At 39.6% G+C, this 121896-nt stretch overlaps 2 protein-coding genes and 1 pseudogene across 12 annotated transcripts; 1 reads left to right on the top strand and 2 right to left on the bottom strand.

The window, feature by feature from the left end:
• Positions 1-12888: 12888 nt before the first annotated feature.
• LOC125281042 (voltage-dependent anion-selective channel protein 3-like) lies at positions 12889-13344 on the bottom strand (annotated as a pseudogene).
• An 11696-nt stretch (positions 13345-25040) lies between these two features.
• On the top strand, positions 25041-62635 carry SDCBP (syndecan binding protein). Of its 4 annotated transcripts, none has more exons than XM_048212392.2 (10): positions 25086-25205; positions 33578-33714; positions 44001-44066; positions 48788-48866; positions 50012-50121; positions 57107-57265; positions 59117-59292; positions 59387-59558; positions 60312-60403; positions 61468-62635. In XM_048212392.2, exons 3-10 carry the CDS (start codon positions 44016-44018, stop codon positions 61520-61522), a joined length of 894 nt encoding a protein of 297 aa, XP_048068349.1. In that variant the 5' UTR covers positions 25086-25205; positions 33578-33714; positions 44001-44015; the 3' UTR covers positions 61523-62635. The 4 variants fall into 4 exon arrangements, with proteins under 4 accessions (XP_026372225.1, XP_026372227.1, XP_048068349.1 ...); XM_048212391.2 differs by having other exon boundaries at positions 25087-25205; positions 57104-57265; XM_026516440.4 differs by lacking the exon at positions 33578-33714 and having other exon boundaries at positions 25041-25205; positions 57104-57265.
• Positions 62636-63266: 631 nt separating this feature from the next.
• On the bottom strand, positions 63267-121211 carry NSMAF (neutral sphingomyelinase activation associated factor). Of its 8 annotated transcripts, none has more exons than XM_048212388.2 (31): positions 120677-121211; positions 103677-103766; positions 100844-100922; positions 100678-100745; positions 100561-100597; positions 96559-96609; positions 93990-94061; positions 93636-93683; positions 93488-93540; positions 85476-85605; positions 83578-83649; positions 83092-83200; positions 80706-80882; positions 79548-79627; positions 78911-79001; positions 78640-78817; positions 77710-77761; positions 77482-77602; positions 76742-76873; positions 75723-75765; positions 75242-75405; positions 73647-73746; positions 72326-72384; positions 69802-69869; positions 68932-68999; positions 68384-68507; positions 67070-67153; positions 65761-65911; positions 65255-65357; positions 65008-65117; positions 63267-63979 (listed from the first exon to the last, which is right to left on the bottom strand). In XM_048212388.2, exons 1-31 carry the CDS (start codon positions 120733-120735, stop codon positions 63885-63887), a joined length of 2868 nt encoding a protein of 955 aa, XP_048068345.1. In that variant the 5' UTR covers positions 120736-121211; the 3' UTR covers positions 63267-63884. The 8 variants fall into 8 exon arrangements, with proteins under 8 accessions (XP_048068345.1, XP_048068347.1, XP_044246289.1 ...); XM_048212390.2 differs by having other exon boundaries at positions 78754-78817; positions 120677-121209; XM_044390354.3 differs by having other exon boundaries at positions 73647-73755; positions 120677-121209.
• Between the last annotated feature and the right edge of the window lie 685 nt (positions 121212-121896).

The following is a 121896-nucleotide window of genomic DNA, read 5'->3' on the forward strand; positions in this document are numbered from 1 at the left end:
GAACAGCCCAGACAGAGAGCCAGACTAACTTATACTCCTCCATATAAGGCAACCAAATATTTACAAGGCCAAATGGGAAAAGGACGAGAGCTAAGGGCAAATGACAAGCAGTGCCCCATCCCTTGGGACTTGTAAAACATTGCACCTAGGACATGTTCTACTTTCATTTCCAGATACATAATCAATGTTTCTTCCAATGGTTCAGTTTAGTGCCTAGAACACAGAGTTGGTAGACCTGGGAGGAATTGAAGGTGTGTGTGTGGAGCTGAGGTACACGGTGTTGCAGAATGGAATGGGAAAACCAATAATTCACAGTGTGAAATGTGAACCAGAAACATACTGTTTTATTATTGTTATTGTTTGCCGACTGAATCCCTAGGCAAGTGTACCTGGAGAAACACAGATTATATGTAGAAATGTCAAGAACAATGAAGGAACACTGCATACCCATTATCCCACCACCCAAACTTGACTATTCTTAGCTTGAAATTTAAATGTCATCATTAATTTACGCGATTTTTTGGGAATGTTATTTATCTGAAAGTACTGAACATTGCTAAGGTAATTTTCTCCTCTTGTTTTTTTGAATAAATGGGAAAGGGAGTTTGAAATCCCAGTTTAAAATTCTTGTAAAACATTAAGCTAAAACAGCAAGGTCTCGGGTGAACCTGTTTTTATAAATAGTCATAAGCAGCTAAGAATTGGAGTCACATAAAACATTTATACTTCTTTCTGTCTTATGGTGGTAGGCAGAGTTGGGAAGTGGAGAGCCAGAAGGCAAAAGAAAGATAAGCATGGCTTCGCTTGGCAGTCAGCTGACCAAACCTTCAGGTTTTAGCTAGATTCTTAAGGAAGATTTTACGTAGATTAGATACAATATCTTTCCAAGTATATGCCAGTGCTTTGTAACACATTACCCTAGCTCGAGGTATAGTTATGCCAACTGCACTTTTATGTCTCCAACTAATCGCGTAAGTACCCAACTGTCTAAATTAGGACATCTAATACCCTCTTGTAAGCTCTTCTCATCAAGAAGACATAAGAACCCAAAGAACCCACTTAATCCGAAAGGATCAGTCTTATTCCGAAACACCACAAAGGCAGACAAGTACGAGATCCCATCTGTTCACGAGGAGATGCTGGTTTTAAAATATTGTTGCCACACTTTATGGCACTATTAAAAACTGGCTCCTACTGACAACACCAAATGCTGACAGCGATGTAGGGTAACAGGAACTCTCATTCGTAGTTGGTGGGAATGCAACATGGTATAGTCATTTTGGAAGACCATTTGGCAATTGATTACAAAATATAAACTACCGTACAATCCAATAATCATGCTCCCAGGTGTTTTCCCAAATAAGCTAAAAACTTACGTACACACAGAACCCTGGCCACAAATGTTTATAGCAGCTTTATTCATAATTGTCAAAAATTGGAAACAACCAAGATGTCCTTCAATGAGTGAATGAATAAACAAACTGTGGTACATCTGCGATGAAGGATAGTTGGAAGAAAGGCAGGTAGAGACAAGGGCCCCCCCCCCCCCGCCCTAAGAGGAAACCACCCTTAAAAGGATTTTATACCACCCTGGAAGGACAGACCCCCCACACACACACACTCTGTCCCATGTAATAGATGACAAAAACCTGATTAGATAGACAAAAATTAATCAGATTAAAACAGCCCACCAACAAGCCCATAACAACCCCTAGACTTAGAAATTCCGGTGGTGGCAACCCTCTCTTGTCCCCTCCCTCTTCGGGAGCTTTGTACTATCATTTTGCTATCGCTCAAACCTTGCTTCGCTGCCCACCACTCTTCTTCTGGTCTACCTCTTCATTCTCCAGAGTGGCGTGATCAAGAACCGCGGGCACCAAAGGAAGAGAAATCCTGTAACATCTGAATTAGGGTTCTCTAGAGAAACAGAGTGAATAGAATATATAAATATATGTGACTTTTATTTTAATGTGGTCAAATTTCTGAGTCTTTTAAAAAATATGTTGTGCTATTTGCATCTTGATTAAATGGATCTATCCTATCCCAACGTCATAAAATTATGTATCTATATCTATAGATATAGATAACATATCCTTTATATTTGCTTCCAAAAGTTTTAGTATTTTGGGCAGTGATTTTTGTCTGCTTTAATTACTACTATAGTCCAAATGTCTGGAAGAGCGTTGGCACAAAAAAGGGCAGCCAACATTTGTTCAAAGAGTGAAAGGAGGGGCACCTGGGTGGCTCAGTGGGTTAAGCGTCTGCCTTTGGCTCAGATCATGATCTGCATGGGGCTCCCTACTTAGCAGGGAGTTTGCTTCTGCCTCCCCCTGCTCTTGCACTCTCTCTCTCTCAAATAAATACATAAGATATTTTTTTAAAAAGTGAAAGGAGAGGAAATGTTCAGGGGAAAACAAAGTAAGAATAGAACATCAAAATGGTTAAGGGGAGATGGAATTTCTTTCATCTGTGCAAGGTAGAGAGCATTGCCTTGTGGCATATGTTTCCGTACTTATTGATTGGAAATCAATGGGTGCCTATTTAGGGCATGATAAATCCTTGTATCTGGCCATTATCCAAGACAAAGTGAAGTTAGCTGCTGTCTGACTCAGCTGCAAGATAAAACCAGGTAATAATAGCCTGCAGATGTGGGGCTGTCACGCAGGAGTGGCTTCACCCAGCTGCTTAGGCATCACCCATTATGAGTTCTAAACTGGTTCCTGATTTGACAATATGTTTACCCTATTGTTAGGTGTGTTTAATGAATACCTTTATAGCCTCTTTATATTGCATTTACTTTTTATACAGCATTAGATAACACTTTTATTTTGGCTTTACACTGATAAAGATAATCTAAGTTTTAAGCTAGTGGACCCAATGAGGTTATTTCAGGCAATCATAAATTTTAATCCAAACATCAAATTCTCCTCTTGAGGTACTTGATTTTCCTTGAGCTAATGAGGAGATACTTTCCATAGCCTCACAGGCTCTGACCTTCAAAGCGGTATCGATCATGACATCAATTGCTTTCATTAAACCCACATACATTGTCCCTTGAACCAATGCAAGAACTGTCTCGTATTGTCCCAAGGAGTAGCGGTATGATATGGCTCCCATTGCCCTTTAGGCTAAGAGCAAAGGCAGATCCTTTTCAGAAGCTGCAGTGATAGAAACCAGGGTTCCCAAACCGAGCCAGTGAAATCTCCCGTGGGATTAGCACGGTTGAGAGGGAAGATGTGAATCACTGGGATAAGTTAAAGATTGACATCTGGCTAGAAGAAAAATAGAAAACTGGTACTTCTGTGGATGTGAAACTTCTGGGCAGAACTTACATCTTTGCATACCATGGGACCCTGATATCATACCCAAGAACTGAGGACATACTTTTTATCTCTTACTAATTATCTTGCTTTTATCAAGTCTGCTTCCTGTATGACACACATATTTAGCATATCATGACTCACGGTTAAAGGTTACTTCCCAATTTATCTGAACATGTTCCATCATGTCACTGGTTGTCCATACCTGGTACACAATGTCTTCTGGCTGGGCCCAATGTTACGTCAGATAACCCCTAAGGATAGCTAAATATTGAGGGCTCCAACACATGCATTGTGAGCTGCGCAGAGCTGCAGCCTTACCCCCAAATTCCCACAGTCCCTACCCCACCCCCACTGGCCCCACCCATATCTCCTCCCTCTGCTCTCTACCTGGATTCCAGCCCCTCTCCTGTCCTGCATCTGTCCTACAGCCAGATCAGAGTTCATGGTTTTCTATGCTTTCTTATTCCAGTCTGCATGTTTCTCTAGTCCACAGAGCTTTTAACTGTCGGAGTGAAATCTCTCCACCTGGTATTTCTCCTACGTCACACAAATATAAAGTTTACAGATTCTATCACTTGAAGTAGTATCAATGAGCACCTAGTGAATATTGTAGGTAGAAATATTTTGTAGATAGAATTTTGTAGATAGAAATATATTGTAGATAGAATATGGTAGAGAGACAATGTAGATAGAAATATTTAACCTATACTCGAATATTGCTGGGTTTATTCTGGTGTACTTTCTCACTCCATTCACTCAGCGGTATTCCAGGCATTGTTTTAAAGTCTGATGTGTAGACACCAATTGTTATCATTATTTGTTTCAATACATTGATTACTGTCATCCATTACTTGAAAGAAGAGCTTGATCACGTCTCTATAGCTTGGTTTGCTCCCATAGAGCTCAGCCTCTTCCCACAGATACCTCCCAAACACATTACTGGGCATTTTTAATCATTAAATAAGTTGCCTGGTTCTCTGAATAGACACCATTCTGCAAGAGGACGATGGTACATATTCAGTCTTCCCCAAATATAAGGGTTTACAGATAATTGTAAGTCATGCCGCTTATCAATAGAGGGAGAAGTCACTTGTTTTAGCTACTATATATGCCAGGGAACTCCGGCTCTGAAGAGTAGCTGCTATCATCAAGAGCAACAGGATAGGGCAAATGTACTGGAAAAGGAGAATAAAATTAAAGGATCAACTTCAAAGACTGTTGGAGCTTGGGTTATATTGTATTTACCACATATCCTTTTGTCAGCTTACTTGATGGTTAGCTCTCCACTTTGTGGCTTAGTTCCTAGATAGTTCATTTGGACAAAGTTAATATTCCTTTTTCACCTAAATCTTTTGTTACATTAATAAAGTTGTGAATCCTTATTCTGGTTTGTTCAGTAGATTGCTATCGAATTGTTTCCCAATTTATGTAAATAAGAATTTATAAAGACTAAGCAAACAAGCAAAGTTTGATTCTAATCCAAATAGTACATGATTAAAATCAAGTCTGTCCATTTTGTTAAAAATGGTAACTGTCAATATTGATATATGTTTCATTTTTAACATTTAATTGATATAAGAAAAATAATACCCTAAGATAGCTAATTTAGAACACTTGTTTCTATTTTTTCTTTGCCCCAGAATAATTTATAGATTTTATTTATTTATTTATTTATCTATTTATTTATTTATTTATTGCAAGAGAGAGTGAGCCCAAGCAGTGGGAAAGGCACAGGGAAAGGGAGAGGGAGAGAGAGAATCTCAAGCAGACTCCACACTCATCGTGGAGCCTGAAGTGAGGCTCAATCTCATGACCCTAGGATCATGGCCTGAGCTGAAATCAAGAGTCAGACACTTAACCCACTGAACCACCCAGGCAACCTTGTCCAAGAGTAATTTAAAAGGGTGATTATAAATTTCCAAATGAAAGTATTACATTTTGTTTTGATTTTTTATTATTTTGTTGTGCATTTCCACATTTTTTTGCATTATGCTTGAGAACGTGGTCTTATGTGAATTCTGATTTGGGAACTCTAAAATGATTCAGTGTGGCCTAACATATCATCAATTTGGTAAGTATTTGACGTGGACTTCACAAATAAGTGTTTATTTTCACATATTAAGTGTAGGGCTTGCTATCCTTTTATTAATAAGAACTGTTAATTCCATTAAAATTTTTCAATTTTTACCATTCCCATTTTGATATTTTTATTTCCGAGTTATAATTAATTTTCCTACTCTGGTTGGGGATTTCTCATTTTCTCCTTGTCATTCTGTCAAATTTTGCTTGCTATATATTTGAAGGTGTATTGATAGGTACATTAGCAATTCATGATTTTCTCACTAATAAAGATTTTTGCCATATAGTCTAGCTATTTTTATTTTTATATTGCTACATTTATCTTCTTTATATTAGTGTTTGCCTTGTATATCTTTCCCATTCTTTCTGGTCACTTTTTAATGTAAGATTTTTTAATATCAAAAAGTTAGAATTTGTTTTTATCCCCCACAGTATAACAGCTTCTGCTTTTTTTTTTTTTTTTTTTTAGGTAGGCACCATGCCCAATGGCTCACACTCACAACCCTGAGATCAAAGGTCACACACTCTACTGACTGCACCAGCCAGGTGCCCTTGAGAGCTTCTACCTTTTCATAGGATAAAACTATTTCATGTTTATTTTTCTTTCTCATATCTTCCTATCCTACTTTTTATTTGCCAATTATCACTCTTTCTTATTCCTTATCCTCTTCCTACCTTTGTTGGACTGAGGGTTTTTTTCTCTGTATACTTAATTTTGATTGTCTCTTGTGGCATATATATAGACAGATAGCTATATCTGTCTATTCATAGATATAGATACATATTACATGTCTTCCTAACACCTAATATATATACTTATATATATAAAGTATATGTATAATTTTAATATTAATTATACTTATATTTTTAATACATGTATTTAATTGTATTCTTCTAGTAATATCTAAAGATATTCAGTGTTTTTTTATATTCTCAAACATAAGAAAAACCAAACATGTTTGCCTTCCCTCAGTCTAATGTCCCGGAATCTTCTATGTGGAGATAATTTTAATAAGTTCCAGTTTGTTGTTTTAAAGCTTTGGCTGTTTTCACATTATACATCAATAATTAGACTTTATATGTTTTGCTGGTATTACCACTATTTTTCACATCCCACATATATATAGCCTTCATTTTTATTTTATTTTATTTTATTTTATTTATTTTAGTACTTAAATGTGCATAGCAGTGTTATTCTTTTTTTAATTTGTTTATTTATTTATTTTAAGTAAGCTGTAGGCCCAATGTGGGCCTTGAACTCACGACCCCAAGATCAAGAGTCATGTGCTCTACAGACTGAACCAGCTGGGTGCCTCTCAGAGAGGCTTTCTTTTCCCCCATTATTTTTAATTAACATATAATGTATTATTGGTTTCAGAGGTACAAGTCCTTGATTCATCAGTCTTATATAATACCCAGTGCTCATTACATCACATGCCCTCCTTAATGTCCATCACCCAGTTACCCCATCCCTCCACTCCCCTCCCCTCCTATCCCTCATTTTTAGAGTCACTGTTTAATTTACTAGAATTTATCTATCGTCAAACAATTCTTTCAGGAAGAATGTGTGGCTATGCCCTTAGCTTGCTTATCTACGAGGGCACTTCAGTTTTTCCTGGAATCACTTACCTGCAGCCATGTCTGGCTTATCTGCTCAGTTTACACGCTCAGTATTCTACTGAGAGGTGACCACAACTGCCCTTTGTCCACATGGAGAGAAGGAGAGTGAGTGTTCCTGCTCTGTATCCTGCTACCGTGGATAATTCTGCCAACTACCCCAGTGACTTTCTTGCTTCTTGTATTTACTTATTTGAGCTTGGAGTTGCTGTGAAATGCCCGTGTATTCAAACCAAAACTCTTCTGCATGTCTTTTGGGCTACAATTTTCTTCAGTAGTATTTTCTGGTGAGGGAAGAAGCCAGCTCAGCACCTCTACCCATTACTTAGGTGTTTCTGAGCGTCCCAGGGGAAGAGTTTGTGTAGCTAGGACCTGCCTCGCTGTGCTCACAGCGGCAGAGTGGCCTGCCTATTGAGTCAGATATGGCTCTGGCGAGCTGTGTCCAAAGCAGAGAACCTAAGAAGTCTCTTGTTTTCACAGAAGCCATATGCGCAAGGGTGGTATAGTAGACAGAGTGATGACCTTCTCAGGGTGTCCTTGTACTCATGCCCAGAGCTTGCAGAAGCGTTCACTTATGTGGCAAAAGGGACTTTGCAGCTGTGATTAAGGATCACATGAAGTTGGGAAGAATATCCTGTACAGTAGTAACAAGGGGGGCCCAATGTAATCGTGAGAGAGGGGAAAGGGTTACAGTCACAAAAGCAAATGTGGTCACAGAAGCTAAGTTTGGAGAGATGAACTTTGAAGATGGAGGAAGTGACATGAGCCAAGTAGGCAGCTGCTGTAGGCAGCTTCAAAAAAGCAAAGAAATGAATTCTCCATGACAGAAGCCATATGCGCAAGGGTATGGGACACAATTCTGCCAACACCTTGAGTTGAGCCAATAAAACCCGTTTCGGACTTCTGACCTCCAGAACTGTAAGGTAAGATATTTGTGCTGTCTTTAGGCACTAAGTTTGCTATACTTTGTTTGTACTTTGTTACAGCAGCAATAGGAAGCTCTCAGGTGGCATCTTTCCCCAGCAATAGTGATTGGGGGGGGGGCTCCCTATTCCCTGTGCTATCTTCAGTGTAGGTTGGTCCCAGCCAAACCAGCCAAAGCTCTTCAGAGAAACCTTTTTCTTCTTCCCTGTCCTGGAGGCAAGAGAATGGACAGGTGCCAGTTACCTCACAAATGGGAATCCGCGGAAGTTCGCACTTCCGTGGAACAAAGCTATCAGGCCGTGCTGGCTACTGTAATGGTAAAACAGCCCAGAAATGTCACTGGGGCTGGTGAAAGGTGAAATCTTGTTCAGGGATGTGGGGAGGAAGAAGCAAGCAAAAGAAAGGCCCTCTGCCCCGATGAACCCTCCTGAGAGCTGAGTAGAAGGCATGGTCCTACTGGCTAGGTTCTCTGTTCTGGCTACTCCCCCAGGAACTCCTGGCTGTGAGTCCATAGCAGAAGGAAATCTCCAGATTCAGTCCTGACAGTTCTGCACCCCAACGCTTAAGTGTGAAAGCAACCTGCTCTGACAGCTGTGTAGCACCAGGTGACCTCTGGATGCTGGGTCAGGTTCAGTCCCTGGGCCCAACCTCCCAAGACCCAAATGTGCCATCCCTTCATTTCTGTCTCTGCTTCAGTGTCAGAGCTGGCTCATCCTCACCTTCACAGTAACTCTACTTCAGGGTCCCCATTCCCCATACCTAGCTTGGTTGATTCTGGAAGATGCCTGCAACTTCAAATCTTAGGGAACAAGAATTAGAATAGAGCTTCCTTGGGGCACCTGGATGGCTCAGTCGGTTAAGCGTCTGACTCTTGACTTCGGCTCAGGTCATGATCTTGGGGTCCTGGGATCCAGCCCTGTGTAGTCATGCTCACTCTCTCTCTTTCTCTCTCAAGAATAAATCTTAACAACAACAAAAAAATACAGCTTTCTTTCCTCCAAAAAGTTTCTGAATCGCTTAACCTCTTCTTCCCCCCCACCCCATAAGAAAAATCTGCTTCAAGGTGATTTTTCTGTCCTGGGCTGACTGTGAAGCAAGTGGCAATTACAAAGAGAAAAGTTAAACAATGTAAGTTTGGGTTGTGTACTCTTTGGTAAGGCACCCTTCCGTGATTGGGCTTGGATCCTTGTTTTCTGACTTACCATGAATCCTTATGACTAACTCTGTCCATCATACTGTCGTGTATCTTTCATGATAGAAATCAAGTGACACGGTGTCTGGCATATTGAAAATGCTTAATACAGATGAATTATTTTGAAGTAACGCTGTGGCAAAGAATGCTGATTGCCTTACGATATCCCTTCTCCCTTCTCCTTTAATAACAGAACCTTGGGAAGTATGCTTGGCTGTAAGATGATCTTTCTTAGACCCTTTTGCAATTAGATGTGGCCAGTGAATAATAATGTAACTATGCTCTGAGGCTTCTAAGAAGGTTCCACAAAAGGCCTGTGCCCTTTGGCCCATCTGCTCTTCCTCTTTCCTGTTGTTTGGAATGTAAATGTGATGGCCAGAGCAGAGCAGGAACTTTGCATCATTTTCTTCTGGATTATTTTTATGTGAGAAAAATTAATGTCCATATGGTTTAAGTCACTTTTAGATTTCTGTATGCAGCTGAACACAATCCCAACTAAATCAAGCATATTTTTCCTTGCTTGTAGAGAACAGAAGAAAAGAAACATGGAGAGAAGATTGAGGAAATGGGGAAAAGACAAAACAAAACAAACTAGTGTTAAGATTCTAGGGGTGGTGCAGTCCCTCAAGTCTTTCAAAGAACAAAACGTCCAATCTCTTCTGCTATCACATGTGTTTTGGTGACACAAATGAGCTCACAGACAATTGGTAAGCAGGGAAATGATATCAGTGTAATAATGTTGAAGTCACTTTGGTTGGTAAACAATTTTTCCCAGCATGTGATTTCCAAGAAATCAGGAGCAAACTTCCTCCACAATTAAAGAGCACGCATTAGCAACAACGTATGAATGCTTTAAGAAAGAAATCCTACAGACGTACTTTCCTTTAGTGAAAGCAAGAGCTGGATTACTGGTTTCAACAACTGCTACGTATTTCCCTACATTAAGCTATTTGCTGAAGCTGTGAAGACAGATAAGGAAGTTGCAACGATATTTCCTTCTGTATTTTAAATATTTTTTAAAGACTATTTATTTATTTGAAAGAGAGCAAGGAAGCAAGCATGAGTGGTGGGCAGAAGCAGAGGGAGAGGGAGAAGCAGACCCCTGCTGAGCAGGAAGCCCAGTGAGGGGCTTGATCCCAGGACCCTGAGATCATGACCTGAGCCGAAGGCAGCCGCTTAACTGACTGAGCCACCCAGGCTCTGTATTTAAAAAAAAATGATGAATCCTCCTGAATCAGATTTTTAATTTTGATAAATCTGGTCTCTTGGAAGCAAATGCCCCTATATTTCAAGGAAGAAAATGCAACTCCCCAGATTCAAAGGCTACATAAGGCAAATTGCTAGTGGAGACCAACTGAGCCACTAAAAAAGGGGGGGGGGCACCTGGGTGGCCAAGTTGATTAGGCATCTGGCTCTCGGTTTCAGCTCAGGTCATGGTCTCAGGGTTTTGAGATTGAGCCCCACACAGGGCTCTGTCCTCAGAGCAGAATCTGCTTGAGATTCTCTCTCTCCCTCTCCCTTTGCCTCTCCCCACACTCACGGGAGCAGGCGCGCTCTCTCTCTCTCTCTTTCTCTAAATAGATGAATAAAATCTTCAAAAAAATAGGTATTTATTGTTTTTGTTAGTGCTCCTGTTATAAAGTTAGACAGTGTGGTCTTCCCTAACCCTATTATCCCATATGACCTTTTTTTAGCACATGCTTTTGTAGAATGTAAAGCCTTAAATGAATGCATACATGATTTTACTTAAAAAAAAAAAAACTAGCTGTACTGGGAAAACAGTAAGAATGGCTCTAGAGCAAACTATAACGGATACAATATTCCTCTTTCACATCTTAGCACCAATTCTTCAGTCACGGTTGGCTTTCCAACCTGCTGCCTTTTATAATTTCATCTGCTTGTTACATCTAGAAAAAAAGTCTTAAAAAATGCCAAGCCTTAAGCCTTTTACCTTTCATGCTCCTTTTCTCAGAAGGCTACAAGGGGTTATGCTCTTCCAGAATGAGAGCATGAATGGAGGGATGTAGGAGTCAGGGGCTCAAGGCAGGAGAGCAGTGGGGTGCGGTCTAGGGTGATAGTGATGGGAGGTCCCCAGAAAACCTTCCTGGAACTGACAGAAGACAAATAGCTCAGATGGGGTTCTTGGAAATGCAAATGAAGGGATATGCTTGAGCATATGGAAAACTAACATTTAAAGGTATCTTGCAGCTCTACTGGGGACACTGGGAAGAATTAGCTGTAAGGCCATAGAGAGCCAGTCCTAACTTGATTTGAGAAACAAGAGATAGGACAATACTTGCATTTCCCATTATATAGTGTGGACCACACATCCTACACTGGCCATGAGGACTGAAGAATAAAAAAACGGATGCCATCCTGTTATATTTCAAGAGTTCCAGTAAAAACCCTGTACTCTTAGTAGGAGCTTTATTTGTCCTAAACACATGGAATGCTTCATGCTTTTGTGCCTGTGGCATAGCTCAGAGGGCTTCTCTACCTCCCAAAACTCTGGTCAGGAAGCGCCATCTCTGCACTTCTCCCAGAGACGTAAAATTCTGATCATCTACTCGCTCTTTCTGAGTATCCTTATCCAGACCTTTGGCTTTAAATAGCAATAGTATACTTAACCTACTTCTCCCAATTTCCTAGGCCAGGCCCAGATCTTGCTCCTGAAAGATTCCTTGCTTATCTTATATGCCTCTTCGACAGATACTAAGTTTATTGTGATGTAGGCCTCCCTTGAAAAGGGTGGGCCTTCATAGGGAAACAACCTCTTAAAATACACGCAAGTGAATACCTACTCTTCTCAAACTATTCCCAAAAATAGAATAGGAAAGAAAACTTCCAAATTCATTCTCTGAGGCTAGTATCACCTGGATACCAAAAACAAATAAAGATACCACAAAAAAGGGAGAACTATAGGCCAATATCTCTCATGAATAAGGATGTAAAAATTCTGAACAAAATATGAGCAAGCTGGGTCCAACAATACATTTAAAAAATCCTACACCACGATCAGCTGGGATCTATACCTGGGATGCAAGGTTATTCGATATTGGCAGGTCAGTTGACATGATACATCACATCGACAAGAGAAAGAATAAAAGCCATATGATCATTTCAGTAGATGCAGAAAAAGCATTCAATAAAGTACAACATCCATTCAGGATAAAAACCCTCTGCAAAGTAGGTCTAGAGGGAACACCTCAACATAATACAGGCCTTATATGAAAAACTGACAGCCTCAATAGTGAAACACTGAGAGCTTTCCCCCTAAGGTCAGGAACAAGACAAGGATGTCCACTCTCACCACTTTTTTTTTTTATGTTCCAAATGTGATGGGTTTATTTTATTTTACTCTGATGCAAACCCAAAGATTCCACTACAACACAGAGACCAATATATTAAAAGTCATGAAAAAGTGGTGTGGGACTCACAGGACATGATATACAAACTGGAGGATCGGGTCATTTCCTTTGTAACGTGACACTACATTGTCGCTGTGGAACACGTTTAAAATAACACTGCGGAACGCAGCGGAAATGTGGCACAAACGTGACAACTTCCAGGCATGCCTTCAAGTCCCTCCCTTAGGATGGACTCACAATTTCTAGACTTCAGTGTGGGGTGGAATACAATTCTTTGGAAGAATAAAAATTTTACACTTTTGAAATTTCACAGAATTTTAAGGCCAAAACATGGTGGGTTCTCTTTACCTCTAGGGACAAATCAGATACTTTACTCAAAACCACTTTAAAGTTCTAGTTCAAATCCCAACCTAACCTTGTGACCTCCTGCTTTGAAGTTCATTCCGTCCATTAAAGCTGATAGGGTTGGTTTGATGCCTGGTCAAAGAGTCTGAGTATAACCCAGTCCAATCAGGCTGGCATTATTTATTTCAGCAGATAGAGAAGTTCTATAATACAGCTTATATTTAGCTGCAATGCCAAGAGGGGTGTTATTACTGCTGGCCATCCCAGCAAGGTTTATTGATGTTTTAATCTTCTCGTTAACCTTCTGTTAGATAGACCCTCCAAATTCAGTGCCATCATTCACATGAGTGTGCAGCTGGAAGTCTGCAGCCTTGTAAACCAGGCCAAAATTATTCTGTGACAGTTTGGATGTGACTGTGTCAAAACTCACCTGATAGCCAGCAAGCCAACCTTCAAAAGCTAACACAGCCCAGCCATAGATGGTTGGTCCAGAAAAATTATACCAACATTACTGAAGAAGACCTTCAGCATTGCCCTGGTGGAGCAGGCCCTCTGGTCGGAGATATGTGTAACACACCGACTTACTGCGACCTAGGAAAGGCCACCAAGGATGTCTTCAATAAAGGATATGGATTAGGCATGGTCAAAATAGATTTGAGAACCACATCTTGTAGTGGCGTGGAATTTTCTACTTCTGGTCATGCTTATGCTGATACAGGGAAAGCGTCAGGCAACACAGAGACCAAACATAAGGTCTGTAACTATGGACTTACATTCACCCAGAAATGGAACACAGACAATACTCTTGGAACAGAAGTCTCTTTGGAGAATAAGTTGGCTGAAGGGTGAAACTGACTCTTCTCAAATACCGTATTTGTACCGAACACAGGAAAGAGGAGTGCAGAATTGAAGGCCTCTTATAAACAGGATTGTTTCAGTCTTGGCACTCTTACCACTTTTATTCAAAATAGTACTGGAGGTCCTAGCCATAGCTATTACAACACATAAAGAAATAAAAGGCTTTCAAATTGATAAGGAAGAAGTAAAATTCTCACTATTTGCAGATGACATGATACTGTGTATATAAAACCCAAGATCTCTACCAAAAAGCTACTAGAATTGATAAATGAATTCAGTAAAGTCTCAGTTATTGTACAGAAATCTGTTCCATTCCTATGCTCTAATAATAAAGCAGCAGAAAGTGAAAGTAAGAAAACAATCCCATTTACAATTACACCAAATACAATAAAATATCGAAGAATAAACTTAACCAAAGAGGTAAAACGCCTGTATTCTGAAAATTATAAAACACATCTTGAAAGAAATTCAAGACAATGCAAAGAAATGGAAAGACATTCCATGCTCATGGATTGGAAGAACAAATATTGTTAAAATAGCTATACTACCCAAAGCAATATACACATATAATGCAATCGCTATCAAAATACCACCAGCATTTTTCACAGAACTAGAAAAATCCTAAAATCTATATGGAACCACAAAAGACCCCAAATAGCCAAAACAATCTTAGAGGGGAAAAAAAAAACCACAGAGCTGGAGGCATTACAGTTCCAGTCTCCAAGTTATAATACAAAGTGGTAGTAATTAAAACAATATGACACTGGCATAAAAATAGACATATAGACCAATAGAAGAGAATAGGAAACCCAGAAATAAACCCACGATTATATGGTCAATGAATCTTCCACAAAGGAGGAATGAGTAAACACTGGGAAAAAAGTCTCTTCAACATATGGTGTTAGGAAAACTGAACAGCTATATGCAAAAGAATGAAACAGGACCACTTTCTTTCACTATACACAAAAATAAACTCAAAATGGATTAAAAACTTAAATGTGAGACCTGAAAGTATGGTTCCTAGAAGAAATCCTAGAAGATAGCACAGGCAGTAATGGCTCTGACATCGGCCATAGCAACATTTTTCTAAATATATCTCCTGAGGCAAGGGAAATGAAAGCAAAAGTAAACTATTGGGACCACAACAAAATAAAAAGTTTCTGCACAGTGAAAGAAACAATCAACAAAACTAAAAGGCAACCTACTGAATGGAAGATGGTATTTGCATATGACTCATCCAATAAAGGGTTAGTATCCAAAATACGTAAAGAAGTTATACAACTCAAATCCAAAAAACAAACAGTCCAATTTTAAAATGGGCAGAAGACATGAACAAACATTTCTCCAAAGAAGACTTTCAGATGGCCAACAGACACATGAAAAGATGTTCAACATCACTCATCATCAGGGAAATGCAAATCAAAACCACAATGAGATATCACTTCACACCTATCAGAATGGCTAAAATCAAAAACACAAGAAACAAGTGTTGGTAAGGATGTGAAGAAAAAGGAACTCTCGTGCACTGTTGGGAATGGAAACTGGTGCAGCCACCCTGGAAAACATTATGGAGGTTCCTCAAAAAATTAAAAATAGAACTACCCTATGATCCAGTAATTGCACTACTGGGTATTTACCCCAAAAATACAAAAACACGAACTCAAAGGGATACATGTACCCCTATGTTTATTGCAGCATTATTTACAATAGCCAAACTTTGGAAGTAGCCCAAGTGTCCATCAATTGATGAATGAATGAAGATGTGGCATATATATATGTATATATATATATGTGTGTGTGTGTGTGTGTGTGTGTGTGTGTGTGTGTGTGTGTATAGAATGGAATTTTACAAATATTTATAAATATTATAAAAAATAAAATCTTGACATTTGCAATGACATGGTTAGAGCTAGAGAGTATAATGCTAAGTAAAATAAGTCAGACTTGAAAAGACAAGTACCATATGATTTCACTCATATGTGGAATTTAAGAAACAAAACAAAAGAACAAAGGAAAAAAAAGAGAGAAAGAGAAACCAAGAAACAGACTCTCAACTATAGAGAACAAACTGATGGTTACCAGAAGGGAGGTGGGGGGGGATGGGTGAAATAGGTGATTGGGATTAAAGGGTACACTTATCATGAGGAAAAAATAATTAAATAAAATATGCGGTAGGTGAGATATCCTTTTTCTGGCCTTTGTTGCTTTTATTTACTTATTTTATTTTTGAGAGAGAGAGAGAGAACACACAAGCACACTCGAGGGAGGGAGGAACAGAGGGGGAAGGAGAGAGAGAATCTTAAGTAGACTCCATGCTCAGTGCGGACTTGGTCTTGGGGCTGGATCCCATGACCCCGAGATCATGACCATGAGCGGAAGACCCTCAAACAACTTGAGCCACCCAGGTGCCCCAAGTTGTCTTTAATTGCACAGGAAACCTACAGCTTCTCTTGTGGTTTTTAGCTACTTCACCGTGTAACCTTTTTGAAGGCATTTTCAGCGACAAAAAGGAATCCAGACTTATGTTAAAAATTTAACAGGTGGAGTGGTAAGAATGCAAATAATGCAACCAGGTGACAAACTATTCAAGGGTACTTTTGGGCATGGCTACATGAGGAGGCCGAAAAAATGTCTCAACTTACTCTTTGGCCTGGCAGCTGAAATATTCTATTGACAGTGACTATTACAGAACTCTTAAGCTCTGAGTTGTTAAAATGTGAAAACCAATGTGGATCCTAGGACCAGAAAAATACAGTAATTCTAGAATTACAGAAAAATTTCAGTTCCTCGGGCATTGTGCCAGGCATCAAAGACCATTTCAAGCATTGCCCCAGCCCTCAGGAAGTTTCTATAAGATGAAGTAATGATTACACAGAAGAAACAACCAGGAAGAAAAGCAAAGACAAGACCATTTCTGATTACATGTGAAATTACATGGTAAGGACTCTGGCAAGAGCTGAAGGATGAGAGTGCCATCCAAAGGTCAAATTAATACAATTGCCTCATTATCCACACACAAGAGACCAAATGTTTGAAACTATAGTAATTTTCCTTATGAATACAGTTCAGAAATTATGCATTTTCCTGGCCATGTAAATGCGACTAATATGGTTGATTCTGAACATCTGGAACACTTTTGGCCGCGTGGAACTTGGAACAAAGCATGTGGCATCCTTTTTAAGGGTGTGTGCTTTCACAATTTAGGGAGGAATCCCTGATAGAATTCCACAGTTAAAAGCAAATACAATGTTTAATATGCTGTCCTGCGTGGTAGAGGAACACCCAGCTAATAAATGATGGGGCCCAGGGTAACCCAAATGTCAATGTGGAACATCTCCTGTGGAATGTGGATGCATTTAGAGACTTCAATGATTTTGCTTTCTTAATAGAACCCAAATGCTCTTAAATATTCCAGATAGTATTAAAAATTAACTCGAATAAAAGTGGACTCAAAATATTATAGTGTTCCTTTAATGATTGTTGTGGTCACTGATGTAGAAAAACAGCTGGGTCCTCCCTTTTATCAACATGGCTATTTCAAATGGGCTATTGTAAATTCTTGTGTATTACTGATCATTTCTTTATGTTTTCTGTGTAAGAATTAGGTATGAAGTGCATTAAAATATATTTAAATTTTGCTCCTTGTCAGAATTATTCATTATGGTCAGTGAAAGAATATAGAAAATAGAACCTTGAAATAAAGCAAATGACCCAATTGACAATTGAAACGCTTTCTTTTTTAAGTCATATTTCACTCAGTTTGGCTTGCAAATTTTTCAGCAGCCACCTAAAATATTTCTATTTTGTGGAAGGGAGGACTTTCTAAATGCAGTAAAATTTAAGTTTTTTAGGGAAGCAGAATTCAACACACATCATTGAAAGGAGAGTCACATAGCATACTTTAAGTTAATTTAACTATATTTACAAGTTATGCTTAACTTATTGGTATGTCATCCAACCATATTTTTATTACCTATGAAAGGTGTGGCTCATGACCATGATAGAATTTTTAGTACTAATGACCGCTTCACTATGGCAAAATAATCTATGATGAAGGAATTTTAAAACAGCTTTGTAAAAGAGTACAAGAACACTAATTCAAAGGGATACATGCACCCTTATGTTTATAGTAGCATTATATGCAATAGCTAAGATATGGAAGCAGCCCAAGTGTCTCTGGACTGATGAATGGATAAAGAAGATTTGGTATATACATATAATAGAATATTATTCAGCCATAAAAAAAGATGAAATCTTGCCACTTGCAATGACATGAATGGAGCTAGAGTATAATGCTTAGTGAAATAAGTCGGTCAGAGAAAGATAAATAACATGCTTTCAAACATATGTGGAATTTAAGAAACAAAAGAAAGCAAATAAACAAAGGAAAAAATAAGAGAGAGAGAGAGACAAATCAAGAAACAGACTTAACTATACAGAACAAACTGATGGTTGGGGGGATGGTTGAAATAGGAGATGGGTTGAAGAAGTGCCCTTATCGAGATGAAAACAGCGTGATCTATGGAAGCCTCAAATCACTGTATTTTTCACCTGAAGCTAATATAACACTGTATGTTAACTACCTGGAGTTAAAATTAAAGCTTAAAAAAAAGTAGCTTTGTAAAAATTGTGAATACCTGGGAAAATGTTAATTTAACAACAGAAACTATTCATATTTACACATGAATGTTCTATCATAAAATAACCAGTTATACTAAATCCAAACTTAAGAAGTAATATTTATTAAGAAATAATGACTCATTTTTCACAAGTGTCTTTACATTTATTCCTATGTTCTTTTTTTTTTTTTTTTAAGATTTTAAATATTTATTTGACAAAGAGAGAGACAACCAGTGAGAGAGGGAACACAAGCAGGGGGAGTGGGAGAGGAAGAAGCAGGCTCTCAGTGGAGGAGCCCGATATGGGACTCCATCCCAGGACTCCAGGATCACGCCCTGAGCCAAAGGCAGACGCTTAACGACTGAGCCACCCAGGCGCCCCTTCCATGTTCTTTTTCAATAGGGAGCACTCCTTGTGCATTTAAAAAGTGACTGAATTGACAATATATAGTTTATATATTTGTTTTTCAGGAAGAGATTCTTTTAAGTGAGATTCTCCAGAATGTACATAAACAAATTTGTTCCAGGAAAGTCAGCTGAGGAGTGTTTTAAGTGGCGGTTTCACTGTTCAATGAAACATTGTTCATAATCTTGTTGATGTAAAATCCTGAGGAAGGAAATGCGTTCTGGAATGGAAGCAAACATTATAAAGAGTTTAGCGCAGTCTGGTTTGTCATGTGGCTGGGATTTCAAGAAAGGAAGAGGAAGTTGCATAATTCAGTTGAGCAAGTGACCCACAAGTGATCGACTATTTTTGTTCTTTATGGTAAAATTTCATCTTTAGAAATAGCAACAATGCTAATTATGGTAGTACTATTCATTTTTAGTGTTTCAAGGACCTTATAAAGATAAAGTTCTCAGTTCTGAAAATTGAATAAAAATGTATTGTAATCATTCTTATATTTACTCCTACCCATAAGCAACATTACAAACCAGGAAGAGATCCAAGAGACACTGTTTTAAAATAAGAATATTGTACTTTAGGCATAGCATTGAATAGAAAGAGATTTTAGTATGCAGTAATATCTTCGGTTAGGCATACAGACCCTAGCTTGGTAAACTGTTAGAGTATATTCACATTTGTGGATCTGTTTTTGTATCAGACCAAAGTCCAAAGGAAATAACTGCATTAGCATTTATAGCTAACCTGTGATCACGGTTTGGGTCTAAACTAATAAATAATATATTGATCTTACTATGTTTACATAAATATTATTCAAAGATGAGTCACGTAAAGTGATATGATTACATTTCTTTTCTTGGTCAATTTGCCTCATTTCCCCCCCAACTGGTTTGTACTCTGATTTCCTGTTAATTCATCTCCCCTCTCCGAGAAACGGGAATCTCTTGCTATGTTCAAATATGTTACTTTTCTTGGCAACATTCCCCCTAGAGCCCTCTATCATCCAGTTTCAAATGGGATTGCTCCTTTCTGGGCCTCCTGCATAGCTGTCATTCAAGGATCTACCTTCAACACCATCCTTCAACAATGTTCACCTTGCTGAGGCTGAAGCTTCTATGTTGTGGGAACCTCCTCATCCCCCTTTCCTTTTCCTTCTTATATTCTTATTTTTGTGCAGCAAATGCACATTTACGTTGTCATTTACTTTCTGACAAAAAGAGCATGAGAAATAAACTTTATGATTCTTTGTAGTATTTATAAAAATGTCTTCATATATCACACTCGAATGATCTCAGCTGCCTCAGCGTAGACCTCTAGGTTAGAAATCACTTTCCCAACAGTTCATTAAAAGGATGATCCACCACGATCAAGTGGGATTCATACCTGGGATGCAAGCGTGGTTCAATATTCGCAAATCAATCAGCGTGATACATCATATCAACAAGAAAAGACTCAGGAACCATATGATCCTCTCAATCGATGCCGAAAAAGCATTTGACAAAATACAGCATCCTTTCCTGATTAAAACCCTTCAGAGTGTAGGAATAGAAGGTACATTGCTCAATCTCATAAAAGCCATCTATGAAAAGCCTACTGCAAATTTCTGGAAAACAGTGTGGAGGTCCCTTAAAAAGTTAAAAATTGAGCTACCCTATGATCCAGCCATTGCACTACTGGGTGTTTACCCCAAAGATACAGACGTAGTGAAGAGAAGGGCCATATGCACACCAATGTTCATAGCAGTAATGTCCACAATAGCTAAATCGTGGAAGGAGCCGAGATGCCCTTCAACAGATGACTGGATTAAGAAGTTGTGGTCCATATATACAATGGAATATTACTCAGCAATCAGAAAGAACGAGTTCTCAACATTTGCTACAACATGGACGGCACTGGAGGAGATAATGCTAAGTGAAATAAGTCAAGCAGAGAAAGACAACTATCATATGATTTCTCTCATCTATGGAACATAAGAACTAGAATGATCAGTAGGGGAAGAAAGGGATAAAGAAAGGGGGGGTAACCAGAAGGGGGAATGAACCATGAGAGACTATGGACTATGAGAAACAAACTGAGGGCTACAGAGGGGAGGGGGGTGGGGGAATGGGATAGGCCGGTGATGGGTAGTAAGGAGGGCACATATTGCATGGTGCACTGGGTGTTATACACAACTAATGAATCATCGAGCCTTACATCGAAAACCGGGGATGTACTGTATGGTGACTAACATAATATAATAAAAAATCATTATAAAAAATAAATAAATAAATAAATAAATAAATAAATAAATAAATCACTTTCCCTTATAATTTTGAAGGCATTGCTCCATTGTCTACTGGCTTCAGGCATTTCTGTTGAGAAGTCCAATCCATTCTGTTTCTCAGTCATGAGCACAGGACCTGTTTCTTCTACCTGAGAACCTGTGCATGAACTCAGTCTCTAATGCCCTTTCCTCCTTAAAGGTAGGAAACCGAGGCCGAAAGTACCAGCTCTCTAATCAAATGTGGTTTGGGTGTTTTTTTTTTAAAGATTTTTATTCATTTGACAGAGAAGGCTTGGGAGACAGGGCTCAAACAGGGAGAGCAGCAGGCTCCTGGCTGAGCACAAAGCCTGATGAGGGACTCAATCCCAGGATCCTGTGATCATGACCTGAGCTGAAGCCAGACACTTAATCGCCTGAGCCATCTGGGTGCTCCACCTCGAATCCAATGCTTGGTCTTCCGGACAACCGGCCTCGTTCATGAAGCTATCTAGGGCTTCTTCCCTCTTAGCCGCTTCATTAGCATAACAAAGACACACCTATCACTCCTGAAACTCAAAGGGTTTCCGAAGCTCTGATCCAGGACCTAGGGACAAAGACTAAAAATATATACACACACCACATACTGTTCTCTGGCTTTTGACAAAAGTAATGTCATCGTCTACCATTATGATATCAGACAAAATAGCTTCACCACCCTGTGTTTCACCTACTTACCCTTCTCCTTACTCCCCACGCTCTGGAAACTATTTTTTACTGCCTCTATAATTTTACTTTTTCCATAATGTCATATAGTTAGCATCATACAGAATGTAGCCTTTTTAGACTGTGTGCTTTCACATAGCAATATGTAGTTAAGGTTCCTCCATGTCCTTGCATGACTTGATAGCTCATTTCTTTTTCTTGCTGAATAATAATCCATAGCATAGAGGTACCATAGTTTATCCATTCACCCGTGGAATTTGCTTCTAGTTTGGGGCAATTATGAATAAAGCAGCTATAAATATTCATGTGCAGAGTTTTTTTTTTTGTTTGTTTGTTTGCTTGTTTTCAAAGATTTATCTATTTATTTGAGAGAGAGCACAGGCAGGAGAGGCAGAGAGAGAGGGAGAGAGAATTCCAAGCAAACTCCGCACGAAATATGGAGCCTGCCTCGGGGCTCCATCTCAAGACCCTGAGATCACAACCTGAGCCCAAACCAAGTGCCAGAAGCTTAGCCAGCTGTGCCACCCAGGAGTCGCCACGTGCAGAGTTCTGTGTGAACATAAGTTTTCCACTCATTTGAGTAAATATTCATGAGCATGATAACTGGTTCGTATGGCAAGACTATGTTGATTTGTGTAACAACTTCCAAATTATCTTCCAAAGTGGCTGTACCATTTACATTCCCACCGGCAATGAATAAGCATTCTGGTTGCTCCATATCCTCACTGGCATCTGGTGTTGTCAGTATTTTGGATTTTAGCCTTGCTCATAGGTGTGCCCTGGTATCTCCTTGTTGTTTTAATTTGCATTTCTCTAATGTCTTATGCTGTTGAGTCTCCTTTCATACACTTAATTGTCATTTGTATATCTTACTTGGTGAGGTGTCTGTTCAGATCTTTTGCCTAGTTTTAAAATGGGTTGTTTTCTTGTTGTTGAGGTTTCAGTGCTCTTTGAATATTTTGAGTACAAGCCTTTTATCACATACGTATTTGCAAATATTTTCTCCTAGTTTGTGGCTTGTCTTTTCCTTTTCTAAACAGTGTCTTTCACAGAGCCAAAGTTTTAAATTTTACTGAAGTTTAACTTGTAAATTTTTTCTTTCATGGATTGTGTTTTTGTTGTATCTAAAAACTTATTACCAAACCCAAGGTCACCTAGATTTTCTCCAACGTTATCTCTCAGAAGTTTAGTTTTATGTTTTAAATTTAGGTCAATGATTCATTTCATTTTTTTTTAAGATTGTATTTATTTATTTCAGAGTCAGAGAGCGAACACAAGCAGAGAGGAGGAGCAGAGTATGAGGAAGAAGCAGACTTCCTGCTGAGCAGAGCAGGGAGCCCGATGTGGGGCTCAATGCATGGACCCTGGGATGATGACCTGAGCTGAAGGCAGATGCTGAACTGACTAAGCCACCCAGGCGCCCCCAATGATACATTTCAAATTAAGTTTTGCAAAAGGTATAAAGTCTATGGTTAGATTTTTTTTTTTTGCATGTGAATGTTCAGTTGTTCTAGCACCATTTGTTGAAAAGACTATCCAATTAGCACATTTCTCAAAGATCCATTGAATGTATTCATGTGAGTCTATTTCTGGGCTCTGTATTCTGTGCAACTGAACTATTTTTCTAGTCTTTTGCAATGCCACACAGTTTTGAATACCATAGCTTTATAGTAAGTTTTAATATTGGGCACTGTCCTGCCTGTGACTTTGTTCCTCTTCTTCAGTATTGGTTGGCTCTCCTGGGACTTTTGTCTTTCCATGAAGACTTTAGGATTAGCTTGTTGATGTCCAAAAAATAACTTGCTGAGATTTTAATTGAGATTACATCAAATCTATCAAGTTGGGAAGAACTGACATCTTTTTTTTTTTTTTTTAATTTTGTTTATTTATTTGAGAGAGAGAGAGACTAAGAGTACGATAGGGTGGAGAATCAGAGGGAGAAGCAGACTCCCCACTAAGTAGGGAGACCAGTGCCGGACTCCATCCCGGGACACCAGGATCATGATCTGAGCCGAAGGCAGTCGCTTAACTAACCGAGTCACCCAGGTGCTCAGAACTGACATCTTGACAATATTCAATCTTCCTACTTATGAACATGGAATATCTTTCCACTTATTTGGATCTTCTTTGATTTCTTTCATCCAAATTTTATAGCTTTCCTCATATAGATTTTGTACATATTGTGTTAGATTTATACCTAAGTATTTCATTTTTTTGGTGCTAATATGAGTGGTATTGTGTCTTTAATTTCAAATTCCATTTGTTCATTCCTGGAAAATATAAGCAAGTAGCTTTTGTATATGTTAACCTTGTATCTTACAACTTTGCTATAATTGCTTATCAGTTTTAGGTATTTTTTTTTTTTGGTTAATTTTTTTTGGGATTTTCTACATAATCATGTCACATATTTATTATTAAAAACAGGTATATTTCTTCCTTACCAATCTACTGTCTAATTATTTTTAAACGTCTAGTTTATCAGCTAGACCATAAACTCTCTGAGGGAGAGTTTTTATCTTGTTTACTTGTCATCTCTTTTATGTTCAGATTTTTATTAGTTTTACCACATTAAATTGTTGTGGCACTAAATAACTTAGCTAGAAATTAAATGCTTCTAAGTTAATGCTATTTTGTCAAGTACTCTATGTTGGTATTTGGTAACTATGGTACCTATAGTAACTTGGTAAACTTGGCTAATTTAGTGCCTCAGTTTCTCTGTGTGCTAACAGGGGTGTTGTATTTATGCTATAGATTGGTGTAAGGACTAAAGACTATATACATCAAGTTCTCAGGACAGTACTTTGAACATAGCCCTCAAGAAATACCGTTTTTTAGTGTTTGCATTAGGATATGGGTTATTACTTTTGTACAGTACCACACATAACCTTGAACAGCCAATGAACTTTCGCTCAGATGGACAAAGAGTAAAAAAAGCCAAAGAAAAAAATTGTAACAGGGAAGGAGTTGAGAAGGATTAGTGGAAGCAATGTTTCTGAGCCTGTGAGTGGAGCGGTAAAGTGAGAGGGTCGAGATGAGTAGGAGTAAAGCGGTGGTAGTTCAAGGAGGGCAAGGAAATCTCCAAAGGATAGGTTCTCAGGACTCTCTTTGTATTGGAGGTGATGGGAACCAAAGGACCTTAAACACAGATGAACACAGTAGAGGGCAGGTGGCACGGCCCTCCCGCACTACCCCTGGGGAAGGTGGAGAAGGTGGGGAGCGTAACCACTGGCAGCGGGTGGGCGGCTTTACCTTACCCAACCCTAGCACTAGCAGGAGTGGCCCACGCCTCGCCCCCCTCACCCCGCCCCCACCCCCGCTGCCCTGTTACCATAGGGACTGGGTCACCTGACCGGGATCCGCGCGCCTGCGCGGGCGGAAGGCGGGGGCGGCACCGTGACGCGCCTCGCGGGCGGTCCTCGGGCGCGCGCGGCTCTTCTGTCTTCGGGTCTCGGAAGTCCGTGCCAGTTACCGGAGGCGGCGGCAACGGCGGTGAGCGGGTCCTTGTGGCCTAGGTGAGCAGCGGTCTGGGAAGAGAGGGGCGCTCAGGCCGTGTCCCGGGTGCGGGGACTAGGGGCAGAGGCGAGGCAGCCACGGGGCACCTAGCGGAGAGCGTCTTGGGCTCAGCGGTTTTCGGGTAGCGGTGGCGACGCCCTCTCCTCAGGGGTCTCCGCGCCCCTCCTGGCTCCCCGCGGGGTCCAGGGCGAAAGTTTGCCCCAGCAGCGCGCCCTGCCTGCGACCCTGTGGGTTTCATGGTCCCGCCCGGGACGGGGGCGAGGGGCGAGGGGGTGGGGGGACGGCGGGAGGTCGGCGGGGTTAGGGACAGCCCTGAGGCCCGGTCCGCGGCGACGCCGTCAGCTGCCGCCTCAGCTCGGACTCGTCGTTCTGGTCGGTCTCGGCCGTTCTTGTTCCTCTTGGCTGAGATCCCTCGGGACCGGCGGAGGAAGAGCGGCTGGCTGTGGCTCGTCACGGTGCTCTGCGTTCCTTGGACTGTACCCAGTCACCTTCCTGGGTGGCTTAATCGGACCGCCCTGGATTTGGAAGGAGGAAGGAGGTGTCTGTCTGTTGAGTGGGCCGAGCCTTGACTTTCTGGAAGGGGGTGGGGAGGGTTTGTTCGCTGCGCGCCTATTCCTGGAGAAGTTGGAGGAAAGGGAGCAACGTTCCAGAAGGGTGTGTGCAGAAGGAAAATCCCTTGAGATGTAATGACTCAGAGTTTTCGTTTCAGGATTTCCTTGTAATAATGGGAAAGTGAAGGCATATTGATGTGGAAAGTTTTCCTTTTCACTGAAGTGGAATTATTTTATCATGGAGTCTTCCAATGTGCCCGTTTTTGAAAGGAATTTCTAGGTTATCTAGTCTGTATATATTACCTGCATACGCATTTACTGTGATTTTTTTTTTTATGTAGTACATTACTTCAGAAGTACATTTGGTTTACCAAACTCTTAACATCTGCGTATTTGAAAGAAAAAAAAACAATTGATTAAAAAGGAAAATTACATTGAAAACAGCTGCAGGCTGTTAGCTTTATCTTCAGTGTATATGTAAGTGATTGAAATTCAGATTTTCCAATCTTTACCTTTTCTATTTGAGGTTGAGGGCAAACGGTTAAAAAAAAAAAGTTGTTCATGTTTTCTGTTACCAATTTAGTTCTATAAATTTTTGTCCTTTAAATGGTACGGAAATAGTATAGATCAAGTGGTTTGTGCCACAGAATGAAAATAAGGAAGTGGAATGTCTTTTAAAATGTTCAGGAAATAGTCCATTATAATACAAATTTAACTTCGACAACATTAATTTTTAGTTATTTTGAGCATTATAAGGATACAAAAATCTTTACCAGAAGAGGATGAGTTTATAAATAGCTGGCAGTTGAATGTACTCATCAGTAAATCCATTCCTTAAATTAAACATGACTCAACTATTTTTTTTTTCCTGTTTTTGCCAGATTTAGGTACTTTTTAAGGTAGTAAATGCCACGATTTTCTAAAAAAAAAAAAAATTCCTCTGAACAACTTTAAAATATGTCCTGTATATAGTAATAGTTATATTAGCATTTATTAATTTCTTTCCAAGTGCTGCCAACATTATTTGTATATTTATGAGGAGCTAGTAGTAACCTTTTGAGCAGTAACATGGCTCGAAATGTAAGCAATAAAAAAAGTGTGCAGTGTAGTCTCCTTCCTCTAAAGGTCCTCCAGCCAACCACATTTCCTTCCTATAGGAGCCAGTGTTTTTATGATTCTTAGGTATCCATCCAGGGTTATTTGATACCTATACAAACAAACATATATTCTCCCCCTTCCTCTTTCCTTTTTTTATTGTGGTAAAATACACATAACAAAATTTACCATCTCAACCATTTTTAAGGATGCATTTCATATACATTGACAGTGTTGTACACCATTACCACCATCCATCCTTAACAAACTCTTCATCTAGTAAAATGGGAACTCTATACCCATTAGACAGTAACTCCCCATTCTCTCCTTCCCCCAGCCCTTTGTAACCACCATTATACCTTATGATTTTGACTAAGTACCTCATATAAGTGGGATCACACAGTATTTGTCTTTTTGTGATTGGTGTATTTCACTTAACATAATGTCTTCAAGATTCATCCAGCATGATGCAGAAGTTCCTTCCATTTTAAAGCTGAATAATGTTCCATTGTATGTGTATACCACATGGTCTTGTCCATTTATTTATAGATGGACAGTTGAATTACTTCCATATTTGAGCTTTTGTGGATATTGCTGCTGTGAACATGGGTGTACAAATATCTCTTTAGACACAGATTTTAATTCTTTTGGATGTATACCCAGAGGTGGAATGATGGATCATATGGTAATTAATTTTTTTTTTTTTTTTTTTTTGTGGAACCACCATACTGTTTTCTATAGTGGCTGTACCATTTTATATTCCCATCAACAGTGCATAAGGGTTCCAATTTTTCCATTTCCCCGCTAATTGATACTTAAAAAAAAATTCCAATATAGTCAACATACAGTGTTATATTAGTTTTGGGTGTACAATATAGTGATTCAACAATACCATGTATCACCCATTGTTCATTAGGACAAATACATTCTTTCATCCCCATCACCAATTTCACCAATCCCCCCAGCTACTTCCCTTCTGGTAACCATCAGTTTGTTCTCTATAGTTGAGTCTGTTTTTTGGTTTGCCTCTTTTTTTCTTCCCTTTGCTCATTTGTTTTTTAAATTCCACATTCCACATATGAATGAAATCGTATGGTATTTGTCTTTCTCTGACTTACTTTGCTAACTTTATCCATGTTGTTGCAAATGGCAAGATGTCATTCTTTTTTATGGCTGAATAATATTCGTGTGTGTGTGTGTGTGTGTGTATGTATGTATGTGTATACATCCCACATCTTCATCTATTGATGGACACTTGGGCTGCCTCCATAGTTTGGCCATTGTAAATAATGCTGCAGTAAACACAGGGGTTCATGTATCCCTTAGAATTCATGTTTTTGTATTTTTTGGGTAAATACCCAGTAGTGCAATTACTGGATCATAGGGTAGTTCTATTTTTAATTTTTTGAGAGTCCATCCTGTTTTCTAGAGTGGCTGCTCTGGTTTGCATTCCCACCAACAGTGCAGGAAGGTTCCTTTTTCTCACATCATGGCCAACACTTGTCTTTTCTTGTGTTTTTGATTTTAGCCATTCTGATAGGTGTGAAGTGATATCTCATTGTGGTTTTGATTTGCATTTCCCTGACGATGAGTGGTGTTGAGCATCTTTTCATATGTCTGTTGGCCATCCGAATGTGTTTTTTGGAGAAATGTCTGCTTTTAAATTGAATTATTCTTTGGGCTTTGAGTTGTTTAAGTGCTTTATATATTTTGGATACTAATCCATTATCAGGTGTGTAATCTGCAGATACCCAGATTTCCCATTCAGTAGGATGCCTTTTAGTTTTGTTGATTGTTTCTTTTGCTGTGCAGAAATCTTTTATTTTGAGGTAGTCCCAAACAGTTCATTTTTGGTTTTGGTTTTCTGGCCTCAGGAGACTTATCTAGAAAAATGTTGCTATAGCTCATGTTAGAACCATAACTGTCTGTGCTCTCTTCTAGGTTTTTTTTATGATTTCAGATTTCACATTTAGGTCTTTAATCCATTTTGAGTTTATTTTTTGTGTATGGTGTGAGAAGTGGTCCGATTTAGTTTTTTGCATGTATCTGACCAATTTTCCCTCAATACTTGTTTTTTTTTTTTTTTTTGATAGTAGCCATCCTAATGGGTGTGAGGTGGTATCTCCTAGTTCTGATTTGCATTTTTTTTTAAAGATTTTGTTTATTTATTCAACAGAGATAGAGACAGCCAGCGAGAGAGGGAACACAGCAGGGGGAGTGGGAGATGAAGAAGCAGGCTCACAGTGGAGGAGCCTGATGTGGGGCTCGATCCTACAACGCTGGGATCACGCCCTGAGCCGAAGGCAGACGCCCAACCGCTGTGCCACCCAGGCGCCCCATGATTTGAATTTTTGTAATGATTAATGATGTTGAGCATCTTTTCATGTGTTTATGGCCATTCTTGTATCTTTTTTTGAGAAATGTCTATTCAAGTCCTTTGCCAGTTTTTTTTTCCTTGTTGAGTTTTTATAGTTCTCTAAATATTCTAGATGTTAATCCCTTATTGGATATATGATTTGCAAATATTTTCTCCCATTCTGTGGGTTGCTTTTTTTTGCTCTGTTGATGCTATCTTTTCATGTACAAAAATTAAAAATTTTCATGAAGTCTAGTGTGTCTAGATTTTTTTTTTTTGTTACCTGTACCTTTGGTATCATGTCCAAAGAAATCACTGGTAAATGCAAAGTCATGAATCTTTCGTCCTGTGTTTTCTTCTAGGAGTTTTTATTGTTTTACGTCTTAAGTTTAGGTCCTTTACCCATTTTGAGTTAATTTTTGTAGTGTTAGGTATGAGTCCACCTTCATGCTTTTGCACGTGGATGTCCAATTTTCTCTATTTGTTGAAAAGACTTTTACTCATTGAATGGTCTTGGCACTCTTGTCAAAAATTATTTAACCATATGTGTGAGGGTTTATTTATAGGTTTTCTCTTCTTTTCCATTGATCTATATGCCTTATGCTAATACCCTACCGTTTGATTAGTGTAGCTTTATAGTTGGTTTTGAAATGAGGAAGTACGAGTCTTCCACTTTTGTTCTTTTTCAGGATCGTTTTGGATATTTGAGTCCTTTGAAACTTCATATGGATTTTAGGATGTGTTTTTCTATTCCTGGAAAAAAATTACTGTGATTCTGATAAGGATTGCATTGAATCTTGAGATCAGTGTGATCTCATTTTAACAGTATTAAGTCTACCAATCCATGAACATGGGATGTGCTGCATTTTATATATTCTTTTTGATTTCTTGCAGCAGTGTTTTGTAGTTTTTGTTTAAAGATTTCTTTTTTTACTTTAGAGAGAGAGAGAGGGAGAGAGAGCGTGCACGTGCATGTGGAAGCAGAAGCAGGTAGAGGGGTAGAAGGGTAGAGGGGGAGGGAGAGGTTGAGAATTTCAAGCAGACTCCCTGCTGAGTGCAGAGCCTGACCTGGGGCTCAGTCTCATGACCCTGAGATCCTGACCTAGACCAAGATTGGATGCTTAACTGACTAAGCCACACAGGTACCCCTGTAGTTTTCATTGTACAAGGCTTTTACCTGCTTGATTAAATTGACAAATTCATTAATTAATTCCTAAGTATTATTTTTGATGCTATTGTAAGACCATAACAATATTCAGATTGTTCCTTTTTCGTGTATAGAAATCCACTGACTGTACCCTATGTTGCTGAATTTATTAGTTCTAACAACTTTTTTTGTGGAGTCTTTATATTTTTCTAAACCCTAGATATATAAATCAAATAATCTGCACGATCATTATACTTACCCAATTTGGATGCTTGTTATTTCTTATTTTTGCCTAATTCCTCTGGCTAGAACTTCCAGTACTATATTGAATAGAAATGGTAGAAGTGGGTTTCCTTGCCTTGTTCCTGATCTTAGAGGAGAAACAATCAGTCTTTCACCATTGGGTGTTATGTTTGGTGTGAGTTTTGCGTATGTGGCTCTTATTAAGTAGATGTAATTTTCTTCTGTTTCTGTTTTGTTCAATGTTTTTGTTTTTTTAATCATAAAATGGTGTTAAATTTAATGTTTTTTCTGCATCCATTGAGATGATCATGTGTTTTGTTTTTGTTTTTTACCCTTCATTTTGTTCATGAGACCTATTATACTGATTAGTTTTTTTGTATGTTGAACCATGGTATTCCAGGAATAAATCCCACTTGTTGAAAGGTGTATAATCCTTCAGTGTGCTGTTGAATTCCATTTGCTAGTATTTTGAGGATTTTTGCAGTGTTCATAAGGGATGTTGGTCTGTAATTTTCTTTTGTGGAGTGACTGGCTTTGATATCAGGTTAATGCTGTCCTCATAGAATGAGTTAGGAAGTGTTCCCTTCAACTTTTGCCAAATTTTGAGAAGGATTGGTATTCTTTTTTAAATGTTTAGTAGAATTCACCAATGAAGCTTAAGGCTTAGGGATTTTATTTGTTGGGAGATTTTTGATTATTGATTCAGTCTTCTCACTAGTTACAGGTGTATTCAGATTTTTAATATATTTGTGATTTATTCTGGGTAGGCTTAATGTTTCTTGGAATTTGTCCATTTCATCTGAGTTATCCAGTATTTTGGTGTACAATCATTCAGAGTGCTTTCAATTTATTTCTGTAGAATCAATGTGAATATTCCCATTTTCTCACTTTAGTATTTTGAATTTTCTTTTTATGTGTTTGTGTCTTGCAAAGGGTTTGTCAATTTTGTTGGTTTTTTTTCAAAGAACCAACTTTTGGTTTCATTGATTTTTTTTGTTTTTTTTTCTATTTTCTAGTTTATTATCTCTATTCTAATCTTTATGATTTCTTTCTGCTAGCTTTAGGTTTAGTTTGTACTTCTTTTTCTAGATCTTTAAGCTCCCTCTTCCTTGTAACACAAATGTTAGCATGTTTATATATTGCTCTAAAGCACCCTTTGTTTTTCCAGGTAATGATATTTTAGATCCCTTTCAATATTGTATATAGAACTTTCTTCTTTGTTTGAAGTCTTTTGCTATTGCAGTTGGTGCTTCAGTGAATAAGATTTTAAATATGTCACTTTTTATGTGCAAGTATATTTGTGGACTGAAGACCTGGATTGCAGGGTTGGAGGGTATCTGCATTTATAATTTTGATAAGATACTGCAAACTTACTCCGTATGGAAATTGTACACTTCCATGAGTAATGTATGAGTGTTTCTCAAAACCTTACTATCAGAGAGTGTTGTCAAACTTTGGATTTTTACTAGTCCAATCGGTCAGAAATGGAACCCTATAGGTATGAGGAAAATCTTCTCCTTAACAGATTTATATGACCACATTTCACAATGGCTTATGAGAATCTCCCTGGATAATTATTAAAAAGAAGAGTTCCTAAGTCCTTCCATGAAATCTGTGTCAGCCTAGGAAGCTATTTTTAACTACTGCCCAAGTAATTCTGATCTGATGATTAGCCAAGTTTGAGAACCATTGCTCTAGATGACGGTTATGACCTTATCAAAGTGAGTTCATTGATATCATTTATGAACTGTCTAGAATGCTTTTTATTCCTTAGTGTATTATAAAACTTGGTCATCACCGTTTACTGTCTGAGCCCAATGGACACTTCTTTTATTTTTTATATTTTAGTTTATCTTCAGAAAAATTTGCACAAGTGAAGGTAAAAGGGTCAGTTGAAGCACAGTTTTACCAGAAATACAATTTTAATAACTGGAACACAAGAAACCCATGAGTTTTTGTTGTTTTTCTGTTTTTAAAGATTTTATTTATTTAGAGAGAGTGGGGGAGGAGCAGAGGGCGAGGGAGAGAGGATATCTCAAGCAGACTCTGCACTCAGCACGGAGCCTAATGCAGGGCTCAATATCATGACTCTGAGATCATGTCCTGAGCTGAAATTAAGCATTGGATCCTGGCATGCCAAAAAACCCATGTTTTTATTCTGAATTTTCCTGGATTTGAAAGTATATGTAGCTGAAATGGGCAGCATCTTTTTGAGTACAACTAATTGCTCATCAGTTGTCATAAGTGAAATTAGCACATGTATTGTTCCCAGGTTTCAAATATGTTTCTGTTACAGCTTATCATTACTTGTGGTTCTCCTTCATGAACTTGGTTTTCAAAATACAGTACTGATTCTACATCTCAAATACATCTCTAATTCTGTTGTTACCATCTGGTAATTTTTGTACTTGCATTGTCAAAATGCAGTACTGCAAATTGTAATGGTCCGTGATTTTATTGAGAGGATGACCATCTTCTTCTGTATTTGTAGAGAATTTTTATTTATACCTTATATTATAAACACCAATTAGAATAATCAATGTGATAAGTTTTTAAAAATTTCACTATATTACTGTTTCTTTCCAGTCATATTTGTTTAAAGGCCAACCTTCATTTGGCCACTTAAAAGCTATATCAAGTAAATTTTGGTCTACAAATATGAAAGAATATAAGATGGTAACAGTAAAACAGGATCAAGGGACTTGTTTCAAAATATTGCATGGTAAAGTTCTTTTGAATGACTGAAAAGTTTTATTTCTTTTATTAACTACAAATATATTGCTTACTTTTAAATTTGAAATATTTCAGTTAGGATATCATGGTCTGAAAATGCATGGTCTGTGATTTGCTTATATAATCAATTTCCTCATTATCATAAGAGTCTAGGGTATAGCTACATGTCTTCTGATTTGTCTAATAAATGTTTTCCTCCTGTTTCCTTTTCTCTGCCATCATGGGTGAAAAATGAAAAATTCCAAGTGCTCAAGGAAACTTTTTTAGAAAACAAGCTACAGATAATGTCTTCAGAGTTTGTTCTTGAAAGAGGAAGCAGTACTCTGGGCAATACAAACTGAAGGATGAAAGAATGCAATTATTTCAGTATTGCATCATTCTAGGTGATCTTATTTTTTGTTATTTTTAGTTTTTTAGCATAGTTGCCAATAACTGATGAATTCTGATGTACTAATTTCTGGATTGATGAAATGGGCGTTTCAAGATAGAGGAAAACAAGTTCACTAAAATACCATAATAGACCTTAGATTTATAAAAAAGTTCAGTTGAACACTTATGATATTTAAAAGATAGAGTGATTTTACTATATTTAAAGATTTTTCTTTCTCCTTTTTCCTTTGGAAGCTCTCTAAGAAAGAATAAAAGTCACTAAATAGAACTGCTGAGAAAAGGAACTCTAAAATTAAAATTGAGTCCATTGGACCCTGTTGGAATACAAAGGGTTGAGGGCAGATTTCTGAACCCTAGTCTGCACTTAACGTCGAGTTTCAGTTTCTGGGCTAGGACTCTGGAATCTTTATTAACATTTCTGATTTATCCTTATGGACTTTAAATTTGAAGAAATGCTGTTTTAGGACCTTAAGATGGTTTTTAATTTGCTATCATATGGTAGTATAGTAGTCGTCCCCCCCCCCCCCCATCTGCATGGTCAGCTGTGGTCTGGAAGCTGTAGTAGCCTAACACTAGGTCACAATGCCTATGTCATTCACCTCACTTCATCTCATCATTTTATCGTCTAACATCATCACAAGAAGGGCAGGTACAGTACAGTAAGATGCTTAGAGAGGGAGAGCACATTCATGTAACTTTTGCAGTATGTTGTTTTATTGTTACTAATTTCTTACTGTGCCTAGCTGTATTTTAAACTTTATCATAGTTCTGTATGTATAGGAAAAAGCATAGTACATATAGCTTCAGTTGCTGTCACTAATTCAGATATCCATTAAGGGTCTTGGAATGTGTCCCTTTCTGATTAAGGGGTACTTTAGGTTCCTGATGTTCATTTGTTGGTTCTTGTGCTAATTAAAAAAGTTTTGTACTGCATTATTGAAACTAATTAGGCTACTTATATGTTGAAATAAGGGAATAGTTTGATATGCTGCCTTCCTCTGAAAATAATTTATGGTACTAGAACGTTCAAGCCCTTTGCTGTTGAAGAGTTCCAGGAACATAGCATGTAGTGGCAAATATTTAAAGAAAAATGTGTTCTAAATTTTTTGTCTTACAGAAAAGATACTTTGTTGGTTTACTGTATCATACATTAAGTTGAAACCCTGGAAAGAAACTTTACGTTGGTGGTAGAGCTGAGACTAAGACTTGGCTTTCCGCCCCCCCCTCATATTTTTTAATTTTTTAAATGTTTAAAAATTCAAATGTAATAGAGCTATAGTGGATTAGTTTTAGATGTACAACGTAATGATTCTCTGTGCATAATGTGAAATGATCTCAGTAAGTCTGGTTAATACCCATCACCACACATGTTTTTTTCCCTTGTGGTAAGAATTTCTAAGATTTACTCTCTTAGCAACTTTCAAATATACAGGACAGCATTATTAACTCTAGTCATCAGCCTGTACATTACATCTTCAGGACTTATTTTATAAGTGGAAGTTTGTGCCTTTTGACCCCCTTCGCCCATTTTGCCCATCCCTTTCCCTTCCCACCTCCCTCCGACCTCTGGGAACCACCCATCTGTTCTCTGTATCCATGAGGTTTTTTTTGTTGTTGTTTAGATTCCACATATAAATGAGGTCATATGGTTATTCTCTTTGACTTATTTCACATAGCATAATACCCTAGGGTCTGTCCATGTTGTCACAAATAGCAAGGTATCCTTTTTTGTTTTGTTTTTTTTAATGGCTTGAAAATACTCCATTGTGTGTGTTTGTGTAGTCTCACATTTTCTTGGCAAGATTTCCTCTTCTGTTATGGCTGAAAAATATTCCATTGTGTATATATACCACATTTTTTTTTAAATCTGTTCATCCATTTGTGAACACAGCTTGCTTCCATGTCTTGGCTATTTTAAATGGTGCTGCCCGGAACATGGAGGTGCAGATATCTTTAAGTTCGTGTTTTTTCCTTCAGATAATACCTGAAGGTGGAATTGCTGGATCATATGGTGGTTCTTTTTTTAATTTTTGGAGGAACCTCTATGCTGTTTTCCACAGTGGCTGCACCAATTTACATTCCCACCAGTGTACAAGGGTTCCTTTTTCTCCATATCTTCACCGACATTTACTTCTTGTCCTTTTGATAATAGCCATTCTAACTGGTGGAGGTGATAATCTCATTCTTGTTCTAATTTGCATTTCCCTAATGATTAATGATGTTTAGTTGAGCACCTTTTCATATACTTGTTTGCCATCTGTATGTCTTTGGGAAAATGTCTATTTGAATCCTCTATTTTTGAATCAGATTTATTTATTTATTTATTTATTTATTTATTTTATTTTTCTCTTGAGTTGTAGGAGCTCTTTATTTTGGATATTAACTCCTTATCAAGTATATGACTTGGAAATATTTTCTCCTGTTTTGTAAGTTGCTTTTTAGTTTCTTGACTGTTACCTTTGCTCTGCAGAGGTTTTTTAGTTTGACATAGTTCCCACTTGTTTATTTTTCTTTTGTTGCATTTGCTTTTGGTGTTACATCCAAAAAAAAATCATCACCAAGACCAATGTCAAAGAGCTTATCTATATCTTTTTTCTAGGGGTTTTTAAAGGCCTTAAGTTCAAGTCCTTAATCCATTTTGAGTTGATTTTTGTGTATGATATAAGATATTGGTCCAGTTTCATTGTTTTGTATGTGTGTGTCCAGTTTTCCCCACCATTCATTAAAGAGACTCTGTTTTCTTCATTGTATATTCCTGGCTTCCTTGTCGTAAGTTAATTGACCACACATGTGTGGGTTTATTTCTGGGCTCTCTTTTCTGTTCCATTGAACTGTGTGCCTTTTTTTTATACCAATAGCATACCCTTTTGATTACTACAGCTTTGAAAGATAATTTAAAATCTGGAAGTGTGCCGCCTCTAGCTTGTTTTTCTTTCAAGATTGCTTTGGCTGTTTGGAGTCTTTTGTGGTTCCATACATATTTTAGGATTTTATATTCTAGTCCTTCGAAAATGCTATTGGAAGTTTTATAGAGATTGTATTAAATTTGTAGATTGCTTTGAGAAATATGGACATTTTAACAATATTAATTCCTCTGTGAGCACAGAATATTTTGTCTTTATTTGTATTGTCTTCAGTTTTTTTCATCCTTATGGTTTCAGTTTACAGGTCTTTTGCCTCTTTGATTAAATTTATTTCTAAATACCTTATTTTTTTGATGCATTTGTAAATGGAATTGTTTTCTTAATTTCTCTTTTAGCTTATTAGCGTATAGAAGCAGGTGATTTTTGTATATTGATTTTTTTTATCCTGCAACTCTACTGGACTTGTTTATTAGTTCAGACAGTTTTTTGATGAAGTCTTTAGGTGTTCTATACATAATGTATCACCCACACATAGAGACAGTTTAACTTCTTTCTTTCCAATTTTGATGCCTTTTTTTTCTTACTTAATTACTCTGGCTAGGACTTCCAATACTGTGTTGAGTGAAAGTGGCAAGAGTGAGCCTCCTCATCTCTACATTCCCCCCCATCTTTTATGTTTTTGATTTCATAATTTACTTTATTTTCTGTGTATTCTTCAGCAAATTACTGTACTTACAGTTATTTTTATTTTTGTTTTTTAGCATTCATACTAGTTTTGCAAATGATTGCATCTTTATGGCACTAGAGTATTCTGAATTTTGCAATGTATTTATTTTTAACAGTGAGATTCATATTTTCTTATATTTTTCTGTAATTAGCTCCCTTTGGTTTCTTTTCCTTTTCTTTTCTTTTCTTTCTTTCTTTTTTTTTTTTTAAGATTTTATTTATTTATTTGACAGAGAGACAGCCAGCGAGAGAGGGAACACAAGCAGGGGGAGTGAGAGAGGAAGAAGCAGGCTTCCCAGCAGAGCAGGGAGCCCGATGTGGGGCTATATATACCAGGGCTCTGGGATCACGCCCTGAGCTGAAGGCAGATGCTTAATGACTGAGCTACCCATGCTCCCCTCCCTTTGGTTTTGTAAGACACATCTAGTGGTGATGAACTCCATTAGCTTTTGCTTGTCTGGAAAACTTGCTATTGCTCCTTCAGTTCTGAAGGACAGTTTTACTGAGTAGAGTATGCTTGGTGGCAGTTTTTTTCTTTATATTATGGCACTCCTTTTGGCCTGCAAAGTTTCTGCTGAAAAATGTGCTTATAGTCTTACAGAGGTTCCCTTGTACATAACCTGTTTTTCTCCTCCTGCTTTTAAGATTCCCTCTCTCTCTCTCTGTTTTTTTTTTTTTTTTTTTTTTTAATTTTTGACATTTGGGGCACATGGGTAGCTTAGTCGTTAAGCGTCTGCCTTCAGGTCAGGGCGTGATCCCAGGGTCCTGGGATCAAGCCCCACATCGGGCTCCCTGCTCCACTGGGAGCCTACGTTTTCCTCTCCCACTCCCCCTGCTTGTGTTCCTGCTCTCTCTGGCTGTCTCTCTCTCTCTGATAAATAAATAAAATCTTTTAAAAAAATAAATTTTTGACATTTATTTATAATGTATTTTGATGTGGGTCACTTTGGATTCATGTTATTTGGAACTTTTTGAAGTTCCTGGATCTGTATATCTGTTTCCTTTCCCAGCTTGGGGAAGTTTTTAGCCATTGTTTTGTCAAATAAGTTTTCTTCTGCCTCTTTCCGTCGTCTTCTGGGACCTTTATAATGGGAGTGTTGGTTTATTTGATGTCCTGTTAGTCTCTTACTCTGTCTTCCTCCCGCCCCCCTCCCCCCCGTATTTTGTTGCTCGAATTGGATAGTTCTATTACTCAGTCCTTGAATTCACTGATTCTATATGTTCTACTTTATTTAACCTGTTGTTGAACCGCTCTGTTGTATTTTCAGTTACATTATTGTATTTTTTCAGCTCTGTGACTTCTACTTGGTACTTTCATTTATTTTCTTTTGGAATTTTCACTTTTTTCACCCGTTGTTCTCCTGAGCTAGGTGAGCATCTGTATGAAGGTTATTTTGAACTCTGTTGTCAGGTGAATCGTTTATCTCCATTTCATTAAGGTTTTTTACTCAGGTTTTGTCTTGTTCTCTTACTTGGAATATTCCTTTGTTTCTCTGTTTTCCTTGATTTTCTATTGATTTCAGTGTTTAGATTAAAAAACCATCTCTCTTGGTCTTGAGTGACACACCTCACTTAAGAGATGGACCTCATCATTTAACTCAGTTCTCAGTTATCTCTCATAACTTTTTAATTGTCCAAGCAGCCTACTTTATTCTTAGTTGCTCCTAGTAGTTGAGGGTGTGCCAAGATCTGTCAGTGTTCCAAAAGGGAGTATCTCAGTCAGCACCTAGGTTCAGGCTGATTGGAAGCTCGACCTTCAGGCAGCAGCTTTTAAAGTATGCAAAATACTTCTTTCAGGGGAAGATTTCTGTCTGCTCATTCTGTGTTGTGCCCTAGGGTGATAGCCAGTTCACTTTTTTCGTTCGTTGTTGTTATTATAGTCCTGTTGAATTTGGGAATACAGGCTTCCTGGCTACCAAAGCCTGTTTATCTGGGGATGTGCCCTGTGGGCAGCAGCCTGTGTGCCAGGCCTGTATACTAGCTTCTTTCTTGGAGACACCAGTGACCTGGTATGGGGCAGAGGGAGAGTGCAAAGATGGCACTCACTAGCCTTCCCAGTCTCTGGAGAGAATTATAGTCAGCTCTTAGATGTGTGTTTAATTAGAAGCCTGTCCCTCAGGCACAGCAATGAAGATAAGCTAATTGACTTCTTTCATAGAAAGATTTGGAGGGGGGTGGTATTTATTTCAGTCTGTTGTCTCTGCCTTGTGCCCTGTTGAAGGTTGCCTGTTAACAACTGTTTCTGTTTGTTACAGTCTTAAGGGATTGATGAATTTAAGCCTTGCTGGCCACTACAGCCAGGCAATCAAGGAGTATCTTCTGGGCAGCAGCTTCCTAGAGTACCAGATGTGTTGTAACTGCAGTTTAAGATCACTGAATCTGCAGTCTCATATTTTCATTATCCTATGGGTTTTTTTAACAGCTGGGATTAAATAAACAAATGCCATTTTAACTTAATCACTCATCATTTTAAAAGCGGAGACCGGTTGTAGTAGTTGGTTTGATTGAGGGAGTGAGGTCAGCAACTCAGAAAATGATCTGTATTGCCATTCTAGGTCATATTATCTGGAAAACCTTACTAGTATGTTTCCTACCTCATTAACCTGGGTATTGCAGTTAGAAAGCAAATTAACTAGATGTCCCAAAATATTACATATGGTACCTGAGTTACGGAAACCTTTAGTCTGTACACACATAAAGACTTCAAGGAAGCTACCATGACATTGCCTTGGAGATAGAGAGTCAAATGGGAAAGTTGATACTGAGGCAGAATAGTCAGGTATTTTTTATTTTTAGATGTTCTAAAGGAACCCTGTAACTATTCCAAGTTCTGAGAAACCTCTTAGTAGAAACTAACTTGGGGGTTATTTTCTAAATCTAGGGATGCAGTGGGTACAGGGGCCTTTCGTTACTCATGGAGATAGTTGAGAGTCAATGAGGTTGCAAAGAGTTTACAGTGGGCCAAACCTGGTCTAGGGGTAAGTGGAGAGACCAGTTTTTTCCAGGAACTAGACCAGTGAAACAAAGCTGTTAGGAATGTTGTGCTCATACTGTGGTAGAATAGATGGCAAGATGTTTTGCCTACTAATCCTCAGGGTCAGTGGAATCTTGTGATTGATTCTTAGTCAGCTGAAGGAAAGGCCTAGAAATAAAATTCTGTAGTCAGTACAATAATAGCATGTGAGAAGAATTTTAAGTGAAAATAAAACGAGAATTCACATACCGATGTAATAGAATTATATTCACAATCCCCTTAAATCTCATTCTTGGTCATTTTGAAATTCCATCCATACGTGAAAGGATTTTTCAAAGGTAGCTTGGTAGTTCTTCAAAAAGGGCTAATTATTTTTGACATTAGATCAAAGGTTAACTCATACAAGTTAATGGAATCCTTCAGAAAAATAATACAAGAATTTATTATTCTCCCTGAAAACTATGAACAGTTTGTGTTCAAAGTTGTAGACTTGAAAGATAAGAAAATTTGAACTTTTCAATGAATGTTTGAAAATATTTTGTTACTGCTTTTGACAATATTGGTCAAACTTTAATAAACATTTGATTTCTTTTAGGATAAGGAATCATGCTAGATAAATAAGAAATTAAAGGCCTTGCTCTCAAGAGCAGAGCGAAACATAAACTAACTGTATAACATAAGGCAGAGTGAAACTTCTGAAGTGAGGGAAACGGTGTTAGACTGACGTCATCAAAGCTATCCTCACAGAAGTGGCTCTTGACTGGGATTTTGATAGAGAAGTCCTTGAAGGACATTCTGGGAAGAGGAAGCAGCTTTTGCAAAGATATGGGACACAGAAGAACTCAACCAGGGTGGGAAATAGCAAGTAGTTTGCGGCTAGAATGTTGTAATGCTTAGAAAGAAATTACGTGAAATGAGGCCACGAAAATAGTTTGTGAAGTAAAATCATTGAGGAATTCTTTGTATTTTAGGAGAGTGATGAGTTGATTAAGGTTACACACTTAGAGCAAACTTGAAACTAAATTTTTAAAAAAGCATAAGGTGGGGTGATATTTGTTATTTAAAGCATGAGAAGCCCATTTTATTTCTGGGATTGAGTTTGAGTATTTGTGAGTATGAAGTAACTTCTGGGGAATGAGTGACCTAAGAGTTGTTCAGACAACTTAGGTTAATATTTGTTTAAGGAAAAGCTTCTATGAGGAAAATATTTGAGAAAACTGCTCACTGAGTTTTGAAATTTACCACTCATCCAGTTCCTTTTTTATGAGGAAAAGGGGATCTTGTAGGTGGCCAGTGACAGAACTAAAAGTGGAAACCAAAAATAATAATAGTACTAGATTAAAAGTCAACATTTGTACTAGTGAATTTAAAATGATTTTATGGATATTGATAAAATGGTTGGAAATGTAAATAAAACGTGTTTAAGTGGGAAGCTTAATGATTTTTTGAGACACAGAAAAGGTGCTCCATTTTGTTTCCCTGGATTAATAGAATTAAACCATTTCTTATTGTGCTTTCTCATGAATTTGCATTTTATTCACAAATACAAGCCTTATTTCCCCCTTAAAAACTGTATCAGGCCATTTTTTTTAAAACATTTTGTTTATTTTTGAGAGAGTGAAAGGGAGGGGAAGAGCACGAGCAGGGAGGGGACTGCAGACTGCACTGAGCACAGAGCCCGATGCAGGGCTTGATCTCAAGACCCCGAGATCGTGACCTGAGCCAAAACCAAGAATTGGATGCTTAACTGACTGTGCCACCCAGGTGCCCCAGAGTACATACATTTTTTAAGAAGTACTGTTACTCAGCATCTAGCCAAGAGACAGAAACCATATAGTAATTTGAACAGTGAAAATTTAATGTACATAATTATTAATTATAACATTAAAGGAACAGGAACTGTAAAAAGTAAAGTAGTAAAAAGTAAAGAGAATTTTAATGAATACAGGAAGATCAAATTTAATACGTATCTCCTAACCCCAGGGCTGAGTTAGAGTGCCCCAAGAAGAGGCTGCCCTCTTCCTATGCCTAACAGCCCAGGCCTTGTTGGAGAGTGCAGCTTTTACTCAGTGGATAGTGAAGTTGGTTTCTCAAAACGAAACTTACTGGAGATTCTCCCTGTGGAGTGCTGGTAGAGGCCAGCTATAGGAAGGTGCTGCACCTTGGAACTTGCGGCACATGAGGGGAGTGTTACAGGGAAAGCTACTCATGGGGCGATGCCTTGCAGGTGGCAGCATGCTTGGGAAGCTGCTGGACAGAGTGCTGGGGTCAGTGTTGGTTTTGTGCACTGCGGGAACTGGGTGCTTTAGAAGCTGCTCCCTGCGAGGAGCAAGATGCTAGAGAAACAGGTACTGCAGCAGCCTGGCTGGAGTGGTATACTGGAAGCTGGAATGAAAACCATTTTCTCCAGTGTATCTCCAGCTCCCTGCGCTGACAAAGCTCAACCTCATGCTAGCTGGCCACAGAGCGATATTTAAAGGGCCCAGCTCCATTTTCACAGCTCACAGTAATGTGTGGATTTGGAGGTGGGAGGTAGTAAATTGATAGCCAGCTCAAGAACCTTTGACATACCTACCCTATGCCAGTTCGGGATATATTCTGTTTTGTTGGGTTTAAAGAAAGTACCAGATACTCATCTCAAAAATAACAAAATTTTTCAAGTACATATCTTTGTGATACTTTCAGAGAATTTTGTTTTAAATTATTACAAAAAGCAGAGGTGCCTGGGTGGCTCAGTCGGCTAAGCGTCTGCCTTTGGCTTAGGTCATGATCCCAGGGTCCTGGGATCGAGCCCCACATCGGGCTCCTGCAGGGAAGCCTGCTTCTCCCTCTCCCACTCCCCCTGCTTGTGTTTCCTCTCTCGCTGTCCATCAAATGAATAAATAAAATCTTTAAAAATAAATTATTACAAAAAGCAATGGTCATTAAAAACATTGAACAGTATAGAAATGTTTAAAACATAATAATTTCCATCTTATTCCTCAGTCCTTTAGTATCTGTATCATTTACGTCTTCTAAAGATAAAATTGTTAACAATTAGTATGTATTTTTTCTAAGTACATCTATAAGAATATATGTGTGCCTATATAAATATATATATGTATTTTTTTTTCCCTAGTGATAGAGATTTCATAGATACTGTATAGGAGCTCTTGTAGTTTTTTGTTCAGATATAATTCTTGCTCATTTTCTAAGCACTTGTGTAAGCTAGGTAAGTCACATAACCACTCTATTTGATTTTTTAAACTTTTGAAATGAAGGGACTTTGAAGGGAAATTTGATCTGCAGTGGATATAGTTTGATAGTAGTAGTAAGGGAGGGAGAAGTAGTTTGGTAAACAGTAATAAGTTTTTAGTGTAGGCTAGATGTTCATATTTTTCCATGTGTTTTGCAATATTAAACATTCCTTATTGTGTTGAAAATTTATAGAAGTTTATATGTATCGCTGGTTTATATATACTACTTAAATTTCAGGGATGCCTGGGTGGCTCAGTTGGTTATGCATCTGCCTTTGGCTCAGGTCATGATCTCAGGGTCCTGGTATTGAGTTCTGCATTGGGCTCCTTGCTCAGCAGGGAGCCTGCTTCTCCCTCTGCCTGCTGCTCTGTCTGTATCTGTGTGCATGCACGCTCTCTGACAAATAAATAAAATCTTTAAAAAAAATTAAATTTCAATGAAATTTGAATTACAGAATTTTTTTTAATTTTTTCTTTAGAAAAATCCTGCAAAAATGTCTCTGTACCCATCTCTTGAAGACCTGAAGGTAGACAAAGTTATTCAGGTATGTTCAAGTTGTTTGTGTAATTTTGTCTAATATATACAGTGTCATCTATTCTATTTACAGGTGAAGTGAAACAAAGAACTTAAATAGCAGATGTATTCATTTTTACACTTACACATTTTTCAGTTTGTTGATTATAGACTAAAAAGTTACAGAAAAGCTACCAATTCTTTTTCATTTCACTGTGAATTAATGGACATGGGATATTATTTCTTTAAAACTGTACTTAAACTCTTTCAACATAGCTTGTTTTTAAGATTAAAATTTAAATTAAATATCATATACTTAAGTTGATAAAATACACTTCAACTCTTTAGATGGTCATAGTTTTGTTTAAAGTTAGTATGTACTTTGGATAGGACCTATCTTTAAAAATAATTCTTTGCCTTTACTTTGAAGTTAAAAATTACAGAAATGGTGAATTCTGTTTGAAGTAGTGTAAAAGCACAATGAAAGCAAAGTGATTTATTTCCTTTTAGATGGAAGTGGCAGACATTTCATGTGTTTATCTTCTAAATGTCTAAATGTTAGATATTATAGTATTTCTAATTTCATGAAGTCCAAAGTTCTTTGTAGTCCTTCAGGTATTAACTTTGAAAATAGATGCTTCTGTTTAAGAAAGCTTGGAAATAAGGGTCAAGTCTTGCTGTTTTCTAAGTTTTTATTCTGTTTAGCTGGGGATAATTTGTAGTACTTCAAAGCTTCTTACCCTGAGAATCCTTTTACTTGGGCCTTGGCCCCAGTTTACGCTAAGTAAGATTTACTTCTTAATAAGTATTTAATGGGCATAAAAATTTATTACAAACTTGTGATAAGTCTTAAGCAACGTCAAGGATAAGAGTGTCTTTTAGGCAAAATGTTGGCTTTTCTAGGGTGAAAACCCCCAGCAATAATAGTGGCAGCTGTATGGCTGAAATTGTTATCTGTAGCAATAATTGGGTAAATATGGGGGGAGATCATGAACACATATATTCCATCATATATCTACTGAGGATATTAAAATGTGGCTTATAAAATCTCTGATTTCTGTTCAGCTGCTAAAGTCTTTGATGCTTCAATTTTAAGAGGTTTGTTCGGTAACCTTAAATGCTGTATTCTTTCTGCAGTATTTTGTCAGTATTTTTCTCATTGGGTTTTTATTTCTGCACAGTTCATCTGAACAAGCATACTTAGTTTTTAAAAAGCTTTTATCTGAAATATGTAACCTTCAAGAATAACAAGCCATTAATACAACATCAGAGCAGTAAATGATTTGCATACGGATGTGGAAGAATGACTAATCTGTTTTCATTCTTTTTTGTTAGTTTTTATAGAATTGAACTGTTAAGCATCTGCCTTCGGCTCAGGTGTTGATCTCAGGGTCCTAGGATCGAGCCCCACATGGGACTCCCTAGTTGAGCCGGGAGTCTGCTTCTCACTCTCCCTTTGCCCCTCCCCCCACTTGTGTGTGTGTGTGTGTGTGTGTGTGTGTGTGTGTGTGTGTGCGCGCGCGCGCGCGCGCACACACACCTCTCTCTCGCTCTCAAGTAAATAAATAAAATCTTAAAAAAAAAAAAAAAGAATTTGAACTCTAACCATAGTTGACTTTGAGCAGAGGTTTTTGGTTTTTGAAACAGGAAAAGGAAAGTTGATATTGACAAATGTTTGGAGAATAGGTCTACAAACACATCACACTGACCTCTTTAAGGAAAAGCAAATTATATAGATATTTCCATTAGAAGACCTTTTATGTTCTGAGCAGGAAGTTAGCTGCTTGGAGATGTAACCATGAGTAAGAAGGGGGGAACATGAGTTTTCATTCTTTCTTTATTTGAAAATATTCCTGCCTTAGCCACTACAGTCTTGGGCTGGTTTTTCTTGTTGCTGTTGTTTCCTTTTCTCTGATAGAGGTATTTAAGTTTATTTTTGTTCTTGAGATGTCCTTGCACAGGTAGCATTTATTTCTAATCTTCTGCCCTTGTTACACCACAGCAAAGCTAAATTTGCAGCAGTGAACTGGCAGTTCATATTTTGTAAACTATTTTACAAAAGCCATTAGGCTGTTGCTTTCAGCAGCATAAAATCCCTGAATCTCTATCCATTGTGAATCCTTAACAGTAGTCTGTGGTGGTTATGCCTATATAAAGTAAGCTTTTAAGAAGCAGTGATGTAACAGAGACCCAGTGCTTATAGTCTCCTAAGACAGTGAGCATGGCTCCACATGCTCTGGCAGTAACTGAGTAATCCTTGGGGAGCCTCATTCCTTTTTTTTTTTTTTTTTTTTTTTTTTTTTTTATAGTTTGAGATTTCACATGAGTCTGAAATAATGCTACATTTAATGGCATATAGTCGTTAAGCCCTTGATGTACCATCTTCTGTTTTATTTTTATTATAGATTACATAAATATATAATTATTAGCTTTCTATATATATTCTCACTTCAGTATTCCTTGGGTAAGAAAAAAGCAATGAGTAAAAGAACAGAAAATAATGTAAAAAGGAACAATTTTTAAAAATTAATACATTTTATTATTTTTTTATTTTAGAGAGGAGAATGAGCAGGGGAGAGGGAGAGAGAATCTTAAGCAGACTATACACTGAGTGCAGAGCCTGACTTGGGCTCTCATGACCCTGAGGTCATTCATGACCTGAGGTGAAACTGAGTCAGGCACTTAACCGACTGCATCATCCAGGTGCCCCAATACATTATATTTTTTAAAGCAGTTTTAGGTTCACAGCAAAATTGAGTGGAAGGTACAAAGACTTTCCATCTTAATTCTCCCTCCCCCAGCACATACACATAGCACATCCTCCCACACTGTTATTATTCTCATCTGTGTGGTACGTTTGTTACAATTGATTAACATACACTGACATGTTATTACCACTCAAAGTCCATAGTTTACTTTAGGGTTCACTCTTGGTGTTGTATACTTGGTATTGTTTTGACAAATGTGTAATGACATAGAGGCACCATTGTTGTATGGAATCTAGTATCACATAGAAATCTGTATTACAGAATACTGCTCTAAAAATTCTTGTCTATTCTTGCCTCCCTCCCCACTCATTTCTGGCAACTGCTGATCTTTTTACTGTCTCTGTAGTTTGCCTTTTCCAAAATGTTAGACAGTTGGAATCATACTGTATTCAGGCTTTTCAGATTCGTTTCTTTCACTTAATAATATGCATTTAAGTTTCCTTCCCTGTCTTTTCATGGCTTGATAGTTCATTTCCTTTGAGTGAACAGTGTTGTGTTTTTTTCCTTAGAGATTATCCAAGAAATAATCCACTGGCTCCTAGCTCTTTTTAGCTGATAGCTGGTGAAAGAACTTTGAAAATTCAATATACTTGGAGCTTTTGGACTATTATTTAAAATTGTAGAGATTTTCATTGCATTTTATTTCAGTTTAGAATGTGACAAATTGTAAAACAATAAATACTAAAGTATGATGTAATAACAAACATGCCAGAACATTTACAATCCAAATGAGTGAAGTAGGATCCAGTGCTTTTATAGGCTATACTTATTTAAATTAAGCATCCATCACTCCAAGCATCTTTGGGACTATTCTTGTCATTATTTTCAGGGCTAGGTTAAGGTATAGGTATAAACTTCATTATGTAATACACATATTTCCAATTAAGTAAAAAGTGATATGAGAGATTGGCCATACAACCAATCTTGTCTCTAAATGATACATGGCTGTTTTAGAAAGTCAGATCTATTTGTATAGGAAAAAGGATTTCATCTTGGAATACTTCATGTAACATGGGCTATGAAGGCAGCCTGAGAGGAGTTCCTGGCATACTTGAGCATGAGTAGCATTTTGATAAATATATACATTGCAAAACGATTTTGACAAGTTTGTTTAAAAGTTACAAATTACATTATTTCAATCATTATCCTTTTATGTCTGTGATAAAGTATGCATTTTTTCATACTTTGTAATTTTTTTGTATTTAGTAGAGTGTATCCCCTTCTTGCAGTTGCTAAAATGAAGATGAAGATAATTTCAGTAGGATATGCTGGAATGGCAAATACTAGCAACGTAGTAAGATTTAAACTTTGGGGTGTTTTTCCGATATGTGACTTGCGTGAATATGGTTGAGCTTTTTCCTTATGCAAATAAAGTATTATTAGACTAGCTAGTAAAAAAAAAAACAAAACGAAAATGTAAAATGTGTAGCCATACATTTTATAATGCATTTTCAAAATACTAATTTATTAATTTTCAACAGCAGTATGAAATATTGGCTGTATGGTACTTAGTCAAATTTTATATCATAGTGTTAAAATATTTAGAATATGAAATGTGTTTTAGATTTGCAGATTTTCTTTGAAAAACATGTTGAAGTGTGTAAAATTAAACTACTGTTTAAATTTTTTAAAAAAGATTTTATTTTTTTAATTTATTTTAGAGAAAGAGCAAGTGCAAGCAGTAGGGGGAAGGAGCAGAGGGAGAGGAAGGAGAACCTCAAGCAGAGACTCTGCCCTGAGCGCAGAGCAGATGCAGGGCTTGATCTCAGACCCTGAGCTCAAGACCTAAGCTGAAATCAGGAGTAAGATGCTCAACTGACTGAGCCATCCACGCACCCCAAAATTAAACTTTATTGAATTAAGACTTCAGTGTTTTAGTTTCTTCTTAGAAGTACTAAATTTAACTTACAAATTATATAAGAATTTTTAAGTAAGTGTATATATAACATTGTTATATATATGAATTTTCTTTTTTCTTTTTCAGGCTCAAACTGCGTTTTCTGCAAACCCTGCCAACCCAGCAATTTTGTCTGAAGCTTCTGCTCCCATCTCTCAAGATGCAAGTAGGTTTATACTTGAGTTCATTCTTCCTGAACTAATATGTTCGAGTCGTCTTTTACTGAAATAGGGAATCCAAGATTTTTTTAATCTGCAGCGTGAAATAATGTGGTTAAAATTCTAGTAATAGTAAGAAAAAAATGTTTCCTTCAAAAAAAATAACCCTTTAATCAAGAAAGTAAACTGTGAATATGAAGATAGGTTTTATAACTTAATCAGAATTAAGTGAATTAAGTAAAGTCTCAACCCTCATAAGACCCTAACTTATGACTGATTGATTTATGAAGAAAACTTATATGTGAGCTATGCCCCATGCTACTGCTCTTGAACTTCCTGAACTGTCCCTCCATCTTTTGGGGTGAGGGTGGGGTTTGAAATTTTCAACCACTTCCTTTTGGGGGAGCTTCCCAAATTCTGGAATCTTCATTAGGTCTCCATATACTTATCTTTGGTTCCTTTTCCTTCTAAGTTTATAGGGATTTAGGACAGAGCCCCTAAATAATACGACTTAAGATAAAAAGAGTATTAAAATAGGTTTTTGTAGCCAGATATAGCTATTGATAACATTCTTTCAGAAAATTCATTTTAATCACAAACTGTAAAAAAACATTTGGAAATAGTACCTAACTCTGCTACTGGGTTAAGTACTGTTAGTGTTTAAATACATTGTTTCCAAGATTTCACTGGAATGTGGTTAACTTTTTTTAAATAAGATACTAAATAGACTTCTATAAGCTTTGGGTTTTTTTTATTGTCATTCAGAAGAATCATTTCATAGCAGTGTTTATTAAATGAGTTGTAAAGTAGCTGGCTTGACAATAAACATTTTAGTCAGTTGTTCTGAGGTGGAGAATCACTGGTATGCTTATGAAATTCCTAATCAAAGAGGTGTATTTTAAGAAAAAAGAAAGGCAAGATAATTTATTTGGAATAATTATTTCTATCTTGACTGTTTCAGCTTTTTCTATATTTCCCATTTCTAATTATCATTATAGAGATAAGGGGACGATTTTCCAAATTGCTAATTTAGATTCATTCTAGATTTTATAGCATACATGTAATTTTTTAACACAAGTAGAAGCCCATAATAACAGTTTTCATTTTAAATATTCTAATGGGTTTTTAAAATCTATTTATTCATTCATGTTAGATCTCTATCCTAAATTGTATCCGGAGCTCTCCCAGTACATGGGCCTGAGTTTAAATGAAGAAGAAATCCGTGCAAATATGGCCTTGGTCCATGGAGCATCAGTTCAGGGGGTACGTATACTGTACTTACTTTTGATTTGTATAAAATCATATTTTAGACATAGACAAATGCTCTCCTCCTCTTCATGGCCAACTCATAAATTTATAACTTTAGCGTTGACCTCTCTTCTCTCATTTTAGACTGCCTTCTGGATATCGCTTCTTAAATGATCTACTTTCTTTTAACCTTTTACCACTTTCCTAATTTATTAGGAGTTAAAGATCCAAATGCCTTTGACTAGTCCATTCTCCTTAGTCTTCTGCATTTAGTCAGTTACTAAGACCTAGTGATTCTGTCCTTCCCATGTTTCTTGTATTCACTTTATCCATTCCAGTCCTACTATAACCCTCTTCAGGGTTTCTGTACTTCTAATCTAGAGTATCACAGTCATCTCTTAAGTTTTCTCTAGTAACTTCTAATATCAAACAGTACTAAGCCGCTGCTAGGTTAATCTTTCTGAAATACAGGTCTGTCATACGTTTTTTTTTTTTGGTCATAATCTTTTAACATTCCAAAGTCTAAATTAGCTCCCTATAAAAGACCCCAGATTCAGGCTTTTAAATATAATGTATCTCATAGCCTCTTATCACTTATTATTATAGTTAAATCATGAAGGACAGGGTTGATAGTTGTTTTGTTGCCATAACCCCAGTGCTTAATACAGTACCTGGCATTTATTAAATATTTATTAAAAACTTGCTTATATTAAGGCCCATTTGGTATGTCAAAAGAAGTAATTTAAGAAATTAGGCAAAAAGGTTGAAGAATTGAAACACGCAGGCATTGAACAGAGATGTAATTACAGAAAGTCACTGCTCCTTCTAGGACTGGAGTGACACAGGGAAGAGTTTGGAGAATTCAGAACCTAGAATCTTGGGGAAAGAGCTCCTTGGAGCTGGGCCTCATCACACCTTGGAGGAGCGGACACTACTGTCAGTACTTGTATCTGTGAGCGGTTGCAAGCCAGGCTGGTTCTGGGAGTGTGGCAATAAAAGCTGGAGAATGGAATCAACTGGTGCCACCAGGGTTAAGGGCGAGGCCCAGGCAGAGCTGATAGGAGCTGGAAACAAAGAGGAAGGAACAAGGCACTTCTCTTCCAGCCTTCCAGCCTCCTGTGGTGGATGCTAACCAGAAGTCTGCTGACAAAGGAGTATGTAATTTGCACAGTTTAAGCTCCATCATCACTATGTACGGTCTAGGTGGGTTTGGAGCTGACAAACAGTTGCTTAATACCCAGCGCTGCCTACTCCTTTGACTACTCTGTATATCCACACAGTTTTTAACTTCAAATGACAGCAATAACTGCATAGTTTCCCTTTAAAAGATGCAATTCTTGGTAAAATTGAGGTTCAGCCCACTTTCTGTTAAGGGGGACCCTATGGTAAGCATTTTAAGCTTTGCTGGCCACACATGGTTTCTGTTGCGTATTCTTGTTGGTTTTTTTGTTTCTTTGCTTACAACCTTTTAGAAATATAAAAGTAATTTTTAATCCAGGGGTGTACAAAACCAGGCCAGTTACTTCTGATATAATGAAGTAGTCCTGCCCTTACCCCAGGATGCAACAGTGCCAGTTATCATAGCCATCTCTGGGCATCGGCCTGTGGTGTCAGTTACTGTGCAATATTAATTACCCCTTAGTATTCACATTCCCAGCTGAATATTTTTGACACGAAGACAAAAGTATAAAGTTCACTGCTATAAAAAAATTCACGTATTTAAGGTAAAGGAGGTATGGAGGAACAAAAAGATTGTTACATTTACAGAAATTTTACAGGTACAATCAAAGAAGGTAGTCATTGGCTACTGGGATTCTTATTTTGGCAACTGATCAGGATGCTGTAGTTAGTATTATGACTTCTTTTGTCTACTACACATTCTTTACTCTGTTTGCCCTTGAGCCAGTCTTTTCTTAATACCTGCTGGGATGACCCAAACATTTTGAAGTGTCAGAATCTCCTCCTCAAGCATCTTGCTTTTTCTTCCATTTTTATTTCGTTGCTGGAGACTTCTAATAACTGTTTCCATCTAGTGAATTTTTCATTTTACATACTGTATTTTTCTTTTCTAGATGTTCCATGTGGTTTTAAGCCTTGAGCATACTGAACAAATTTATAATAGCTATTTTAAAATCCTAGTTTGCTAATTTTTTGATGTTATTTCCGAATTTCTATTAACTGATTTTTCTCCTGATTATAGATTACATTTTCCTGCTTGTTCACATGCCACCTATTTTTTAAAAATCAGAACAGGACATTGTGAATTTTACATTTTTAGGTGCCGGATTATGTATCCTCTAAAGAGTGTCAGCACTTGTTCTGGCAAGCAGTTAAGTTACACGTGCATCAGCTTGGTCCTTCTGAGGCTTGATTTTACATGTTGTTAGAGTGGGTCTGAAACAGCCTTTATTGTAGGGTTATGTAGCCCCATTACTCAAGATGTGTGTCCCCTTGGGTTCTCTGCTGAAGGCCCTGGGTATTCAGTAAGCACACCACTTTTGCTGGTAGGACCTTGGATGTCTCCCAATCCTGTGTGATCTGCAGGAAGGCTTAGCTTACAGCTTCCTGCATGTACTTTGCTGGGCCTCCGGAGCTTTACCTCACAGATACTGAGATTAGTACTTAGCAGACGGTTCAAGGAGACCTGTATATAGATTTCTGGAGCTTTTTCTCTGTGTAGCTCCTTCCTCTTTGAGACTCAGCCATGAAAAGTCTTGCTGTTTTACTAGCTCTTCAGCCTTCCTGATTTTTGTCTCCTCAGCTTACAAGAGTGCAGTGCTCTGCTTGGGATTTGTACTTCTGCGTTCCAGTCCAGATAGTGGTCTGGGTCGAAAGCCAAGAGATGAAAAGGCTCACCTCACATGTTTCCTTTCAGGGATTACTGCTCTACATTGCCTAATGCCCAATGTTCAAAAACTGTTGCCTCCTATTTTTCCAGATTTTTAAGTTATTTATAGCAAGAGGGTAAGCCTGGCTCCATTATGACTGCCAGCAGAAGTCTGGGTTTTGTTTTTTGTTTTTTGGGTTTTTTTTAAATTAATTTTACTGTTGGACATGGAAGACCTAAAAGGCACCTCAAAGAACCCCCTGGATTCCAAACATAGTCTCGAACCCATTATCTAGCAGCAACCCAATTTCTTCTTGGTAACTAGGATTAGTCACACTAGCCAGTTCAATAATTTCTTTTTGCCTATGTTTCAGAGGCATATGAAGTCCAAAACAGCAGTCAGATGATGATCTTCTAATTCAGGGGAAACGTTGTGTTCCCCAGTTGAGGCATTCCTCCCTCTTAAATAAGACCTTCACACTGTAGAGCTCAAAATGTGGGGACAGGATGCAAAAGTTTTGTGTGTGTTTAGATATAAGAGTGAGAGGAACCATTCCCATGGCCACACCTTCGTTTCCAGACCTTTTATTTGGGCCTTGGAAGAAAATGCATCATGTATTTGGTTGCTCATTCAAAGCATATATTGTATCCTTTAAGGTAGAACCCCTTTAAGTGTGTTGTCTCCCACTGGCACCTTAAATGAGTAGAGATGAGACTCGGTAGCTTAAGAACCCACACATTCCAGGCACTGTGCCAGGTGCAGTGGATACAATAGTGAACCACAGCACACACTTCTGAAGCTCACATTGTAGACAAATAAACCAGTGCTTATGACATGAACCAAATGAAAGAAGAGTAAGTGAATAAAGTGCTAGGGCTATATTTTGACATAGTGAGCATGTATGTTCTCTCTGAAGGGTTAACATTTGAGTAGAGAACTGAGTGAAATGAGGGAGTAAGGCATGTGAATGTCCGGTGGGAGAATATTCCGTACAGTAGAGACGGAACTTGAAGGCTTTCAGGCAGAAATGAACTTAGTGGACTTGAGAGAAAGACTTGTGTGTTGAGCAGAGGAAGCAAGGCAGGACATGGCAGCAGATGGCATTGGAGGGGTAGTGAAGACCAGGTACTGTGTGGCATTGTACACCATGGTGTAAGGGATTGGGATCAGAGTTGTAGGAGTGGTCTAATCATGATTTCTTTTCCTTTTTTAAGATTTCTGTGCTCGCTCTGTGGAGAATCAGGAAGACAATCTAGAAAGTTATTGTAGAAATTTGGTTGCTCATTCAAAGCATATATTGTATCCTTTAAGTAGAACCCCTTTAAGTGTGTTGTTTGCTTACAGTGGGGGAAGGGGACAGTGGTAATGTGGTATTGGTCATAATAAGTAAGAACACCTAGTAAGTCAAGTACTTTAAAAATATTGCTGGAAAAAATATTTTCCAATGGTAATACCCACTCAACCCTTTTGTTCTGTATTCCAGCTAAACTAATTCATTTGCTCTAAGTTTTTCTGTTTCTATCCCATTACCTGATTTTCCTGTGTCTCTTATAGCTGTACTCATTTCTCTTTTGAACCTTTATAATCTCACAAGTAATATTTTCCGGCATTGCATTCTGATTTCTAGTGTAGTTGTGTATGTACAGTATTCCTGTTAGACTATTAGCTTTGGAATATGCTATCATAATTACCAGGAATTCTGAACAAAAAATTTGCCATCTGTGGTGATTATGTAGTTGAGGTTCCTCTTTCCCTATTAATGCTGCTCTGAGCATCACAGTTCTTAGGTAGGTTAGAGGTTTTGTTTTTTGTTTTTTTTGACAGATCCCAACAAAGAAGCCTTTGATTAGCTCTTCTCTCACTATCTTTTCGGTTGAGAAAAGGGTTCACTTAAAATAAAAAACCAGTTTTGGTCAAGAAAACTTGAGATAGTGATCACTTAGAACATTCCATTTGAAACATTCAAAGATCGTCTCAGCCGACGTTGGATTCACCCTCCTAGCGAAAGGGTGTATAACCTGGACTTTAATCCACGTCATGTACATGGGATTGATGACATCATGGGTGAACCATTGGTCCAGCAGGATGATAAACCCGAAGCCAGGCTGCCAGTCTAAGACAGTACAAGGATGTGGCAAAGCCAGTCATTGAATTATACAAGAGCCGAGGAGTGCTTCACCAATTTTCTGTCACAGAGACTAACAAAATCTGGCGCTATGTTTACATGCTTTTCTTGAACATTGTCAAACCTGTTCAGTCCAAAGAAGCATACTGAGCCCGCCCAGTGGAAGAACCAGGAAAATGTCGTTCATTCAGTTGTATGTGTAGTACTTTGGTGCCATGTCCAAGTTAGAAGCTAGTGGGGATAGCTTACAGCGTCTTCTCTAGTTTAAGTGGTGAACTGAAATGAAAATGATTGAGTAGGAAGTGTACCTGAAGAGGCGGAAGTGTTCCTGAAGCGGCTCCTCTCTGTCTTTCACGAGAAGGGTCACCTACACATGTCAGAGATGCCTCTGCATGTCTCAAGCCCTGCACGAGAAAGCAAGTGCAGGCTGGACTTAAGCGGTGTCTAACTCAGACTCTAGCTGATTTCCGACTGTCATGTTGTTCCCATAGTAGCCTTTTCACACGTGACGGTGTTGGCCTTTGGTTCCCTCCGTCCCCCGAAGGCTGTTGAACCACAATACCAGGAAGGCTTGTCCCAAATTCTCTGGTATGTGCGCTTCCTGGTGACCATGCAATTGAAGCATCAGTTGCTCTTTCTGGTTGCTTCCCTGGCCTTGAGTGAGTGTCCACAATTTATTTTTTGTGTTAAGAGTGATACCTTTTCTGCATTACATACTCCATAGAATCTCTCCTTTGCAGACATCTGGAATGAACAGATTTGGCTTCTAATATTTTTATTAGACTGTATTTTTTTACATCTGTTTTCTCCCTCTCTAGGCTATGAAGTAATACAGATAGTTACTGCTTTGATCCCTCTCAGATCCGTTTCTAAGAGCTGAGAGCGAGGGGAGGGTGTCAAATCACTTCCTGCATCAGGAGCTGAGCTCTGCAGAGGGTCTACTTACGCTGCTGGGCTGACTCTTATGGGTTGACACTGCCCTTTTCTTTTATTGTGAAAAAATAAAATCCTCAAAGTCTTTGGGAGTTTTCAAAAAAGTGGGAGATATTTACCTACATAAATGTTAAAGGATCATATCTTGTGTATAAAAGTAATAAGACATAAGTTACTGCACTAAAAGAATAGCTTTTTATTCAAGACAAAAAAAACGTATTTTGAAATGCTGCTAAATATTGATGCTGACAGTGTTCTCCTGTGAGTGACCCAAGCATATTACGAATAGTTGGTAAAGGGAATGGAGCCTGTGGGTTGAGGAAAATGTTGCACTAGCTGTGCCCAGACTGCGTATGGCAGCTTTATGATTATGGGAAAACAAATTCTTAAAATCTTTTTTTCTATTCCAAAGATGCTTTCTATGGGATGGCCATTAAGTCTAGAAATATAGATAATACAATTTTGTCATTCTTTGTAATGTATCAATAAACCATTTATTAAAAAAAAAAAAGAAAACTTGAGAAAATTGAAAATCTGGAAACAGGGTATCTGCCGTTCTTGGTCAGTCTGGTTTGTGCATACAATTGGTTAATCCATAAATGTTCATTACAGAGAACGAGAACTATATTATCCTGTCTTGTGTGTGCCAGTACTCACGTAAACATGCAGTTTTAATTCTCACGGTGGCACTGTGAGGTAAAAAGGTTCCCTCTCTATAGAAATGCTGAAAGGATCAGTAGATGTCTAATAAAGATCAGACCACATATAAAAGAACCCTCTGGAAAATACTGTGTGAGTTTCAGCAGTATGGTATGGCCTTTAAACTCAAGGATAATACATTTGGAGACAAGCCAAAGTATACATGAAGCACATACCAGTGAATTCAGAAGGTATGTCATTGAATCTACTGGAGGTGATAATTTCCTTAAGAATTAGTAAATAAAAACTAGGGTCCTTTTTGCATAAGTCAAACTTTATCTGAAGGAAACATGTGCAGATTACTTTTTGGGAAAATATGACTGAATATATTCAAGTTAATTTTCATTTTAGGTTTTTCTTTTTTCATGTAGAATGTTTCTAAGTATTGACACATTGTGTGTGTTTTTATTAGCAGTTGGTAGCAAGACCTTCCAGTATGAACTATATGGTGGCTCCTGTAACTGGTAATGATGTTGGAATTCGTAGAGCAGAAATAAAGCAAGGGATTCGTGAAGTCATTTTGTGTAAGGATCAAGATGGAAAAATTGGGCTCAGGCTTAAATCAATAGATAATGTAAGTATTTTAAATTGTATTTCAGTTTGTCCAAATAGCTTGAAATATTAAGTAATCACTATTAGAATAATTTACAGTGGGAATGTTTTAATTAATTATAATATTACATTTATAATCAAGATCATTTTAAATTTGCTAATTTTAATTTTTCCACTTGGAGATGCCTTATTCTGAAGAGGCAGAGTTGGTACTTCATTACCTTAAATGAAATTTTTTTTTTTGAGTCTTCTTTCTGGAGTACAGTTCACTGGTCTTCATATATTATAACATAGTTTATACAAATAAAATTATGGCATTCAAATAGGGCATCATATGTGATGTTAAGAGACTGACCAGTGAGAATCGGTGGCCTTTATGGCGTCTATTTTTAAATTAAATAATGATCATTTGTGAAGTGGGTTTGCTGCTTTATTATTTCCATCCTTCGTTTTGAATTTAATAGGTCATTTTTTGAGTAAAAGTGATTTTCTAATTAGAGCAGCCATTCCTTTAGCTTTGTAATTACTTTACCTCTTACCTCACCATACTGAAGAAATTAAACAGGGTTACTCTCTGAGGAGGCATTTAGGGTTGTTAAGGATATGCTGAGTCTTTTATCCCGATTTGTGGCTCTTGGATTCCTTATTAGTCTTAAGTCTTATTGTCCAACTTTTTCACACAGAAAATGATAATGAGTGTCCCACACTGTGGTAAATGGCTGAGGCTGGTCTTGGTAGGAAGCCCCAACCCTGCCTGCCTACCCACCCAGAGGGCTGAGGACATCAATGACTACAGACATGTAACTTATTCAGGACACATCAGTGTGCTTCTTTCGAAGCCCTGACTTCACTGCTTTCCCTTTCCTTTCAGTGATAAGTATATGCTGCCCATCTGCCAGGATTTCTTCTCTGCTCCTTCCTCTGTCTTAAAAGACAAGACACTCTTCATAGGCCCCTATCTCCAATGCACTTATCCGTGCAGTGGATTTCTCCATTTGGCCAAAACTCACTGCTCTGACCATTTTACAGGGTGCCGTCTAGTTTTCAGTACTGCCCTAAAGTAAACTGTAAGACACAGGACAGAAGTTATGTTTGATCCAGCCTAAGAGGATAGAAAGGGTCCAACTTTGTAGAACTTTCATATTTTACCAATTTTACTCTTTTTATACTTGTTTGTTTACATTTTCTTCAACATCTGAGTTTGGGAATTTATAGAAGTATAAATACCCATGTGGGTTGACTAAACTTGAGTTTTCTGTATTTCATAGTGGATTCCTTCTAAGAACTGGAGTGGTATTGAATGTACCCACCTTTTTAGGCTGTTCAGTAAACCCAGTCTTATTTATCCTATAATTTAGCAAATGGGTTAAGGAGTCCTTCAGCTATAAGGAGAGTTATGACCTTACACTAAACTATCATTTTTTAAACTAAAAGAAATCATGAAATTTCTAACAGTTGACTTGCTTTCCCCCTAAACAAGAACCATGTGCCAATACCTATTTTTGTATTCTACCAGACCCATAGAAGCTTACATTTACTATGGAAACCCTACTTTATTTTCCTTAGATTTTTTATTCCAAGATGAAGGGGATGATTGAGGTTGGTCAGGTGGGTGGTGGGTCATGATTTGAGGTAGAAATTACTAGTGAGATCTCACATTTTTCTGTTATTTCTTGGGGTCATTGCCTTGATAAAATTTTCAATTTCCTTTTTGGGAGTAACGACACACATATTCATGTAGTTTCTTTCTTTCTTTTTTTTTTTTTTCACTAGGGTAGATTCCTAATCTGAACAGTTTGTTCCTAATTTTCCAGCATTTTTAAACCATATCATAACAGTGGTAAATAACCAAAGTTATTTTATTATTCTCTAGGGCATATTTGTTCAGCTGGTGCAGGCAAATTCTCCAGCCTCATTGGTTGGTCTGAGATTTGGGGACCAAGTACTCCAGATCAATGGGGAAAACTGCGCAGGCTGGAGCTCTGATAAAGCACACAAGGTGCTCAAACAAGCTTTTGGAGAGAAGATTACTATGACTGTTCGTGACAGGTGAGTTGACTAGACAGTTCACATGGAAACTTTCAAAGAGTAACTTGGACCAATAGAAGAGTGAAATTTTTAATTTAATCCATTATGTTTACAGGCCCTTTGAACGGACAGTTACCATGCATAAGGATAGTACTGGACATGTGGGCTTTATCTTTAAAAATGGAAAGATAACATCCATAGTGAAAGACAGTTCTGCAGCCAGAAACGGTCTTCTCACAGAACATAACATCTGTGAAGTCAATGGGCAGAATGTCATAGGGCTGAAGGTAAGGAATAGAACTCATGTCTTGTGCTGCAGTTTTATTTTAGCAGATGTCTTTTCCATTTGTGTATTTTGGTGGTGTTTTCATGTTGACCTTCAAAATAAATAGAAACTCAGTGGGGAGATGGGTGACCTGGGGCTCTGGCTGTGCCCTCAGGCCAAAGGAATTACTTGGGCTATTTGTAATTAATGTTCCTATAGCATAGGGCTTGACTCTGTGATCTCAGCAGTCCCTTGAACTAGAATTCTGTGGAGACGTGGGCATTGAAGATTTTGATGACATTCTGAATGAATGATTGCTCAGCTTTTTCAACCCAGGAATTGGTAGGAAATGAGTCATAGTTTCTGTTTATATTAATACCTTGTTTTTTTCCTCTACAGATTCCTAAATATGCCTATGTTAAGGTGTAAAGGTTTTCATTAAGACCTGTTTATTTCATAAACTTCGTTAAGAATGCACCATTAACTGAGGGTAGTATTGTATGTGAGGAAAATTATTTCATCTTCAGTAATGAACAGATGATATTTTGGCTAAAATATCTACTCAATTTACTTAGCAATTTTGCTTCCATCTATAAAATGGTGATTCTATAGAATTAAACTTGGTAAGAAAAACTGGAAAAAAAATTATAAATATCAAGGGTCAGATTTTAGAGATCTTAGCAAAAAGTAAGAGGACATATTTATCAAGAATAACATAGTTTCATATTTATGAAATAAAGCCTTAGTATTAATTTTCATTACGTGTTTTCAACAGGATTCTCAAATTGCAGACATACTGTCAACATCTGAGACTGTAGTTACTATTACAATCATGCCTGCTTTTATCTTTGAACATATTATTAAACGGTAAGTAGACAGTACTTCAACTTGGTGCTTATGGTCGTCTGAGTTAAAAGAAAGTACAGTGCTTATATTAAGTCTCAAATCTTTGGTTCTTTTACCTAAGGGATGACATGGCATTTATCTAGAAATTTGAAGTTACTTATTTATATCAGAAGAATTGGTAGGTAAGGACAGTCCCTCACAACTTCCCAAGTACTGAATAAAATTCACCATACACTTCTGAAATGTTGACGTTTTCTAGTTGAAAAGAGGTATATGAGCAGAAGTGGGCAGACTTTCATTTCAGCTTGCAGTAAAGTTGACTGCAGTTGCACTCTGCCTGCAGCTCCTCTGCTCAATAGAAATCTATTCTGGTAGTTCATGATGGAGCATTCTTGCCTATGGGATGTTAGGAGTAATGGTTTTTGTTCTGAGAGCATCTGAGGGGGCAGGTAGATTCATGTAGGGGTGTGGGATGTGGTGCTAGGATGGGCCTCAGGAAATGAGGATTGGACAGCTGAGTAGGGGAATAGAAGAGGCAGCAAGTGTTGTTATCTTCCTAGAACTTTTAAAATCCTGGCTTCTATCATAGCTGTTTTTGCCAAGCCAACTTAGATCCTTCTTTCAGAATCTATCTTGCCTGTGGAAGTAAGATTTAAAAGATTAAAAACATAATAACCTTAATAAAATTTTTCAGTTTCTGGGTAGAAAAAAAAGGCAAGTGTTATAGTCAAGACTACTTGTTCTCTTAAACCAGTGATAGGTTCCCTCTTCCCATTTCCCTCCCAGTGCATAACAGTGTTGTCATTTTCCTTGTTTTTAGTCATCAGCTTTAATATACCAGGACTTACTTGTATCTTATCTAATTTTTCTAGCCAAGGTACAGATGGCATTTCACACTGGATACATTTGCAAACAGCTAGATTCCCCTGAGGCTCCTAGATCTGAACTCATTAAAAAAAAAAAAAAAAGGCCTTCCCTCTCCCCACAGTCCCACTAAGTTTGAATGGGAGTTTTCTTGGATTAGCATAGCCTTTTTGAAAAAAGAAACCCAAACCGCACTATTTAATAAAGTGACTCTCTCATAGGATGGCACCAAGCATTATGAAAAGCCTGATGGATCACACCATTCCTGAGGTTTAAAAGTCATGGCACAGTGGAAATTTCACCGAACTTCTCCAGTTTACTTCTTGGGCAACTTAACTTTATATTATGCACATGAAGCTTTCTAGGAGCCAGAGAGCATATGCTGCATGAAGACCTTTCTATCTTACATTATGGCTGGGAATCTTACTGTTTTGATTGGATATCTTGTCCACACTTCAAGATCGTTATAGCCTTATCCTGGTTTTACAGATGTGAAACTTTGGACAGATTAACTGATTTTCATAGAGTAGTTTCTCTACTGGAAACCCAATGCTTTTATAAGCCATTATGATTAGAATGACTGATACAGGCTTAGCTCTGTGTTAGAACCAATCACCTTTATCTTACATATCAAGTAGTGCTGTTCATATTACTTTACTTCTATGGTGTAATTGCATTTTTAATGTGTTACCATAGTACATATAGAATGATTGTTTTTGATGGTTTTTTAGTTTGTGAGTGTGTGTGTGTGTGTGTGTATGTGCCTGTGAACACCAATTAAGTACACTGGTTTCATTCCATGTAAGCATTATACAGTGTATGTAGGTTGCAAGAGATTGTGTTGATCATCATTAACTTGTAACTACCTTTACTTAATATGCTTCAACTGTCGCCTTAACTGTGTAAAGCATCTAGAATAAAAGCCAAAATAGAACTATTGCTGCCTTTCTACAACCTAAAATGCAGTTCTATGTTAAACTGAAATGTACACTAGCCCAGAACAATTTCATGGTACATACTGAGCTACAACATAGCTGCTTAGTTGCATTTGAGATTTTCTAGTCGATTGTGTAATGGAAATTTCTTTCTTTAAAAGTTACTGGTATTACTTTCTGAGAAATGAATCACTATATATTAAGTGTAAAAATTCTCATACCAAATAGGATAAACTCTTGACTCCCTTTATTCATTTGTAGATTAAGTGGAATAATACCTAATTTTGTCATTTACTCTTAACATTCTGTAACCTAGCTACTTTGGGATGGTCTTAGGATGTTTCCCAGGTCATTTCCTGACCCCTCCCTACAAACAAAATGGCAGTGACCTTTACCCTGATTTTTTTCTTTTTGGTTTATGCCTATTCCATCTAATTAAATATGTATAAATAAAGTTGACTTTTAGTCTCTTGCATCATTTGGAAACTGTCCGTGCCTTTCACCAAACTTGAACTTGAAGTTCCCACCTTGGGCCCATGGGAATTGTCTCCCAGAGCAGTGGGCATCCAGAGGCCCTGACAGAAGCGCTCTGCCGAGGGAGTAGGAGTGTTAGGAAAAGTGCTTCAACCTGTGAACCGCAGATGGCCAGCCTGCACGCTTCAGGCTGAGCATCGGGACTGCACAGAGGCCACGGACGCTCCCGGCAACACCGGGGACTGAGTCCTGTTTAATGACACTTAAGACGGACTTTGAAAACTGTTACCCTGGGTCATTTTTCCTCCATGTCATACAGCCTACAAAATAAAACTCTCTTCTATAGTCTTTAAAAACATTGTCATGATATAAAAGGAAGTCAGCAGTGTTGCTTTACAGCTTACCTTGTTGAAATTCGGAAAAGCAAACCGAATGTTTCCCAGTTTACCTACCTTGTTACCTAGATTTGGGTCTGAGGATGGTTCCAAAAATGTAAGAATGAATGACATTCACATCACTTAAGTATGGTTTTCTAGAAGGATCAATACTTGAAGCTCTTAAAAGGTACTAGTCTTGGTAATAAATCACTTAAATAAGAAAATGAAAACTGCTTTCATTACAGAAAAATATTTTTAATGTAGAAAAGAGCATTTAATAGCTATAATGAAATAAACCATTCCTATACACAGTAAACTTACTGTTACAAGAATTGCTAATCTTTCCCCAGGTTCTTAGAATCTGAGGACAGTAGGTTATACAAAGTAACCACTTCATGAAAACACATACCCAAAAACCCAGATGGGCAGCAATTCTGTAGGTTAGGAAGACAAAACAGAGTGACTCAGAAGTAGTAGAGTATACTGCACATTTTCTTGGAAAATTCCGAATTGTTCAATGTTTTCTGAAAGTTTTCCCATTTCAGTTTGGTATCTCTTAGCTACTTTACTTTGCCACCCAAACCTGTCTTCTGACCATCAGCATACTGGGATGATCGTCTGCCTTACAAATGTGACGCTTCCTCCCTAACACTGCCACATCTGTCTGCCTTACAGGGTGGCAACCAATGGCTTTCATTGAAGTTGCCATGATTTAGGAAGTTTAAAACCACAATGTCTCATGTGGTAAAACTTCTAATTACTATCATTGCACATTCACCAGTTCATTTAAAAGCCTGGTTTAAAAGTACATTAAATAGAGTTCAACTTAACATTCAAGAGAGGAAAAGGCACTTAGTATTGCAATTTCCAGAACATAATTTGTCTGTCTTCCCCTCCCGTGATGATACTGCTACACTGTTCATTCATCCATATACATGTCACAGCACCTAAGAGAGAGAGACCTTGTGGTTAGGTAGTAAGTTGACCAGGGGCCCCCCAAAATATACTCTGAAGTACTATGTTGCCTTCTCTCATCCTGTAATTAGGTGTATAAATTAAAAATAACTGCTTGGTACAAGAACTTCTGAGTAATAAAACCACTTAAACGTAAAGCTAAAATAAGGGGATGCAAACAGCGATTCCTACAGCAGTAGTCAGGACACGGATGAGAGGAGAAGGTAGGGAACTGGTAGAAGTTTGCTAGTTCTGTTTCTATGGGAAGGAGTCAAATGTTACTTAAGCCAGTAAGTTGAGGATGACGTAAACAGATCACTTTACGATGTTAAGGAAATAACCACATAACGGAGTGACAGAGGGAAGGGAATAAGGGGGCAGTTACTGGTCACAGTGGAAAGTAAATAGGTACTTATAACCATAGATACTAGAAGAATTAAAAACCATAAATCTTCCAGAAGATCAGGAGGCAACCATGCCGAGGTACGCAAATACCGTGAATCTCCATGAGATACTAAGTAGAAAAACCCAAGTGGACAGAACGGTTAATATGCCTACAACCTACCCTCTCAATCGTAAGAGGGCACACCTCCAGGATAGACTGGAAGGCATCCTTCAGGGAGGAGAACGTTGGGGGTGGGGTGGGGTGGGGTCAGTGGTGGGAAGAAGATCCTTTTCATTGTAATTTATTATTTTTGTGTTGTGTTTGGGTTTCTTTAAAACTATGGGCATGTACGTAAAACAACGATTCCAGCTTTTACTATGGTTTTTAATTCTCCACGTGGAAGTTAATTTAAAAACTTCCTTTTTGGAATCAAATGTCTGTCAACATCAATCTCAGTCCTGAAGGACCCAAGAGATTGCAGATCACCTGGCCCACCAAGGTGCTGGAGGGGACCATTGGCCAAGTGGAGGGAACTGGTGTGTTTCCTGCCTGGGAAGAGGATGTTTCCTGATGGGAAGAGCAGGTTTGAGTTCAGCATTTTAGGAAGAAAGGTGAGTCAACTGTATAACTGCTTACCTGTGTGGCCCTGTATTCTCTCACTGATTTTTCCTCCGAGCAGGTCCCAAACAAGTAGCTCACCAGACTGACTTCCAGATAAAACAGAATTTCCATCCCAGATAAAGCATCTGCGAGCATGATTTAGAAATAATCATCTGATTAGTCCTCATGAAGGAGGGGCTGTGTACCCTGGCCAAAGCAAGCCCAAATGGCAGGGTCATGAATTTGTACATGTCTTCCCTCATTAGCAACTCAAAAAATATACCTCTGGGGCTCGTCTGAAGTCAGAGAAGAGATGAGCATCCCTGTCTGCACATCTATGACGTTTAGACAGCCATCTTCCCCTGTGCTGAGGACGTGGCGACTGTCTGTAACACAAGGTGACATGGCTTCAGAAGTGTGTGGGAGATTATTCTGACATTCTATCTCTGGCACAACGTTCACTTTAATGCTCCTTGAGCTACTTGTACTGGACTGATGACTCTCCTCTCCTTGAAATGCTTCTAAGACACAGGGCTGATGACCCTTTGGTGTGAGTTCATTTCCATATTATAAATTAATTTCTCCTGTGAGTTGACGAATTAAGAACAATGTCTGCTACTGCTTTTCTGTAGGTGCCAATGGCATAAGTATACGGTATTGTGCCATGAAGCAGTCTCAGATACAGGCAACACTTTTTATCGGCAGACTGTTTTCCTTTTTACATTCTTACTTTAAAGTAATAATTCCAATTCCCCCAGTTATCATCTGTATTGAAAAGGATCATACTACCTGGGCTAAAAGCAGTATCACATACAGTCCCTGAGTGGCATGGGATCTGGTGCAATATGGTGGCCGTAGTGAGGTCCCAAATATTCACTGTGCCTTCTTTGGTGCCTGAAACCAACAGTGTACTTGCAGCATTTAAGCTAATTGTATCTACCTAAGGAAGAAAACACAAAGTATCCATTTAGGGTTACGGTCAGTAGTGGTTTGCCCAGGCTGACCCCACTATCTGGACTGATAAGGTTAAACTCCACTGTATGGCGTACTGATGAGGCTGATTCAGCAGACGGGTTTCAGCATCGCCTACTGAATTATTTAAAAATGAACTGCTTCATATGCTAGTGAATAAAATGAAATATTGGTAGGGTAAATGTAATGCTGGATTTTTTTTTTAAGATTTATTTATTGTTAGAGCAAGCATGTGCGAGAGTGAGTCAGGGGGGAGGGGTACAGGGAGAGAATTTTCAAGCAGATTCCCCTCTGAGCGTGGAGCTGGACACGGGGCTCCATCCCACAACCCATGAGATCACGACCTGAACCAGGAGTCGGATGTTTAACTGACAGCCACCCAGGCGCCCCATTTGCTGTTTTAAAATAGCCTACAATTGCCAGGTTTCAGAATGATACCTCCATGAGTTATAAATCGTACCACGGTGCCAGACGGCGTGAGGCACAGCTGACCTGTGATTTTTTGAGGGATTTGGGAAAAGCAGGGGCATGTCTGCGTGCCCACCTGGAGTTACAGACTACATAAATAATTCTCAACCTCAGCTCATTTGTTGGCCATTCAAATCAGGCATCTGTTCGCCACCTCGGAGATAAGGCAGTGCTGTCACCTCTAGTGGGAGGTGCGGCAGTGGGACTAGTGGGACCCGGCCAAGCGCAAACAAGGCTGTGGCTCCGCCCCCGCTGGCGTGTGCTTACTGGGCCGCCCCAGACTGCCAGAGGGCATCACGCTGGACAGATGGCCCCTTCTACCGTCTGTGTCAGAAAACACGAAAGACGATGGGGCACACCTTGCTGCCGCAAATAGTTTGAGAGTGTCCAAATATTCAGTGTCATGCTCAGAAATTGGTATTTTGGAAATCTGATGGGACCATAACTAATTCTCAGGGAAACAGCAAATTGGAGGGAAAAAAAGACAAGACCTGGAAACCCAAAGAGTCAAGTCAAAGAAGAGAACGGAGAGCCATGCTCTCTTCCGGTAAGCAAAAGCCAATGAAACAAAAACAGAAGCACATAGGTAAAACCAACCGCCCCCACCCTCCGCCAGACTCCATCTCGGCTTCCGAGCAGCACTGTTGCCGGTACTCACACTGACGTCGTGTTCCAGCTCAGCCAGCATGTCAAAGCGCTGTCTTCTGGTGCAGGTCATTTCTGCAGGAACGCCAGACCACACCTGGGGTGGAATATATTGCAGAAGGTATTTGAAAACATTTAGAACAAAAGCATTTCCAACACATTCAAGGAAAACGCTCTTGATCAACCAACAGCCAGTTAACTTGCCAACAAAATACAGCCCTGAAATGCTTCTGGCTCCTTCCTGCAGCGCCCCCGCTTTTATCCCCGCCACAGGTGCTCACTGAGTGTCAGCTGCACCTGTGTGTCTCTTTCTATCCTTTGCTGTTGTATTTGGTGGTTTTTGTGCGAACATGAGTGCAAAAGTGTTGTAGTGTCTACTAATGTATTGAGGAGACGCAAAAAGGCAAGTCACCAAGAAAATTATTAAAATTTGGTGTAGGCAAGAAAATTTATCTGTAAGAATGGGGGGAATCCTGAAAACTAGAAGGAATTCCAACAGTTTTAGGTTCTTGCTTTCTTTTTATATAAATGCAAACTGGAAACTGAGGATGATGAATACTGGTGTGGTCTTTGTAAGATAGTTGTGTAGGCTTCCAAAGAAGAGGCCAAGGATGGCCCACATCAATAGAATGGTGAATGAATGTGCATTTATATGTTCTAACTTGACATGATTCCCCACTTTAACTTGACATTTTCAGCTAGTTCCAACTGTGTGAGATAAGAGGGCTTGCTACTGTATACAGCTGGCCCTTGAACGATGCGGGGGAGTTCAACTCCACTCCATGCAGTTGAAAATCTGCGTATAACTTTGACTCTCCCAAATCTTTACTGCTAATAGCCTACTGTTGACCGGAAGTCTTACCAATAACATAAAGAGTTGGCTAACGTATTTTGTGTTACATGTACCAAATATGGTACCAAATACCATAGTCTTACAATAAAGTAAGCTAGAGAAAAGAAAACGTTAAGAAAATCATAAAATAAATTTACAGTACTGTATATATTTATCGACAAAAATCCATGTCTAAGTGGACCTGTGCAGTTCAAACCTGTGTTGTTCAAGGGTCACCTGTATTTCTCTGTAACTCTGTCTCGTGAATTCCACATCATTCCAACCCTGTTAAGCACACAGTACAAAATCGGGAAGACTTCCTATTGAGAAGTATGGATGTTGAAAACACATAGGCAATGGCATTCAGTATCTTTACAGAGGACTTATACACTTAGTGAGAAAGAGTGAAGTGACTGAGCACATTAACAACAGGTGTAGAATGGTTTATAATGCTTGCAGTATCCAAACATTTTAAGTCAGAAATTCTATACAAACCTTCACCGTGGAGTCCCACGATGCGGAATACAGTCGGTTGTCGTGCCAACAGATCTTACTAACCGCATCGTCATGTCCCATTAACGTGTCCTGGCGTCTCGCAAATGCTATAGAGTAAAAATAGCTAACGGAAAAGAGAATGAGACTATTAAAAAGCATTCTAGCTTAATTTTGAAACCCTCAAACACATATTCAAGGAAAATTATGTTGTTTAATTCTGCACTAAGACTCACTAGAATTATAAAGTACTTGTTCTCACATTATTAAACCAAAATACTCAATATCTGAATTTGAAACTAGAAATCTCCAGGTCTGGCTCATTTGTGTTTTCACCTCAGGTTAAAACACAGAGAAAAACAGAGTCCAGTGGGAGGAATTATTAGATGCAAATAATCACAGTCAAAGCCACCAGAACTACCCTGATCTAATATCTGTTCCTTTTTGAAAACAACTCAGTGACCCACCAACGGAAGACCTGTCCTTTCCTGCCTTCCGTCCACAAAGACAGCTATGCCACGCAAGGAGCGTGAGCACGCTCAGATACATACACGTTATTGTCCCACGAAGAACTTATGACAGTGGCATCTCCTGGCAAAAGTAAACAAGATGATAGAGCCTGAAATACAAATGGTTCAACATTAGTAACTTACCATAATTAGTTAATTTCTAAAAGGGTAAAACTATCTTATAAGCTACCCCCAAAATTAATGCTCAAATTCTATTTATTTTGGCCTTCCTTGTATTTAGGAAGTTTTTTTTTTCAACTGGCTAATTCCAGACGCTTAGTTTCTTACCACATGTAAGAAAGTCAAAGTTTGCCCAGGGCACATGGAGCTAGCCTGCGGATTCTCAGGGGCTCTGGATGGCCCTCATGGCGGCCGTGGGCTGGAGGAACTCCTCACATAGGTAAATCATGAGGGGAGGGTGGGTTCGAGTTATCCTCAAGGAGCCTCTCTGGATTACAGACTTCCACACGTAAGAAGAACTTCCAAAATTCTTTAGGGAATTTCAAAACCTTTTGGATGGTTTATGTGAACAATCAAATGTGGTTTTTTTTAGAAGAATTGGTTTTCTAGTATTCGGTGTCCTATCCACTCAGAAATGCATACATTATTTAAAAATACAGACACGTTTAGTTTGACGGTTCCAGAAAAGGAAAGACTGATTAAGGAGAATTCTGCTGGTGGTACTTCTAGTTTTCCAGGCTAAAAACAAAATCACTGTATTTTGAGAAAGAGGCACTCTGAAAAAATTTTAAATTGAATTTAGAAGTAATGTCACTGAGGCATTCTGTAGACACCACACAGGAATAAACCCAATTGCTTGGGGAGAAACAAAATGCCACCATATGTGTGTATAAAACAAACTGCTACGTGAATTACCATCATACCACTGGTTTAAAATTAAAATAAACTCACCATATTTGAAAACGATATACTTCTTTGTAGCATTTTGGATTCCTTGGAGAACATCTTCAAGGTAGAATCTGATTTAATGATAAGGCAAACATATGAGAAAGATTTCCTGACCCTTACAGAGGACAAACAACAGCGGAGGCCAGCAGGCAGCAGAAGCAGGGTGGTAGGTGGGGCCAGAAGACCTGGGGCCCCAGCCGGTGACCTGTCACCCCACGACAAGGAAACCGGCACATACCCAGTGCAGGCCCAGCACACTGCTCACATTTCAGCATGACTGAACACGGAGCAGGCCTAGTCACTGACAGAAGCTCAAAGTGAAAAGGGAAGGGGGGGCTCCTGGGTGGCTCAGTCATCTGAGCGTCTGCCTTCAGCTCAGTTCTTGATCTCAGGGTCCTGGGATCGAGTCCCACATCAGGCTCCCTGCTCAGTGGGGAGCCTGCTTCTCCCTCTCTGTCTCCCCTCTCCCCTCCGCTCATGCTCTATCTCTCAAATAAATATATAAAATCTTTTAAAAAAAGTTAAGGAGGAATAAAATAGCAATTTTAAATTAAAGACAACAAAAATCATGGCAACATGTTTTTTTTTAAACAAATAGCTCAATTATGGTGTGATACCCCTGCACTGAATTAGCATTTATGAAGCAACCACTGACCTCCTAAAGAATAATAAAGCAGGGATTCAAATTTCCTTGCCTAACAGAAGCTTAAAAAAGTGTAGCAAAACAATCTCTTGGGAACCAAGACCTGCAAAAATGACCATGAGCTCCAAACATCCCATATTTGAAGCAAGTAACACATTTCCTAATTTGTAAACACACAACATGATGCAGAAAAGATCAGGATGAGCTTGAAATGATTTCTGTGTAGTAATATTTAGCATTTCGACCTCATTTTTGTGACACCAACACACGCGAGTCCTGAGACTATCATCAAGCTGAAACACCCTCCAGCATCAGCTTGCCAACAAAGTCCGAAGAGTGAACACGGCGTTGCCTGAACTTGACCCTGCGGGGCATTCTCAACTCTGAGCCTCTTCCCGACCGTGCTGACTCTGAAGAATGCGCTTCCCATCAGACACTTTTGAGTGGTCACCACGAAGTCTCCTGCCGCTCATGAATCTGGGGCATCAGACAGGAAGCCGCAAGCCAGCCCGGGGTAAGGATGCTGTCCTCCAAACCAAAGATTTCATGCCCGTGCTAGAGGTGACCCTGCCGAAAGCTGTTGCCCCGGCCAGGCTCGCAGCTGGCAAGCCCCCCACCTGCCCACGCAGCTAAACGGGGACCACTGTGTGGGGAAGGACGGTCACTCTGCAGTGGTGGTCAGGATGTGTATAAATCAGTACCACAAGTTACTGATAGAAGCAACAAACAGAAAGAAACAAAGGCTTTTGACTTAAAAAAAAAAAAAAAAGAACCCTGTTTCCCCTTCACTTGGTAAATTTACAAAGAAGGGATGTCATGCTTAATGAGCGCCAGGGGTTTAAGCCTCCATGCTCCCCCAACTCATGGTTTACAAGGTCATAAAAGTACAGCACACTGAAGGACTTAAACCCTGGCAACAAAGCCAGCTAAGAACATAGGTTCTGCTTAACGATAAAAAGCTTTAGAGATAAAATGCTTTCAAGATAAAGCATTCAGCCTTGTGTTACGATGCCGGCACACTGGGCGGGCGGCGCCCGGGGAGAACGCGGATCGTGTCCCTCTACCAGAGCCTCGTCTTGCTGACCCCAACGGGGCCCAGCGCGCGTCCTGAACGTTAACTTCCTTTGGCCTACGGTAGAACCATTATCTATGCTTTGGGGAAAATTCTGTTTTATGCATCCTGATATTGTCCTTGGAAGAGCAAGGAAGGACATGCTACAGATAAGAAACCACCATTACAGAACCCGAGAGTGGTAACTCTGATTTCTCTGGAAGGGTTTAGTTGGATGGCACCATTTCCAGACTTAATCAATGAAACCCGTGATTTCCTATGATAAAGACTAAAGGACAAGTCCCCTCCAGAACAGCTGGCTGCTAACCCTGCCAGATCAAGCTGTCTTAAAACATAAGCAGATGACTAAGACAGAACCTGATAACGTAGAACACTGACAATGCATGAATTAGATTGCCAGCGAAATTCGACAACAAATCCCCAAAAGTATATATCAAGGGACACAAATGAGACATCTAACAGCAAATGTGCACTTGCCCGTGCTCCAGCGCACCGTGCCCAGGGGCGCCCCTGCTGCACCCCGCAGCTGCCCAGCCCTTCTGGGCTCAGGTGACCTGCGGCGAGCACGTGTGCCCCCCGCCAAGCCAGGAGCCGGGAGTAAGCTCTTTTGGGCCCGTCCCTTACATTTCTGGAAACGTCATCAGCAACAGAAAGGTAAGCTCATGATTGTTTCTGGCAAACTACAATGACATTTTCTGTTAAATGCCGCCAACTGCTGAAAATTCAGTGGAGGCAGCACGCGTAACCAAGAGTTACGAAACGTGGATGCTTCATGGTTCCGGGTAAACCAGTGTTCAGGCGGAAAAACATACCTTGCGAGGTTGTAAAGACGGAAGACCCGTTGCAAGAGACGGCTATTCCAGTAACCGCCCTGTTTAAAGACAGAGTTTTATAAGTTACCAACAACCATGTGCTGGGACGCTCATCTCTTTCAAGTCCTTGCGACTTTTACCAAGTGTCTGTGGTTTTTTCTGTCACAGCTTGTCTGCTGGATCTGTCCTGCACACATCACACCTGCCACAACCAAATCATCGCTGGGGAGCTTCGAATTTTGTTTCCGTGAGACCCGTGGCCAGAAACCATCCCCACTCTTGGCTTCTCTGGCTGCCATATTCAAAGTGGAACACCTTCCTGACCGGAAATTCCACCTTATCTGACTATCCCCCAAGTTACTGAAACTCTGCTTTACCAGCACGTCACTGTTTCGCTGCTGAATCGAGTTTACCGAGCCTCTGTTCGGTGATGATACCACTGCCTGGTTTTACCATTTCCTTTTACAGGTTCATTCATGACTTCACTGTCTGGGATGCTAAGGCCTCTTTCTATGTGTCACTCACAGAAGTTGAGAAAAGGAAAGCCACTGTTATAATGAATTGGGTGGAACTATGTATTTCTTTGCAGGAGGCTGTGTTCAGGTCCAGCGCCATGGATCTGAAGTAGATTGGGACATTCAGACCCACCCCTGACCCCTGGTGTCTGTGATATCAGCATATCAGACAGGATGTCTACGGCCATGAAGCACGGCAATGGGCTCGTCTCTGAGCCTGGGTTTTCCCATCCGTAACACGATGGCTCGGGGGAGGTCAGTGCTTCTCAGGCTTTCTTACCAAAATGTGTGAATATCCTTAATGGCAGAAGTCTGAACACTCATAACTCCTCTGGGTCTGACAGCAAGCTCCCCCCCCTTTTCTTTGGAAAGTATAGTTATCATTTTTAAAACTCCTGTGAACTTAGTCCTTTGATCTTTCTCTCTCCACACATACACACATTTATTATAATTTTTTAAAAAGACACATTTTCCCCTACAATATCTGTGAATTCAACACTTGGGGAAGATATACCATGTTTCTCCCATCAAAGACTCGAGGGGCTGTGTACCCCGGTTTGAGAGGCACAAAACTACCTGGGCTCTAGAAAGACCAGGGGAGGAAATGACACCATGGAAGGTTGACAAAAATTCATTTTGTGCCAAACCTTCCCTTGCCACATTGACCTCTACAGGTCACTACAGACATTTTGGGGGGAGAAAAACCAAACAAGACAACACTGAGAGAGAATTTCCACCCCCTTGACTCCACTTAAACCGCATCACTCCAGGCCAAGACCCCAAGGACGGCACAGAGGTGTTCTTACTCTTTGTGGATTTTATATTGCTCATGTAACTGCAGTTTGGTGATGTTATTCCAGGCCAGGCTTTTGCTTTCTTCGGTCAGGTCTTCAAAAGACTCTTCACCTGGAGAGACTACATTGAGTTGTTGCCAAGTGAGTCGACTGAATTACTAACAAGCACCAGAGACAATAAGCATCAGAGTCACAGTATTTTCTGTTAAAATCAAATGACCAAGGAAACACAGTGTCCCACTGAAATAGAACTACTCTGAAATGAACCTGGGAGCTCCATGTTCGTCAAGGGAAAACAATAATATATATATCATCTAAATAACATAAAAATCCTTTGGAGAAAGATTAAAAAGTATCTTTGAATACTGAATGAAGGCTTTTTAAACTCTTATCAGTGTTCCCAAAGTTTTCACTCAGCCCCTGACTTAGGAACTTCAGGAAGCACAAGACTGAGTAACTATTTCGTTGTCAGTAATTATTGCAAAAGCCTGATTGTTCCTTACAAATTCTGTGGTTTCCTTTTGGTTTTGAGGGGGAGAAAGCAGGCGCCCGTTCCGAGCTACAAGTGCCCTGGCCAGGACGAGGGAAGCCGTCCCTCCTGTCTTCTGGGCAAGTACTCCCTAATATAATCACAAGACAGTGGTATGAGCCTGGTGACTAAGCGGGCCACGGGTTTAAGAGGCATCACAAGATGATCTTATGGTCTTTATGACTGAACCCCGTGGGCATTATCACCTAGAGAAGAACTCTAGCTAGCCCCTGCGGGCCCCTGCGAGCTACTCCTTCAGGCCTGAGACAGTACTCCGCTCTGGGCACGTACAAAGTCCTCAGATGCCTGGAACAGACAGAAGTGCAGATATAAGAAATCATACGACTTTGCTCCCAAGGTTCCACAGAGTGTCAGACTCCTTCTGGGGGCCTGTGGGCTTGAGGCTGTCCTATGTGAAATGTGAAACACGGAGAACTGGATGAAGGGGGAGTGTTCTTTCCTCCTTCTCCAAATACTAGATGTGACCACAGGGTCAAGTTCACTTTAGCACCCAGCATGTGCCAGGCATACAACAGAGACTGTCCATGTTTGTCAAAATGACTAAGAAAATGAATCAAACAAAGAAAACAAAGCACCTTAAATTCCAGGTCTGTATGCGGGGAAGGAGGAGGAGAATGAGGGATGGAGGAAGTCGTTTCTGGGAGAAAGCAGGGGAGCGCGGGGTCAAGGGTGACCGTGAGAGCGGCACGGCTGGCATGGGCCAACGTGAAAGCGAATGGCTAAGCATCACACACTGACTTGGAAAACCACAGAACAGAAGGAGCACTAGAACAACGACAAGACACTGCCGAGTCTCGTGTAACAGGAGCAGTACTACCGGGAAATAAAAGTAACTTGATTTTCTTTAAAATCAGCAGTTAAAACACAAAAGCAACAGCAACAAAACAGGCTTGTCAGAGTTGCTGTTTTTCAGGAGAACTGCAGTCGGACGCCCAAACACAACCCCTCTAGGCCACATGACAACTCATGTCTCACCTACTCTTCAGAATCTTCAGGAACATCTGAACTAGAAAAGAGAAACAAAGGGTGCTCACATTTATTCTCTTTACAAACTTACCTGGGGAATCTGCCAGGGGGGCATTGTGACTGCAGGTCTGGGAGAAATTTTTAAACTTTGGGGTGATCCGTCGAGGATGTGGTGTCACAAAGAGCTGTTTTGGCGTCTGGCCAAACTCCAAGATTTGGGTCAACATGGCGACTTTCTCGTCAGGGTCCTCGATGCTTTAGGACAGAACACAAGTAACGCAGTGAACCATGGGGTTCCAGTTCCCTGACGGCACAGATGTCAAATACTGCGGCTCAACAGGACAGAGACTTAACCCTCAAAGAGTAACAGCGACTTTGTGCCAGGACTGTCCAAGCCTCATCACAGACCTTTAGAGAATTTTCTGAGGCTCGGTAACTTACCTAATGGGGAAAGCAAGATATAATTCACTGTAAAATTTCCACACCTTCATATGATCACAGAGCTGCATTCATCATTTAGACAAGGAGGGATTTCGTAATTCAAGTAGAAACTCCTTCTAGACATACAGTACCTGTTCAAGTCCACACCGCCTTCATAGGTCAGAGGATGAAATACTGAAAAAGAGATGAAAAACCCTCTTGAAAGAGGTTCTGTTTGGTTATAATAGACACTCTGCACAGAATCTTAAAAACTCAACTACTTCAAATTTCTTTTTTTTTTTTTTTAAAGATTTTATTTATTTATTCGACAGAGATAGAGACAGCCAGCGAGAGAGGGAACACAAGCAGGGGGAGTGGGAGAGGAAGAGGCAGGCTCATAGCGGAGGAGCCTGATGTGGGGCTTGATCCCATAATGCTGGGATCACGCCCTGAGCCAAAGGCAGATGCTTAACCGCTGTGCCACCCAGGCACCCCTCAACTACTTCAAATTTCTATTCAAAGAAACTAATGGTTACTTTGAAAAAAAAAAAAAAGACTAATAAAAACTAACAGCAGTAAATATCAACTCGAGTTATCTTTCACTGAGCAGAAATCCAATTGGCAGGGGAGACAGCCTCTTATCTCCAGGTATTTGCCAGTGAGCACCTCTGCCCCCAGGGGAAGCGCAGATCGCCCTGCCCTGTGCGAGGTCCGGCCTGACCTGCCAGCTCCTCTTCCCTGGCTCCACCACCCAGCAGCCTGGCGGCAGGTAAGAAGGGACCTGAGGAGGGGGTGTGCTGCTGCTGGTTTCTTTCTGCTCCATTAATAAGCAGCCCTGGGGCCCTTCAGAGGAACTGGGGGTGCTCTTCTATCATATTCTGATTGAGTTTTAATGGATATTAGTGAGTGGGGTGGAGAGTAATGCTAACATTGGAAGACTTTAGAAGAACACCTCTGGGGATCGTAGTGAAGTTGGGGTTCTTTGGGCAAAAGTCCTTCCTCCTCTGTTACTCAGTACCTGACCCAGGGCCATGGAGCCGGGAGGCACTGTCTGCACACAGAAGATGCTTCTGCCAAACACGAGCCTGATTGCTCTGCCGCGTTTTTTTCTGTTTCTTTTTGCTTTTGTTTTCATCAAATGCTATATGAAACTTCCGAGACTCTCACATACCATTATGGGCCCCAATGGCATCACTCCCTTTTTGCTTGTAGCCAAATATTAGATCGATCCACTCGTGAAGGTGCTCTGACACGTAATTGCTTTCCAAAGCGTCTTTGCTCTTCTGGAGAAAGTCCTCGGGACCTATGAGATTAGACTCGATCAAAACATCACTGTCTCCATTTATTCTTTCCCATTTATTTTGTCTATCCATATGCAGACAAAGCTTCTAGGAGAAGCAAGGGGTACTTTTCTTTTCGTTTCTCTTTTCTTTTCTTTATTTGTCAGAGAAAGAGAGAGCTAGAGTGTACAAGCAGGGGGAGTGGCAGGTAGAGGGAGAAGCAGGCTCCCCGCTGAGCAAGGAACCTGATGCGGGGCTCCATCCCAGGACCCTGGGATCATGACCTGAGCCAAAGGCAGACGCCTCACTGACTGAGCCACCCAGGTGTCCCGAGGTACATATTTCTTAATGAGGTTTTTGTGCCCCAAGAATATAAAATATAAATTTTGGCGGGGAGAGGGGAGTGGTGAAGATCACTTTCAACAGCATTTAGGTCTTTCAAATACATATCGATGTTTTGACATCATAGACTTACAGACTAGTTCTGATTTGGGACACAACTGATAGTGCCTCGTTTACATAGAGAATTATACTGTTACTTTAAAAAATCCAGGCAAGTACATCATAATACTGAAGTGGCCCCCCAGGTGCAGAACTGCTGTAATTCGGTACTTCCCAAGGCGGTACTCACTCCGGGCCCAGGGCGGAAGTTCCACATCATCAACCATCTGCCCTCCTTGTCTCTTTCCCAGATCCAACTTCAGACTATTGACTAAAAAGCTGACATCATCACCATAGAATTCAGGAATCAACTGAAGGTTTTGGGAGGGTGGGTGATGGGGTGGAAAGAACAGCAACATTTTTAAAAGCAGTTAGAAACCACAAGCCCAGTGAATTATTACCTTTATTAACTGCTTACCTCTTTAAAATCTGTTGCACCATCCAAACAGTTTTTCCAAGTTTCTGCAATACTAGATGCAAAAAACCCCCCAAAAAGAAAAAACAAAACAGAACAAAACAAAATCAGCTGATCTGAAGTCTTGGGTCTGGTAACAGCAACCACAGGGCTGTCTATGCACCTAGGTGGTGTCCTGCACTTCACCTGTACTAACTCATTTCTCTCATTAACTCTTAATTCTCAACATCTGTACGAGGATCCCCTTTGACAGAAGAGACGCCTTCTCTGAGCTCATGCAGGGAGTGACACGGGTGAGGACACGGACCCACAAAGGGCGTCTCCAAGCCCACTCCGGGAGCCTCCAACCACACACGGCCTCATCGATGGGCCAACACAGCCTGCTGCTAAAACACGGAAAACCTAGCACAGCTGTTTTGAGTAGCTCATTTCAAAAAGGAATTATAAATAAACATGTATAAATCTTAGAAAAAGACTGGAGGGACGTAGATCAAAAGATTAACAATGAATATTAGCATGGTGGGAGGCCACGTGAACTTAATTTTCTTCTTCATATTTTCTGACTTTTTTTTGGCAAGGAAACATTACTTTTATAATTTAAAAAGCCATTTAAACACCCACAGGAAATTATATTCAATTCACAGCAGAATTATTTAGAATAATGAGATGTTGGAAACAGTCTAAACGTCCAACAATAGAGAAACAGTTACAATACTTAAATTACGGCATACATTAGGGTGGGATACAATCATTTAAAAGTCACTGTTTTGAAGAACATCTGATATATATGGGGAAACTTCAACATATAACACGATGAGGCTACAACAGGCAGGACAAAAGCTGTAATTAAAAGATGTTCTTATAGTTACACACACACACACACACACACACACACACACACGACTAGAAAAAGCCTGAAAGGAACAGATGTACCAATCAGTGTTTCTTGGCATTTCTTGACATTTTTGTATCCAGTTTTTTGAAGCAAACATTGCACGTTTATAATTAGAAAGTCTAAGAACTGGTAGGTGAGGCATTAGGGCAAACCTGTTGAACATTCTATCTGCGTTATCAAATCTTCCATTCTGCAGGCACAGCATGTACTCGGGTGCTGGGGGGAAATCAGAGTGGAGTGAGATGACGGAATCCCTGCCGAATCCACCAGAAACAACACTGAACTGGGAGCGCTGGTAAAGAATCTTACCGATCCTGACTAGATAAAAGAGCACATAACCCGGGGAAGAGTAGTGACTGCCGTACATGAACTTTGGCTCGGGCATTTCCTGGTAGCGTGTCTGCAACAGACGGAGAAAGATGTGCTAGGTGTCGGCCGTGGGAACTGTAACCGCCTCAAGTAGTCAAACCTCAAATCGTGGCATGGGTACGTTATGTCCCTTCGGTTCTCTCGTAAGTAGGAAAAGCAGAAGAGGAGGGGGAGAAAAACCGTGAACACACACAGTATTCCCGTAACAAGTATTTTGCTTTTCTTGGCTCAGTGGGAACAATGTTGGGCTGGATCGAACAGAATGCATGTTACGTGTCTCTTGTGCAATTTACCAGAGAGCACCTTCATGCAACTAAATCCGTAAACATGTGATCAGGCCAGCCTCCTACTTCCTGAATTGGAGGCAAAAGATGCCAACAACGGGTGGGTGAGCAGCTAAACTCACAGGGGAAGGCAGGGGGCAAAGAGGGGAGTAAGAAAAAATACGACATAGGTCCTCTAGTCACTGGGCATAGACCTCCCCTAAGTCTTGGAGAAAGGAGTTTCCCTTACTATAAAGACAGAGGCCATGGCTCAGGGAGCTGCTTAGAAGCCGGGCATCCCCAAATCCACGTACCAGGAGTCTCTCCAGCCGTTCCTTGTTTAGGGCCCCTACTGGCCTGCTAAGATCCCGGAAGGTTCCTGGATTTGACAAATCTGTGGAAATAAATACGGTTTAAAAAAATGAATTAATTAAAGCAAGCAAACTTATAATTAATAACATTACCCCCCATGGATATACATGCACAGATTTATTTCCAAAATAATTTTTAAAAATTGAGACGGACCCATTAGAATTATAGTATTTCTGAAAGTCACTTATGTAACTAGTTAGTAAAGGTTGGGGCTTGAGTTTTAAGTCAGCAAGTCACTCAAGAGTAGCATCTCTAACTTGAAAATGCCCTGATTATTGATTTTTTTTTTTAAGTTTAAGAAAACCATATTCCAACAAAAACGACAATAAAAAATAAGCACATTTTAAAAGTCTGTATTCTTCTACCACGATTTGCTGAAGTTTGAATTACAGTGAATATTATTATTGTGCAATAATAACAGAATTTGAGAGTTGGGGACTGAATATTATCAGAGAAATAAATTCTCATATTCCCAGAAAGTCTGTCATTTCATTCAAGTGTAAGGGTTCAATTAGTAAACTGTCTAAGAGGAATTTATTGTTCACAATATATAATTTAGAATATTACAAAATCAAATCATAATATAGCCACATTTTTGTTTAAATAATTTGAGAGAAACACATATACCACAAGGTTAAAATGGTTATTTCTCATTAATGTAATTATTGATGATTTTTATTTCCTTCTTTAAATATGTTAATACTTTCTAAATGTTCCAGAAGGAATAATTATTACATTTGGCAATCACACTTTTGAGTGTGCATTTTAAAACAATATGACAACCCAAATTTTCAAAGTGAAAAACTTAAGTATCTCAAATGTGGTCATTATAGGTAATGATGATATGGCTTAAAAACACAGCCATACTTTCTGCACATGTCTTTCAAGAAGTCTGTGAGTCCTTTTTTTAGGATTAAAAGAATATACGAGAGAGTGGAGAAAACACACATAAAACCCATATAACTTAGAGAACACTGATCCAGTACCTCAGAATGGAAACTAGCAATCGTTAGTACAAATATCCAGATGGGTTCGAATCTGTTTACACATCACAATGGAACTCCTGCTTTTCTCTAAACACCCGGCTTTGTGGCATTTACCCAGTTCGGCGCTGCAGTAGTCGTCGATTACCCACGGGAACACGGGGTACTGAGAGAGGTCGTTGCAGCTGCGGTCCGCCAGGTTGTTGAGGTGCAGGAGGTACTGGTAGTTGGAGAGGTGCCCGCGCTGCCACTGCAGCGTGTAGCTCTCGGCCGTGCGCTCCGCGACATGGTGCTCTGGGGAGGACAGGGCCCGCAGGTCGCCATTGAACTTGGAGAACGCTGGCTAAGTGGTACTGAGTGTGTAAAAACTAGACGGTTTTTTTAAATATATTCTTTTAAAGATTTTATTTATTTATCTGACAGAGAGAGACAGAGAGGGAGCACAAGCAGGGGGAGCGGCAGGCAGAGGCAGAGGGAGAAGCAGGCTCCCCGCTGAGCAGGGAGTCCGATGTGGGGCTCCATCCCAGGACCCTGAGATCATGACCTGAACTGAAGGCAGACACTTCACCGACTGAGCCACCCAGGCGCCCCAAAAACTAGGTGTTTTAAACGTAGACCCTTCAATGCATTTTTGAAAAATACATTTTAAGGAAATGAAAAGTAGGCCGTAGTTGGTTTTCACTAAATACCTGTTACATTAAATATGAATATCTCCAAGGATATTCACCAGGTGGGAATATTATTACATATATAAAACATATCGTATATATTAAATATACAATAAAAACAAATATGAAGGTATGGAGCAAATACGTATTACATGGTAACACATAATATTTACTATATGATATACAGCCTGCAAATATACAAACTGCTTGAGTTTTAACGCCTTTAAGAAGCCATGGCCGTTTGTAAAAGTTTATTTCCTCCATTTTTTATGAAACCAAAACAAAAACAATCTGAGTTTTCTTTTAGATCAGGAAGAGGTCTACTACCACAGATTTGCCAGTGCCTATGTATTAGGTATGCATGTGAGGAGTGAGGCAAAGAAAAGAACCCGCTGAAGGAGAAAAATGTGTCTGGCAGGAAAACATGATTTCTCCAAAGAGAAGAACCAGAAAGCAACACGCCCCTACCCTTGCACTCCCCACCCCCCTCCGGAGAATAGCCTCAGGAAACAAGGAATCACAGAGTGTGTGGCACCAAGGACAGCTGTCCTCTCAGAGAGCATGGAGTGACTCAACTGTTTTATTTTGTTCAGGAAATTGTGCTTTCAACGTTTTGTTGGTTGCACCAAGAAAATTATCTAACTCTCTGTAAATTCAATATTTATCCTTATTTACTTTTACCAAGTTTCTTCTCTAACCAGCTACGAGGAAAGAGCTTAAAAACTCAAAACCCTTATTCTCATTCGCCACACTCACACCACCTCAGAGAAAGTCCGACCAACCTGAGGAATAAGATGAGAGGGAATAAGGAAGCTCTGTAGAAGGCAGGTTTTTAGGTTTAGGTCACGGCAAGTGTTTTGACTTGAGATTTTAGGGCTCACCATGAAAGTTGAGTTTTTGTTGTAATCTTGTTATATAGTTAGAGGAATAAAATTAAAAAAATTTAATCAGGAGGCAGAGAATAACAGTCACCTTGTATCAGAGCTTACTTAAGGCATTAAACGTAACAGCTTAATGGAGAAGAAAAAAATTTGAACTCTAAGCCCACTACAAAATAAAATATATTCCTTATTGAAAATAAATTATTCTTCTGAGGGAAAATTCTATTTCTAAGGGAGTAAGAACAGCAAACAAAGTTAAGATGGCATTAATAAAATCCCAACATCTATTTTTGAAAATCAACCCATTCTAGTTATGTAACAACTCCGTATACAAGAATAATTCAAGCATGCAATTTCGTATATTTATGCCTAAAAAGAAAAATCAGGTGTTCTTTCTGAAAAAGGTGGGAAAATTCACATTTTTATGGGAGACTGAGGAACTATTAATTAAAAGCAAATCAAGTCTCATGGTACCATTCTGAATACAGAAGACTCATGTGTTCTTTTCGTGTTGTTTTCCAGCTTTGTGATTAAGACCACAATTAATGATCACAAACACATGACTGGGCAACTCACTGCTTCATATTAAGAAACCAAGGCTTGGTTTCCACAAATGAATATAGACATGACTAAACAGAAAAATAATTAGATGGATTCTTTATAATCCATTCAACTCGGGGGTTGTTAAAATATAAAAAAACATTTAAATATATTTATCGAAAGTTTTTCAAACACACAATTGGAATGGACTACTGCCAAATTCCATTTATATGAAATTATGATTTAGTTTTTAGAATGCCATTCTGCCAACCCCAATTCCTGATGAGAAGAAATAAGGAGACCCAGAGAGGTGATTCTAGATATAGCGTATCTCTCCTCCTATTTCCTATCCGAGGTACTGAGGAGTTGAACTACCCTCATATGAAGAGAGACAATGAAGGGTGAGCACCATACCTAGATACGTGGCAATATAAAAATAGAGGTCGTCTCTATCTTGAGGTTCATAGAACTTTAGGTAGATGTCAGAACAGAGATCGTCTTCTGTGCAAAACACTTCCAAGCCCTATAAATTCAGAAAGAAAACAGTAAAATAAATAGCACTGTATTTACCTTGCAATCTCAAAACAAGCTATGTAAGTACAAAAGCCTTTCAATTAAAGATCTATATTTTTTATATGTAGGTCTTATTTATGTTCCCCACATATAAATTTGATTCAGCGATGCACATATGTGTGTGTGTTTGTATGAATATGTGTGCTGTGTAGGTACGCGTGTGCACACACAGCTCATCCAAAAGAAAGACTTGGAGTCAATGTGCTTACAATACAACATACTTGGCACTTTTCAGACATGCCGTGAGTGTTTACAAGTCAACAAACCACTGGCTAAGCTGAAGATATGACAATCATCCACCCAGAAGTGACATTCCACGGAACTCACCAAAGGCATGAGGCCGTGCCTCCTTTTGTAAATGCGGCGGACATCTTGGAGTGTTATCTGGACCACAGGTTTCTTTAAAAGTAGAAAGAAAATCTCAAACATCAATGTTCAGACACAATTAGAAGCTGCCCTTTAGTATCAGAAAGGTGAAAAAGTGGCCAAATCTTGACTTCCCGATGTGTTACATGTGAACAATCGGAAAGGCAGCTCTTAGAACAAGGCGTTTCTGGTTTTACGTCCTGGTCTGCCCTTTTCCATTAACTTTATGACCTTGGATGAGTCTCTTTACCCTCGCTCACGACCCCAAAAATGATAATGCACTGATCTATCATTCAGGGTCCTGCAAGGTTGCTGAGTGATAAGGGATATTAAAGTGCTGGTACAGATAACTTCTCAGGAATTCTGCTATCTTTGATTTTCTTAGAACTGACACAGCACATCTTTTTTTAGAATCCTGTCCTTTATCTCCGTAAAAACTACGTTGTATGAAGGCTCATAAGCAACTACGGTATTAAGCAGGGCCTCTAAATTTTTCTTTCTTTACAAGGAGGAAAATTTTCTTGCTTCTCAAGAGGCTTAAAACACTAGTGAGAGGAGAACGAGGTTAGAAAAGCTGCTGAGATTGGCTAAATGCTGAAACATCCACCTTCCCCCGAGAAAGAGAGGAAAAGCCCACACGTGGAACTGTGGACACTGCCTGAAGACTGCTCAAGGATCCTAGCCCAGAGATTTGGGATCCTGAAGCTACAGCACATACTCAGATATTATCCCAAAGGTTTTTGACCCAAGCCATAGTAACAGTAGTGGCCAAGCCAACTATTTTTTTTTTAATTTTTAATTTTTTTTTTTGAAGTAAAGTTCGATGATTCATTAGTTGCGTATAACACCCAGTGCACCATGCAATACGTGCCCTCCTTACTACCCATCGCAAGCCTATCCCATTCCTCCACCCCCCCTCCCCTCTGAAGCCCTCCAACTATTAACACCAGGTAAGAACGTGTAGTGTCGGCGGAAGGGCTTGGTGAGGGTGCCCCGCCACCTGGTGGACAGAATTGTCATAGCACCATTTTTCACAGAAAAGTATTATCTGTTTTAGTGGCAAAAGGACTGACAAACCAGCCTGGAGGAGAATTTCTAGGACGCGGCCTCCTATGACAGAAAACACGTTCTTTAAGCTGCCCTGCCAAATGGTCCAACGCACTATCAGAGTGTATTAGCATTTCTGGTCTTCTAATGAACCATTCCAAAAAGTGTTCAGATCTAGATAAAGCAACGTATCTTTACAAATTTTAGTGTGGAAATCCGAGTGTATCTTTACTATCTGGCCCAGTAAGTCTAAATCATTGTGAAGGAGAAGACTGTTTCCACCATCACGGTAGAAGCACTACAGCATCTCCAGAGGCGCCCGTGCGCTGGCTGGTACAGAACACGTCATCCTGCTTGAGACAGACTCAGATCTACTGACTTTGCTCCTCATTAAAGAGATACAAGAAATAACCACATACATGTACACAGAAGCAAATATACAGAAAATACCCATTTCCCTTTCATTTTAGTATATTTCATTGGTCTCTTCCAGAAGTGCTTCCGAGGAGAAAGGTATGAACCTCTAACAACCCTTTACTAAAATCGGGAGAGGGAGGCAGGGTTTCTTTCACAGCAAGAGCTAGTGACCCCAGAATTACTGGGAAGAGACCAGAAGAGCTCGAATCTGGATGAGCGGGCATCAGGAGGACATGGGGAGGCCTGTTAAACTCACAGCTGCTGGAGGGGAAGGGGGTGGAATTTCTATCCTCGCCAAACTATGAGGACACCATAACTGTGAGGCCGAGTCCCCAGGAAAGCTGACCGCTCCGGTGCGAAAGCAGCTCCCCATCTGACCCTGTGTCTCTCCTTACCGGGTGCCCGTTGAGAGGCTGGAAATACAGGTTTGTGTCAGTGATGCACACGTGTCCAGGATTCGTCACCAGCGGTGTCACCATTTCCGCTTTGCACTCCATGTGCAGCTTTTCAGACACACTCTGGAATCTGACAATACAGTTTTCAGCAAAAGTAAGAAAAATCACAAATCGATTTACTTCCTAGGTTTAACCTTCTCGAAGGGAGCTACCGTGTGACTGCGCATGGCACCTGTCTAAACACTACACTTAATACAAGAAAAATGGTACTATAAATTGGTTGTTTAAATAAAACTGACATTCTTTAAAAAACAAAAACTGGACATTCTTTTCTTTTTCTTTTTTAATGTTTTTTTATTACATTATGTTAGTCACCATACAGTACATCCCTGGTTTCTGATGCAAGGTTCGATGATTCATTAGTTGCATATAACACCCAGTGCACCATGCAATACGTGCCCTCCTTACTACCCATCACCGGTCTATCCCATTCCCCCACCCCCTTCCCCTCTGAAGCCCTCAGTTTGTTTCTCAGAGTCCATAGTCTCCCATGCTTCACTCCCCCTTCTGATTATCCCCACACATTCTTTTCAATGGTCTAGTGAGAACTCAAACAACAACAACAACAACAGATGGGTTTATCTATCACGGAAGAGAAGACAAATAAGTAATACCAAGCAACACTTGACAGCTGAACTCTTCTTCCTCCCAAAATAAATTGGCCTGGAAACTATTCCTATATTGACATATTTTTCTATTGTTGTGTCTCTGAGACCTATTTTCATAGTCACAGGTGCCATTTACTCCACACAGCACTTTATAAGGCTATGAATCCATAATCACAATTCCTTGAATGTCAGTTCCAAGCTATGTTCTTTTGTGGCTTTACTGCAGTAAAACCAGTCAAATGTAATTTTTCCACTACCCCTCCTAAATTATTTAGTCAAAAAAGTCCATTTTCTTTTTTCTTTACTAACTAGTGAAAAAAATGAGAGGGAAAACAACCAAGTCATCAATATTTGAAGGCAATTCCTTAGTTACATAACTTGGTTAAAAATAAATCCCCCCATTGTTATAAGTGACAATGGGATGAAAGCCCGCGGGAGAGACTTCTACTTCCTTAGGAAGTGAAGGGGACCTCAGAGCTGCCACCCTAACCACACACACCGACTAGAAGAGCTACACAAGCCTTTTTAAAAACCATCAGAAAGCTTAAGATGCAAGGAAACCTGAAGGAAGAGAGCAACGGTTGGGTGGCGGGAAGAGGAGCCACCTGTGACAGATAGAAGGGGCAGGGCTGCGGGAAGGAGAGAGGTCTAGAGAGAAGCAGAAAGCAGAGTCAGGACTGAAGAGCACAGGTGCAAAAATTGCCACTGGGTGGAGAGCGGGGGGGCGGGGGGACGGGGGACGTCTCCCAGGGTTCAGAAAGCTGGTGGCTCAGCCGTAAAGCACAAAGATATCTCTAGGGTCCTTCATGTGCTCAGGTCCCGAGCCCCACTGGAGGAAAGTCTTGATTGCTCCCCAGAAAGAATCGTAGGCAGCAGAGACAGGGAACATAACTATGGCTGCCATGAAGCCTTCACCCCCTCAGTCACGGATCATGCTGTCAGAGCCCCCCGCACAAGAAGGGGTGCGCGCGACCACTTCTGGAGGCAAACAGCATTTAGTTGGGTCTCTACGTCCAGATAAGAGAAATGAAGAATTATGGTGACTAACATATCAAAATAAAAAAAAAAGAGAGAGAAATGAAGAATTACTTAAACAAGCTGAACAACAGACTGGACACAGCAGAGAAGTCCAGTCAGGCTGAAAGCAGGTCACGACAAAGTGGTCTAACTGAAACAAAACAAAAGAGGACAAAAGAAGAAAAAAAAAATACAGAGCAGAGTATGTGAGACCTGAGGGAATATATAAAACACACTGACATAAGCATAACTCCAGTTACAGGGGAAGAGACAGAAAACGGGGCAGAGGAAATGGGGAAGGAGGGAATGCGGATTCCTAGGCGTGTGTCACCCCAAAACCCCGAGGTCCCTGGGCAGGATGAGCACAGAGAAATGGACATGTGACACGGAGGCAACAGCGAGACAAATGCTGTGGCTTCACAGCCAGCACTGGACACCAGCAGACAATGGGATGAGAATGTCTACAGCAGTGAGTAACACCTGCCCACCTAGAAGTCCGCAGCCAGCAAAAATGAAGGGGAAACAGAGATCTGCTAAGCTGAGGGAAATCATCTTGAACAGATCTGCACTATAGGAAATGCCACAGAGATTTCTTCAGGCTAAGGAGAAGGGACACTGGATTAAACACACGGGGGCTACAGAGAGGAAAGAAGAGCACCGGAAAGAGCAAAGAGTTAAATATCTGAGTAAAGAGAAGAAAATTTATTTTTCAATATTTTTAGTTTACATAGACACATATGTACATATCTAAATCCTTGAAAAAGCTAATGACTTTTTGAAGCAAAAATAAGAACACTGTTTTATGGGTTTTGTGCGACATGTAGAAATTTAGTATAAGGCCACAAGATGACAGTGGGCAGGAGAGGCTCTATGGAAATCCACTGGTGTAAGGTTCTCGGACTGCTGTCGAGTCCTGTCATGTTACTAGAAGCACACGGCGGTACAAGGGGCATAACGTGATCTCTGGAGCAACCGCTAAAAATGACACATAAAGTGTCATAGCTCAAAAATTCAAGAGAGTCGATAAAGTGGAATACTTAAAAATATTAGAAAGACCCAAAGACAGCAAAAAAGTCGGGTCAGAAAAACAAAGAACAAATAGAATGCTAACAAACAGTAAGAGGGTTTAAAATTAACTATATCAGTAATTATATAATTGTAAATGAATTAGGGGTGCTTGGGTGGTTCAACTGGTTAAGCATCCGACTCCTGGTTTTGGCTCAGGTTGTGATCTCAGGGTTGTGAGATCGAGCCCCACATCAGGCTCTGCACTGAGTGTGGAGTCTGCTTGAGATTCTCTCTTTCCCTCTGCCCTGTCCCCTGCCGTGCTCGCTCTCTTCTAAAAAATTAAATAAATAAACGAATTAAACATCCCCATTAAAAAGGAGAGGTTGTCATACTGTGTAAAAAGCAAGAATCAACTATACAAATTGTGTGTTTTTCAGAAACAGAATAAAGACACAGGTTAAAAGTAGAGGGATAGACAAAGACATTAATGTGCAATCATAATGAAAATACTGGCATGACTAGATTAAAAGAGGACAAAGCCAACTTCAAGACAAATGGATAAGGAGCGATACTTGCTAATGATGGAAGTTCAACGCCTCAAGAAGACATTACACATCTAAATGTATTTGAACCTAACAATATAGTTTCACAATACACGAGGCATAAATTTAACAGTAATGGGGGGAATAATTTCACAATCATTACTGGCCATTTTAACACCCTTCTCTCAGTAATTGATAGAACAAATCGACAAAACATCCACAAAGTACAGATGATCCGAACACGATATTCACCAACTGCAGGGTCCACATGCCCCTGAGGGACACGGGCAGCATTCACCGCGACAGACCAAGTGCTGGGCCCAAAACAAATCTCAACAGTAGCAAAAGACTGAAATCATATAGAATATACTCTCTGAACCGAGGTGGTATTCAACTGAACGTCAATGACAACAAAATAATAATAAAATCCCCAAATACTCAGAAGTTAAACAACATACTTCTAAATAAGCCACGGGTCAAAGAAGAAATGACACAGGAAATTACAGAATATTTTTACAGTAATGACAGTGAAGACATAACGCATCAAAATGTGTGGGATGCAGCTGAAGCCGTGCTTAGAGGTCAAGTGACATTTAAGTACTACTTGTATTACAAGAAGGTCTAAAACTGGTGATCTCATCTTTGTAAGATGGTAGAAAAGGAATGGTTAAACCCAAAGTAAGCCGAAGGAAGGAAATCCTAAGAGTGGAAATCAATTTTATATAAAATGGAAAAGTAGAGAAAAATCAATAAAGTCAAAAGTTGGTTCTCTGAAAGGTTAATAAAATTGGTAAATCACTGGCAAAACTGATAAAGAAAAAAAGAGAAAAGACAGCCTTGGTGTAAGGACCGAAAGAGAGACCAGCAGTACAGATCCTACTGACATCAAAAGGACCTTAAGAGCTTCATACCAATGAGCCTGGGATGAAGTGGACACATTTTTTGAAAACCACAACTTGCCAAAACAGGCGCAAGAAGAAAGAGACAGCCTACACAGTCTCATGGCTAGTAAATAAATCAAATAAATAAGAATACCCAGGCCTGTATGACTTCATCAGTAATTTCTATTAAAAATTTTAGGAAGAAATACAACCCAATACACACTCTTTCAGAAAACGGAGGATAAAGGAACATCACCACACTGACTGGATGAGGCTGGCATAACTCTGACAGCAAATACTGACAAATATATTGAAGATTTACAGAGCAAGATCCCTCATGAACACAGATGCAAAAATCCTTTACGAAACACTAGCAAAGCAAATCCAGTAATATCAAAGCATATAAAAACAATACTTCATGATCAAGTTGGATTTACCTCATGAATAAGGTTGGCTTAACATTGAAAAAATTCAATCAATGTAATTCACAACATTAACAGAATAAAATAGAAAAAAATGTGATCATTTCAGTAAGTGTAGAAAAAACATTTAACAAAACTCTAAACCTATTACTGAAAATACTCTCAGCAAACCAGGAATAAAAGGGAGCTTCATCATTCTGCTAAAGGGCATCCACGAAAAACCTACAGCTAGCCTCATCTTCTAGTTGTGAAACAAACCCTTTTCCCGTAAGATCAAGAACGGGGCAAGGATGTGCTCCCACCACATCTATTAATTAAATGGTACAATGAAGAAAGACATAGAAATAAAAGCCATAAGGATTTCTGTGAAACTGTCATTATTCACAGATTAAACAGTTATGTATATAGAAAACTCTATGCAACATAAAAAAAACGCACAAGGACCAATGAGTAAATCTGGAAATGTCACAGAATACAAGGTGAGTGTAAAAAAAAGAGAAAACCCACTGTATTTCTATATGCCAGTAACAAATAACTGGAAAAAATCAAATTTAAATAGCATCCAAAAAATCACCAATCTAGGAATCCATCCACCCAACTATGGCCACATGGACAGACAGAGCATCTCTGGCAGTGGGGGAAAGCGGGGCAGGTGTAAAAGACCTCTGTGGACTATCTTTATACCTTTTCTTCAGATCTAAAATTAGTCCCACATAAAGTACTTTAAAGGGGATGTTTTGGGGTACAAATGGGGGACACCTGAATATGAAAGTATAAATTACATGGCATTAGAGAATCATCAGTACTTGAGTATTGTATAGTACGGAGGAGTGCCAGAGAATACCCTTCGGAGAGACACGTGTTGAAGTAGTTATGGGTGAAGTGTCATGACGTCTTGTAATGTAATTTCAAGTGATTCTGAAAAAGGTCTGTATTTTATACACAATACAAACATATACATACATGTACACATTACCTACACGTACATACACATATGTATACATGCGCACACACGTACTCACAAGCACGTGCAACTAAAGCAAACTGACAAAATGTTAACAAACTAATGCCTGGTGACCCACAGGGTATCTGTGTTCCTTATGTTACCCTTGCAATTTGCGAGGATTTGAAAATTCCCAGAATGAACAGTAGGGAAAAATAAACATGGTTCTCCTTCATTTCTTCAATAAGAAAGTATTTCCTCAGAACTATGATGAAAGCTTATTTTGGCAAAAGTTTACTTTTTTCTTTGAGAGGAAGTATACAACTCTGGAATATCTTATTTTATACTGCAAATTTTATTCCCCAAATTCTTCAGCCTAACATTTTAGAGACTGGGTTAAATTAAAACTTCCAGAATGAGCCATTTTTAAGTTAATGTCACGCTGAGGCCCAAGATTGAAAAGGTCGCTACTTAGAAGCATTATGCATTCTAAGTAGGTCAAAAGAAGCTAATTCTTCTTATTCCTTTTCCTTCCTAAAAGGGAAGCTATTCTTCCCCCAGCAATCCGCTTACCTAATATATCCTGCAAGTATTAAAACAGAAAGAAAATTAACGCTATGAAGGTGAAACAGAAAAAGCAGCAAACAAATATACACACAGAAACATTATTGGCCAGATGGCTTTCCTGACAGTTCTTCAACACCTGAAAATGGAGTGTGAAGGTCACAAATCTCACAAAGATAGCAATAAAACAGAATATTACACACTAACCTCATTTATAAACATAAGTGTCTAGCAAAAGCCTAGCACCTCATAATCCATAAATGAATCTATTCAACCATTACATTCTATGTTGTCCTAAGCTGTAGTGATCTACAGATTCAGCAGAACTCTAAAATAAGAATGTAAAATAAAAATATATAGTGAATAGGGCCTGAAATAACTTATCCATAAGATTTTGTACATATTAAAGAGTTTACATATAAAGTTAATGGGCCTGATGACAAAGTTTAGCAGGGTTGCTGGAAACAAAATGAATACACAGAAATCCACAGCATTCTATATATCAACAATAAACGGAAGATGAGGTTTTTAGGGCATCATTTACAACACCATCAGAAATATTAAGTACTTGGACTACATCTAGCACCAGAGAGGAAAGACCTTTATGGAAAGAACCATAAGGAAGACATTAAAGGAGGCCTCAATAAATGAGTGATTCATTGCAATCACCATCAAAATCTCAGGGAGCTTTCTTTTATGTAACTCAACAAGCTGTTTCTAAATTTATACAGAAGTGCAGCATAAGGCCAAGAATAGTGAAGACATAAATTAAAAAGGAAAATAAGCTGTGAGGCCCGGAACCTGCAGACGCCAGGCGTTGTGATGAAGCTACGTGGTTGATACAGTGGTATTGCAGATGAGATACAAATCTACTTAGTACCAGGCAAGAAAGAAATAAGAGAACAGGTTCATATAAAACCATAATTATTTGCAGGAAATATATTGTATACTTAGAAAAGCCAAGAAAATCAATGAAAAAAACAGTGGACCAGTGGGAATGTAGTCTCCTCGTCCCTGCAAGACACTTTAGTAAGATACTGATCACAGCCTGAAGGGTCAGGAAAGACTTTCTGGAACAACCGACAGCTAAGCTGAAATCAGATGAATAAGTAAGAGTCAGCCCCGTGCAAAAGAGGAAGGAGGCCGAGCAGTCTAGGCACAGGCAACATGTCCAAAGGCTCAGAGGGAAGAGACCAAGCGGTAAGCTCCGGATCCGCATAAATGCAAAGAGCTAGCACACAGAATTCGAGAGAAGCCACCAGCGACCAGAGTAGGCACAAGGGCGAGAACCTAAGCCATGGAAGGTTAAAACTTTACCCTGAAGGCAATGGGAAATCTTGAAGAGTTTTAAACAGACAAGTGATATAATTAAGTAAGTTCTTTAGAAAAACCACATTTTCAAAGTACACTTGGTACAGTAGATAAAAGAGGACAGGAAAAGGGAAGACTGGGTCAGGCGGACAAGCTAACAGCTGTTACACTGTTCCGAGCAAAGGTGTTGGTGGCCTGAACTCAGGCAACAACAGTGGGAAACGATGGTGGCAGACTAGAAAGATCTTAGGGAGCATCGGTCAACAGGCCTGGCTGACTGACCAAAGTCAGGATGGAGAAGCAGAGGCCAGGGCATTCCCGACCACAGGTCTGGGCGCCACAGATGGCAACATGGGTGGTTTGGGACAAGCTGAAGGAGGCATACGGGTTGAAGACGTCCGATCCTTTTAGAATCAGGGAATGAGGGGCGCCTGGGCAGCTCAGCTGGTTAAGCATCCAACTCCTGATTTTGGCTCAGGTCATGATCTCGAGGTCCTGGGATCGAGCCCTGCATTGGGCTCCATGCTCAGTGGGGAGTCTGCTTAAGATTCTCTCTGCCCCTTCCCCTCCTTGCACATGTGTGTGCGCTCTCTCTCTAAAATAAATAAATCTTAAAAAATACAAATTAGAATCAGGGAATGAAATCATTAACTTACCTGTTTTTGTCAAATGACGTTCTAGCCAAACGTGACTGCAAAATAGCTGTTATCTAAGAAAAAAAAACATTTAAAAATAAGTATTTATGAGTAAAACACCAATACAATTTAATTCACGATAAAGGCAATTTACTTTAGAAATTCTTACCATAGCAGTTTGGTCCCCTAGTTTGTCAAGGCAGGATGCTCTGTGAAGCTACAATATTACAGATATACAAGAATTTATTTTTTTCTCTAAAACAATATGAAGGTATTTCCTTAGAAGCAATGAAAAACAGCATTGTTATTTAGCAACAGTTAAGATCACTTCTGATATATCTATGGCTTCTTCCTAGTATACAGTTTTCAAATTCAACATATTCAAGTAAATCTGCTTCACATTTATAAAGGAAATTGTGGTTTTAGTGAGATGTATGAATATGATTTTTTTTTTTTTAAGTTTCTGCCTAAGTTTGCTTTGAATTCTCTGCCTGGTGAATGCCCAAGTGAGGTGCTGGCTTACCTGAAGCAAGGTCTCCACAACGTCCTCCACTTTCCCTGAAACATCCAATTCAAACACATACTCCATTTCGCCCTAACAAAAAAGGGAAACAAATCAAAGGAAGAGAAGAAGCATTTCAAACCATATTCCTTTAAGAACATCTGCAACCCCCCTGCTGACCTGTGCATGTATCTGCCTGCACCCCGCTCTGGAAGGAGAGAGTAGATTCTGTCAGATTTCCTGCTACATTGATTATTTTTTCCCTTCTGCTAACTTCGGGCTCAGTTTGTGGTTCTAGTTCTAGTTTCTTGAGGTGTACAGCTGGGTTTTTAAATCTGAGACATTTCTGTTCCTTAAGGTAGGCAGGTATCACTACGAACGTCCCCCTTAGGACTACTTTAGCTGCATTCTCTAAGTTTAGGCACGTTCTGGTTTTGATCTTGTTTGTCTCAAGGTATTTTTTAATTTCCCTTTTTATTTCTTCTTTGGCCCACTGGTGGTTCAAGGGTGTTATTCAACTTGCACGCAGTCTTCTAGGTATTTCTAGTTTTATTCCATGGTGGGCAGAAGGGATACTTGATGCGATTTCAATCCTGAATTTGTTTTGATTGTTTTGTGACCTAACATGTGGTGCATCCTAGAGAATGTTCCATGTGCATGTGAGAAGAATGTGGACTCTGCTGCTGTTGGGTAGAGTGTTCTCTATGTGTCTCTGAGGTCCACCTGGTTGGTCTACAGTGTTGTTCAGACCTGCTGTTTCCTAAATGACCTTCCGTCTGGATGTTCTACCCATTACTGAAAGTGGGGCGCTGAGGTCTCCTATTATTACTGGGCTGCTGCCAATTTCTCCCTTCAATTCTGTCAATGTTTGCTTCAAATACTGTGGTGCTCGGAGGATGGGGGACTATATGTTGTGAAGGTTAATGTGATGTGTCACATGCTCTCTTCTTCTCCTTGCCCCAAGGAAAAGTCTGCCAAGCTGTGCTGTCCTCTGTCTGCTGGACTATGGGTCCCCTCCTCCTTGTTTTCAGTGGCCCCAAGCATCTAGGGCATATGCCAGGTCCTGTCACCACTCCAAGACAGGCAAGACCGAAGCCAGTCCCTTGGGCAGCCACCCCAACAGTCAGAATACTGGACACATGGTCCAGTCTTGTCTCTCCCTCCCCGGGAGAAGTTGGGGGCTGAGCGTTCCCTCCCATCCCGTGGTGCTGTGTCTAGGGAGGGCCTACACTGACAGGATATTACAAACATCCCTATCAGCTTCAATGAGGCTGATTTCATGCTAAGCTGGGGTGCAGGGCCTCTTAATTGGTTTCCAGGTTTGTCACAAAAGGCATTGGTCCATGTATTGTTGATTGAATCAGTGTCTCCGTGAGAGGAATAAGGACTTCCTATTCTGTCATCTCTCATGGTCACCATCAGTGTCACTGTAGCCCTCTTTTTAAACTCTGGAAATTCTCGGGTGTTCTAATTCACACTGGAACAAAAGAGCTTTTCTTTGCTTCAGACAACCTCCCTCGTCTCCCTTTACATAACTTTACAATGGGCCAAGAACAGCTTTGCACTTCAAGTGGGTATCAGGAGAGCTTTAGGAAGGAGAGTCCCCCAGGCAGTGGTTCTCAGGTGGGGGGTATCCTACCAACCCCATGAGGCTTTTGTCCATGTGTGGCGGTACAAGCCAACAGCAGGGGTGACGGTGTAGTAGGGGTGTTTAGTTTAGCCTGGGAGCAGGCTGCAGGGCAAGGGATGCCCCACACAATTAAGAACTATCCTTCCCCAAATGCCAACAGCCCCACCTGAGAGTTATTAAATCTCATATTTACAGTTTCTGACTAACTGGCACAGGCAAGTGTTTCTTGTGCACAAACCCCCAAGGCCACAGCGTGTGGTCCGCGTGTCCCACAAGTGCTGGCTGAGAAACTGCAGAGACAGAGACTCGGCCTGTAGGGCTGTCTGCTCAGAGAGGGTGGCTTTTCCTCATTCGCAGAGGTGGTGGCCCTATCCAGAGCACTAGCCTGATGCAGGTCCTATAAAGTATTATCCTATAATGCAGGTCCTATAAAATATCTTGTGGTAAAAGTACTGGTAAAAGCTGAAGCAAAAGAATTAAATAAAGCCCAGAATGGTTAAATGTAACATCTATGCTTACCTGACAAGTCCTGGAAAGCCAGATATTCTATTCAAGTCTACTCATAGCTTCTCCCAATTAAGAGAATTTATAAATTATGACTAAGCTCCCAAATAAGGGTACTTTATAACCTATAAATATTTCTCAAGCATTTAAAAAAATACATTCTCAGTGATATCCAGCAAATAATCTTATAAATGATACATATTCTGATTTCAATTTTTAATCTAATAATTAAAGCTTTTTTCTCCCCTATTTGACACATTTGTTTTGAAGTCAAAAAGTTAATTGAAATCTCTTGGACTGAACTCTCCCTTGGGTAATTCTGTTTTAAGTGCTGGTAACAAGGTTCTAAATACTCATTATTATTATATTTGATTAAAGATGTTAATAAAGTCACAAAATCTTATTGCTTAAAATCACTATACAAATTGCTAGGAATAAATGAAAGGCTTTACTTACCCTTTCGATTTTATATGGGGCAACAATGTTGTGTTCTTTAATGAAATATACCTGAGAAAAACAAATCAATGCTTGTAAAATAACTAAAAATTTTCAGAGTAATGAGTTACCATAAATCAGGATATTATGAATTGAATTTAAATCATTGTTACATAATCTCAATTTCAAGCCCTTGCATTAATCTTAGTATGACTTTAATGTTCTGATGTTAGAATAACAAATATTAAATTAACAAGAGATTCATCAAGGCAACAAGTTAGCAATCACTACTGGATAAATAAAATATTTAAGATGTTTTATGAATGTCGGTACTTTTACCAAGTAACCAAGTAGACGGCCGAAGGAAGGTAATGTAAGGGCCAATTTTCTAAGAAATGGGTAAAACAGAGTCACTGTGGTATGAAATACATTTATTAACATAAAGAAATTTCTCTTCTCTAGAGGTGATCTGGGCACACGGTATTTCATATACACTTACACTGTATGTCAGCAACCGTGTCTAACAAGCAACGTCAGCCCCAGAGCCATTAACATGGAGCCTGGACCCTTAGCCCTGCCTTCCCGACTGTTTTGGTGAAGGGTTGCCTGGCTGGGCCCTCAACACCAGCCACTTGACTAGGCCACAGAATGCAGACCTCCCTCCATCTGTCAGCTGTTCAAAACCTTTGCTTCTGTGGTAATATGCTCGTGCACTTTCTCCCATTTGAAACAAACCATAGATAAAAACCCTCCCTTGGTCTTATATCCTCCTTTTGCCATTTCTGTTCCTTTTTGTGGCAAAACTGTTTGCAAGAGCTGACTGTACTTTCTCTTGGGCTCAGGACTGGTTTTCAGCTGCACCACATTACAGAATCCAGTCCTGAGAAGGTCACAAAAGGTGCAAAGATCGCCATGTCACCAAATCCAAGAGTCTGTTCTAAGGACTTCCTCGATTCTGTTTCTCAGAGCACAGGACAGAGTTGATAGTTCTTCCTGAAGCAGTTTTCCAGTTGGCTTCCAGCCACCGGCTCCTGGCCCTCCCCGACCTCACCCACTGCTCCTACTGTCTTTCTTCGGACCCTGTCTTCCTAACCTCCCCCCCGGTGGAGCTGCTGGGGCTTCGTCCTCAGATGCCCTGTGCACAATGGAAGCCTCATCCAGCCCCAGGGCGTTACCCAGGTTCTCTTTCTCATCTCCGCCTCCTCCCTGAGACCCACACCATTGCTCCCAAATGCCTACCAGATGTTTCCTCTCAGAGGCAACATTCTGAACAAAGCCTGCTCTTCTCCAGGCTTCTTTACAGCAGTAAATGGCACTGCTATCCACCCTGCTGGAGTCATTCCTGATTGTTTTCCTTTGTGCCTTACAACTAATGCATCAGCACATCTGTGGGGCTTTCCTTCAGAATATATCCAGACGCTGACCGCCTCTCACCCTGCATCACTACCATCCTGATCCAAAACCTCTGGGTTCCCGCACCCCTAAAGGCCCTCCTTGCTTCTGCTCATACCCCCTCCCCCCACAGCATATTATCTACCAGGCCTCCAAGAGATGTACAAATACATACGAAGCAGATGGTGCCCCTCTTCTTCTCAGCTCTCTAGGGGTTTTTATCTTTTGTGCTTTATTCGGACTCCTTACTGTGGCCCGTAGGCTCTCCATGACACAGATCCTGCCACTGCTCCAACCCTTCTCCCAGCTGCCCTTTGTGCCTTGCCCCAGGCACAGTCACCCTCACCGTGCCTGCCACCCACCAGGACACTGGCCTCGCAGGGCCTCCATTGCTCAGGATACTGCCTGGCTCATTCACTCAGGCCTTCTGAGCGGTTGCCTTCACATGCACCTCCTTGGCGAGGTGCCCCGGCCACTCTATCTACAGCAGCACACGTGCTCCTCATCCTTCTCTATCCTTTCGTCCTGTTGGCATTGTCTTCACTATAGAAGATGTCTGCTTATTGTCTCTTGCCCCCATCTCAAGATAAAGTCCATGGGGAGAGGGGCTTTGGATATTTTATTCTTTCCTATAGCTTCATAACCTTGAATATACTTACTGAACATACAAATACATGAATAAAAACTATTATTTACACCCACATACACCCCTCTTTATTCTACAAAAGAAAATTTGGAAGCAAAACTCTCTAAAGCCTAAAGGACCATAACATATTTCTGAAACAGTGTGACCACTTAAGGTAGTCAAAACCCACAAAAGTTGAGGTTTTTTTTATTGTGTACTCAATCCAGAAGTTTGAAATAATTCTAGATTGACTAACTGGTCACCCTTGGAGGTGAGGCTGGTTTTGAGTTTGCCTGACATGAGACCTCTTCTTATGGATAATTTTTATAATGGAAACCACACTTCTGACTGAAAAATTACCTCTTCCTTTCAAGATACAGACTTTCTAGCATTCGACCATGATGCAGAAGAATACTTCAGAAACAATGAGAGCACAGGTGCAGGCCACAATGATTAAAAATGGTGTTCTGCCCCCACCACCACCACCCAGAGTGGCTACAGACTGTTTGCCTATATGCCAGTTAAAACTACATGAAGTCAAAGATAGGCTGTGAAATGCTTTCTTCCTTAAGATTCATTGACTCATGGAAATCAGACCTAGAGAATCGCCTAAGCTGATATCTCCCAACTTTCATAAAATACTTTTCAATATGCATTAAAAAGTGTTCCATGAGCAGAAGGGGTAAGTGATCTAAAAACTCTGTTCCCAACCATCTGCCTCCTTGAGTCCCTCATGGCACTTCCTCTGGACCCTCTCTCTGTCTGTTTGCTAAGGCTTCGAGTCAAGTGCTGAAATAAAGAAAGGTGTGTCTTTGCTTCCCACAGCTTTTCCTAAACTTACCTGACCGCAGAAGGATTTTCCTTTGAACACTTCACCGAATTAGGGCTCTGTACATAGTTGGGACAACTTGATCTCTAACCCTCTCATTTTAGAGATGAAGAAGGTAAAATCCAGGGCAAAAAGCAAATGGGAGAGGCCCTCTACTCCCGTATTACATATAATTAAAAAAAAAAAAACACTATAGATGAACTAAGTGTATGATAGGAGAAAAACCGTGTTTTAATTTTTCTCCATGTTGCCGGTATTAAGCACAATACTGGGAATATATATATATGCCGCATAAATTTGGGATGAAAAAAGGTCAGAATCCCAAACCTCATAATTTGTATGAGTTGGCACATCCTGAGTTGGTGCCCTGGTTGTCACCATGAGTCAACCTGAGATCTCCCTCAGTGCTCTGCTGCAGGCCTCCCACCTTCTAAATGGCTCAGAGGCCACAGGAGGGACCACAGTGCTTTCAGCTCAACCCCCACACGCTGTCAGAACTCAAGAGGACAAAACCACCAGCCTGTGGGTGTCACGCAACTCTATAAACATTAAGTATCTCGGGGCGCCTGGGTGGCTCAGTCAGTTGTGTGCCTTAGGCTCCAGTCACGATCCCAGAGTTCCAGGATTGAGCCCTGCATTGGGCTCCCTGCTCAGCTCCCTGCTCCCTTCTCCCTCTGCCCCTCCCCCTGCTTGTGCTGTCTCTCTTGCTCTCTCAAATAAATAAATACAATCTTTTTTTTTTTTTTTAAGATTGTATTTATTTATTTGACAGAGACAGCCAGCGAGAGGGGGAACACAAGCAGGGGGAGTGGGAGAGGAAGAAGCAGGCTCCCAGCAGAGGAGCCTGATGTGGGGCTCGATCCCAGAATGCTGGGATCACGCCCTGAGCCGAAGGCAGACGCTTAATGACTGCGTCACCCAGGCGCCCCGATAAATACAATCTTAAATAAATTAAAAAAAAAAAAATTGAGGATCTCATGAGGGAATCACAGCTTTTAAAAAAATATAGTTCTCAATAGTTCAATCTTAAAAGCATATAAACATCTATTCCAACAGTCTTCATCTGAGATTTCTATAAATAATGTCACCGTGCTAAAAAAAAAAAAAAAAAAAAAAAGTGTGTGTGTGTGTGTATATTCACTGAGGTTAGGAAAAAAATTTACTATGTGCTGCTTACCTGACTGAAAATGAGTGAAATCTCCCCGGATTTTGTCCTACAATGCAGATAGAAGTCATTAAAAATATATAATTTTGGGGGGGGTAGAAGTAAAATTAAACAGTAACAATGACATACTTTGCAAAGTGTCTATTGGATCCATTTTCTCCATGTTTTCCTATTTTTATGCAATCTCTCAAAGGAATCTGCATAAAATTGAGAGAGAAATATTATAGAAATGAGCAGGGTAAAATATACACACAAAAAGTAAGAATGTCTCTGTTCATATTTAAAATGCATTTACCTTAATGATGGGCTGGGATATTGCATCTGGTTCAAAAATAACTGATTTTGAACATATTTTTAAGGAGCCTCTGATTTTCCTAGGGATCAAAGTACTAAGGATTATTATTAATGAACATAATAAAAGTCACTAAAGAATCATAATACATTTTAACTAGAAAATAGATAACTAAAGCATTAACTGAAAGAACAATGTAATTAATTGTAATTACATTGACCCCAGGCTGATGGTTTGCCAACCCGATCCCATTATTCATTAGGGACTGAAATTTTTATCACCCCTTCTGTGTTTATTATCTAGAATTCATCAACAAAGAACAACTTTATAGTATTTATTTATGATTTGGAGTACAGTATTTATCTATGATTTGAAGTACAATTTGTACAAAGAAAGCAGAAAAAAAATGCTTGATTCTTTATCTCTATTTACCAAGTTTTAGAATAAAGAGTTGGTGTCCTAGGATCCCTGCCAGGTAATATAAATATCTCATGAACTGGTGGATTTTAACGATTCTGATGCATCTCTACCACTGCAGGCATTGTTCTTTTTCAATGTCAGTTTGTCCCATTTGTTGCCCAACTCTTCAAGTTGGCCCTTGTGTCCTTTTAATTCGATGTACGGTAGGTTTCGGACACCTCTCTTACTTGCCAGTAGGACAAGATGTGCCATGCTCATCCCGCACCCTTCCTGCCCCAGACTCAGACTCAGCCACTTCTCAAAGAGCCCTCATTCCTTTTCTTGGGAAGCGGTATTCAGAGAGCACAATCTCATTGCTATGGGGTTTTTTCTAGGACTTTCCGGAGGGGAGAGCTAGAAAATACTTTCTTTTAAAAGAAAAGTATATGAATTGATATAAACATTTCCAATTCAAACGTAAGATTAGGCTTTTAACTTAACTCCTTTACTATTAGATTTGTGTCTATTTCATCCTGAAAGTCTTGTCTTGGCATCAACATATTACTCATTTGCTTCATTTAACTATATAAATCAATGTGCATGTGTGAAAAAAACCAGTTTCAAAATAATAATACCATAATTACCAGCAATGATATTACTACTAAAACACGTACAACCTTTCTTGAAATTCTTTTTCTACTCGGGCTATATATATCTCACCAGACACACAAATTACTATGTTGTGAAGGTGATTAAAATAATTCTTCTCTGTGGTTAACCTTCCAACTTATATATACTTTAGTTTACTTGTTTCATTTTCTTTTCAATTTTTAAGATTTACTGTTTCTTCTAAAATTTAATTCTGTATTAAAATCTATGTAAAATATTTCTACATTTCCAAAAGCAGAGTTATAAAATAAGGGGCATTTGGAGAAGTCCAGTTGTCATTTTATATTATTTCCCCATTGTTCCTTCTTCTGTGTAGATAATTGCTTTCATTAGCTTTTAGTTTATGCTTTTTTAAGTACATAATTTAAAATGTTTTGTTTTTAAAAATAGAACCAAAAAATTATCCCTCTCCTTTCATAATTATGTGAAAGAGAGCATACAATACACAATATTCTGCTCTTTACTTTTTGCACCGAGTGCATGCTGGCGATCAGTCCACAGCACTATACAGACCTCCATTCCTTTGTTACCTCTGCATAGTACTCCATTATGAGGACATGCCACTGTTTATTCACTCAGTCCCCTAGTGGATCGTTTCCAGTATTGCAATTACAAGTAGTGTTATGATAAATAACCTTGTACAGACGTCCGTTTCTATATTTCCCAGGGCACCTCTGAGACAGTTCCCTAGAAGCAGCCTTGCTAGATCGATGGGTTAATGCACATGCAATGTTGCCAGATATCACTGAATTTACCTCCATGGGTCGTACCACTGAACTCTAATAATACCTTAAAAATTACAAAAACAGGTTTCAATTTGCTAGCTTATATCTATGTTTAATAATAAACAAATGCACTTAATTTTAAGCAAGACATTTTATGGTATGAGGCAGAGAAATATTGAGAGGAAAAACAACAGTACGGAATTCGGGAGAAGAATGTGAGCAAAATTCCAGAAGTAAGAAAGCAAGGTGCTGCTTTCAAGGAACCATAATTGTCTAATTTGAATGCTCAGGAAACAGACATGTCATAAGCTCCCAAACAAAAAGCTTAAATAATTTTCACTTTAGGTTGTATTTAAACAAATGCCACATGGCCTTGATGGTCTTTTCAAGATAAAAACCTGAAGAACACTAAAAATTAAAGAGTTTATCTAATATCAAAGCATTTCAAGTTGTGGCCTATAGTTAAGGGACATCTCCAAAGGAAATCATTAGCAGATACAATTTTGCGGGAACAATTCTGATCTTAGTTAATTCCAAGTTGGCATTTTAAACAAAATACTTCATTACACATTTTTGTACACAGCTTTCAAAAGCTATGGCCAGAGAAACCGAATCTGTTTTTATAGCAATAAGCACTAATGATTACAATATAGAGAAAACTGATTTTGCTTCCAGTTCAAATCAAATTATTCATTTTGAAAGTACTGATTTTTATGCCGCTCTGGTGTTTTATGATTATTACTTTACAACACCATAACCCAAATAATTGAGAGTGTAAGTATAAAAGTGATACAGGAAAAAAGAGCTGGAATGGATCAGTCCTGTCCAGCTCAGTTAAGACACCCACATGAGAGGAATTCATATACACTGTTTCTCAGCTTTAGAAACTATCTGAAGTTACGACAGCAACTTCTAAGTCCCCATTTCCCGTTACTTTCCCAGTACGAAAGGGGGGCAAATCTATATGACCATACATTTAATTTTAAAGATATCAGACGAGGGAAAGGTCTGCTGGTCCGTAGAGATCCAAAAATCTCCCTTACCTTTCATTCTGACCGCCCTTGTTCTGAATATGATTAGCTGTGTGTTGTTCAAAGTAGTATTCCTCCAAGTTAAGTAGGAGCAAGGAAAATCTAAATTTGGAAAAACCAGAACAAAACAAAACCTCATTTTTGTTTTTTAAAGCATCTGTTCCCAAAATGATTGTCCACTCATTAAATCAACAAATACCTGTTCGGTGTGTATTATACACCAGATGCTCTTCTCTATTCAGTGGGAGAAAGCAACAGACACACTTGCCCAGCCGAGCCAAATATAAAATAAATAAAATTACTCAGAGGTGGATTTTTAAAATTCCTTTAGGAGAAACCCCAAATTTCATGAAATAAAACTTATTTTTGCCTGAACCAAACCTAGGGCTTTCCCACCTATGGAGTTTTCATCCTTTGTTTCTGCTGGCTGACCACCAAGCTTCCCTACCTCCCCTTCCAGACCACACGCCCCTCCCGCTTTAGTGTTCTGCCTCCTGGTTAGTTGCACTTATCCTACCACTTCCACAAGATCACATGCCTCTGAGAGGCAGATATCTAAATATCTCCCTGTAATAACCAGTCTAACACTTTGGTGTTGAATAAATAAGTAAATTGAACAGAACAGGATTAAAATATAGTTCTTTTAAAAGTTTTAAGTGTTTTAAACTTTTTTTAAAAAAGGTTTTATTTATTTATTTGACAGAGACAGAGAAAGCACAAGCAGGGGGAGCAGGAGAGGGAGAAGCAGGCTCCCCACTGAGCTGGGAGCCCAGTGCGGGGCTCGATTACAGCACCCTGGGATCATGACCTGAGCTGAAGGCAGACGCTTAACTGACTGAAATACCCAGGTGCCCAAGTGTTTTAAACTTTTAAAAACACAATAAGGTAATAAGAAAATGTATTAATTCAGTTGTATGGCCACAGAAACAAATACATGGCAAATAACTGGAAACAAGTGTTATTCGTTCCGGAAACATCAGTGGCATCTAGAGTTACAGGAAAAGCTCTCAGGGGGGAGTGTAGGACAGGAGTTCTGGTGTGTTGGAGTGTATGTGTTGGTGTGTGTATCTCCAATAAACATAGCAGATTGGGCATGTATGTCTATTTCTGCTCCCTCCAGAAGCACCACTAAAACTTGAGTGAATGAAAATATTTTTTAAATGGTAAAACCACAGACCAAAGAAAATTGAAGAGTCACAAACAAAGATGAGAGCAACAAATCTGAGAGAAATGGAAAGCAGATGGGAGGAATCAGCAGTGATCAGAACCAGAACGGCACACACCTCCAGTAGAAGGTACCAATCAGAAGAAAACCAACTCAAGTCATAGGACTTCCAAAAAGTCCCGAAATTGCAGGTATCAGGTACAAAGAAGAGAGGGAGGAAGCATGGGGGGTAGTGGGAAGTCTGAATGAGTCAGTACCCAGATTCCTCCCCTGATGCTTATCCTACCTTCCTCTGGTTTTTCTAGAGAAAAACCAGAGGAAGAGTCTCCAAACTAGACATCAAGCACAGTGGAGAGCAGGGCTATGGTGTAAAAAGTAGGAAGACATAACCATTCCAAGTAACAGTTGGTAGATAACTTTTAGAAAAAAATGAAATAGCTGTAGAGAAAAGACCCATGGATAGGGGTATCTAATCTGCAAGAGCCAGGTCTTTACAATATCATCCCATACTGAAGCCCAACAGAGAAGGCCTGCCCACAGTGACACAGAATTACATGCTTCACACTTAAACAGGAACGGATAACCCAAAATCACCAGCCTCTAATATGAAAGAACTAGACCAAAACAAGCAGAAGAACACAACTTGAAGTTCTAGACACAATACAGAGAACAGGAGGTCAAAATCCTATAATAAATATACTTACAAAGAAGAAATTATATTCATGGAACAAGACATTGCTCATTACAAAGAAAATTGAACCAAAAGAAAAATAACTCATAAAGAATAATGACAGCAGGAACCAGCTTTACCATCTAATAGGGTAACTTTTTATTAGCCTATTTATGACTTTAAATCCATGAACAAGAATTAATCATATGCTAAAATGCCAGAGCTCAAAGTAAAACGCTCACTATTAATACTCACTCTGCATTTCAATACAATCACAAGAGTTAGGATTGCTAGAACAGTCCTTTGATGCATCAGATAATTTCCATGAAGGCTTAAATCAGAGAGATATTTATTAGTTAACTTGCCCCTTATTTTCAGTTTGTGCCTTAATGACCTGAAACTCTTTGCTTGGGCTGGAGATTTAACCCTGTCTTCCCACTCTTCATCTCCCCACTCTTCCTCTTAGACAGAAGGTAAAATAAAATAAGTATCTTTAATAAGACAATGGTGTAATTTTATTGCTATGAAGCACAAGTAGCCATCATAGACAACCAGCTCTTCCGTATAATTATTAAAATATAGTCCTATTCCTTGCAATAGCATGAATGGATCTAAAGGATATTAAACTAAGTGAAATAAATCAGAGAAAGACAAATACCATATGATTTCACTCATATGTGGAATTTAAGAAACAAATGAATAAAGAAAAAAAGAATACACAAAAACCCACAAAACCAGATTCACATATAGAAAACTGGTGGTTGCCAGAGGGCAGGTGGATGGGGGATGGCTGAAATAGGTGAAAGGGTTTAAGAGTACATTTGTGATGAGCACTAAGTAATGTACAGGATTGTTGAATAATTATATTATACACTGAAACCAATATAATGCTGTATGTTAATGATACTTAAATTAAAAATAAGTAGGTTTTTTAAAAAAATGTATAATCCTATTATATCTAATAGAATTATATTAATAATTTTATTTATATATGTTAATTATATGTTTTTAGAAGAAAAATAAAATATATTCCTATTATTATATATTATGTACTATATATTACAGTACATTATTATTAAATGTCCATACTACCCAAAGTGATTTGCAAATTCAATGGAATCCTTATCAAAATCTCAATGGCATTTATTAGAGAAATAGAAAAAAAATCCTAAAATGCATATGGAATTGAATAGCCAAAACAATCAAGAAAGAAAAACAAAGCTAGCAGCCTCACAGTTCCTGATTTCAAAACATATTACGAAGCTACAGTAATTGAAACAAAATCAAAATCAGCAAAAAGATACATACACCCACGGAACAGAATAGAGTTCAGAAATAAACCCTCACATATATGGTCAAATATGAGTTCCAAGGCCACAAATAAGAAAAGGACAATCTCTTCAACAAATGATGCTGGGAAAACTGGATTTCCACATGCAAAAGAATGAAGTTGGGCCCTTTCTTTCTTTCTTTCTTTCTTTCTTTCTTTCTTTCTTTCTTTCTTTTAAAGATTTTATTTATCTATTTGACAGAGATAGAGACAGCCAGCGAGAGAGGGAACACAAGCAGGGGGAGTGGGAGAGGAAGAAGCAGGCTCATAGCGGAGGAGCCTGATTTGGGGCTCGATCCCATAACGCCGGGATCACGCCCTGAGCCGAAGGCAGACACTTAACCGCTGTGCCACCCAGGTGCCCCTGGGCCCTTACTTTAACATCACATACAAAAATTAACTCAAGATGGATTAAAGACTTAAATGCAAGACTTGAAAGTATGAAACTCCTAGAAGAAGACTTGGTGGAAAGCTTCACAACATTGTATCTGGCAGTAATTTCTTGGATAGGACACCAAAAGCATAGGCAACAAAAGCAAAAATAAACAAATGTGACTAAATCAAACTTAAAAACCTCTGGGTGGCAAAGAAAACAATCAACAGAATGAGAAGGCAACTTAAACAATTAAAAAAAATATTTGCAAACCACATATCTGAGAAGGAGTTACTACCCAGAATATACAAAGAACTCCTACAGCTCAACAAAAACAAAATGTAACCCAATTAAAAAATGGACAAAAGACTTGAATTGATACTTCTCCAAAGAAGATATACGAATGGCCAAAAAGTATATGAAAAGATACTCAATATCACTAATCATCAGGAAAACACAAACCAAAACTACAAATGAGCCATCACCTCATACACTATTAAAACAAACCAGAACCCCAAAAATAACAAATGTTGGTGAGGATGTGGAGAAACTGGGACCCTTGCCCACTGTTGATAGGACTGTAAAACGTTGCAACTGCTATGGAAAACAGTATAGAGGTTCTTTCAAAAATTAAAAATATAACTACCACACAATCCACAGTCCCACTTCTGGGTATGTATCCCAAAGAACTGGAAACAGGATCTCAAAGAGATATTTGCATCACCATGCTCACGGCAGCATTATTTACAATAGCCAGGAGGGGGAAGCCACCTAAATGTTCATCAACGATGAGCTGATAAAGAAAATGTGGTTTATACATACAATGGAGTATTATTCAGCTTTAAAAAAGAAGGTAGTCCTGTCTAGGTGGAGGAACCATTATGCTAGTGAAATAAGCTAGTCACACAGAAACAAGCATTACATAATTCCACTCATATAAAGTATCTAAAGTCGTCGAACTCTTACCCAGAAAAAACAGAATGGTGGTGGCTAGGAGCTGGTAGTAGGGGAAAAGCAGAGCTGCTTCTCAGGGGGCTGCTCTTCAGTGGGTTGAGAGCTCCAGTTCTGCACAATGGAAAAGCTCTAGCGACCCGCTGCACAACGTGAGCCCACTGGACACTACTGTACTATACACGTAAAAGTGGCTAAGACAGTAAGCCTACATGATGTGTTTTTTACCACAATTAAAAAAAATTAATATCAACTACGTAGAATTGGAGTCACTATCTTGGCAAGTAACTTACATTCTCCTTAATTTACCAAGACGCGCATTTTGTAAGAAATGTAAAACACACGGTACACAGATAGAACCAAATCATATTATTTAAAGTTAAAGGATTAAGGAATTTTTCTGAGTTTGCATTTTCTTTCTACTGAAGTGTTCAGTGACACCTGCTTTAAAAATGTTTGTAGGTACAAATTATTACAATAAAGTTTCATGGTATTTTGTTTTGTTTTGTTTTGTTTTTGTTTTTTTTTTTTAAAGATTTTATTTATTTATTTGACAGAGATAGTGACAGCCAGCGAGAGAGGGAACACAAGCAGGGGGAGTGGGAGAGGAAGAAGCAGGCTCATAGCGGAGGAGCCTGATGTGGGGCTCGATCCCACAACGCCGGGATCACGCCCTGAGCCGAAGGCAGACGCTTAGCCGCTGTGCCACCCAGGTGCCCCTCATGGTATTTTGAATGATGATTTTCAAACCATATCCTCAGGAGGAAAAGGTTCTGTGAAATCACTTTTTAAATGTTTTCTTGAGGAGACTCTCGGCGCTGCCCCTGGAGATTCCTTAGCTTAATCCGTCTTTACAGAAGTGTGGAGGGCTCTTTGGATTCTCTTTGATAAATTTACTCATTCCGCAACTTAACTTTCCTAAAAAGATGCTGCCCCATCCTCAGGTCACCTAATTTGTAAAGCATACTATTCAGCACTCCACCAAAGCATAAAGTAAGTTCACTCAAGGCGGCCCTCAGAGTAACCTTGCGTCTGTGCCCACTCACCCACCACTCCATGCTCTACTGATCAACAGTATTTATAATGGATCCAGAAGATTCGGCTAGTCCATCATTTCTCTGGATTGGAGAGGTTTCACTGTGTTGAGGAGAACTGTTATGTGCTCAGTGAGAGAAAGTGCCCGATGCCGTGGTGACGTGTGTACATGGACAGACACAGGAAAAGGCACGAGCCCTGCACTTGCCGTCTCTACTCTGGGTCAAACTAGACTCTACGGCCCCTACTACTCAGAGAGTTGGTGCAACTATATTGGGCATTTTTTGTGAGCTTCCTAAAATGGCTCTGAAATGAGGACAATAAGAAAAATGTTGAATGGACAAGGGAGAGAACACAGTCTTGTGACTCACCATGAAAATGTGCACCCTGTAATATATTTGACAGTGACCTCTGAATACAGTCACATATTGTCCCACATATCTATATTAACATTAATTTCTCCTTTCTTGATTCTGCTATTAAGACATCAAAAAAAAAAAAAAAACACCCCAAAAAACAAAAACCCACCTTATGCTCTAACAAATTTCCGATAAACTAAGCTGCTGCATTTTCCTGACCTACCAGCCAGAACTCTGACAAAGAGATTAGCACGATGTAACTTTATAGTGGATTCATGCTGGAGCCCGGTGGCAACAGCTTCCTCTTCTAGTGGTTTATAAATGATCTGTCTGATCTAGAATTAGCACTCAACTGACTTACGCACATATGTTCTTTCTGCACCTTTTCAAGTTCCTAGATCGCGGAATGAGTCTGTGGTCCCAAACTCAAATTGTCCTGGCAGCTTGCAGCAGGAGAGGTAGCACGCATCTTCGCCCATCTCAGGAACATTGATTCTGTCATTTCCAGGCTGAAGGTCAGTATCACTAACACAGTACAAAATAAGAGCCACGTCCTCGGTTATACATCAGTTTTCCACTACCGGCCCGGGCCCTAGGCAGCAGCCTGCTTTTAAATTCAACTTTATGATATTAAAAAAAATTTTTTTTTAAATCTGTAGCATTTTTTAAATCCACCACTCAGTTGGGGCTTTAACTTTCTTGATGCTAATTGTGCAGGCCTGTGACATTCTCTTAATCTGTCCCTGGTTGTTGTCCTTCCTATCTTATACTTTTAAAAAATTATAAGCTCAGAGGAACATTACCTATACAACCATCCTATGTTTAATTGCTTGTCTGATTTTCTATAACTCTTCACTGAAGACCACTGGGCTTGGATGTTCTGAATTTTATTTGAAAGTTTCAAAACTTTCTGGATCAATATCCATTCCAGAACCGTCCAGTAATAATAGCTATCTTTTTGTTTTTTCCTTGAAATTTTCAATCTCTGCCTTCTAAAAAATCTACTTCTGTGTTATGACAGAATCCTTCTTGACTCCCCCCCACCCTGGGCTTCAATGATAAACAACGGACTGCCTTTTCCGAAGGTTTCCAGGACTGCTACTTAATTAGTTTCTCTTTAATATTCAGAATTTTGCAAAGGTCTCAAGTTCTCTGCCTTAAAAGAGATTAAAATTTCAACAAGGAAACTCAAGAAACTGTAATTATATCTCACTAAGCATTGACTAAGTAAGCTCTCCTGTCATTGTCTGTGTTGCTATTTCCTGTTTCAATCTACATCAGGTACATGTCTGCCATTTTTTCTACTCACTTAGGTGGCGTGTCACAAAGGAATGCAATTATCCTCCGTTCCTCTTCCTAATAAGTTCTGTGGGTTTTTCCCCTGTATTCACGGATTCCCCTGCAGTTGTACTCCTTGACATTCAGGACCCACTGTCGCACCTACCAACAAGTCATTCCTTTTGAACATCTCTGTAGCTTTTCAGCACTAGATTCCAATCTTTTTTTTTTAATTTCATTTATTTAGTTTTGATTGAGAGAGGAAGAGAGAGAGTGCGTGCATGAGCACGGGGGAGGGGCAGAGGGAGAAGCAGACTCCCCACTGAGCAGGGTGCCAGATGTGGGGCTCGATCCCAGCAGCCCAGGATCATGACCTGAGCTGAAGGCAGACGCTTAACCGACTGAGCCACCCAGGCGCCCCTAGATTCCAATCTTGAGTTCCCATCCTTAGAAGCTCCAGTAACACCTAAGACACACATTAATCCTTTTCTGTAATAAAATTTAACACATTTTATTATCCGTGTTCTACGTATTTGCATAGAGACATCTGAGTGACTAAATGTTATTTCTAGGTCTGGAACTGATAGCTTTCTCACGTAAATTACCGTCCCCCTCTTCCCCTGGAGTAGCATTTCATTTCCTACCAGCTGTCCTCCAGTGTAACCAGTGTCACCATTTCATCTGGCCCTGTGATCCTTTCCTTTGGGGGTACGTTTAAAACTCTACCACTTGGCCAGACTCGGAAATTACATCCCCCTCTGCCTATGTGAGACGCAGTTACTTCCTGGACAAGATGGTTCAGATACTGAAATCCCTTTCATTGTCACCATCCATAGGCCAGTCATTTCCACTTTCAAGTCTCAACTATCTATGAGAACAAATGGCAAAAATATCATCTATGCTTTCAAAATCTTTCAATTTCCTCATCAAGGGTCATAGCCTGAGGGAGGATGCTCCATGAGCCTTCTCTAAACTATGAAGAAGATAAACACGGAAGCATAGTTCAAAGGAACCAAAAAAAAGGGGGGGGATGCTTAATTATTGTTATCTAGAAAGTGCTTCTCAAACCGGAATGTGTGTACGATCATGTGGGGATCACATTAAAATACAGATTCTAATGCAGCACATCTGGGGCGCAGCCTGAGACTGGCCATTTTCTTTCTTTCCTTCTTTTTCTTTTCTTTCTCTCTTTCTCTCTCTCTCTCTCTCTTTCTTTCTTTCTTTCTTAAGATTTTATTTATTTGTCAGAGAGAGAGCACAAGCAGGGGAAGCAGCAGGCAGGGGGAGAAGCAGGCTCCACACTGAGCAGGGAGCCCGATGTGGGACTCGATCCCAAGACCCCAGGATCATGACCTGAGCCGAAGGCAGACGCTTAACCCACTGGGCCACCCAAGCGTGCTTAGACTGTGCATTTCGTAACAAGCTCCAAGGCAACGCAGAGGCTGCTGGCCCATGGATTACACTGAGAATAACAAGGTGCTAACTCATACCCATGTAAACCGGGCTTCTATCATTCCTCAATCATTCTAAATTTCTGAGATACCATAAAAATAAGCATTAGCCTCATATTTAAAACAGAAGCAGCACGTTATGGTGGCACAGGGGGTGGCGTTGGATCACATAACAGCTGTTTTAGCCTTAGCTCAGCCACGACTTGGCTGTTAGACTTTTAGTCCAATCACTTTATCCATTTAGGCCTCAACTATAAAATTGAGGGAAGGGAGACAAATTAGATTACCTCAAAAGTCTCTTCTTAACCAGTGGGTTTATAGATTTACTAAATAGACCCAGGCTTACACAAATCAGCAGGAATCCCACTTCAGACATTATTGGCAGATTACATGTCTAGAACAACAATCTCTCTATAGATACAGAGCCTCTAAAATTGCTAGGTAAATTACTACCATCATTTTTTTGAAATGCTTGGCTGAGGTGATGGGAAAGTGAGGGAAAGCCTCAGAAGAGAGAAGTTAGCAGGTACTGGAGCAGATTTTTCCCCTGGGGCTTTGCCCAACTCTGAGTACTAGACAGCTACATTCATAGGGCCACGTGCCCTGAGAGGACAGGGTGGGTGGGATAGGGGGTGAGCAGGCGCAGAAAAAGCTAGGATCCCTAAAGTTAACACCGTTGGAGGATAGAAATAAAACCACCTACCCAACCTCCCATCCCCTGGAGATGGTAGGACCTGGGCTCTGAACTGGGGGCAAAGTCAGTCTCCCTTGAGAATATGAAACCACCAGCCTGCCTTGACACACATTTGGGGCTAGAACTCACACTACTTATGTAGCCCAATAAAACTCAAGACAAACCAGGGTGGTCTCTCCTAGCACCCCAGGCAGAAATGAATGCAAACACTTTCTGGAAAAATCCACTGAAACTCAGGCCTGCAAGAATTCCCAAGGATAAGCTTCCAAACAACAAGAAGCCACAATCAAAAATCCTAGAACAAATGAGAAACAATATTACCAGATGAGGGTCAATATAAGCAACAGACTGTTCAGTCAAACCTGTAAAAGCTACAGATAATTTATTTTCCATATCTCGTCACTCCAATAGATAAGTTTAAAGAAAGAGAAGGACATCAAAAGTATAACAAAGAAACAGACTTTTATCGAAACTGATCAGGCAGTTATAAATGACCCAAATAGAACTAGAAATTTAAAAATAATTGAAATTAAAGCAAAGGAATGATATAGACAGCAAATTAGGAACTAGAGAAAAAATCTGTAAATTTTAAGATGGATTTACATAACCCAGAATGCAGCACAGAAAAATATAGATAAATGTTAAAGAGTGTTTATGAGAAATAAAAGCAATATTCTAAAAGCTGAAGGCTTGGTTCTAAATTTTCTAAAACTTCAGCTTTAGGAATACCAATCAGGACAGGTAAATAAAAAAGAAATTTCTATACAGACAAACAGCAGAGCACTACAAAGTGGAGATCTTAAAAACGGCCAGAGAAAAGATAGAGTCCTTACAAAGAACAGTTAGACTTAAATGACAAGTGTTTGTTGCAGGCTGGGCTCCCCCGGAATGGAATGTGGCCTCTTGCAAAGCTCCACAGAAGCCTGCTGTGCTCCTGGGTCAAAGGCAAACAGCCCCAGCCAAATGCAAGGCTTGGACCACAGTGTCTTAATTATGCCAGAGAAAGTGCTGGTGGTTCCCTAACCATGAACACAGATAAAATAAGTTCTGCCCCTATCCTGCCACATCATACAGACTCAAGTGCAAGGCTTAACAGCCCCAACCAGGCCAGGGAAGGGGCAAGGCCAATGCACAGCCACAAATGCTGAGCTGGACATGGTGAACCAAGGTTCCATCACAGCACAGCTCTACTGCATCATGGCTCCTGATCATTCCACGGGATCCAGGTTTCTCCTGGAGTCTGAGGCCTGACCCTGTTAGGCAGCTAAGAGCTGCACCACAGCGGGCACAGCACACCTGTTACTGACCTTTTCGCTGAGTTCAGGAATTGAGTTTCCTCCCACCAACAACTGCTCCAGCAAGTTGGGTGCATATTCCCTGGCTATCTGCCTTCATCTGCACGATCTTCAAAATGCTGAGAACATTACAGTTGACCCTTGAACAACTTGGGTTTGAACTGTGCTGATCCACTTACATGTGGGTTTTTTTTTTTTTCAATAAATACACTACAGTACTGTAAATGTATTTTGTCTTCCTTAGGATTTTCTTAACAACATTTTCTTTTCTCTAGCTTACTTTAAAAATACAGTATATAATACATATAGCATACAAAACATGTGTTAATCGAATGTTATTGGAAGGCTTCCAGTAAACAGCAGGCTACCAGTAGTTAAGTTTTGGGGGAGTCAAAAGTTATACACAGATTTTTGACTGTGCAGGGGGGTTGGTGACCAGCCCCCATGTTGTTCAAGGGCCAAAAGTATGCATCTAGCAAAACTGATCTCCAAAACAAGAACATAAACACACGTTCAGACAGACAAAAACAGTTTATTATCATCAGGGGGAACTTCTAAAGGATATTCTTCAGGAAAGAGAAAATAATTAATAGAGAAGATATGATAGGCAAGAAGGAATGCTGAACCAAGACAATGGTAAACATGCATGTAAAACTATATAAACATAAACATTAACTAGACAATTTTAATGTCTAATTTGTAGGTTTAAAATCTAGATTGAAAATACTAGACAATAGAGACTACAATTTAGGATGGGACAACAGAAGTACTCTAAGGTCTTTACAGTGTTAGGGAGAAGGGTTAAGAGAATGATTAGTTTCAGATCTTAAGCTAAATATCAATGTTAAAATTTCAAGGTAAGCTCTAGAAAAACAGAAACAGAATATATAAGTACCGTACTCTTCAGGAAAAATGAAAGAGACCAAGGGAGTCTTAATCCAAAAGAAGGGGAAAAAAAAGACAAAATTAACCAAAAAAATTAAAAAATAAAAATAAATTCAAATACTTCTGTAATATAATAAATGTAAATGTACTAAATCTGTCAAGACAAAAATTATTGGAAAATGAATTATTAAAATATCCAACCACTATTCTATTAATAAGAAATATGCCTAAAACATAAGGACACAGAAAAGTTGAAAAGTAAAAAAATGAAAAAGTCCATATAATGCAAAGAAAACGGATACAGTTATATTAATATCAGACAAAACAGAAAAAAATAATTACTAGTACAGATCATTATATATTGATAAAAGAGTCAATTTTCTAGGAAGATAGCAATTTTAAGCTTACATAGACTTAATAACATCCCCTGAAGATATTGTAGCAAAAATTGATAGAAATATAAGTCAAAGTTTGCATCATGAAGCATCTCCCAGTAATTGATAAGTCAATCAGAAAAAAATTCATTAAGAAAAATGAAGGATCTAAATCTAACTAATAAGCTTAATGTAACAGATATATAGATACTATGCCAATGTTAATATAAATCTATTTTCAACCTCACATCAATTTGTGAAAAATGACTACAATCTAAGTCATAATAATTTCAAAGAATTAGTATTATACAGAACTTATTCACTAAACACAAATTAAAAAATAAAAAACAGGGGCGCCTTGGTGGCTCAGTCGGTTAAGCATCCTACTCTTGATCTCAGCTCAATCTTGATCTCAGGGTCCTGAGTTCAAGCCCCATGCTGGATGTGGAGCCTACTTAATAAAATAAAAACAAAGAGATAATTTCAAAATCTTAGAGTTTTAAATGTTAAGTCACAAGTGTACGTGTCTGAGGGATAAAAGATGAAATTGCAATGGTATTTAGAAAAAAAACAAGCGATGAATTCATTAAATGGCCATACCCACTTTATATCACATCAAAAACAATTTTTTAATAAAAATCATAGAGCAAACGCACTCAAAGTTTATGGTTATCTTCTTGTGTCTTCTTAAATGGTAACCATTTTGGAAGAAGCTAATTTCAGACAACGATAAGGGCATAAAGTAAAGGACCAGTAATGCAGTTTGGGTAAAGCCAATGTAAATTCCGAGTCGATCAAAATATTTGCAACATTTATTTCTCCTCCCACTATTTTTTGTTTTGTTTTGTTTTTTTGTTTTTATGTGAGAAAAATAAACCCTGTTTCTGAGTCACAGTTAGGTAGATTTCCTTCAACCCTTCAGCATTCCTGACTAACTGTGGTTCTGCAGTTTATTTCCATTTTCAACACCTGGCATATCCCAATGAGATATTATAAGAATAGGATGGTAAGTCTTAGAAATAAAAGAATAAACAGGAGTATAGTAAAGCACTTTGCCCTCTCAACCAGTACTTTTAGTATAATAAATACAGAATCAATTGATAAAATAACTTATTAAGTAAAAGATACTTAGTGTCAGTGAGAAATTTAATATCAGCATAACCAAGAGAATCACATACACATGGAATGTTTGAAAGCAAAGTTGAATTCTAAGAAGTGCCCATAAAACTATTAAGGAAATATGTGTGCTCAATATAGAATTCATGATTCATGACAATGTTTTATCCTGGGATGACAGCTTACAAGCTACACCTAAGTAATTTGTTGTACAACATTATAGAGAGAAAAATTTGACTCTCCCCTAGTAAGAGCACGCCTCAACTATCTAAATTTCTAATCGCCCAAGGAAAAAATAGCTATTCTTCCATCACACCACTCCCAGATGTGAAGATAAAAAATATTTAACAATTAGCCTACTCTTAAATCTTAAAATAGAAATATCTTAAATAGCAGCAGTTGTAAAATATCCCTATCTGCTAACCCACTGTACACATTTGTTATTTCCAACAGCTCCAAAGAAAGATATGTGAATTGTCTTTAAAAAATTTTTCCATTTATCTTAACACCTACACAGTGCATTTTTTAAAACCAGCAAAATCAATATAGTTTCTGACATCTAAATCTTAACCAGGATACTAGTGTACTTAACTTTAATGACCAAGTATCTCTTTGTTTTCTAATACTGACAATTACCAAAGCATTTCTTTATAAACATTACTAATAGGTGGCACAGTTGATCAAGCCAGAAATCTGAGAGGACTGCCATGTTGAGCAAATAAAAATACAGGACACCTAGTTCAATCTGAATTTCAGAAAAGTTACCAAAAATTTTAGTATAAATATGCACCAAATATTGCATGGGACATACTTACACTAAAAGATTTTTCAGTATTCATCTGAAATTCAAATTTAACTGGGCATTCGGTATTGTATCTGACAACTCTAGCTGGGATTCTTTCTCTGTTACCTTCTATATGAAATCCACCACTCCAAGACCTGTCCATTCTACCTCTTAAAAACATCTAAAACCCATCCACCTGTCTTCATTTCTTCTGCCCCCATCTTGGTCTAAGCCACCAAACCAAGAAACTGCCAACCCGTCTCTCTGTTCTACCTTTGTAGAAATATCACTTACTCTAAATGCAGTAGCATGAGTTTAATACTAAAGGAAATAAAAGCTAACTTCAGTTGTCTCCTTTCCTGGGGTCATTATTTGGTAGTGGTAGAAATCTAAACTCTCAAAAGCAGCATGAGAGGGGGTCAGTGATCTCACAACTCTGAAGAAGTGAGGCCTTTCGCTGGGTCAGCTCTGAAGCAGTCCCAAGGAAAGTAACAGTTCTCTTGGGTACACCTGAGCCAATGACATAGCTCAATCTTTGTGCTAATTGGTGTTTATTGCCACAAAGGGATGAGCCAGGAAAAATCTGTGCAGAAATAAAGTTGGTTTAAAATATTCTTGTCTTTCAGAGCTCATTCTAAGATTTATAGGGACTGCTTGGTTCTAGCCCACACCTCATTGTGAGACAGATGCCTTTCATCCAACTAGTACTCTATCGACACCTTCTGGGTCAAAGTCCACTTATCAGCCCAAGGTTGCAAAGCCAGGGAGCAGAGCATTAAAAAACTGGAGCAGTCAGCAAGTAGGATTCAAATATATCGAAGATAAGCAGCACCAACTTCTTCAGATTACTGATGTTCAGAAATGGCTGCTGCCTCCTGACAGATGAATACATGTTTTGGTTGTGAGAGCTACAGTTATCTCAGTGCGCTGCTAGCCTGTCACATTGTCTGATCAATAGATACCAACAAAGCAGATTATACACCGAAACCCAAGTGCAGACTTGAAGATTTGTGTGACATTGCAGAGCGGTATAAACCAACCAAATTAAACAAAAATTACAGCTATGGAATTAACTGGCACATCTAAAGAAAACAGGTTTTCCTCTTTATCAAAGAGGCCACAGAATTGTTACAAATGATTCTTTGATCACAGAACATGATGGCAATTCAAGTGCTTGTAAGTTCTTACAATGCGAATTTGCACATCCATCTACTTAATACAGAATACCCCCAATTCTTAATGTTGTTGGTACAGAACAAAGAAGCTCTACTCAAGTTCCTTCCACATGAAACAAGCATTATAAATGAAGTCAGAAGAGCCTCTACAAGTGTGAGTTACTTTATTTACGGTCCAGTTATTATTTATTATTAAAAGATAAGTCTTTCTGTGGATAAAACCTAATCACAAAACCAAAACGTTCTCAGAAGCCATATCCAAGATATACTTTTTTAAAATACATCTTCTCTACAGCACAGAATGAAATTTTAAACCATGGATATCCTGGCCAGCCCAACATTAGAGATTAGAAAAGGACATGAATGTTTGGACAAAATGGGTCAAATCAATACCTATAAAATAAGTGTGGATGCTGCAAGATCACACAAACCTTAAAGCCTACACATGTATTTTACATAATCTGCTTTGTTGGTGTTCACTGTAGGGGCCAAGGGCAGGCTGCCCCAAAATGTGCCCCTTTGGCATCTTATTTGAAATAAAAGTTACTTAAGAAACAGCCAGTGCAAGGTCACTCAGACCCTCCTCTGTCCCCTTGAAAGCAGGAAACAAATCTCCCATATGAGAAATACCCTCCCTGTACCATGAAGTAAAAAAGACATCTTTATCACCAGAGATACGGACTTAGAAGCCAAGAAAGCTGTAGAAACAAGCCTTGTTTTTTTTTTCTAATCTACTACCTCAGCCTAAATTCTGCTTAGAATTCCCTACTAATTAAAGCTCCCAAACACCTGTTTTCCTTTCCTGTCAATGCCTCACAAGTGTATTGTCTCTTTGTCTAAAATGAATAAAAACTACCTTCCTTCATCATTTCTTTAGGTCTCTATATTTTAATAGTGAACCTCTAACTACAGGTAGGAAAACTTTGGCTTTCTCCTTCTGTTAATCTATTTTACATAAATTTCGTTGAGTCCAGCTGGAAGCCCTTCAAGGGTAGAGAAGATTTTTTTCCTTCCCTACACCATTGATCACACAACAAAGTGACAGGCTAGCAGCACTCCTGGTTAACTTGTTCTCACAATCAAAATAACTGTAAAACGATTCATTCCCAGTTCTTTCTGGCACCTGGGACCACAGACCCGAAAATCTGCAAGTTATGTCTGTCACCAGAAATATACTTAGGGCAGAAGTGAGCTTTTTTTTGTTTTGTTTTTACAAACAACTTCCTTTGGAGGCTGAGCATCAGAAACTAAATCGGTGCTGCTTTGAGATCATTTGAGCTTCTACTCCTCGTGGGACCCCAAATCCTTACTAGGATCTGGGAATAATGACTGCTGTGCCTCACCGCGCGTTCGAATCCAAAGCCTTCAAAGACACATATATAATGAGGCCCATTGCTCGGCAGAACACGTTTGTGGGGTTGGCGCTTGGTTTTCTCAGAGTAAGGCCTTTCTTGAGGCCCATCTCGCGGTCCAGCCGGATAGGGGGCTGGGCAGGCCTTAGCCTTCCGTCCGAAGAAGTTGGCAGAAAAAGGAGCAGTGAAGCGGAGCGTCCGCGTCTGCCCCGGTGCAGGCGGGGTGGTCGCTGCCCGCACGGTGCCGCCTGGGCCGAACAACCCTGCGGCTCCCACGCAGTGCCGGGACCCAGCCACCGTGACCGGGGGGCCAGGGGAGGCCGCCGGCCCGCGCACCCCCAGCCGCACCCCTCCAGAGAACGCCGGGCTCGCGTTCGGGGCCGGGCGCCCGCGAGGGAGTCCACGCCAGGACCCGCGCGGCCTCTTCCGGGTGAGCCGAGCCGCGGCCGCCGGGACCGGCGTAGCCCCGCCTGCGCTCCGCTCGCCGGGAGACCGGGGCCCGGACGGGGCCCAGACCCCGGCCGGGTTCCCGGGCTCCGGCCGCGACCCCCGCCCAGCGCCCAGCTCGCCCCGGGCCTCGGCCTTTGTGCCGGGACTCCCACACCGGGACCTGGCTCTGGGACCCCCGCCCGCAACCCCGCTCTCGCCCCCGAACTGGTCCCCGGCCTCCGACCCCCGCTCCCGCCTTCCCCGCCGCCGCCCGCGGGCCCCGGGCAGGCGCTCACCGCTCTTTGGAGTAGAGCTGCAGCTGCTGCTCCCGCCGCTTCTTCCGGATAAACGCCATGGAGGGAGGGCAGGGCGCGGGCGCGCGGGGACGCACGGCTCGGGCGCCGCTGTCGTCCTCGAGGAGTCAGGGACGCGGCTGGGAGGCGGGCCCGGCGAGCCGGCCTGCGAGGTCCCGGCCGGGCGGGGAGGGCGGCTGGGGCCTGGCTTCGCGTGCAGTGGCGGCGCTGGGCGCCCCGCAGCCCGACCGCCCGACGCTGCGCCCCAGGGCCCGCGGCGTCCGGGCCGCGCTCAGCGGAGCATGTTCGCGTGGGGACTCCGGCGGCGCCGTGACTCAGGCCGGAGGAGGGGCGCGCGCTGACCCGAGGCGCCCGACACTCAGGCCCCCGGGGGCCCGCGAGGGACCCGGGCCAGCCTGCGGTCTGTCCTTACACGCCAACGTTCTCCGCTTCACCACCCGCTGCACCGCGGCGTTTTCAATGTTGCACAGACGAAGACGGATGCTAGCCGGCGAACTACCCCGCTCTGCTGGCCGCGGGGACTCGAAATAACGTTTGGGGCTCTCGATCTCTTGGTAGCTGAAAGACTGGGTCGCATGATTTTTTTCTCTTTTTCTAACAGCTTTATTGAGATAGAACTCACGTGCCAAGCAATTCACCCATTAGACTGTACCATTCAGTGGTTTTTAGTATAGTCACAAATACACACCACTGTACCCTTTAATTATTAGACCCCCCGCAGTACCCTTCAGTTATCACCCCCACACTCCCTAAGCCCAACCCTAGTAAGCACCGATCAACTTTTCTGTGTCTATGAATTTGCCTAGTCCTGACATCTCATGCAAAAGCAATCATACATTATGTAGCCTTTTATGTCTGGCTTCTTTCATTTAGCATAAATGTTTTTCAGGTTAATTCACATATCTGTACTTCATTCTTTTTTATTGCTGGAGAGTATTCTAGTGTATGGATATACCATATTATGTTAATCCATTCATCATTTGGCTATTATGAATGATGTTGCAAAGAACATTGTTGTACATATTTTTGCATGGACAGATGTTTTCATGTCTACTGACCACATACTTAGGAGTGGAATTGCTGGGTCATGTGGTAACTGCCAAAATGTTTCCCAAAGTGGCTGCCCCATTTTACATTTCCACCAGCACTGTCTAAGGGTTCCAATTTCTTCACATCGTTGCCAACACTTGTTATTATCTGAC

Source organism: Ursus arctos, unplaced genomic scaffold (assembly GCF_023065955.2).
Source record: "Ursus arctos isolate Adak ecotype North America unplaced genomic scaffold, UrsArc2.0 scaffold_6, whole genome shotgun sequence".
Classification (NCBI taxonomy): Eukaryota; Metazoa; Chordata; class Mammalia; order Carnivora; family Ursidae; genus Ursus; species Ursus arctos.

Coding starts and splice junctions, on each gene's coding strand:
- NSMAF (XM_044390352.3), bottom strand. CDS start 114,342: ATGCACCCAACTTGCTGGAGCAGTTGTTGGTGGGAGGAAACTCAATTC. Junction 83,201..83,577: donor GGCACGGCCTCATGCCTTTG/GTGAGTTCCGTG, acceptor CTGAATTTATAG/GGCTTGGAAGTGTTTTGCAC. Junction 76,874..77,481: donor ACTTCCGCCCTGGGCCCGGA/GTGAGTACCGCC, acceptor CTAATCTCATAG/GTCCCGAGGACTTTCTCCAG.
- SDCBP (XM_026516440.4), top strand. CDS start 44,016: ATGTCTCTGTACCCATCTCTTGAAGACCTGAAGGTAGACAAAGTTATT. Junction 44,067..48,787: donor AGGTAGACAAAGTTATTCAG/GTATGTTCAAGT, acceptor TTTCTTTTTCAG/GCTCAAACTGCGTTTTCTGC. Junction 60,404..61,467: donor TTTGAACATATTATTAAACG/GTAAGTAGACAG, acceptor ACTCTCTCATAG/GATGGCACCAAGCATTATGA.